The sequence below is a fragment of the Pleurodeles waltl genome, chromosome 1_1 (assembly GCF_031143425.1).
Source record: "Pleurodeles waltl isolate 20211129_DDA chromosome 1_1, aPleWal1.hap1.20221129, whole genome shotgun sequence".
Taxonomy (NCBI): domain Eukaryota; kingdom Metazoa; phylum Chordata; class Amphibia; order Caudata; family Salamandridae; genus Pleurodeles; species Pleurodeles waltl.
This window is the reverse complement of record NC_090436.1, coordinates 218,710,571-218,851,419: the sequence shown is the minus strand read 5'-3', so window position 1 is coordinate 218,851,419 and position 140,849 is coordinate 218,710,571.

Here is a 140,849-nt window from a genome sequence, read left to right as displayed (position 1 = left end):
ACCCACACAAGTGAGGTATCATTTTTCTCGGGAGACTTGGGGGAACGCTGGGTGGAAGGAAATTTGTGGCTTCTCTCAGATTCCTGAACTTTCTGCCACAGAACTGTGAGTAACATGTGTTTTTTTAGCCAAATTTTGAGGTTTGCAAAGGATTCTGGGTAACAGAACCTGGTCCGAGCCCCGCAAGTCACCCCTCCTTGGATTCCCCTAGGTCTCTAGTTTTCAGAAATGCACAGGTTTGGTAGGTTTCCCTAGGTGCCGGCTGAGCTAGAGGCCAAAATTTACAGGTAGGCACTTCGCAAAAAACACCTCTGTTTTCTTCCAAAAATTTGGATGTGTCCACGTTGCGCTTTGGGGCATTTCCTGTCGCGGGCGCTAGGCCTACCCACCCAAGTGAGGTATCATTTTTATCGGGAGACTTGGGGGAATGCTGGGTGGAAGGAAATTTGTGGCTCCTCTCAGATTCCAGAACTTTCTGCCACAGAAATGTGAGGAACATGTGTTTTTTTAGCCAAATTTTGAGGTTTGCAAAGGATTCTGGGTAAGAGAACCTGGTCCGAGCCCCGCAAGTCACCCCTCCTTGGATTCCCCTAGGTCTCTAGTTTTCAGAAATGCACAGGTTTGGTAGGTTTCCCTAGGTGCCGGCTGAGCTAGAGGCCAAAATCTACAGGTAGGCACTTGGCAAAAAACACCTCTGTTTTCTTCCAAAAATTTGGATGTGTCCACGTTGCGCTTTGGGGCGTTTCCTGTCGCGGGCGCTAGGCCTACCCACACAAGTGAGGTATCATTTTTATCGGGAGACTTGGGGGAACGCTGGGTGGAAGGAAATTTGTGGCTTCTCTCAGATTCCCGAACTTTCTGCCACAGAAATGTGAGGAACATGTGTTTTTTTAGCCAAATTTTGAGGTTTGCAAAGGATTCTGGGTAACAGAACCTGGTCCGAGCCCCGCAAGTCACCCCTCCTTGGATTCCCCTAGGTCTCTAGTTTTCAGAAATGCACAGGTTTGGTAGGTTTCCCTAGGTGCCGGCTGAGCTAGAGGCCAAAATCTACAGGTAGGCACTTCGCAAAAAACACCTCTGTTTTCTTCCAAAAATTTGGATGTGTCCACGTTGCGCTTTGGGGCGTTTCCTGTCGCGGGCGCTAGGCCTACCCACACAAGTGAGGTATCATTTTTATCGGGAGACTTGGGGGAACGCTGGGTGGAAGGAAATTTGTGGCTCCTCTCACATTCCAGAACTTTATGCCACAGAAATGTGAGGAACATGTGTTTTTTAAGCCAAATTTTGAGGTTTGCAAAGGATTCTGTGTAACAGAACCTGGTCCGAGCCCCGCAAGTCACCCCTCCTTGGATTCCCCTAGGTCTCTAGTTTTCAGAAATGCACAGGTTTGGTAGGTTACCCTAGGTGCCGGCTGAGCTAGAGGCCAAAATCTTCAGGTAGGCACTTCGCAAAAAACACCTCTGTTTTATTCCAAAAATGTGGAAGTGTCCATGTTGCGCTTTGGGGCGTTTCCTGTCGCGGGCGCTAGGCCTACCCACACAAGTGAGGTATCATTTTTATCGGGAGACTTGGGGGAATGCTGGGTGGAAGGAAATTTGTGGCTCCTCTCACATTCCAGAACTTTATGCCACAGAAATGTGAGGAACATGTGTTTTTTAAGCCAAATTTTGAGGTTTGCAAAGGATTCTGGGTAACAGAACCTGGTCCGAGCCCCGCAAGTCACCCCTCCTTGGATTCCCCTAGGTCTCTAGTTTTCAGAAATACACAGGTTTGGTAGGTTTTCCTAGGTGCTGGCTGAGCTAGAGGCCAAAATCTACAGGTAGGCACTTCGCAAAAAACACCTCTGTTTTCTTCAAAAAATTTGGATGTGTCCACGTTGCGCTTTGGTGCGTTTCCTGTCGCGGGCGCTAGGCCTACCCACACAAGTGAGGTATCATTTTTATCGGGAGACTTGGGGGAACGCTGGGTGGAAGGAAATTTGTGGCTTCTCTCAGATTCCCGAACTTTCTGCCAGAGAAATGTGAGGAACATGTTTTTTTTAGCCAAATTTTGAGGTTTGCAAAGGATTCTGGGTAACAGAACCTGGTCCGAGCCCCGCAAGTCACCCCTCCTTGGATTCCCCTAGGTCTCTAGTTTTCAGAAATGCACAGGTTTGGTAGGTTTCCCTAGGTGCCGGCTGAGCTAGAGGCCAAAATCTACAGGTAGGCACTTCGCAAAAAACACCTCTGTTTTCTTCCAAAAATTTGGATGTGTCCACGTTGCGCTTTGGGGCGTTTCCTGTCGCGGGCGCTAGGCCTACCCACACAAGTGAGGTATCATTTTTATCGGGAGACTTGGGGGAACGCTGGGTGGAAGGAAATATGTGGCTCCTCTCACATTCCAGAACTTTATTGCACAGAAATGTGAGGAACATGTGTTTTTAAAGCCATATTTTGAGGTTTGCAAAGGATTCTGGGTAACAGAACCTGGTCCGAGCCCCGCAAGTCACCCCTCCTTGGATTCCCCTAGGTCTCTAGTTTTCAGAAATGCACAGGTTTGGTAGGTTACCCTAGGTGTCGGCTGAGCTAGAGGCCAAAATCTTCAGGTAGGCACTTCGCAAAAAACACCTGTTTTATTCCAAAAATGTGGATGTGTCCATGTTGCGCTTTGGGGCGCTTCCTGTCGCGGGCGCTAGGCCTACCCACACAAGTGAGGTATCATTTTTATCGGGAGACTTGGGGGAACGCTGGGTGGAAGGAAATTTGTGGCTTCTCTCAGATTCCCGAACTTTCTGCCACAGAAATGTGAGGAACATGTGTTTTTTTTAGCCAAATTTTGAGGTTTGCAAAGGATTCTGGGAAACAGAACCTGGTCCGAGCCCCGCAAGTCACCCCTCCTTGGATTCCCCTAGGTCTCTAGTTTTCAGAAATGCACAGGTTTGGTAGGTTTCCCTAGGTGCCAGCTGAGCTAGAGGCCAAAATCTACAGGTAGGCACTTCGCAAAAAACACCTCTGTTTTCTTCCAAAAATTTGGATATGTCCACGTTGTGCTTTTGTGCGTTTCCTGTCGCGGGCGCTAGGCCTACCCACACAAGTGAGGTATCATTTTTATCGGGAGACTTGGGGGAACGCTGGGTGGAAGGAAATTTGTGGCTCCTCTCACATTCCAGAACTTTATGCCACAGAAATGTGAGGAACATGTGTTTTTTAAGCCAAATTTTGAGGTTTGCAAAGGATTCTGTGTAACAGAACCTGGTCCGAGCCCCGCAAGTCACCCCTCCTTGGATTCCCCTAGGTCTCTAGTTTTCAGAAATGCACAGGTTTGGTAGGTTACCCTAGGTGCCGGCTGAGCTAGAAGCCAAAATCTTCAGGTAGGCACTTCGCAAAAAACACCTCTGTTTTATTCCAAAAATGTGGAAGTGTCCATGTTGCGCTTTGGGGCGTTTCCTGTCGCGGGCGCTAGGCCTACCCACACAAGTGAGGTATCATTTTTATCGGGAGACTTGGGGGAATGCCGGGTGGAAGGAAATTTGTGGCTCCTCTCACATTCCAGAACTTTATGCCACAGAAATGTGAGGAACATGTGTTTTTTAAGCCAAATTTTGAGGTTTGCAAAGGATTCTGGGTAACAGAACCTGGTCCGAGCCCCGCAAGTCACCCCTCCTTGGATTCCCCTAGGTCTCTAGTTTTCAGAAATGCACAGGTTTGGTAGGTTTTCCTAGGTGCCGGCTGAGCTAGAGGCCAAAATCTACAGGTAGGCACTTCGCAAAAAACACCTCTGTTTTCTTCAAAAAATTTGGATGTGTCCACGTTGCGCTTTGGTGCGTTTCCTGTCGCGGGCGCTAGGCCTACCCACACAAGTGAGGTATCATTTTTATCGGGAGACTTGGGGGAACGCTGGGTGGAAGGAAATTTGTGGCTTCTCTCAGATTCCCGAACTTTCTGCCACAGAAATGTGAGGAACATGTGTTTTTTTAGCCAAATTTTGAGGTTTGCAAAGGATTCTGGGTAACAGAACCTGGTCCGAGCCCCGCAAGTCACCCCTCCTTGGATTCCCCTAGGTCTCTAGTTTTCTGAAATGCACAGGTTTGGTAGGTTTCCCTAGGTGCCGGCTGAGCTAGAGGCCAAAATCTACAGGTAGGCACTTCGCAAAAAACACCTCTGTTTTCTTCCAAAAATTTGATGTGTCCACGTTGCGCTTTGGGGCGTTTCCTGTCGCAGGCGCTAGGCCTACCCACACAAGTGAGGTATCATTTTTATCGGGAGACTTGGGGGAACGCTGGGTGGAAGGAAATTTGTGGCTCCTCTCACATTCCAGAACTTTATGCCACAGAAATGTGAGGAACATGTGTTTTTTAAGCCATATTTTGAGGTTTGCAAAGGATTCTGGGTAACAGAACCTGGTCCGAGCCCCGCAAGTCACCCCTCCTTGGATTCCCCTAGGTCTCTAGTTTTCAGAAATGCACAGGTTTGGTAGGTTCCCCTAGGTGCCGGCTGAGCTAGAGGCCAAAATCTACAGGTAGGCACTTCGCAAAAAACACCTCTGTTTTCTTCCAAAAATTTGGATGTGTCCACGTTGCGCTTTGGGGCGTTTCCTGTCGCGGGCGCTAGGCCTACCCACACAAGTGAGGTATCATTTTTATCGGGAGACTTGGGGGAACGCTGGGTGGAAGGAAATTTGTGGCTTCTCTCAGATTCCCGAACTTTCTGCCACAGAAATGTGAGAAACATGTGTTTTTTTAGCCAAATTTTGAGGTTTGCAAAGGATTCTGGGTAACAGAACCTGGTCCGAGCCCCGCAAGTCACCCCTCCTTGGATTCCCCTAGGTCTCTAGTTTTCAGAAATGCACAGGTTTGGTAGGTTTCCCTAGGTGCCGGCTGAGCTAGAGGCCAAAATCTACAGGTAGGCACTTCGCAAAAAACACCTCTGTTTTCTTCCAAAAATTTGGATGTGTCCACGTTGCGCTTTGGGGCGTTTCCTGTCGCGGGCGCTAGGCCTACCCACACAAGTGAGGTATCATTTTTATCGGGAGACTTTGGGGAACGCTGGGTGGAAGGAAATTCGTGGCTCCTCTCACATTCCAGAACTTTATGCCACAGAAATGTGAGGAACATGTGTTTTTAAAGCCATATTTTAAGGTTTGCAAAGGATTCTGGGTAACAGAACCTGGTCCGAGCCCCGCAAGTCACCCCTCCTTGGATTCCCCTAGGTCTCTAGTTTTCAGAAATGCACAGGTTTGGTAGGTTACCGTAGGTGTCGGCTGAGCTAGAGGCCAAAATCTTCAGGTAGGCACTTCGCAAAAAACACCTGTTTTATTCCAAAAATGTGGATGTGTCCATGTTGCGCTTTGGGGCGCTTCCTGTCGCGGGCGCTAGGCCTACCCACACAAGTGAGGTATCATTTTTATCGGGAGACTTGGGGGAACGCTGGGTGGAAGGAAATTTGTGGCTTCTCTCAGATTCCCGAACTTTCTGCCACAGAAATGTGAGGAAGATGTGTTTTTTTTAGCCAAATTTTGAGGTTTGCAAAGGATTCTGGGAAACAGAACCTGGTCCGAGCCCCGCAAGTCACCCCTCCTTGGATTCCCCTAGGTCTCTAGTTTTCAGAAATGCACAGGTTTGGTAGGTTTCCCTAGGTGCCGGCTGAGCTAGAGGCCAAAATCTACAGGTAGGCACTTCGCAAAAAACACCTCTGTTTTCTTCCAAAAATTTGGATATGTCCACGTTGTGCTTCGGTGCGTTTCCTGTCGCGGGCGCTAGGCCTACCCACACAAGTGAGGTATCATTTTTATCGGGAGACTTGGGGGAACGCTGGGTGGAAGGAAATTTGTGGCTCCTCTCAGATTCCAGTACTTTTTTGCCACAGAAATGTGAGGAACATGTGTTTTTTTAGCCAAATTTTGAGGTTTGCAAAGGATTCTGGGTAACAGAACCTGGTCCGAGCCCCGCAAGTCTTCCCTCCTTGGATTCCCCTAGGTCTCTAGTTTTCAGAAATGCACAGGTTTGGTAGGTTTCCCTAGGTGCCGGCTGAGCTAGAGGCCAAAATCTACAGGTAGGCACTTCGCAAAAAACACCTCTGTTTTCTTCCAAAAATTTGGATGTGTCCACGTTGCGCTTTGGGGCGTTTCCCTGTCGCGGGCGCTAGGCCTACCCACACAAGTGAGGTATCATTTTTATCGGGAGACTTGGAGGAACGCTGGGTGGAAGGAAATTTGTGGCTCCTCTCAGATTCCCGAACTTTCTGCTACAGAAATGTGAGGAACATGTGTTTTTTTAGCCAAATTTTGAGGTTTGCAAAGGATTCTGGGTAACAGAACCTGGTCCGAGCCCCGCAAGTCACCCCTCCTTGGATTCCCCTAGGTCTCTAGTTTTCAGAAATGCACAGGTTTGGTAGGTTTCCCTAGGTGCCGGCTGAGCTAGAGGCCAAAATCTACAGGTAGGCACTTGGCAAAAAACACCTCTGTTTTCTTCCAAAAATTTGGATGTGTCCACGTTGCGCTTTGGGGCGTTTCCTGTCGCGGGCGCTCGGCCTGCCCACACAAGTGAGGTATCATTTTTATCGGGAGACTTGGGGGAACGCTGGGTGGAAGGAAATTTGTGGCTTCTCTCGGATTCCTGAACTTTCTGCCACAGAACTGTGAGTAACATGTGTTTTTTTAGCCAAATTTTGAGGTTTGCAAAGGATTCTGGGTAACAGAACCTGGTCCGAGCCCCACAAGTCACCCCTCCTTGGATTCCCCTAGGTCTCTAGTTTTCAGAAATGCACAGGTTTGGTAGGTTTCCCTAGGTGCCGGCTGAGCTAGAGGCCAAAATTTACAGGTAGGCACTTCGCAAAAAACACCTCTGTTTTCTTCCAAAAATTTGGATGTGTCCACGTTGCGCTTTGGGGCGTTTCCTGTCGCGGGCGCTAGGCCTACCCACACAAGTGAGGTATCATTTTTATCGGGAGACTTGGGGGAACGCTGGGAGGAAGGAAATTTGTGGCTCCTGTCACATTCCAGAACTTTATGCCACAGAAATGTGAGGAACATGTGTTTTTTAAGCCATATTCTGAGGTTTGCAAAGGATTCTGGGTAACAGAACCTGGTCCGAGCCCCGCAAGTCACCCCTCCTTGGATTCCCCTAGGTTTCTAGTTTTCAGAAATGCACAGGTTTGGTAGGTTACCCTAGGTGCCGGCTGAGCTAGAGGCCAAAATCTTCAGGTAGGCACTTCGCAAAAAACACCTCTGTTTTATTCCAAAAATGTGGATGTGTCCATGTTGCGCTTTGGGGCGTTTCCTGTCGCGGGCGCTAGGCCTACCCACACAAGTGAGGTATCATTTTTATCGGGAGACTTGTGGGAACGTTGGTTGAAAGGAAATTTGTGGCTTCTCTCAGATTCCCGAACTTTCTGCAACAGAAATGTGAGGAACATGTGTTTTTTTTAGCCAAATTTTGAGGTTTGCAAAGGATTCTGGGAAACAGAACCTGGTCCGAGCCCCGCAAGTCACCCCTCCTTGGATTCCCCTAGGTCTCTAGTTTTCAGAAATGCACAGGTTTGGTAGGTTTCCCTAGGTGCCAGCTGAGCTAGAGGCCAAAATCTACAGGTAGGCACTTCGCAAAAAACACCTCTGTTTTCTTCCAAAAATTTGGATGTGTCCACGTTGCGCTTTGGTGCGTTTCCTGTCGCGGGCGCTAGGCCTACCCACACAAGTGAGGTATCATTTTTATCGGGAGACTTGGGAGAACGCTGGGTGGAAGGAAATTTGTGGCTCCTCTCAGATTCCAGTACTTTTTTGCCACAGAAATGTGAGGAACATGTGTTTTTTTAGCCAAATTTTGAGGTTTGCAAAGGATTCTGGGTAACAGAACCTGGTCCGAGCCCCGCAAGTCTTCCCTCCTTGGATTCCCCTAGGTCTCTAGTTTTCAGAAATGCACAGGTTTGGTAGGTTTCCCTAGGTGCCGGCTGAGCTAGAGGCCAAAATCTACAGGTAGGCACTTCGCAAAAAACACCTCTGTTTTCTTCCAAAAATTTGGATGTGTCCACGTTGCGCTTTGGTGCGTTTCCTGTCGCGGGCGCTAGGCCTACCCACACAAGTGAGGTATCATTTTTCTCGGGAGACTTGGGGGAACGCTGGGTGGAAGGAAATTTGTGGCTTCTCTCAGATTCCTGAACTTTCTGCCACAGAACTGTGAGTAACATGTGTTTTTTTAGCCAAATTTTGAGGTTTGCAAAGGATTCTGGGTAACAGAACCTGGTCCGAGCCCCGCAAGTCACCCCTCCTTGGATTCCCCTAGGTCTCTAGTTTTCAGAAATGCACAGGTTTGGTAGGTTTCCCTAGGTGCCGGCTGAGCTAGAGGCCAAAATTTACAGGTAGGCACTTCGCAAAAAACACCTCTGTTTTCTTCCAAAAATTTGGATGTGTCCACGTTGCGCTTTGGGGCGTTTCCTGTCGCGGGCGCTAGGCCTACCCACACAAGTGAGGTATCATTTTTATCGGGAGACTTGGGGGAATGCTGGGTGGAAGGAAATTTGTGGCTCCTCTCAGATTCCAGAACTTTCTGCCACAGAAATGTGAGGAACATGTGTTTTTTTAGCCAAATTTTGAGGTTTGCAAAGGATTCTGGGTAAGAGAACCTGGTCCGAGCCCCGCAAGTCACCCCTCCTTGGATTCCCCTAGGTCTCTAGTTTTCAGAAATGCACAGGTTTGGTAGGTTTCCCTAGGTGCCGGCTGAGCTAGAGGCCAAAATCTACAGGTAGGCACTTCGCAAAAAACACCTCTGTTTTCTTCCAAAAATTTGGATGTGTCCACGTTGCGCTTTGGGGCGTTTCCTGTCGCGGGCGCTAGGCCTACCCACACAAGTGAGGTATCATTTTTATCGGGAGACTTGGGGGAACGCTGGGTGGAAGGAAATTTGTGGCTCCTCTCACATTCCAGAACTTTATGCCACAGAAATGTGAGGAACATGTGTTTTTTAAGCCAAATTTTGAGGTTTGCAAAGGATTCTGTGTAACAGAACCTGGTCCGAGCCCCGCAAGTCACCCCTCCTTGGATTCCCCTAGGTCTCTAGTTTTCAGAAATGCACAGGTTTGGTAGGTTACCCTAGGTGCCGGCTGAGCTAGAGGCCAAAATCTTCAGGTAGGCACTTCGCAAAAAACACCTCTGTTTTATTCCAAAAATGTGGAAGTGTCCATGTTGCGCTTTGGGGCGTTTCCTGTCGCGGGCGCTAGGCCTACCCACACAAGTGAGGTATCATTTTTATCGGGAGACTTGGGGGAATGCTGGGTGGAAGGAAATTTGTGGCTCCTCTCAGATTCCCGAACTTTCTGCCACAGAAATGTGAGGAACATGTGTTTTTTAAGCCAAATTTTGAGGTTTGCAAAGGATTCTGGGTAACAGAACCTGGTCCGAGCCCCGCAAGTCACCCCTCCTTGGATTCCCCTAGGTCTCTAGTTTTCAGAAATGCACAGGTTTGGTAGGTTTTCCTAGGTGCCGGCTGAGCTAGAGGCCAAAATCTACAGGTAGGCACTTCGCAAAAAACACCTCTGTTTTCTTCAAAAAATGTGGATGTGTCCACGTTGCGCTTTGGTGCGTTTCCTGTCGCGGGCGCTAGGCCTACCCACACAAGTGAGGTATCATTTTTATCGGGAGACTTGGGGGAACGCTGGGTGGAAGGAAATTTGTGGCTTCTCTCAGATTCCCGAACTTTCTGCCACAGAAATGTGAGGAACATGTTTTTTTTAGCCAAATTTTGAGGTTTGCAAAGGATTCTGGGTAACAGAACCTGGTCCGAGCCCCGCAAGTCACCCCTCCTTGGATTCCCCTAGGTCTCTAGTTTTCAGAAATGCACAGGTTTGGTAGGTTTCCCTAGGTGCCGGCTGAGCTAGAGGCCAAAATCTACAGGTAGGCACTTCGCAAAAAACACCTCTGTTTTCTTCCAAAAATTTGGATGTGTCCACGTTGCGCTTTGGGGCGTTTCCTGTCGCGGGCGCTAGGCCTACCCACACAAGTGAGGTATCATTTTTATCGGGAGACTTGGGGGAACGCTGGGTGGAAGGAAATATGTGGCTCCTCTCACATTCCAGAACTTTATTGCACAGAAATGTGAGGAACATGTGTTTTTAAAGCCATATTTTGAGGTTTGCAAAGGATTCTGGGTAACAGAACCTGGTCCGAGCCCCGCAAGTCACCCCTCCTTGGATTCCCCTAGGTCTCTAGTTTTCAGAAATGCACAGGTTTGGTAGGTTACCCTAGGTGTCGGCTGAGCTAGAGGCCAAAATCTTCAGGTAGGCACTTCGCAAAAAACACCTGTTTTATTCCAAAAATGTGGATGTGTCCATGTTGCGCTTTGGGGCGCTTCCTGTCGCGGGCGCTAGGCCTACCCACACAAGTGAGGTATCATTTTTATCGGGAGACTTGGGGGAACGCTGGGTGGAAGGAAATTTGTGGCTTCTCTCAGATTCCCGAACTTTCTGCCACAGAAATGTGAGGAACATGTGTTTTTTTTAGCCAAATTTTGAGGTTTGCAAAGGATTCTGGGAAACAGAACCTGGTCCGAGCCCCGCAAGTCACCCCTCCTTGGATTCCCCTAGGTCTCTAGTTTTCAGAAATGCACAGGTTTGGTAGGTTTCCCTAGGTGCCAGCTGAGCTAGAGGCCAAAATCTACAGGTAGGCACTTCGCAAAAAACACCTCTGTTTTCTTCCAAAAATTTGGATATGTCCACGTTGTGCTTTTGTGCGTTTCCTGTCGCGGGCGCTAGGCCTACCCACACAAGTGAGGTATCATTTTTATCGGGAGACTTGGGGGAACGCTGGGTGGAAGGAAATTTGTGGCTCCTCTCACATTCCAGAACTTTATGCCACAGAAATGTGAGGAACATGTGTTTTTTAAGCCAAATTTTGAGGTTTGCAAAGGATTCTGTGTAACAGAACCTGGTCCGAGCCCCGCAAGTCACCCCTCCTTGGATTCCCCTAGGTCTCTAGTTTTCAGAAATGCACAGGTTTGGTAGGTTACCCTAGGTGCCGGCTGAGCTAGAAGCCAAAATCTTCAGGTAGGCACTTCGCAAAAAACACCTCTGTTTTATTCCAAAAATGTGGAAGTGTCCATGTTGCGCTTTGGGGCGTTTCCTGTCGCGGGCGCTAGGCCTACCCACACAAGTGAGGTATCATTTTTATCGGGAGACTTGGGGGAATGCTGGGTGGAAGGAAATTTGTGGCTCCTCTCACATTCCAGAACTTTATGCCACAGAAATGTGAGGAACATGTGTTTTTTAAGCCAAATTTTGAGGTTTGCAAAGGATTCTGGGTAACAGAACCTGGTCCGAGCCCCGCAAGTCACCCCTCCTTGGATTCCCCTAGGTCTCTAGTTTTCAGAAATGCACAGGTTTGGTAGGTTTTCCTAGGTGCCGGCTGAGCTAGAGGCCAAAATCTACAGGTAGGCACTTCGCAAAAAACACCTCTGTTTTCTTCAAAAAATTTGGATGTGTCCACGTTGCGCTTTGGTGCGTTTCCTGTCGCGGGCGCTAGGCCTACCCACACAAGTGAGGTATCATTTTTATCGGGAGACTTGGGGGAACGCTGGGTGGAAGGAAATTTGTGGCTTCTCTCAGATTCCCGAACTTTCTGCCACAGAAATGTGAGGAACATGTGTTTTTTTAGCCAAATTTTGAGGTTTGCAAAGGATTCTGGGTAACAGAACCTGGTCCGAGCCCCGCAAGTCACCCCTCCTTGGATTCCCCTAGGTCTCTAGTTTTCTGAAATGCACAGGTTTGGTAGGTTTCCCTAGGTGCCGGCTGAGCTAGAGGCCAAAATCTACAGGTAGGCACTTCGCAAAAAACACCTCTGTTTTCTTCCAAAAATTTGGATGTGTCCACGTTGCGCTTTGGGGCGTTTCCTGTCGCAGGCGCTAGGCCTACCCACACAAGTGAGGTATCATTTTTATCGGGAGACTTGGGGGAACGCTGGGTGGAAGGAAATTTGTGGCTCCTCTCACATTCCAGAACTTTATGCCACAGAAATGTGAGGAACATGTGTTTTTTAAGCCATATTTTGAGGTTTGCAAAGGATTCTGGGTAACAGAACCTGGTCCGAGCCCCGCAAGTCACCCCTCCTTGGATTCCCCTAGGTCTCTAGTTTTCAGAAATGCACAGGTTTGGTAGGTTTCCCTAGGTGCCGGCTGAGCTAGAGGCCAAAATCTACAGGTAGGCACTTCGCAAAAAACACCTCTGTTTTCTTCCAAAAATTTGGATGTGTCCACGTTGCGCTTTGGGGCGTTTCCTGTCGCGGGCGCTAGGCCTACCCACACAAGTGAGGTATCATTTTTATCGGGAGACTTGGGGGAACGCTGGGTGGAAGGAAATTTGTGGCTTCTCTCAGATTCCCGAACTTTCTGCCACAGAAATGTGAGGAACATGTGTTTTTTTAGCCAAATTTTGAGGTTTGCAAAGGATTCTGGGTAACAGAACCTGGTCCGAGCCCCGCAAGTCACCCCTCCTTGGATTCCCCTAGGTCTCTAGTTTTCAGAAATGCACAGGTTTGGTAGGTTTCCCTAGGTGCCGGCTGAGCTAGAGGCCAAAATCTACAGGTAGGCACTTCGCAAAAAACACCTCTGTTTTCTTCCAAAAATTTGGATGTGTCCACGTTGCGCTTTGGGGCGTTTCCTGTCGCGGGCGCTAGGCCTACCCACACAAGTGAGGTATCATTTTTATCGGGAGACTTTGGGGAACGCTGGGTGGATGGAAATTCGTGGCTCCTCTCACATTCCAGAACTTTATGCCACAGAAATGTGAGGAACATGTGTTTTTAAAGCCATATTTTGAGGTTTGCAAAGGATTCTGGGTAACAGAACCTGGTCCGAGCCCCGCAAGTCACCCCTCCTTGGATTCCCCTAGGTCTCTAGTTTTCAGAAATGCACAGGTTTGGTAGGTTACCGTAGGTGTCGGCTGAGCTAGAGGCCAAAATCTTCAGGTAGGCACTTCGCAAAAAACACCTGTTTTATTCCAAAAATGTGGATGTGTCCATGTTGCGCTTTGGGGCGCTTCCTGTCGCGGGCGCTAGGCCTACCCACACAAGTGAGGTATCATTTTTATCGGGAGACTTGGGGGAACGCTGGGTGGAAGGAAATTTGTGGCTTCTCTCAGATTCCCGAACTTTCTGCCACAGAAATGTGAGGAAGATGTGTTTTTTTTAGCCAAATTTTGAGGTTTGCAAAGGATTCTGGGAAACAGAACCTGGTCCGAGCCCCGCAAGTCACCCCTCCTTGGATTCCCCTAGGTCTCTAGTTTTCAGAAATGCACAGGTTTGGTAGGTTTCCCTAGGTGCCGGCTGAGCTAGAGGCCAAAATCTACAGGTAGGCACTTCGCAAAAAACACCTCTGTTTTCTTCCAAAAATTTGGATGTGTCCACGTTGCGCTTTGGGGCGTTTCCCTGTCGCGGGTGCTAGGCCTACCCACACAAGTGAGGTATCATTTTTATCGGGAGACTTGGGGGAACGCTGGGTGGAAGGAAATTTGTGGCTCCTCTCAGATTCCCGAACTTTCTGCTACAGAAATGTGAGGAACATGTGTTTTTTTAGCCAAATTTTGAGGTTTGCAAAGGATTCTGGGTAACAGAACCTGGTCCGAGCCCCGCAAGTCACCCCTCCTTGGATTCCCCTAGGTCTCTAGTTCTCAGAAATGCACAGGTTTGGTAGGTTTCCCTAGGTGCCGGCTGAGCTAGAGGCCAAAATCTACAGGTAGGCATTTCGCAAAAAACACCTGTTTTCTTCCAAAAATTTGGATGTGTCCACGTTGCGCTTTGGTGCGTTTCCTGTCGCGGGCGCTAGGCCTACCCACACAAGTGAGGTATCATTTTTCTCGGGAGACTTGGGGGAACGCTGGGTGGAAGGAAATTTGTGGCTTCTCTCAGATTCCTGAACTTTCTGCCACAGAACTGTGAGTAACATGTGTTTTTTTAGCCAAATTTTGAGGTTTGCAAAGGATTCTGGGTAACAGAACCTGGTCCGAGCCCCGCAAGTCACCCCTCCTTGGATTCCCCTAGGTCTCTAGTTTTCAGAAATGCACAGGTTTGGTAGGTTTCCCTAGGTGCCAGCTGAGCTAGAGGCCAAAATCTACAGGTAGGCACTTCGCAAAAAACACCTCTGTTTTCTTCCAAAAATTTGGATATGTCCACGTTGTGCTTTGGTGCATTTCCTGTCGCGGGCGCTAGGCCTACCCACACAAGTGAGGTATCATTTTTATCGGGAGACTTGGGGGAACGCTGGGTGGAAGGAAATTTGTGGCTTCTCTCAGATTCCCGAACTTTCTGCCACAGAAATGTGAGGAACATGTGTTTTTTTTAGCCAAATTTTGAGGTTTGCAAAGGATTCTGGGAAACAGAACCTGGTCCGAGCCCCGCAAGTCACCCCTCCTTGGATTCCCCTAGGTCTCTAGTTTTCAGAAATGCACAGGTTTGGTAGGTTTCCCTAGGTGCCAGCTGAGCTAGAGGCCAAAATCTACAGGTAGGCACTTCGCAAAAAACACCTCTGTTTTCTTCCAAAAATTTGGATATGTCCACGTTGTGCTTTGGTGCGTTTCCTGTCGCGGGCGCTAGGCCTACCCACACAAGTGAGGTATCATTTTTATCGGGAGACTTGGGGGAACGCTGGGTGGAAGGAAATTAGTGGCTCCTCTCAGATTCCAGTACTTTTTTGCCACAGAAATGTGAGGAACATGTGTTTTTTTAGCCAAATTTTGAGGTTTGCAAAGGATTCTGGGTAACAGAACCTGGTCCGAGCCCCGCAAGTCTTCCCTCCTTGGATTCCCCTAGGTCTCTAGTTTTCAGAAATGCACAGGTTTGGTAGGTTTCCCTAGGTGCCGGCTGAGCTAGAGGCCAAAATCTACAGGTAGGCACTTCGCAAAAAACACCTCTGTTTTCTTCCAAAAATTTGGATGTGTCCACGTTGCGCTTTGGGGCGTTTCCCTGTCGCGGGCGCTAGGCCTACCCACACAAGTGAGGTATCATTTTTATCGGGAGACTTGGGGGAACGCTGGGTGGAAGGAAATTTGTGGCTCCTCTCAGATTCCCGAACTTTCTGCTACAGAAATGTGAGGAACATGTGTTTTTTTAGCCAAATTTTGAGGTTTGCAAAGGATTCTGGGTAACAGAACCTGGTCCGAGCCCCGCAAGTCACCCCTCCTTGGATTCCCCTAGGTCTCTAGTTCTCAGAAATGCACAGGTTTGGTAGGTTTCCCTAGGTGCCGGCTGAGCTAGAGGCCAAAATCTACAGGTAGGCACTTCGCAAAAAACACCTGTTTTCTTCCAAAAATTTGGATGTGTCCACGTTGCGCTTTGGTGCGTTTCCTGTCGCGGGCGCTAGGCCTACCCACACAAGTGAGGTATCATTTTTCTCGGGAGACTTGGGGGAACGCTGGGTGGAAGGAAATTTGTGGCTTCTCTCAGATTCCTGAACTTTCTGCCACAGAACTGTGAGTAACATGTGTTTTTTTAGCCAAATTTTGAGGTTTGCAAAGGATTCTGGGTAACAGAACCTGGTCCGAGCCCCGCAAGTCACCCCTCCTTGGATTCCCCTAGGTCTCTAGTTTTCAGAAATGCACAGGTTTGGTAGGTTTCCCTAGGTGCCAGCTGAGCTAGAGGCCAAAATCTACAGGTAGGCACTTCGCAAAAAACACCTCTGTTTTCTTCCAAAAATTTGGATATGTCCACGTTGTGCTTTGGTGCGTTTCCTGTCGCGGGCGCTAGGCCTACCCACACAAGTGAGGTATCATTTTTATCGGGAGACTTGGGGGAACGCTGGGTGGAAGGAAATTTGTGGCTTCTCTCAGATTCCCGAACTTTCTGCCACAGAAATGTGAGGAACATGTTTTTTTTTTAGCCAAATTTTGAGGTTTGCAAAGGATTCTGGGAAACAGAACCTGGTCCGAGCCCCGCAAGTCACCCCTCCTTGGATTCCCCTAGGTCTCTAGTTTTCAGAAATGCACAGGTTTGGTAGGTTTCCCTAGGTGCCAGCTGAGCTAGAGGCCAAAATCTACAGGTAGGCACTTCGCAAAAAACACCTCTGTTTTCTTCCAAAAATTTGGATATGTCCACGTTGTGCTTTGGTGCGTTTCCTGTCGCGGGCGCTAGGCCTACCCACACAAGTGAGGTATCATTTTTATCGGGAGACTTGGGGGAACGCTGGGTGGAAGGAAATTAGTGGCTCCTCTCAGATTCCAGTACTTTTTTGCCACAGAAATGTGAGGAACATGTGTTTTTTTAGCCAAATTTTGAGGTTTGCAAAGGATTCTGGGTAACAGAACCTGGTCCGAGCCCCGCAAGTCTTCCCTCCTTGGATTCCCCTAGGTCTCTAGTTTTCAGAAATGCACAGGTTTGGTAGGTTTCCCTAGGTGCCGGCTGAGCTAGAGGCCAAAATCTACAGGTAGGCACTTCGCAAAAAACACCTCTGTTTTCTTCCAAAAATTTGGATGTGTCCACGTTGCGCTTTGGGGCGTTTCCCTGTCGCGGGTGCTAGGCCTACCCACACAAGTGAGGTATCATTTTTATCGGGAGACTTGGGGGAACGCTGGGTGGAAGGAAATTTGTGGCTCCTCTCAGATTCCCGAACTTTCTGCTACAGAAATGTGAGGAACATGTGTTTTTTTAGCCAAATTTTGAGGTTTGCAAAGGATTCTGGGTAACAGAACCTGGTCCGAGCCCCGCAAGTCACCCCTCCTTGGATTCCCCTAGGTCTCTAGTTCTCAGAAATGCACAGGTTTGGTAGGTTTCCCTAGGTGCCGGCTGAGCTAGAGGCCAAAATCTACAGGTAGGCACTTCGCAAAAAACACCTGTTTTCTTCCAAAAATTTGGATGTGTCCACGTTGCGCTTTGGTGCGTTTCCTGTCGCGGGCGCTAGGCCTACCCACACAAGTGAGGTATCATTTTTCTCGGGAGACTTGGGGGAACGCTGGGTGGAAGGAAATTTGTGGCTTCTCTCAGATTCCTGAACTTTCTGCCACAGAACTGTGAGTAACATGTGTTTTTTTAGCCAAATTTTGAGGTTTGCAAAGGATTCTGGGTAACAGAACCTGGTCCGAGCCCCGCAAGTCACCCCTCCTTGGATTCCCCTAGGTCTCTAGTTTTCAGAAATGCACAGGTTTGGTAGGTTTCCCTAGGTGCCGGCTGAGCTAGAGGCCAAAATTTACAGGTAGGCACTTCGCAAAAAACACCTCTGTTTTCTTCCAAAAATTTGGATGTGTCCACGTTGCGCTTTGGGGCGTTTCCTGTCGCGGGCGCTAGGCCTACCCACACAAGTGAGGTATCATTTTTATCGGGAGACTTGGGGGAACGCTGGGTGGAAGGAAATTTGTGGCTCCTCTCACATTCCAGAACTTTATGCCACAGAAATGTGAGGAACATGTGTTTTTTAAGCCATATTCTGAGGTTTGCAAAGGATTCTGGGTAACAGAACCTGGTCCGAGCCCCGCAAGTCACCCCTCCTTGGATTCCCCTAGGTCTCTAGTTTTCAGAAATGCACAGGTTTGGTAGGTTACCCTAGGTGCCGGCTGAGCTAGAGGCCAAAATCTTCAGGTAGGCACTTCGCAAAAAACACCTCTGTTTTATTCCAAAAATGTGGATGTGTCCATGTTGCGCTTTGGGGCGTTTTCTGTCGCGGGCGCTAGGCCTACCCACACAAGTGAGGTATCATTTTTATCGGGAGACTTGGGGGAACGCTGGGTGGAAGGAAATTTGTGGCTTCTCTCAGATTCCCGAACTTTCTGCAACAGAAATGTGAGGAACATGTGTTTTTTTTAGCCAAATTTTGAGGTTTGCAAAGGATTCTGGGAAACAGAACCTGGTCCGAGCCCCGCAAGTCACCCCTCCTTGGATTCCCCTAGGTCTCTAGTTTTCAGAAATGCACAGGTTTGGTAGGTTTCCCTAGGTGCCAGCTGAGCTAGAGGCCAAAATCTACAGGTAGGCACTTCGCAAAAAACACCTCTGTTTTCTTCCAAAAATTTGGATGTGTCCACGTTGCGCTTTGGTGCGTTTCCTGTCGCGGGCGCTAGGCCTACCCACACAAGTGAGGTATCATTTTTATCGGGAGACTTGGGGGAACGCTGGGTGGAAGGAAATTTGTGGCTCCTCTCAGATTCCAGTACTTTTTTGCCACAGAAATTTGAGGAACATGTGTTTTTTTAGCCAAATTTTGAGGTTTGCAAAGGATTCTGGGTAACAGAACCTGGTCCGAGCCCCGCAAGTCTTCCCTCCTTGGATTCCCCTAGGTCTCTAGTTTTCAGAAATGCACAGGTTTGGTAGGTTTCCCTAGGTGCCGGCTGAGCTAGAGGCCAAAATCTTCAGGTAGGCACTTCGCAAAAAACACCTCTGTTTTATTCCAAAAATGTGGATGTGTCCATGTTGCGCTTTGGGGCGTTTTCTGTCGCGGGCGCTAGGCCTACCCACACAAGTGAGGTATCATTTTTATCGGGAGACTTGGGGGAACGCTGGGTGGAAGGAAATTTGTGGCTCCTCTCAGATTCCAGTACTTTTTTGCCACAGAAATTTGAGGAACATGTGTTTTTTTAGCCAAATTTTGAGGTTTGCAAAGGACTCTGGGTAACAGAACCTGGTCCGAGCCCCGCAAGTCACCCCTCCTTGGATTCCCCTAGGTCTCTAGTTTTCAGAAATGCACAGGTTTGGTAGGTTACCCTAGGTGCCGGCTGAGCTAGAGGCCAAAATCTTCAGGTAGGCACTTCGCAAAAAACACCTGTTTTATTCCAAAAATGTGGATGTGTCCATGTTGCGCTTTGGGGTGTTTTCTGTCGCGGGCGCTAGGCCTACCCACACAAGTGAGGTATCATTTTTATCGGGAGACTTGGGGGAACGCTGGGTGGAAGGAAATTTGTGGCTTCTCTCAGATTCCCGAACTTTCTGCAACAGAAATGTGAGGAACATGTGTTTTTTTTAGCCAAATTTTGAGGTTTGCAAAGGATTCTGGGAAACAGAACCTGGTCCGAGCCCCGCAAGTCACCCCTCCTTGGATTCCCCTAGGTCTCTAGTTTTCAGAAATGCACAGGTTTGGTAGGTTTCCCTAGGTGCCAGCTGAGCTAGAGGCCAAAATCTACAGGTAGGCACTTCGCAAAAAACACCTCTGTTTTCTTCCAAAAATTTGGATGTGTCCACGTTGCGCTTTGGTGCGTTTCCTGTCGCGGGCGCTAGGCCTACCCACACAACTGAGGTATCATTTTTATCGGAGACTTGCGGGAACGCTGGGTGGAAGGAAATTTGTGGCTCCTCTCAGATTCCAGTACTTTTTTGCCACAGAAATTTGAGGAACATGTGTTTTTTTAGCCAAATTTTGAGGTTTGCAAAGGATTCTGGGTAACAGAACCTGGTCCGAGCCCCGCAAGTCTTCCCTCCTTGGATTCCCCTAGGTCTCTAGTTTTCAGAAATGCACAGGTTTGGTAGGTTTCCCTAGGTGCCGGCTGAGCTAGAGGCCAAAATCTACAGGTAGGCACTTCGCAAAAAACACCTCTGTTTTCTTCCAAAAATTTGGATGTGTCCACGTTGCGCTTTGGTGCGTTTCCTGTCGCGGGCGCTAGGCCTACCCACACAAGTGAGGTATCATTTTTCTCGGGAGACTTGGGGGAACGCTGGGTGGATGGAAATTTGTGGCTTCTCTCAGATTCCTGAACTTTCTGCCACAGAACTGTGAGTAACATGTGTTTTTTTAGCCAAATTTTGAGGTTTGCAAAGGATTCTGGGTAACAGAACCTGGTCCGAGCCCCGCAAGTCACCCCTCCTTGGATTCCCCTAGGTCTCTAGTTTTCAGAAATGCACAGGTTTGGTAGGTTTCCCTAGGTGCCGGCTGAGCTAGAGGCCAAAATCTACAGGTAGGCACTTCGCAAAAAACACCTCTGTTTTCTTCGAAAAATGTGGATGTGTCCACGTTGCGCTTTGGGGCGTTTCCTGTCGCAGGCGCTAGGCCTACCCACACAAGTGAGGTATCATTTTTATCGGGAGACTTGGGGGAACGCTGGGTGGAAGGAAATTTGTGGCTCCTCTCACATTCCAGAACTTTATGCCACAGAAATGTGAGGAACATGTGTTTTTTAAGCCAAATTTTGAGGTTTGCAAAGGATTCTGGGTAACAGAACCTGGTCCGAGCCCCGCAAGTCACCCCTCCTTGGATTCCCCTAGGTCTCTAGTTTTCAGAAATGCACAGGTTTGGTAGGTTACCCTAGGTGCCGGCTGAGCTAGAGGCCAAAATCTTCAGGTAGGCACTTCGCAAAAAACACCTCTGTTTTATTCCAAAAATGTGGATGTGTCCATGTTGCGCTTTGGGGCGTTTCCTGTCACGGGCGCTAGGCCTACCCACACAAGTGAGGTATCATTTTTATCGGGAGACTTGGGGGAACGCTGGGTGGAAGGAAATTTGTGGCTTCTCTCAGATTCCCGAACTTTCTGCCACAGAAATGTGAGGAACATGTGTTTTTTTTAGCCAAATTTTGAGGTTTGCAAAGGATTCTGGGAAACAGAACCTGGTCCGAGCCCCGCAAGTCACCCCTCCTTGGATTCCCCTAGGTCTCTAGTTTTCAGAAATGCACATGTTTGGTAGGTTTCCCTAGGTGCCAGCTGAGCTAGAGGCCAAAATCTACAGGTAGGCACTTCGCAAAAAACACCTCTGTTTTCTTCCAAAAATTTGGATGTGTCCACGTTGCGCTTTGGTGCGTTTCCTGTCGCGGGCGCTAGGCCTACCCACACAAGTGAGGTATCATTTTTATCGGGAGACTTTGGGGAACGCTGGGTGGAAGTAAATTTGTGGCTCCTCTCAGATTCCAGTACTTTTTTGCCACAGAAATGTGAGGAACATGTGTTTTTTTAGCCAAATTTTGAGGTTTGCAAAGGATTCTGGGTAACAGAACCTGGTCCGAGCCCCGCAAGTCACCCCTCCTTGGATTCCCCTTGGTCTCTAGTTTTCAGAAATGCACAGGTTTGGTAGGTTTCCCTAGGTGCCGGCTGAGCTAGAGGCCAAAATCTACAGGTAGGCACTTGGCAAAAAACACCTCTGTTTTCTTCCAAAAATTTGGATGTGTCCACGTTGCGCTTTGGTGCGTTTCCTGTCGCGGGCGCTAGGCCTACCCACACAAGTGAGGTATCATTTTTATCGGGAGACTTGGGGGAATGCTGGGTGGAAGGAAATTTGTGGCTCCTCTCACATTCCAGAACTTTATGCCACAGAAATGTGAGGAACATGTGTTTTTTAAGCCAAATTTTGAGGTTTGCAAAGGATTCTGGGTAACAGAACCTGGTCCGAGCCCCGCAAGTCACCCCTCCTTGGATTCCCCTAGGTCTCTAGTTTTCAGAAATGCACAGGTTTGGTAGGTTTTCCTAGGTGCCGGCTGAGCTAGAGGCCAAAATCTACAGGTAGGCACTTCGCAAAAAACACCTCTGTTTTCTTCAAAAAATTTGGATGTGTCCACGTTGCGCTTTGGTGCGTTTCCTGTCGCGGGCGCTAGGCCTACCCACACAAGTGAGGTATCATTTTTATCGGGAGACTTGGGGGAACGCTGGGTGGAAGGAAATTTGTGGCTTCTCTCAGATTCCCGAACTTTCTGCCACAGAAATGTGAGGAACATGTTTTTTTTAGCCAAATTTTGAGGTTTGCAAAGGATTCTGGGTAACAGAACCTGGTCCGAGCCCCGCAAGTCACCCCTCCTTGGATTCCCCTAGGTCTCTAGTTTTCAGAAATGCACAGGTTTGGTAGGTTTCCCTAGGTGCCGGCTGAGCTAGAGGCCAAAATCTACAGGTAGGCACTTCGCAAAAAACACCTCTGTTTTCTTCCAAAAATTTGGATGTGTCCACGTTGCGCTTTGGGGCGTTTCCTGTCGCGGGCGCTAGGCCTACCCACACAAGTGAGGTATCATTTTTATCGGGAGACTTGGGGGAACGCTGGGTGGAAGGAAATATGTGGCTCCTCTCACATTCCAGAACTTTATTGCACAGAAATGTGAGGAACATGTGTTTTTAAAGCCATATTTTGAGGTTTGCAAAGGATTCTGGGTAACAGAACCTGGTCCGAGCCCCGCAAGTCACCCCTCCTTGGATTCCCCTAGGTCTCTAGTTTTCAGAAATGCACAGGTTTGGTAGGTTACCCTAGGTGTCGGCTGAGCTAGAGGCCAAAATCTTCAGGTAGGCACTTCGCAAAAAACACCTGTTTTATTCCAAAAATGTGGATGTGTCCATGTTGCGCTTTGGGGCGCTTCCTGTCGCGGGCGCTAGGCCTACCCACACAAGTGAGGTATCATTTTTATCGGGAGACTTGGGGGAACGCTGGGTGGAAGGAAATTTGTGGCTTCTCTCAGATTCCCGAACTTTCTGCCACAGAAATGTGAGGAACATGTGTTTTTTTTAGCCAAATTTTGAGGTTTGCAAAGGATTCTGGGAAACAGAACCTGGTCCGAGCCCCGCAAGTCACCCCTCCTTGGATTCCCCTAGGTCTCTAGTTTTCAGAAATGCACAGGTTTGGTAGGTTTCCCTAGGTGCCAGCTGAGCTAGAGGCCAAAATCTACAGGTAGGCACTTCGCAAAAAACACCTCTGTTTTCTTCCAAAAATTTGGATATGTCCACGTTGTGCTTTTGTGCGTTTCCTGTCGCGGGCGCTAGGCCTACCCACACAAGTGAGGTATCATTTTTATCGGGAGACTTGGGGGAACGCTGGGTGGAAGGAAATTTGTGGCTCCTCTCACATTCCAGAACTTTATGCCACAGAAATGTGAGGAACATGTGTTTTTTAAGCCAAATTTTGAGGTTTGCAAAGGATTCTGTGTAACAGAACCTGGTCCGAGCCCCGCAAGTCACCCCTCCTTGGATTCCCCTAGGTCTCTAGTTTTCAGAAATGCACAGGTTTGGTAGGTTACCCTAGGTGCCGGCTGAGCTAGAAGCCAAAATCTTCAGGTAGGCACTTCGCAAAAAACACCTCTGTTTTATTCCAAAAATGTGGAAGTGTCCATGTTGCGCTTTGGGGCGTTTCCTGTCGCGGGCGCTAGGCCTACCCACACAAGTGAGGTATCATTTTTATCGGGAGACTTGGGGGAATGCTGGGTGGAAGGAAATTTGTGGCTCCTCTCACATTCCAGAACTTTATGCCACAGAAATGTGAGGAACATGTGTTTTTTAAGCCAAATTTTGAGGTTTGCAAAGGATTCTGGGTAACAGAACCTGGTCCGAGCCCCGCAAGTCACCCCTCCTTGGATTCCCCTAGGTCTCTAGTTTTCAGAAATGCACAGGTTTGGTAGGTTTTCCTAGGTGCCGGCTGAGCTAGAGGCCAAAATCTACAGGTAGGCACTTCGCAAAAAACACCTCTGTTTTCTTCAAAAAATTTGGATGTGTCCACGTTGCGCTTTGGTGCGTTTCCTGTCGCGGGCGCTAGGCCTACCCACACAAGTGAGGTATCATTTTTATCGGGAGACTTGGGGGAACGCTGGGTGGAAGGAAATTTGTGGCTTCTCTCAGATTCCCGAACTTTCTGCCACAGAAATGTGAGGAACATGTGTTTTTTTAGCCAAATTTTGAGGTTTGCAAAGGATTCTGGGTAACAGAACCTGGTCCGAGCCCCGCAAGTCACCCCTCCTTGGATTCCCCTAGGTCTCTAGTTTTCTGAAATGCACAGGTTTGGTAGGTTTCCCTAGGTGCCGGCTGAGCTAGAGGCCAAAATCTACAGGTAGGCACTTCGCAAAAAACACCTCTGTTTTCTTCCAAAAATTTGGATGTGTCCACGTTGCGCTTTGGGGCGTTTCCTGTCGCAGGCGCTAGGCCTACCCACACAAGTGAGGTATCATTTTTATCGGGAGACTTGGGGGAACGCTGGGTGGAAGGAAATTTGTGGCTCCTCTCACATTCCAGAACTTTATGCCACAGAAATGTGAGGAACATGTGTTTTTTAAGCCATATTTTGAGGTTTGCAAAGGATTCTGGGTAACAGAACCTGGTCCGAGCCCCGCAAGTCACCCCTCCTTGGATTCCCCTAGGTCTCTAGTTTTCAGAAATGCACAGGTTTGGTAGGTTTCCCTAGGTGCCGGCTGAGCTAGAGGCCAAAATCTACAGGTAGGCACTTCGCAAAAAACACCTCTGTTTTCTTCCAAAAATTTGGATGTGTCCACGTTGCGCTTTGGGGCGTTTCCTGTCGCGGGCGCTAGGCCTACCCACACAAGTGAGGTATCATTTTTATCGGGAGACTTGGGGGAACGCTGGGTGGAAGGAAATTTGTGGCTTCTCTCAGATTCCCGAACTTTCTGCCACAGAAATGTGAGGAACATGTGTTTTTTTAGCCAAATTTTGAGGTTTGCAAAGGATTCTGGGTAACAGAACCTGGTCCGAGCCCCGCAAGTCACCCCTCCTTGGATTCCCCTAGGTCTCTAGTTTTCAGAAATGCACAGGTTTGGTAGGTTTCCCTAGGTGCCGGCTGAGCTAGAGGCCAAAATCTACAGGTAGGCACTTCGCAAAAAACACCTCTGTTTTCTTCCAAAAATTTGGATGTGTCCACGTTGCGCTTTGGGGCGTTTCCTGTCGCGGGCGCTAGGCCTACCCACACAAGTGAGGTATCATTTTTATCGGGAGACTTTGGGGAACGCTGGGTGGATGGAAATTCGTGGCTCCTCTCACATTCCAGAACTTTATGCCACAGAAATGTGAGGAACATGTGTTTTTAAAGCCATATTTTGAGGTTTGCAAAGGATTCTGGGTAACAGAACCTGGTCCGAGCCCCGCAAGTCACCCCTCCTTGGATTCCCCTAGGTCTCTAGTTTTCAGAAATGCACAGGTTTGGTAGGTTACCGTAGGTGTCGGCTGAGCTAGAGGCCAAAATCTTCAGGTAGGCACTTCGCAAAAAACACCTGTTTTATTCCAAAAATGTGGATGTGTCCATGTTGCGCTTTGGGGCGCTTCCTGTCGCGGGCGCTAGGCCTACCCACACAAGTGAGGTATCATTTTTATCGGGAGACTTGGGGGAACGCTGGGTGGAAGGAAATTTGTGGCTTCTCTCAGATTCCCGAACTTTCTGCCACAGAAATGTGAGGAAGATGTGTTTTTTTTAGCCAAATTTTGAGGTTTGCAAAGGATTCTGGGAAACAGAACCTGGTCCGAGCCCCGCAAGTCACCCCTCCTTGGATTCCCCTAGGTCTCTAGTTTTCAGAAATGCACAGGTTTGGTAGGTTTCCCTAGGTGCCGGCTGAGCTAGAGGCCAAAATCTACAGGTAGGCACTTCGCAAAAAACACCTCTGTTTTCTTCCAAAAATTTGGATGTGTCCACGTTGCGCTTTGGGGCGTTTCCCTGTCGCGGGTGCTAGGCCTACCCACACAAGTGAGGTATCATTTTTATCGGGAGACTTGGGGGAACGCTGGGTGGAAGGAAATTTGTGGCTCCTCTCACATTCCCGAACTTTCTGCTACAGAAATGTGAGGAACATGTGTTTTTTTAGCCAAATTTTGAGGTTTGCAAAGGATTCTGGGTAACAGAACCTGGTCCGAGCCCCGCAAGTCACCCCTCCTTGGATTCCCCTAGGTCTCTAGTTCTCAGAAATGCACAGGTTTGGTAGGTTTCCCTAGGTGCCGGCTGAGCTAGAGGCCAAAATCTACAGGTAGGCATTTCGCAAAAAACACCTGTTTTCTTCCAAAAATTTGGATGTGTCCACGTTGCGCTTTGGTGCGTTTCCTGTCGCGGGCGCTAGGCCTACCCACACAAGTGAGGTATCATTTTTCTCGGGAGACTTGGGGGAACGCTGGGTGGAAGGAAATTTGTGGCTTCTCTCAGATTCCTGAACTTTCTGCCACAGAACTGTGAGTAACATGTGTTTTTTTAGCCAAATTTTGAGGTTTGCAAAGGATTCTGGGTAACAGAACCTGGTCCGAGCCCCGCAAGTCACCCCTCCTTGGATTCCCCTAGGTCTCTAGTTTTCAGAAATGCACAGGTTTGGTAGGTTTCCCTAGGTGCCAGCTGAGCTAGAGGCCAAAATCTACAGGTAGGCACTTCGCAAAAAACACCTCTGTTTTCTTCCAAAAATTTGGATATGTCCACGTTGTGCTTTGGTGCATTTCCTGTCGCGGGCGCTAGGCCTACCCACACAAGTGAGGTATCATTTTTATCGGGAGACTTGGGGGAACGCTGGGTGGAAGGAAATTTGTGGCTTCTCTCAGATTCCCGAACTTTCTGCCACAGAAATGTGAGGAACATGTGTTTTTTTTAGCCAAATTTTGAGGTTTGCAAAGGATTCTGGGAAACAGAACCTGGTCCGAGCCCCGCAAGTCACCCCTCCTTGGATTCCCCTAGGTCTCTAGTTTTCAGAAATGCACAGGTTTGGTAGGTTTCCCTAGGTGCCAGCTGAGCTAGAGGCCAAAATCTACAGGTAGGCACTTCGCAAAAAACACCTCTGTTTTCTTCCAAAAATTTGGATATGTCCACGTTGTGCTTTGGTGCGTTTCCTGTCGCGGGCGCTAGGCCTACCCACACAAGTGAGGTATCATTTTTATCGGGAGACTTGGGGGAACGCTGGGTGGAAGGAAATTAGTGGCTCCTCTCAGATTCCAGTACTTTTTTGCCACAGAAATGTGAGGAACATGTGTTTTTTTAGCCAAATTTTGAGGTTTGCAAAGGATTCTGGGTAACAGAACCTGGTCCGAGCCCCGCAAGTCTTCCCTCCTTGGATTCCCCTAGGTCTCTAGTTTTCAGAAATGCACAGGTTTGGTAGGTTTCCCTAGGTGCCGGCTGAGCTAGAGGCCAAAATCTACAGGTAGGCACTTCGCAAAAAACACCTCTGTTTTCTTCCAAAAATTTGGATGTGTCCACGTTGCGCTTTGGGGCGTTTCCCTGTCGCGGGTGCTAGGCCTACCCACACAAGTGAGGTATCATTTTTATCGGGAGACTTGGGGGAACGCTGGGTGGAAGGAAATTTGTGGCTCCTCTCAGATTCCCGAACTTTCTGCTACAGAAATGTGAGGAACATGTGTTTTTTTAGCCAAATTTTGAGGTTTGCAAAGGATTCTGGGTAACAGAACCTGGTCCGAGCCCCGCAAGTCACCCCTCCTTGGATTCCCCTAGGTCTCTAGTTCTCAGAAATGCACAGGTTTGGTAGGTTTCCCTAGGTGCCGGCTGAGCTAGAGGCCAAAATCTACAGGTAGGCACTTCGCAAAAAACACCTGTTTTCTTCCAAAAATTTGGATGTGTCCACGTTGCGCTTTGGTGCGTTTCCTGTCGCGGGCGCTAGGCCTACCCACACAAGTGAGGTATCATTTTTCTCGGGAGACTTGGGGGAACGCTGGGTGGAAGGAAATTTGTGGCTTCTCTCAGATTCCTGAACTTTCTGCCACAGAACTGTGAGTAACATGTGTTTTTTTAGCCAAATTTTGAGGTTTGCAAAGGATTCTGGGTAACAGAACCTGGTCCGAGCCCCGCAAGTCACCCCTCCTTGGATTCCCCTAGGTCTCTAGTTTTCAGAAATGCACAGGTTTGGTAGGTTTCCCTAGGTGCCAGCTGAGCTAGAGGCCAAAATCTACAGGTAGGCACTTCGCAAAAAACACCTCTGTTTTCTTCCAAAAATTTGGATATGTCCACGTTGTGCTTTGGTGCGTTTCCTGTCACGGGCGCTAGGCCTACCCACACAAGTGAGGTATCATTTTTATCGGGAGACTTGGGGGAACGCTGGGTGGAAGGAAATTTGTGGCTTCTCTCAGATTCCCGAACTTTCTGCCACAGAAATGTGAGGAACATGTTTTTTTTTTAGCCAAATTTTGAGGTTTGCAAAGGATTCTGGGAAACAGAACCTGGTCCGAGCCCCGCAAGTCACCCCTCCTTGGATTCCCCTAGGTCTCTAGTTTTCAGAAATGCACAGGTTTGGTAGGTTTCCCTAGGTGCCAGCTGAGCTAGAGGCCAAAATCTACAGGTAGGCACTTCGCAAAAAACACCTCTGTTTTCTTCCAAAAATTTGGATATGTCCACGTTGTGCTTTGGTGCGTTTCCTGTCGCGGGCGCTAGGCCTACCCACACAAGTGAGGTATCATTTTTATCGGGAGACTTGGGGGAACGCTGGGTGGAAGGAAATTAGTGGCTCCTCTCAGATTCCAGTACTTTTTTGCCACAGAAATGTGAGGAACATGTGTTTTTTTAGCCAAATTTTGAGGTTTGCAAAGGATTCTGGGTAACAGAACCTGGTCCGAGCCCCGCAAGTCTTCCCTCCTTGGATTCCCCTAGGTCTCTAGTTTTCAGAAATGCACAGGTTTGGTAGGTTTCCCTAGGTGCCGGCTGAGCTAGAGGCCAAAATCTACAGGTAGGCACTTCGCAAAAAACACCTCTGTTTTCTTCCAAAAATTTGGATGTGTCCACGTTGCGCTTTGGGGCGTTTCCCTGTCGCGGGTGCTAGGCCTACCCACACAAGTGAGGTATCATTTTTATCGGGAGACTTGGGGGAACGCTGGGTGGAAGGAAATTTGTGGCTCCTCTCAGATTCCCGAACTTTCTGCTACAGAAATGTGAGGAACATGTGTTTTTTTAGCCAAATTTTGAGGTTTGCAAAGGATTCTGGGTAACAGAACCTGGTCCGAGCCCCGCAAGTCACCCCTCCTTGGATTCCCCTAGGTCTCTAGTTCTCAGAAATGCACAGGTTTGGTAGGTTTCCCTAGGTGCCGGCTGAGCTAGAGGCCAAAATCTACAGGTAGGCACTTCGCAAAAAACACCTGTTTTCTTCCAAAAATTTGGATGTGTCCACGTTGCGCTTTGGTGCGTTTCCTGTCGCGGGCGCTAGGCCTACCCACACAAGTGAGGTATCATTTTTCTCGGGAGACTTGGGGGAACGCTGGGTGGAAGGAAATTTGTGGCTTCTCTCAGATTCCTGAACTTTCTGCCACAGAACTGTGAGTAACATGTGTTTTTTTAGCCAAATTTTGAGGTTTGCAAAGGATTCTGGGTAACAGAACCTGGTCCGAGCCCCGCAAGTCACCCCTCCTTGGATTCCCCTAGGTCTCTAGTTTTCAGAAATGCACAGGTTTGGTAGGTTTCCCTAGGTGCCGGCTGAGCTAGAGGCCAAAATTTACAGGTAGGCACTTCGCAAAAAACACCTCTGTTTTCTTCCAAAAATTTGGATGTGTCCACGTTGCGCTTTGGGGCGTTTCCTGTTGCGGGCGCTAGGCCTACCCACACAAGTGAGGTATCATTTTTATCGGGAGACTTGGGGGAACGCTGGGTGGAAGGAAATTTGTGGCTCCTCTCACATTCCAGAACTTTATGCCACAGAAATGTGAGGAACATGTGTTTTTTAAGCCATATTCTGAGGTTTGCAAAGGATTCTGGGTAACAGAACCTGGTCCGAGCCCCGCAAGTCACCCCTCCTTGGATTCCCCTAGGTCTCTAGTTTTCAGAAATGCACAGGTTTGGTAGGTTACCCTAGGTGCCGGCTGAGCTAGAGGCCAAAATCTTCAGGTAGGCACTTCGCAAAAAACACCTCTGTTTTATTCCAAAAATGTGGATGTGTCCATGTTGCGCTTTGGGGCGTTTTCTGTCGCGGGCGCTAGGCCTACCCACACAAGTGAGGTATCATTTTTATCGGGAGACTTGGGGGAACGCTGGGTGGAAGGAAATTTGTGGCTCCTCTCAGATTCCAGTACTTTTTTGCCACAGAAATGTGAGGAACATGTGTTTTTTTAGCCAAATTTTGAGGTTTGCAAAGGATTCTGGGTAACAGAACCTGGTCCGAGCCCCGCAAGTCTTCCCTCCTTGGATTCCCCTAGGTCTCTAGTTTTCAGAAATGCACAGGTTTGGTAGGTTTCCCTAGGTGCCGGCTGAGCTAGAGGCCAAAATCTTCAGGTAGGCACTTCGCAAAAAACACCTCTGTTTTATTCCAAAAATGTGGATGTGTCCATGTTGCGCTTTGGGGCGTTTTCTGTCGCGGGCGCTAGGCCTACCCACACAAGTGAGGTATCATTTTTATCGGGAGACTTGGGGGAACGCTGGGTGGAAGGAAATTTGTGGCTCCTCTCAGATTCCAGTACTTTTTTGCCACAGAAATTTGAGGAACATGTGTTTTTTTAGCCAAATTTTGAGGTTTGCAAAGGACTCTGGGTAACAGAACCTGGTCCGAGCCCCGCAAGTCACCCCTCCTTGGATTCCCCTAGGTCTCTAGTTTTCAGAAATGCACAGGTTTGGTAGGTTACCCTAGGTGCCGGCTGAGCTAGAGGCCAAAATCTTCAGGTAGGCACTTCGCAAAAAACACCTCTGTTTTATTCCAAAAATGTGGATGTGTCCATGTTGCGCTTTGGGGCGTTTTCTGTCGCGGGCGCTAGGCCTACCCACACAAGTGAGGTATCATTTTTATCGGGAGACTTGGGGGAACGCTGGGTGGAAGGAAATTTGTGGCTTCTCTCAGATTCCCGAACTTTCTGCAACAGAAATGTGAGGAACATGTGTTTTTTTTAGCCAAATTTTGAGGTTTGCAAAGGATTCTGGGAAACAGAACCTGGTCCGAGCCCCGCAAGTCACCCCTCCTTGGATTCCCCTAGGTCTCTAGTTTTCAGAAATGCACAGGTTTGGTAGGTTTCCCTAGGTGCCAGCTGAGCTAGAGGCCAAAATCTACAGGTAGGCACTTCGCAAAAAACACCTCTGTTTTCTTCCAAAAATTTGGATGTGTCCACGTTGCGCTTTGGTGCGTTTCCTGTCGCGGGCGCTAGGCCTACCCACACAACTGAGGTATCATTTTTATCGGAGACTTGCGGGAACGCTGGGTGGAAGGAAATTTGTGGCTCCTCTCAGATTCCAGTACTTTTTTGCCACAGAAATTTGAGGAACATGTGTTTTTTTAGCCAAATTTTGAGGTTTGCAAAGGATTCTGGGTAACAGAACCTGGTCCGAGCCCCGCAAGTCTTCCCTCCTTGGATTCCCCTAGGTCTCTAGTTTTCAGAAATGCACAGGTTTGGTAGGTTTCCCTAGGTGCCGGCTGAGCTAGAGGCCAAAATCTACAGGTAGGCACTTCGCAAAAAACACCTCTGTTTTCTTCCAAAAATTTGGATGTGTCCACGTTGCGCTTTGGTGCGTTTCCTGTCGCGGGCGCTAGGCCTACCCACACAAGTGAGGTATCATTTTTCTCGGGAGACTTGGGGGAACGCTGGGTGGATGGAAATTTGTGGCTTCTCTCAGATTCCTGAACTTTCTGCCACAGAACTGTGAGTAACATGTGTTTTTTTAGCCAAATTTTGAGGTTTGCAAAGGATTCTGGGTAACAGAACCTGGTCCGAGCCCCGCAAGTCACCCCTCCTTGGATTCCCCTAGGTCTCTAGTTTTCAGAAATGCACAGGTTTGGTAGGTTTCCCTAGGTGCCGGCTGAGCTAGAGGCCAAAATCTACAGGTAGGCACTTCGCAAAAAACACCTCTGTTTTCTTCGAAAAATGTGGATGTGTCCACGTTGCGCTTTGGGGCGTTTCCTGTCGCAGGCGCTAGGCCTACCCACACAAGTGAGGTATCATTTTTATCGGGAGACTTGGGGGAACGCTGGGTGGAAGGAAATTTGTGGCTCCTCTCACATTCCAGAACTTTATGCCACAGAAATGTGAGGAACATGTGTTTTTTAAGCCAAATTTTGAGGTTTGCAAAGGATTCTGGGTAACAGAACCTGGTCCGAGCCCCGCAAGTCACCCCTCCTTGGATTCCCCTAGGTCTCTAGTTTTCAGAAATGCACAAGTTTGGTAGGTTACCCTAGGTGCCGGCTGAGCTAGAGGCCAAAATCTTCAGGTAGGCACTTCGCAAAAAACACCTCTGTTTTATTCCAAAAATGTGGATGTGTCCATGTTGCGCTTTGGGGCGTTTCCTGTCACGGGCGCTAGGCCTACCCACACAAGTGAGGTATCATTTTTATCGGGAGACTTGGGGGAACGCTGGGTGGAAGGAAATTTGTGGCTTCTCTCAGATTCCCGAACTTTCTGCCACAGAAATGTGAGGAACATGTGTTTTTTTTAGCCAAATTTTGAGGTTTGCAAAGGATTCTGGGAAACAGAACCTGGTCCGAGCCCCGCAAGTCACCCCTCCTTGGATTCCCCTAGGTCTCTAGTTTTCAGAAATGCACATGTTTGGTAGGTTTCCCTAGGTGCCAGCTGAGCTAGAGGCCAAAATCTACAGGTAGGCACTTCGCAAAAAACACCTCTGTTTTCTTCCAAAAATTTGGATGTGTCCACGTTGCGCTTTGGTGCGTTTCCTGTCGCGGGCGCTAGGCCTACCCACACAAGTGAGGTATCATTTTTATCGGGAGACTTTGGGGAACGCTGGGTGGAAGTAAATTTGTGGCTCCTCTCAGATTCCAGTACTTTTTTGCCACAGAAATGTGAGGAACATGTGTTTTTTTAGCCAAATTTTGAGGTTTGCAAAGGATTCTGGGTAACAGAACCTGGTCCGAGCCCCGCAAGTCACCCCTCCTTGGATTCCCCTTGGTCTCTAGTTTTCAGAAATGCACAGGTTTGGTAGGTTTCCCTAGGTGCCGGCTGAGCTAGAGGCCAAAATCTACAGGTAGGCACTTGGCAAAAAACACCTCTGTTTTCTTCAAAAAATTTGGATGTGTCCACGTTGCGCTTTGGTGCGTTTCCTGTCGCGGGCGCTAGGCCTACCCACACAAGTGAGGTATCATTTTTATCGGGAGACTTGGGGGAACGCTGGGTGGAAGGAAATTTGTGGCTTCTCTCAGATTCCCGAACTTTCTGCCACAGAAATGTGAGGAACATGTGTTTTTTTTAGCCAAATTTTGAGGTTTGCAAAGGATTCTGGGAAACAGAACCTGGTCCGAGCCCCGCAAGTCACCCCTCCTTGGATTCCCCTAGGTCTCTAGTTTTCAGAAATGCACATGTTTGGTAGGTTTCCCTAGGTGCCAGCTGAGCTAGAGGCCAAAATCTACAGGTAGGCACTTCGCAAAAAACACCTCTGTTTTCTTCCAAAAATTTGGATGTGTCCACGTTGCGCTTTGGTGCGTTTCCTGTCGCGGGCGCTAGGCCTACCCACACAAGTGAGGTATCATTTTTATCGGGAGACTTTGGGGAACGCTGGGTGGAAGGAAATTTGTGGCTCCTCTCAGATTCCAGTACTTTTTTGCCACAGAAATGTGAGGAACATGTGTTTTTTTAGCCAAATTTTGAGGTTTGCAAAGGATTCTGGGTAACAGAACCTGGTCCGAGCCCCGCAAGTCACCCCTCCTTGGATTCCCCTAGGTCTCTAGTTTTCAGAAATGCACAGGTTTGGTAGGTTTCCCTAGGTGCCGGCTGAGCTAGAGGCCAAAATCTACAGGTAGGCACTTGGCAAAAAACACCTCTGTTTTCTTCCAAAAATTTGGATGTGTCCACGTTGCGCTTTGGGGCATTTCCTGTCGCGGGCGCTAGGCCTACCCACACAAGTGAGGTATCATTTTTATCGGGAGACTTGGGGGAACGCTGGGTGGAAGGAAATTTGTGGCTTCTCTCAGATTCCTGAACTTTCTGCCACAGAACTGTGAGTAACATGTGTTTTTTTAGCCAAATTTTGAGGTTTGCAAAGGATTCTGGGTAACAGAACCTGGTCCGAGCCCCGCAAGTCACCCCTCCTTGGATTCCCCTAGGTCTCTAGTTTTCAGAAATGCACAGGTTTGGTAGGTTACCCTAGGTGTCGGCTGAGCTAGAGGCCAAAATCTTCAGGTAGGCACTTCGCAAAAAACACCTGTTTTATTCCAAAAATGTGGATGTGTCCATGTTGCGCTTTGGGGCGCTTCCTGTTGCGGGCGCTAGGCCTACCCACACAAGTGAGGTATCATTTTTATCGGGAGACTTGGGGGAACGCTGGGTGGAAGGAAATTTGTGGCTTCTCTCAGATTCCCGAACTTTCTGCCACAGAAATGTGAGGAACATGTGTTTTTTTTAGCCAAATTTTGAGGTTTGCAAAGGATTCTGGGAAACAGAACCTGGTCCGAGCCCCGCAAGTCACCCCTCCTTGGATTCCCCTAGGTCTCTAGTTTTCAGAAATGCACAGGTTTGGTAGGTTTCCCTAGGTGCCAGCTGAGCTAGAGGCCAAAATCTACAGGTAGGCACTTCGCAAAAAACACCTCTGTTTTCTTCCAAAAATTTGGATATGTCCACGTTGTGCTTTTGTGCGTTTCCTGTCGCGGGCGCTAGGCCTACCCACACAAGTGAGGTATCATTTTTATCGGGAGACTTGGGGGAACGCTGGGTGGAAGGAAATTTGTGGCTCCTCTCACATTCCAGAACTTTATGCCACAGAAATGTGAGGAACATGTGTTTTTTAAGCCAAATTTTGAGGTTTGCAAAGGATTCTGTGTAACAGAACCTGGTCCGAGCCCCGCAAGTCACCCCTCCTTGGATTCCCCTAGGTCTCTAGTTTTCAGAAATGCACAGGTTTGGTAGGTTACCCTAGGTGCCGGCTGAGCTAGAGGCCAAAATCTTCAGGTAGGCACTTCGCAAAAAACACCTCTGTTTTATTCCAAAAATGTGGAAGTGTCCATGTTGCGCTTTGGGGCGTTTCCTGTCGCGGGCGCTAGGCCTACCCACACAAGTGAGGTATCATTTTTATCGGGAGACTTGGGGGAATGCTGGGTGGAAGGAAATTTGTGGCTCCTCTCACATTCCAGAACTTTATGCCACAGAAATGTGAGGAACATGTGTTTTTTAAGCCAAATTTTGAGGTTTGCAAAGGATTCTGGGTAACAGAACCTGGTCCGAGCCCGGCAAGTCACCCCTCCTTGGATTCCCCTAGGTCTCTAGTTTTCAGAAATGCACAGGTTTGGTAGGTTTTCCTAGGTGCCGGCTGAGCTAGAGGCCAAAATCTACAGGTAGGCACTTCGCAAAAAACACCTCTGTTTTCTTCAAAAAATTTGGATGTGTCCACGTTGCGCTTTGGTGCGTTTCCTGTCGCGGGCGCTAGGCCTACCCACACAAGTGAGGTATCATTTTTATCGGGAGACTTGGGGGAACGCTGGGTGGAAGGAAATTTGTGGCTTCTCTCAGATTCCCGAACTTTCTGCCACAGAAATGTGAGGAACATGTGTTTTTTTAGCCAAATTTTGAGGTTTGCAAAGGATTCTGGGTAACAGAACCTGGTCCGAGCCCCGCAAGTCACCCCTCCTTGGATTCCCCTAGGTCTCTAGTTTTCTGAAATGCACAGGTTTGGTAGGTTTCCCTAGGTGCCGGCTGAGCTAGAGGCCAAAATCTACAGGTAGGCACTTCGCAAAAAACACCTCTGTTTTCTTCCAAAAATGTGGATGTGTCCACGTTGCGCTTTGGGGCGTTTCCTGTCGCAGGCGCTAGGCCTACCCACACAAGTGAGGTATCATTTTTATCGGGAGACTTGGGGGAACGCTGGGTGGAAGGAAATTTGTGGCTCCTCTCACATTCCAGAACTTTATGCCACAGAAATGTGAGGAACATGTGTTTTTTAAGCCATATTTTGAGGTTTGCAAAGGATTCTGGGTAACAGAACCTGGTCCGAGCCCCGCAAGTCACCCCTCCTTGGATTCCCCTAGGTCTCTAGTTTTCAGAAATGCACAGGTTTGGTAGGTTTCCCTAGGTGCCGGCTGAGCTAGAGGCCAAAATCTACAGGTAGGCACTTCGCAAAAAACACCTCTGTTTTCTTCCAAAAATTTGGATGTGTCCACGTTGCGCTTTGGTGCGTTTCCTGTCGCGGGCGCTAGGCCTACCCACACAAGTGAGGTATCATTTTTATCGGGAGACTTGGGGGAACGCTGGGTGGAAGGAAATTTGTGGCTTCTCTCAGATTCCCGAACTTTCTGCCACAGAAATGTGAGGAACATGTGTTTTTTTAGCCAAATTTTGAGGTTTGCAAAGGATTCTGGGTAACAGAACCTGGTCCGAGCCCCGCAAGTCACCCCTCCTTGGATTCCCCTAGGTCTCTAGTTTTCAGAAATGCACAGGTTTGGTAGGTTTCCCTAGGTGCCGGCTGAGCTAGAGGCCAAAATCTACAGGTAGGCACTTCGCAAAAAACACCTCTGTTTTCTTCCAAAAATTTGGATGTGTCCACGTTGCGCTTTGGGGCGTTTCCTGTCGCGGGCGCTAGGCCTACCCACACAAGTGAGGTATCATTTTTATCGGGAGACTTTGGGGAACGCTGGGTGGAAGGAAATTCGTGGCTCCTCTCACATTCCAGAACTTTATGCCACAGAAATGTGAGGAACATGTGTTTTTAAAGCCATATTTTGAGGTTTGCAAAGGATTCTGGGTAACAGAACCTGGTCCGAGCCCCGCAAGTCACCCCTCCTTGGATTCCCCTAGGTCTCTAGTTTTCAGAAATGCACAGGTTTGGTAGGTTACCCTAGGTGTCGGCTGAGCTAGAGGCCAAAATCTTCAGGTAGGCACTTCGCAAAAAACACCTGTTTTATTCCAAAAATGTGGATGTGTCCATGTTGCGCTTTGGGGCGCTTCCTGTCGCGGGCGCTAGGCCTACCCACACAAGTGAGGTATCATTTTTATCGGGAGACTTGGGGGAACGCTGGGTGGAAGGAAATTTGTGGCTTCTCTCAGATTCCCGAACTTTCTGCCACAGAAATGTGAGGAACATGTGTTTTTTTTAGCCAAATTTTGAGGTTTGCAAAGGATTCTGGGAAACAGAACCTGGTCCGAGCCCCGCAAGTCACCCCTCCTTGGATTCCCCTAGGTCTCTAGTTTTCAGAAATGCACAGGTTTGGTAGGTTTCCCTAGGTGCCAGCTGAGCTAGAGGCCAAAATCTACAGGTAGGCACTTCGCAAAAAACACCTCTGTTTTCTTCCAAAAATTTGGATATGTCCACGTTGTGCTTTGGTGCGTTTCCTGTCGCGGGCGCTAGGCCTACCCACACAAGTGAGGTATCATTTTTATCGGGAGACTTGGGGGAACGCTGGGTGGAAGGAAATTTGTGGCTCCTCTCAGATTCCAGTACTTTTTTGCCACAGAAATGTGAGGAACATGTGTTTTTTTAGCCAAATTTTGAGGTTTGCAAAGGATTCTGGGTAACAGAACCTGGTCCGAGCCCCGCAAGTCTTCCCTCCTTGGATTCCCCTAGGTCTCTAGTTTTCAGAAATGCACAGGTTTGGTAGGTTTCCCTAGGTGCCGGCTGAGCTAGAGGCCAAAATCTACAGGTAGGCACTTCGCAAAAAACACCTCTGTTTTCTTCCAAAAATTTGGATGTGTCCACGTTGCGCTTTGGGGCGTTTCCCTGTCGCGGGTGCTAGGCCTACCCACACAAGTGAGGTATCATTTTTATCGGGAGACTTGGGGGAACGCTGGGTGGAAGGAAATTTGTGGCTCCTCTCAGATTCCCGAACTTTCTGCTACAGAAATGTGAGGAACATGTGTTTTTTTAGCCAAATTTTGAGGTTTGCAAAGGATTCTGGGTAACAGAACCTGGTCCGAGCCCCGCAAGTCACCCCTCCTTGGATTCCCCTAGGTCTCTAGTTCTCAGAAATGCACAGGTTTGGTAGGTTTCCCTAGGTGCCGGCTGAGCTAGAGGCCAAAATCTACAGGTAGGCACTTCGCAAAAAACACCTGTTTTCTTCCAAAAATTTGGATGTGTCCACGTTGCGCTTTGGTGCGTTTCCTGTCGCGGGCGCTAGGCCTACCCACACAAGTGAGGTATCATTTTTCTCGGGAGACTTGGGGGAACGCTGGGTGGAAGGAAATTTGTGGCTTCTCTCAGATTCCTGAACTTTCTGCCACAGAACTGTGAGTAACATGTGTTTTTTTAGCCAAATTTTGAGGTTTGCAAAGGATTCTGGGTAACAGAACCTGGTCCGAGCCCCGCAAGTCACCCCTCCTTGGATTCCCCTAGGTCTCTAGTTTTCAGAAATGGACAGGTTTGGTAGGTTTCCCTAGGTGCCAGCTGAGCTAGAGGCCAAAATCTACAGGTAGGCACTTCGCAAAAAACACCTCTGTTTTCTTCCAAAAATTTGGATATGTCCACGTTGTGCTTTGGTGCGTTTCCTGTCGCGGGCGCTAGGCCTACCCACACAAGTGAGGTATCATTTTTATCGGGAGACTTGGGGGAACGCTGGGTGGAAGGAAATTTGTGGCTTCTCTCAGATTCCCGAACTTTCTGCCACAGAAATGTGAGGAACATGTGTTTTTTTTAGCCAAATTTTGAGGTTTGCAAAGGATTCTGGGAAACAGAACCTGGTCCGAGCCCCGCAAGTCACCCCTCCTTGGATTCCCCTAGGTCTCTAGTTTTCAGAAATGCACAGGTTTGGTAGGTTTCCCTAGGTGCCAGCTGAGCTAGAGGCCAAAATCTACAGGTAGGCACTTCGCAAAAAACACCTCTGTTTTCTTCCAAAAATTTGGATATGTCCACGTTGTGCTTTGGTGCGTTTCCTGTCGCGGGCGCTAGGCCTACCCACACAAGTGAGGTATCATTTTTATCGGGAGACTTGGGGGAACGCTGGGTGGAAGGAAATTTGTGGCTCCTCTCAGATTCCAGTACTTTTTTGCCACAGAAATGTGAGGAACATGTGTTTTTTTAGCCAAATTTTGAGGTTTGCAAAGGATTCTGGGTAACAGAACCTGGTCCGAGCCCCGCAAGTCTTCCCTCCTTGGATTCCCCTAGGTCTCTAGTTTTCAGAAATGCACAGGTTTGGTAGGTTTCCCTAGGTGCCGGCTGAGCTAGAGGCCAAAATCTACAGGTAGGCACTTTGCAAAAAACACCTCTGTTTTCTTCCAAAAATTTGGATGTGTCCACGTTGCGCTTTGGGGCGTTTCCCTGTCGCGGGTGCTAGGCCTACCCACACAAGTGAGGTATCATTTTTATCGGGAGACTTGGGGGAACGCTGGGTGGAAGGAAATTTGTGGCTCCTCTCAGATTCCCGAACTTTCTGCTACAGAAATGTGAGGAACATGTGTTTTTTTAGCCAAATTTTGAGGTTTGCAAAGGATTCTGGGTAACAGAACCTGGTCCGAGCCCCGCAAGTCACCCCTCCTTGGATTCCCCTAGGTCTCTAGTTCTCAGAAATGCACAGGTTTGGTAGGTTTCCCTAGGTGCCGGCTGAGCTAGAGGCCAAAATCTACAGGTAGGCACTTCGCAAAAAACACCTGTTTTCTTCCAAAAATTTGGATGTGTCCACGTTGCGCTTTGGTGCGTTTCCTGTCGCGGGCGCTAGGCCTACCCACACAAGTGAGGTATCATTTTTCTCGGGAGACTTGGGGGAACGCTGGGTGGAAGGAAATTTGTGGCTTCTCTCAGATTCCTGAACTTTCTGCCACAGAACTGTGAGTAACATGTGTTTTTTTAGCCAAATTTTGAGGTTTGCAAAGGATTCTGGGTAACAGAACCTGGTCCGAGCCCCGCAAGTCACCCCTCCTTGGATTCCCCTAGGTCTCTAGTTTTCAGAAATGCACAGGTTTGGTAGGTTTCCCTAGGTGCCGGCTGAGCTAGAGGCCAAAATTTACAGGTAGGCACTTCGCAAAAAACACCTCTGTTTTCTTCCAAAAATTTGGATGTGTCCACGTTGCGCTTTGGGGCGTTTCCTGTCGCGGGCGCTAGGCCTACCCACACAAGTGAGGTATCATTTTTATCGGGAGACTTGGGGGAACGCTGGGTGGAAGGAAATTTGTGGCTCCTCTCACATTCCAGAACTTTATGCCACAGAAATGTGAGGAACATGTGTTTTTTAAGCCATATTCTGAGGTTTGCAAAGGATTCTGGGTAACAGAACCTGGTCCGAGCCCCGCAAGTCACCCCTCCTTGGATTCCCCTAGGTCTCTAGTTTTCAGAAATGCACAGGTTTGGTAGGTTACCCTAGGTGCCGGCTGAGCTAGAGGCCAAAATCTTCAGGTAGGCACTTCGCAAAAAACACCTCTGTTTTATTCCAAAAATGTGGATGTGTCCATGTTGCGCTTTGGGGCGTTTTCTGTCGCGGGCGCTAGGCCTACCCACACAAGTGAGGTATCATTTTTATCGGGAGACTTGGGGGAACGCTGGGTGGAAGGAAATTTGTGGCTTCTCTCAGATTCCCGAACTTTCTGCAACAGAAATGTGAGGAACATGTGTTTTTTTTAGCCAAATTTTGAGGTTTGCAAAGGATTCTGGGAAACAGAACCTGGTCCGAGCCCCGCAAGTCACCCCTCCTTGGATTCCCCTAGGTCTCTAGTTTTCAGAAATGCACAGGTTTGGTAGGTTTCCCTAGGTGCCAGCTGAGCTAGAGGCCAAAATCTACAGGTAGGCACTTCGCAAAAAACACCTCTGTTTTCTTCCAAAAATTTGGATGTGTCCACGTTGCGCTTTGGTGCGTTTCCTGTCGCGGGCGCTAGGCCTACCCACACAAGTGAGGTATCATTTTTATCGGGAGACTTGGGGGAACGCTGGGTGGAAGGAAATTTGTGGCTCCTCTCAGATTCCAGTACTTTTTTGCCACAGAAATTTGAGGAACATGTGTTTTTTTAGCCAAATTTTGAGGTTTGCAAAGGATTCTGGGTAACAGAACCTGGTCCGAGCCCCGCAAGTCTTCCCTCCTTGGATTCCCCTAGGTCTCTAGTTTTCAGAAATGCACAGGTTTGGTAGGTTTCCCTAGGTGCCGGCTGAGCTAGAGGCCAAAATCTTCAGGTAGGCACTTCGCAAAAAACACCTCTGTTTTATTCCAAAAATGTGGATGTGTCCATGTTGCGCTTTGGGGCGTTTTCTGTCGCGGGCGCTAGGCCTACCCACACAAGTGAGGTGTCATTTTTATCGGGAGACTTGGGGGAATGCTGGGTGGAAGCAAATTTGTGGCTCCTCTCAGATTCCAGAACTTTCTGCCACAGAAATGTGAGGAACATGTGTTTTTTTAGCCAAATTTTGAGGTTTGCAAAGGATTCTGGGTAAGAGAACCTGGTCCGAGCCCCGCAAGTCACCCCTCCTTGGATTCCCCTAGGTCTCTAGTTTTCAGAAATGCACAGGTTTGGTAGGTTTCCCTAGGTGCCAGCTGAGCTAGAGGCCAAAATCTACAGGTAGGCACTTCGCAAAAAACACCTCTGTTTTCTTCCAAAAATTTGGATATGTCCACGTTGTGCTTTGGTGCGTTTCCTGTCGCGGGCGCTAGGCCTACCCACACAAGTGAGGTATCATTTTTATCGGGAGACTTGGGGGAACGCTGGGTGGAAGGAAATTTGTGGCTCCTCTCAGATTCCAGTACTTTTTTGCCACAGAAATGTGAGGAACATGTGTTTTTTTAGCCAAATTTTGAGGTTTGCAAAGGATTCTGGGTAACAGAACCTGGTCCGAGCCCCGCAAGTCTTCCCTCCTTGGATTCCCCTAGGTCTCTAGTTTTCAGAAATGCACAGGTTTGGTAGGTTTCCCTAGGTGCCGGCTGAGCTAGAGGCCAAAATCTACAGGTAGGCACTTCGCAAAAAACACCTCTGTTTTCTTCCAAAAATGTGGATGTGTCCACGTTGCGCTTTGGGGCGTTTCCCTGTCGCGGGTGCTAGGCCTACCCACACAAGTGAGGTATCATTTTTATCGGGAGACTTGGGGGAACGCTGGGTGGAAGGAAATTTGTGGCTCCTCTCAGATTCCCGAACTTTCTGCTACAGAAATGTGAGGAACATGTGTTTTTTTAGCCAAATTTTGAGGTTTGCAAAGGATTCTGGGTAACAGAACCTGGTCCGAGCCCCGCAAGTCACCCCTCCTTGGATTCCCCTAGGTCTCTAGTTCTCAGAAATGCACAGGTTTGGTAGGTTTCCCTAGGTGCCGGCTGAGCTAGAGGCCAAAATCTACAGGTAGGCACTTCGCAAAAAACACCTGTTTTCTTCCAAAAATTTGGATGTGTCCACGTTGCGCTTTGGTGCGTTTCCTGTCGCGGGCGCTAGGCCTACCCACACAAGTGAGGTTTCATTTTTCTCGGGAGACTTGGGGGAACGCTGGGTGGAAGGAAATTTGTGGCTTCTCTCAGATTCCTGAACTTTCTGCCACAGAACTGTGAGTAACATGTGTTTTTTTAGCCAAATTTTGAGGTTTGCAAAGGATTCTGGGTAACAGAACCTGGTCCGAGCCCCGCAAGTCACCCCTCCTTGGATTCCCCTAGGTCTCTAGTTTTCAGAAATGCACAGGTTTGGTAGGTTTCCCTAGGTGCCGGCTGAGCTAGAGGCCAAAATTTACAGGTAGGCACTTCGCAAAAAACACCTCTGTTTTCTTCCAAAAATTTGGATGTGTCCACGTTGCGCTTTGGGGCGTTTCCTGTCGCGGGCGCTAGGCCTACCCACACAAGTGAGGTATCATTTTTATCGGGAGACTTGGGGGAACGCTGGGTGGAAGGAAATTTGTGGCTCCTCTCACATTCCAGAACTTTATGCCACAGAAATGTGAGGAACATGTGTTTTTTAAGCCATATTCTGAGGTTTGCAAAGGATTCTGGGTAACAGAACCTGGTCCGAGCCCCGCAAGTCTTCCCTCCTTGGATTCCCCTAGGTCTCTAGTTTTCAGAAATGCACAGGTTTGGTAGGTTTCCCTAGGTGCCCGCTGAGCTAGAGGCCAAAATCTTCAGGTAGGCACTTCGCAAAAAACACCTCTGTTTTATTCCAAAAATGTGGATGTGTCCATGTTGCGCTTTGGGGCGTTTTCTGTCGCGGGCGCTAGGCCTACCCACACAAGTGAGGTATCATTTTTATCTGGAGACTTGGGGGAACGCTGGGTGGAAGGAAATTTGTGGCTCCTCTCAGATTCCAGTACTTTTTTGCCACAGAAATTTGAGGAACATGTGTTTTTTTAGCCAAATTTTGAGGTTTGCAAAGGACTCTGGGTAACAGAACCTGGTCCGAGCCCCGCAAGTCACCCCTCCTTGGATTCCCCTAGGTCTCTAGTTTTCAGAAATGCACAGGTTTGGTAGGTTACCCTAGGTGCCGGCTGAGCTAGAGGCCAAAATCTTCAGGTAGGCACTTCGCAAAAAACACCTCTGTTTTATTCCAAAAATGTGGATGTGTCCATGTTGCGCTTTGGGGCGTTTTCTGTCGCGGGCGCTAGGCCTACCCACACAAGTGAGGTATCATTTTTATCGGGAGACTTGGGGGAACGCTGGGTGGAAGGAAATTTGTGGCTTCTCTCAGATTCCCGAACTTTCTGCAACAGAAATGTGAGGAACATGTGTTTTTTTTAGCCAAATTTTGAGGTTTGCAAAGGATTCTGGGAAACAGAACCTGGTCCGAGCCCCGCAAGTCACCCCTCCTTGGATTCCCCTAGGTCTCTAGTTGTCAGAAATGCACAGGTTTGGTAGGTTTCCCTAGGTGCCAGCTGAGCTAGAGGCCAAAATCTACAGGTAGGCACTTCGCAAAAAACACCTCTGTTTTCTTCCAAAAATTTGGATGTGTCCACGTTGCGCTTTGGTGCGTTTCCTGTCGCGGGCGCTAGGCCTACCCACACAAGTGAGGTATCATTTTTATCGGGAGACTTGCGGGAACGCTGGGTGGAAGGAAATTTGTGGCTCCTCTCAGATTCCAGTACTTTTTTGCCACAGAAATTTGAGGAACATGTGTTTTTTTAGCCAAATTTTGAGGTTTGCAAAGGATTCTGGGTAACAGAACCTGGTCCGAGCCCCGCAAGTCTTCCCTCCTTGGATTCCCCTAGGTCTCTAGTTTTCAGAAATGCACAGGTTTGGTAGGTTTCCCTAGGTGCCGGCTGAGCTAGAGGCCAAAATCTACAGGTAGGCACTTCGCAAAAAACACCTCTGTTTTCTTCCAAAAATTTGGATGTGTCCACGTTGCGCTTTGGTGCGTTTCCTGTCGCGGGCGCTAGGCCTACCCACACAAGTGAGGTATCATTTTTCTCGGGAGACTTGGGGGAACGCTGGGTGGAAGGAAATTTGTGGCTTCTCTCAGATTCCTGAACTTTCTGCCACAGAACTGTGAGTAACATGTGTTTTTTTAGCCAAATTTTGAGGTTTGCAAAGGATTCTGGGTAACAGAACCTGGTCCGAGCCCCGCAAGTCACCCCTCCTTGGATTCCCCTAGGTCTCTAGTTTTCAGAAATGCACAGGTTTGGTAGGTTTCCCTAGGTGCCGGCTGAGCTAGAGGCCAAAATCTACAGGTAGGCACTTTGCAAAAAACACCTCTGTTTTCTTCGAAAAATGTGGATGTGTCCACGTTGCGCTTTGGGGCGTTTCCTGTCGCAGGCGCTAGGCCTACCCACACAAGTGAGGTATCATTTTTATCGGGAGACTTGGGGGAACGCTGGGTGGAAGGAAATTTGTGGCTCCTCTCACATTCCAGAACTTTATGCCACAGAAATGTGAGGAACATGTGTTTTTTAAGCCAAATTTTGAGGTTTGCAAAGGATTCTGGGTAACAGAACCTGGTCCGAGCCCCGCAAGTCACCCCTCCTTGGATTCCCCTAGGTCTCTAGTTTTCAGAAATGCACAGGTTTGGTAGGTTACCCTAGGTGCCGGCTGAGCTAGAGGCCAAAATCTTCAGGTAGGCACTTCGCAAAAAACACCTCTGTTTTATTCCAAAAATGTGGATGTGTCCATGTTGCGCTTTGGGGCGTTTCCTGTCGCGGGCGCTAGGCCTACCCACACAAGTGAGGTATCATTTTTATCGGGAGACTTGGGGGAACGCTGGGTGGAAGGAAATTTGTGGCTCCTCTCAGATTCCCGAACTTTCTGCCACAGAAATGTGAGGAACATGTGTTTTTTTTAGCCAAATTTTGAGGTTTGCAAAGGATTCTGGGAAACAGAACCTGGTCCGAGCCCCGCAAGTCACCCCTCCTTGGATTCCCCTAGGTCTCTAGTTTTCAGAAATGCACATGTTTGGTAGGTTTCCCTAGGTGCCAGCTGAGCTAGAGGCCAAAATCTACAGGTAGGCACTTCGCAAAAAACACCTCTGTTTTCTTCCAAAAATTTGGATGTGTCCACGTTGCGCTTTGGTGCGTTTCCTGTCGCGGGCGCTAGGCCTACCCACACAAGTGAGGTATCATTTTTATCGGGAGACTTTGGGGAACGCTGGGTGGAAGGAAATTTGTGGCTCCTCTCAGATTCCAGTACTTTTTTGCCACAGAAATGTGAGGAACATGTGTTTTTTTAGCCAAATTTTGAGGTTTGCAAAGGATTCTGGGTAACAGAACCTGGTCCGAGCCCCGCAAGTCACCCCTCCTTGGATTCCCCTAGGTCTCTAGTTTTCAGAAATGCACAGGTTTGGTAGGTTTCCCTAGGTGCCGGCTGAGCTAGAGGCCAAAATCTACAGGTAGGCACTTGGCAAAAAACACCTCTGTTTTCTTCCAAAAATTTGGATGTGTCCACGTTGCGCTTTGGTGCGTTTCCTGTCGCGGGCGCTAGGCCTACCCACACAAGTGAGGTACCATTTTTATCGGGAGACTTGGGGGAACGCTGGGTGGAAGGAAATTTGTGGCTTCTCTCAGATTCCCGAACTTTCTGCCACAGAAATGTGAGGAACATGTGTTTTTTTTAGCCAGATTTTGAGGTTTGCAAAGGATTCTGGGAAACAGAACCTGGTCCGAGCCCCGCAAGTCACCCCTCCTTGGATTCCCCTAGGTCTCTAGTTTTCAGAAATGCACATGTTTGGTAGGTTTCCCTAGGTGCCAGCTGAGCTAGAGGCCAAAATCTACAGGTAGGCACTTCGCAAAAAACACCTCTGTTTTCTTCCAAAAATTTGGATGTGTCCACGTTGCGCTTTGGTGCGTTTCCTGTCGCGGGCGCTAGGCCTACCCACACAAGTGAGGTATCATTTTTATCGGGAGACTTTGGGGAACGCTGGGTGGAAGGAAATTTGTGACTCCTCTCAGATTCCAGTACTTTTTTGCCACAGAAATGTGAGGAACATGTGTTTTTTTAGCCAAATTTTGAGGTTTGCAAAGGATTCTGGGTAACAGAACCTGGTCCGAGCCCCGCAAGTCACCCCTCCTTGGATTCCCCTAGGTCTCTAGTTTTCAGAAATGCACAGGTTTGGTAGGTTTCCCTAGGTGCCGGCTGAGCTAGAGGCCAAAATCTACAGGTAGGCACTTGGCAAAAAACACCTCTGTTTTCTTCCAAAAATTTGGATGTGTCCACGTTGCGCTTTGGGGCATTTCCTGTCGCGGGCGCTAGGCCTACCCACACAAGTGAGGTATCATTTTTATCGGGAGACTTGGGGGAACGCTGGGTGGAAGGAAATTTGTGGCTTCTCTCAGATTCCTGAACTTTCTGCCACAGAACTGTGAGTAACATGTGTTTTTTTAGCCAAATTTTGAGGTTTGCAAAGGATTCTGGGTAACAGAACCTGGTCCGAGCCCCGCAAGTCACCCCTCCTTGGATTCCCCTAGGTCTCTAGTTTTCAGAAATGCACATGTTTGGTAGGTTTCCCTAGGTGCCAGCTGAGCTAGAGGCCAAAATCTACAGGTAGGCACTTCGCAAAAAACACCTCTGTTTTCTTCCAAAAATTTGGATGTGTCCACGTTGCGCTTTGGTGCGTTTCCTGTCGCGGGCGCTAGGCCTACCCACACAAGTGAGGTATCATTTTTATCGGGAGACTTTGGGGAACGCTGGGTGGAAGGAAATTTGTGGCTCCTCTCAGATTCCAGTACTTTTTTGCCACAGAAATGTGAGGAACATGTGTTTTTTTAGCCAAATTTTGAGGTTTGCAAAGGATTCTGGGTAACAGAACCTGGTCCGAGCCCCGCAAGTCACCCCTCCTTGGATTCCCCTAGGTCTCTAGTTTTCAGAAATGCACAGGTTTGGTAGGTTTCCCTAGGTGCCGGCTGAGCTAGAGGCCAAAATTTACAGGTAGGCACTTCGCAAAAAACACCTCTGTTTTCTTCCAAAAATTTGGATGTGTCCACGTTGCGCTTTGGTGCGTTTCCTGTCGCGGGCGCTAGGCCTACCCACACAAGTGAGGTATCATTTTTATCGGGAGACTTTGGGGAACGCTGGGTGGAAGGAAATTTGTGGCTCCTCTCACATTCCAGAACTTTATGCCACAGAAATGTGAGGAACATGTGTTTTTTAAGCCATATTCTGAGGTTTGCAAAGGATTCTGGGTAACAGAACCTGGTCCGAGCCCCGCAAGTCACCTCTCCTTGGATTCCCCTAGGTCTCTAGTTTTCAGAAATGCACAGGTTTGGTAGGTTACCCTAGGTGCCGGCTGAGCTAGAGGCCAAAATCTTCAGGTAGGCACTTCGCAAAAAACACCTCTGTTTTATTCCAAAAATGTGGATGTGTCCATGTTGCGCTTTGGGGCGTTTCCTGTCGCGGGCGCTAGGCCTACCCACACAAGTGAGGTATCATTTTTATCGGGAGACTTGGGGGAACGCTGGGTGGAAGGAAATTTGTGGCTTCTCTCAGATTCCCGAACTTTCTGCAACAGAAATGTGAGGAACATGTGTTTTTTTAGCCAAATTTTGAGGTTTGCAAAGGATTCTGGGAAACAGAACCTGGTCCGAGCCCCGCAAGTCACCCCTCCTTGGATTCCCCTAGGTCTCTAGTTTTCAGAAATGCACAGGTTTGGTAGGTTTCCCTAGGTGCCAGCTGAGCTAGAGGCCAAAATCTACAGGTAGGCACTTGGCAAAAAACACCTCTGTTTTCTTCCAAAAATGTGGATGTGTCCACGTTGCGCTTTGGTGCGTTTCCTGTCGCGGGCGCTAGGCCTACCCACACAAGTGAGGTATCATTTTTATCGGGAGACTTGGGGGAACGCTGGGTGGAAGGAAATTTGTGGCTCCTCTCAGATTCCAGTACTTTTTTGCCACAGAAATGTGAGGAACATGTGTTTTTTTAGCCAAATTTTGAGGTTTGCAAAGGATTCTGGGTAACAGAACCTGGTCCGAGCCCCGCAAGTCTTCCCTCCTTGGATTCCCCTAGGTCTCTAGTTTTCAGAAATGCACAGGTTTGGTAGGTTTCCCTAGGTGCCGGCTGAGCTAGAGGCCAAAATCTACAGGTAGGCACTTCGCAAAAAACACCTCTGTTTTCTTCCAAAAATTTGGATGTGTCCACGTTGCGCTTTGGGGCGTTTCCCTGTCGCGGGTGCTAGGCCTACCCACACAAGTGAGGTATCATTTTTATCGGGAGACTTGGGGGAACGCTGGGTGGAAGGAAATTTGTGGCTCCTCTCAGATTCCCGAACTTTCTGCTACAGAAATGTGAGGAACATGTGTTTTTTTAGCCAAATTTTGAGGTTTGCAAAGGATTCTGGGTAACAGAACCTGGTCCGAGCCCCGCAAGTCACCCCTCCTTGGATTCCCCTAGGTCTCTAGTTCTCAGAAATGCACAGGTTTGGTAGGTTTCCCTAGGTGCCGGCTGAGCTAGAGGCCAAAATCTACAGGTAGGCACTTCGCAAAAAACACCTGTTTTCTTCCAAAAATTTGGATGTGTCCACGTTGCGCTTTGGTGCGTTTCCTGTCGCGGGCGCTAGGCCTACCCACACAAGTGAGGTATCATTTTTCTCGGGAGACTTGGGGGAACGCTGGGTGGAAGGAAATTTGTGGCTTCTCTCAGATTCCTGAACTTTCTGCCACAGAACTGTGAGTAACATGTGTTTTTTTAGCCAAATTTTGAGGTTTGCAAAGGATTCTGGGTAACAGAACCTGGTCCGAGCCCCGCAAGTCACCCCTCCTTGGATTCCCCTAGGTCTCTAGTTTTCAGAAATGCACAGGTTTGGTAGGTTTCCCTAGGTGCCAGCTGAGCTAGAGGCCAAAATCTACAGGTAGGCACTTCGCAAAAAACACCTCTGTTTTCTTCCAAAAATTTGGATATGTCCACGTTGTGCTTTGGTGCGTTTCCTGTCGCGGGCGCTAGGCCTACCCACACAAGTGAGGTATCATTTTTATCGGGAGACTTGGGGGAACGCTGGGTGGAAGGAAATTTGTGGCTTCTCTCAGATTCCCGAACTTTCTGCCACAGAAATGTGAGGAACATGTGTTTTTTTTAGCCAAATTTTGAGGTTTGCAAAGGATTCTGGGAAACAGAACCTGGTCCGAGCCCCGCAAGTCACCCCTCCTTGGATTCCCCTAGGTCTCTAGTTTTCAGAAATGCACAGGTTTCGTAGGTTTCCCTAGGTGCCAGCTGAGCTAGAGGCCAAAATCTACAGGTAGGCACTTCGCAAAAAACACCTCTGTTTTCTTCCAAAAATGTGGATATGTCCACGTTGTGCTTTGGTGCGTTTCCTGTCGCGGGCGCTAGGCCTACCCACACAAGTGAGGTATCATTTTTATCGGGAGACTTGGGGGAACGCTGGGTGGAAGGAAATTTGTGGCTCCTCTCAGATTCCAGTACTTTTTTGCCACAGAAATGTGAGGAACATGTGTTTTTTTAGCCAAATTTTGAGGTTTGCAAAGGATTCTGGGTAACAGAACCTGGTCCGAGCCCCGCAAGTCTTCCCTCCTTGGATTCCCCTAGGTCTCTAGTTTTCAGAAATGCACAGGTTTGGTAGGTTTCCCTAGGTGCCGGCTGAGCTAGAGGCCAAAATCTACAGGTAGGCACTTTGCAAAAAACACCTCTGTTTTCTTCCAAAAATTTGGATGTGTCCACGTTGCGCTTTGGGGCGTTTCCCTGTCGCGGGTGCTAGGCCTACCCACACAAGTGAGGTATCATTTTTATCGGGAGACTTGGGGGAACGCTGGGTGGAAGGAAATTTGTGGCTCCTCTCAGATTCCCGAACTTTCTGCTACAGAAATGTGAGGAACATGTGTTTTTTTAGCCAAATTTTGAGGTTTGCAAAGGATTCTGGGTAACAGAACCTGGTCCGAGCCCCGCAAGTCACCCCTCCTTGGATTCCCCTAGGTCTCTAGTTCTCAGAAATGCACAGGTTTGGTAGGTTTCCCTAGGTGCCGGCTGAGCTAGAGGCCAAAATCTACAGGTAGGCACTTCGCAAAAAACACCTGTTTTCTTCCAAAAATTTGGATGTGTCCACGTTGCGCTTTGGTGCGTTTCCTGTCGCGGGCGCTAGGCCTACCCACACAAGTGAGGTATCATTTTTCTCGGGAGACTTGGGGGAACGCTGGGTGGAAGGAAATTTGTGGCTTCTCTCAGATTCCTGAACTTTCTGCCACAGAACTGTGAGTAACATGTGTTTTTTTAGCCAAATTTTGAGGTTTGCAAAGGATTCTGGGTAACAGAACCTGGTCCGAGCCCCGCAAGTCACCCCTCCTTGGATTCCCCTAGGTCTCTAGTTTTCAGAAATGCACAGGTTTGGTAGGTTTCCCTAGGTGCCGGCTGAGCTAGAGGCCAAAATTTACAGGTAGGCACTTCGCAAAAAACACCTCTGTTTTCTTCCAAAAATTTGGATGTGTCCACGTTGCGCTTTGGGGCGTTTCCTGTCGCGGGCGCTAGGCCTACCCACACAAGTGAGGTATCATTTTTATCGGGAGACTTGGGGGAACGCTGGGTGGAAGGAAATTTGTGGCTCCTCTCACATTCCAGAACTTTATGCCACAGAAATGTGAGGAACATGTGTTTTTTAAGCCATATTCTGAGGTTTGCAAAGGATTCTGGGTAACAGAACCTGGTCCGAGCCCCGCAAGTCACCCCTCCTTGGATTCCCCTAGGTCTCTAGTTTTCAGAAATGCACAGGTTTGGTAGGTTACCCTAGGTGCCGGCTGAGCTAGAGGCCAAAATCTTCAGGTAGGCACTTCGCAAAAAACACCTCTGTTTTATTCCAAAAATGTGGATGTGTCCATGTTGCGCTTTGGGGCGTTTTCTGTCGCGGGCGCTAGGCCTACCCACACAAGTGAGGTATCATTTTTATCGGGAGACTTGGGGGAACGCTGGGTGGAAGGAAATTTGTGGCTTCTCTCAGATTCCCGAACTTTCTGCAACAGAAATGTGAGGAACATGTGTTTTTTTTAGCCAAATTTTGAGGTTTGCAAAGGATTCTGGGAAACAGAACCTGGTCCGAGCCCCGCAAGTCACCCCTCCTTGGATTCCCCTAGGTCTCTAGTTTTCAGAAATGCACAGGTTTGGTAGGTTTCCCTAGGTGCCAGCTGAGCTAGAGGCCAAAATCTACAGGTAGGCACTTCGCAAAAAACACCTCTGTTTTCTTCCAAAAATTTGGATGTGTCCACGTTGCGCTTTGGTGCGTTTCCTGTCGCGGGCGCTAGGCCTACCCACACAAGTGAGGTATCATTTTTATCGGGAGACTTGGGGGAACGCTGGGTGGAAGGAAATTTGTGGCTCCTCTCAGATTCCAGTACTTTTTTGCCACAGAAATGTGAGGAACATGTGTTTTTTTAGCCAAATTTTGAGGTTTGCAAAGGATTCTGGGTAACAGAACCTGGTCCGAGCCCCGCAAGTCTTCCCTCCTTGGATTCCCCTAGGTCTCTAGTTTTCAGAAATGCACAGGTTTGGTAGGTTTCCCTAGGTGCCGGCTGAGCTAGAGGCCAAAATCTTCAGGTAGGCACTTCGCAAAAAACACCTCTGTTTTATTCCAAAAATGTGGATGTGTCCATGTTGCGCTTTGGGGCGTTTTCTGTCGCGGGCGCTAGGCCTACCCACACAAGTGAGGTGTCATTTTTATCGGGAGACTTGGGGGAATGCTGGGTGGAAGCAAATTTGTGGCTCCTCTCAGATTCCAGAACTTTCTGCCACAGAAATGTGAGGAACATGTGTTTTTTTAGCCAAATTTTGAGGTTTGCAAAGGATTCTGGGTAAGAGAACCTGGTCCGAGCCCCGCAAGTCACCCCTCCTTGGATTCCCCTAGGTCTCTAGTTTTCAGAAATGCACAGGTTTGGTAGGTTTCCCTAGGTGCCAGCTGAGCTAGAGGCCAAAATCTACAGGTAGGCACTTCGCAAAAAACACCTCTGTTTTCTTCCAAAAATTTGGATATGTCCACGTTGTGCTTTGGTGCGTTTCCTGTCGCGGGCGCTAGGCCTACCCACACAAGTGAGGTATCATTTTTATCGGGAGACTTGGGGGAACGCTGGGTGGAAGGAAATTTGTGGCTCCTCTCAGATTCCAGTACTTTTTTGCCACAGAAATGTGAGGAACATGTGTTTTTTTAGCCAAATTTTGAGGTTTGCAAAGGATTCTGGGTAACAGAACCTGGTCCGAGCCCCGCAAGTCTTCCCTCCTTGGATTCCCCTAGGTCTCTAGTTTTCAGAAATGCACAGGTTTGGTAGGTTTCCCTAGGTGCCGGCTGAGCTAGAGGCCAAAATCTACAGGTAGGCACTTCGCAAAAAACACCTCTGTTTTCTTCCAAAAATTTGGATGTGTCCACGTTGCGCTTTGGGGCGTTTCCCTGTCGCGGGTGCTAGGCCTACCCACACAAGTGAGGTATCATTTTTATCGGGAGACTTGGGGGAACGCTGGGTGGAAGGAAATTTGTGGCTCCTCTCAGATTCCCGAACTTTCTGCTACAGAAATGTGAGGAACATGTGTTTTTTTAGCCAAATTTTGAGGTTTGCAAAGGATTCTGGGTAACAGAACCTGGTCCGAGCCCCGCAAGTCACCCCTCCTTGGATTCCCCTAGGTCTCTAGTTCTCAGAAATGCACAGGTTTGGTAGGTTTCCCTAGGTGCCGGCTGAGCTAGAGGCCAAAATCTACAGGTAGGCACTTCGCAAAAAACACCTGTTTTCTTCCAAAAATTTGGATGTGTCCACGTTGCGCTTTGGTGCGTTTCCTGTCGCGGGCGCTAGGCCTACCCACACAAGTGAGGTTTCATTTTTCTCGGGAGACTTGGGGGAACGCTGGGTGGAAGGAAATTTGTGGCTTCTCTCAGATTCCTGAACTTTCTGCCACAGAACTGTGAGTAACATGTGTTTTTTTAGCCAAATTTTGAGGTTTGCAAAGGATTCTGGGTAACAGAACCTGGTCCGAGCCCCGCAAGTCACCCCTCCTTGGATTCCCCTAGGTCTCTAGTTTTCAGAAATGCACAGGTTTGGTCGGTTTCCCTAGGTGCCGGCTGAGCTAGAGGCCAAAATTTACAGGTAGGCACTTCGCAAAAAACACCTCTGTTTTCTTCCAAAAATTTGGATGTGTCCACGTTGCGCTTTGGGGCGTTTCCTGTCGCGGGCGCTAGGCCTACCCACACAAGTGAGGTATCATTTTTATCGGGAGACTTGGGGGAACGCTGGGTGGAAGGAAATTTGTGGCTCCTCTCACATTCCAGAACTTTATGCCACAGAAATGTGAGGAACATGTGTTTTTTAAGCCATATTCTGAGGTTTGCAAAGGATTCTGGGTAACAGAACCTGGTCCGAGCCCCGCAAGTCACCCCTCCTTGGATTCCCCTAGGTCTCTAGTTTTCAGAAATGCACAGGTTTGGTAGGTTACCCTAGGTGCCGGCTGAGCTAGAGGCCAAAATCTTCAGGTAGGCACTTCGCAAAAAACACCTCTGTTTTATTCCAAAAATGTGGATGTGTCCATGTTGCGCTTTGGGGCGTTTTCTGTCGCGGGCGCTAGGCCTACCCACACAAGTGAGGTATCATTTTTATCGGGAGACTTGGGGGAACGCTGGGTGGAAGGAAATTTGTGGCTTCTCTCAGATTCCCGAACTTTCTGCAACAGAAATGTGAGGAACATGTGTTTTTTTTAGCCAAATTTTGAGGTTTGCAAAGGATTCTGGGAAACAGAACCTGGTCCGAGCCCCGCAAGTCACCCCTCCTTGGATTCCCCTAGGTCTCTAGTTTTCAGAAATGCACAGGTTTGGTAGGTTTCCCTAGGTGCCAGCTGAGCTAGAGGCCAAAATCTACAGGTAGGCACTTCGCAAAAAACACCTCTGTTTTCTTCCAAAAATTTGGATGTGTCCACGTTGCGCTTTGGTGCGTTTCCTGTCGCGGGCGCTAGGCCTACCCACACAAGTGAGGTATCATTTTTATCGGGAGACTTGGGGGAACGCTGGGTGGAAGGAAATTTGTGGCTCCTCTCAGATTCCAGTACTTTTTTGCCACAGAAATTTGAGGAACATGTGTTTTTTTAGCCAAATTTTGAGGTTTGCAAAGGATTCTGGGTAACAGAACCTGGTCCGAGCCCCGCAAGTCTTCCCTCCTTGGATTCCCCTAGGTCTCTAGTTTTCAGAAATGCACAGGTTTGGTAGGTTTCCCTAGGTGCCCGCTGAGCTAGAGGCCAAAATCTTCAGGTAGGCACTTCGCAAAAAACACCTCTGTTTTATTCCAAAAATGTGGATGTGTCCATGTTGCGCTTTGGGGCGTTTTCTGTCGCGGGCGCTAGGCCTACCCACACAAGTGAGGTATCATTTTTATCTGGAGACTTGGGGGAACGCTGGGTGGAAGGAAATTTGTGGCTCCTCTCAGATTCCAGTACTTTTTTGCCACAGAAATTTGAGGAACATGTGTTTTTTTAGCCAAATTTTGAGGTTTGCAAAGGACTCTGGGTAACAGAACCTGGTCCGAGCCCCGCAAGTCACCCCTCCTTGGATTCCCCTAGGTCTCTAGTTTTCAGAAATGCACAGGTTTGGTAGGTTACCCTAGGTGCCGGCTGAGCTAGAGGCCAAAATCTTCAGGTAGGCACTTCGCAAAAAACACCTCTGTTTTATTCCAAAAATGTGGATGTGTCCATGTTGCGCTTTGGGGCGTTTTCTGTCGCGGGCGCTAGGCCTACCCACACAAGTGAGGTATCATTTTTATCGGGAGACTTGGGGGAACGCTGGGTGGAAGGAAATTTGTGGCTTCTCTCAGATTCCCGAACTTTCTGCAACAGAAATGTGAGGAACATGTGTTTTTTTTAGCCAAATTTTGAGGTTTGCAAAGGATTCTGGGAAACAGAACCTGGTCCGAGCCCCGCAAGTCACCCCTCCTTGGATTCCCCTAGGTCTCTAGTTTTCAGAAATGCACAGGTTTGGTAGGTTTCCCTAGGTGCCAGCTGAGCTAGAGGCCAAAATCTACAGGTAGGCACTTCGCAAAAAACACCTCTGTTTTCTTCCAAAAATTTGGATGTGTCCACGTTGCGCTTTGGTGCGTTTCCTGTCGCGGGCGCTAGGCCTACCCACACAAGTGAGGTATCATTTTTATCGGGAGACTTGCGGGAACGCTGGGTGGAAGGAAATTTGTGGCTCCTCTCAGATTCCAGTACTTTTTTGCCACAGAAATTTGAGGAACATGTGTTTTTTTAGCCAAATTTTGAGGTTTGCAAAGGATTCTGGGTAACAGAACCTGGTCCGAGCCCCGCAAGTCTTCCCTCCTTGGATTCCCCTAGGTCTCTAGTTTTCAGAAATGCACAGGTTTGGTAGGTTTCCCTAGGTGCCGGCTGAGCTAGAGGCCAAAATCTACAGGTAGGCACTTCGCAAAAAACACCTCTGTTTTCTTCCAAAAATTTGGATGTGTCCACGTTGCGCTTTGGTGCGTTTCCTGTCGCGGGCGCTAGGCCTACCCACACAAGTGAGGTATCATTTTTCTCGGGAGACTTGGGGGAACGCTGGGTGGAAGGAAATTTGTGGCTTCTCTCAGATTCCTGAACTTTCTGCCACAGAACTGTGAGTAACATGTGTTTTTTTAGCCAAATTTTGAGGTTTGCAAAGGATTCTGGGTAACAGAACCTGGTCCGAGCCCCGCAAGTCACCCCTCCTTGGATTCCCCTAGGTCTCTAGTTTTCAGAAATGCACAGGTTTGGTAGGTTTCCCTAGGTGCCGGCTGAGCTAGAGGCCAAAATCTACAGGTAGGCACTTTGCAAAAAACACCTCTGTTTTCTTCGAAAAATGTGGATGTGTCCACGTTGCGCTTTGGGGCGTTTCCTGTCGCAGGCGCTAGGCCTACCCACACAAGTGAGGTATCATTTTTATCGGGAGACTTGGGGGAACGCTGGGTGGAAGGAAATTTGTGGCTCCTCTCACATTCCAGAACTTTATGCCACAGAAATGTGAGGAACATGTGTTTTTTAAGCCAAATTTTGAGGTTTGCAAAGGATTCTGGGTAACAGAACCTGGTCCGAGCCCCGCAAGTCACCCCTCCTTGGATTCCCCTAGGTCTCTAGTTTTCAGAAATGCACAGGTTTGGTAGGTTACCCTAGGTGCCGGCTGAGCTAGAGGCCAAAATCTTCAGGTAGGCACTTCGCAAAAAACACCTCTGTTTTATTCCAAAAATGTGGATGTGTCCATGTTGCGCTTTGGGGCGTTTCCTGTCGCGGGCGCTAGGCCTACCCACACAAGTGAGGTATCATTTTTATCGGGAGACTTGGGGGAACGCTGGGTGGAAGGAAATTTGTGGCTCCTCTCAGATTCCCGAACTTTCTGCCACAGAAATGTGAGGAACATGTGTTTTTTTTAGCCAAATTTTGAGGTTTGCAAAGGATTCTGGGAAACAGAACCTGGTCCGAGCCCCGCAAGTCACCCCTCCTTGGATTCCCCTAGGTCTCTAGTTTTCAGAAATGCACATGTTTGGTAGGTTTCCCTAGGTGCCAGCTGAGCTAGAGGCCAAAATCTACAGGTAGGCACTTCGCAAAAAACACCTCTGTTTTCTTCCAAAAATGTGGATGTGTCCACGTTGCGCTTTGGTGCGTTTCCTGTCGCGGGCGCTAGGCCTACCCACACAAGTGAGGTATCATTTTTATCGGGAGACTTTGGGGAACGCTGGGTGGAAGGAAATTTGTGGCTCCTCTCAGATTCCAGTACTTTTTTGCCACAGAAATGTGAGGAACATGTGTTTTTTTAGCCAAATTTTGAGGTTTGCAAAGGATTCTGGGTAACAGAACCTGGTCCGAGCCCCGCAAGTCACCCCTCCTTGGATTCCCCTAGGTCTCTAGTTTTCAGAAATGCACAGGTTTGGTAGGTTTCCCTAGGTGCCGGCTGAGCTAGAGGCCAAAATCTACAGGTAGGCACTTGGCAAAAAACACCTCTGTTTTCTTCCAAAAATTTGGATGTGTCCACGTTGCGCTTTGGTGCGTTTCCTGTCGCGGGCGCTAGGCCTACCCACACAAGTGAGGTACCATTTTTATCGGGAGACTTGGGGGAACGCTGGGTGGAAGGAAATTTGTGGCTTCTCTCAGATTCCCGAACTTTCTGCCACAGAAATGTGAGGAACATGTGTTTTTTTTAGCCAGATTTTGAGGTTTGCAAAGGATTCTGGGAAACAGAACCTGGTCCGAGCCCCGCAAGTCACCCCTCCTTGGATTCCCCTAGGTCTCTAGTTTTCAGAAATGCACATGTTTGGTAGGTTTCCCTAGGTGCCAGCTGAGCTAGAGGCCAAAATCTACAGGTAGGCACTTCGCAAAAAACACCTCTGTTTTCTTCCAAAAATTTGGATGTGTCCACGTTGCGCTTTGGTGCGTTTCCTGTCGCGGGCGCTAGGCCTACCCACACAAGTGAGGTATCATTTTTATCGGGAGACTTTGGGGAACGCTGGGTGGAAGGAAATTTGTGACTCCTCTCAGATTCCAGTACTTTTTTGCCACAGAAATGTGAGGAACATGTGTTTTTTTAGCCAAATTTTGAGGTTTGCAAAGGATTCTGGGTAACAGAACCTGGTCCGAGCCCCGCAAGTCACCCCTCCTTGGATTCCCCTAGGTCTCTAGTTTTCAGAAATGCACAGGTTTGGTAGGTTTCCCTAGGTGCCGGCTGAGCTAGAGGCCAAAATCTACAGGTAGGCACTTGGCAAAAAACACCTCTGTTTTCTTCCAAAAATTTGGATGTGTCCACGTTGCGCTTTGGGGCATTTCCTGTCGCGGGCGCTAGGCCTACCCACACAAGTGAGGTATCATTTTTATCGGGAGACTTGGGGGAACGCTGGGTGGAAGGAAATTTGTGGCTTCTCTCAGATTCCTGAACTTTCTGCCACAGAACTGTGAGTAACATGTGTTTTTTTAGCCAAATTTTGAGGTTTGCAAAGGATTCTGGGTAACAGAACCTGGTCCGAGCCCCGCAAGTCACCCCTCCTTGGATTCCCCTAGGTCTCTAGTTTTCAGAAATGCACATGTTTGGTAGGTTTCCCTAGGTGCCAGCTGAGCTAGAGGCCAAAATCTACAGGTAGGCACTTCGCAAAAAACACCTCTGTTTTCTTCCAAAAATTTGGATGTGTCCACGTTGCGCTTTGGTGCGTTTCCTGTCGCGGGCGCTAGGCCTACCCACACAAGTGAGGTATCATTTTTATCGGGAGACTTTGGGGAACGCTGGGTGGAAGGAAATTTGTGGCTCCTCTCAGATTCCAGTACTTTTTTGCCACAGAAATGTGAGGAACATGTGTTTTTTTAGCCAAATTTTGAGGTTTGCAAAGGATTCTGGGTAACAGAACCTGGTCCGAGCCCCGCAAGTCACCCCTCCTTGGATTCCCCTAGGTCTCTAGTTTTCAGAAATGCACAGGTTTGGTAGGTTTCCCTAGGTGCCGGCTGAGCTAGAGGCCAAAATCTACAGGTAGGCACTTCGCAAAAAACACCTCTGTTTTCTTCCAATAATGTGGATGTGTCCACGTTGCCCTTTGGGGCGTTTCCTGTCGCGGGCGCTAGGCCTACCCACACAAGTGAGGTATCATTTTTATCGGGAGACTTGGGGGAACGCTGGGTGGAAGGAAATTTGTGGCTTCTCTCGGATTCCTGAACTTTCTGCCACAGAACTGTGAGTAACATGTGTTTTTTTAGCCAAATTTTGAGGTTTGCAAAGGATTCTGGGTAACAGAACCTGGTCCGAGCCCCACAAGTCACCCCTCCTTGGATTCCCCTAGGTCTCTAGTTGTCAGAAATGCACAGGTTTGGTAGGTTTCCCTAGGTGCCGGCTGAGCTAGAGGCCAAAATTTACAGGTAGGCACTTCGCAAAAAACACCTCTGTTTTCTTCCAAAAATTTGGATGTGTCCACGTTGCGCTTTGGTGCGTTTCCTGTCGCGGGCGCTAGGCCTACCCACACAAGTGAGGTATCATTTTTATCGGGAGACTTTGGGGAACGCTGGGTGGAAGGAAATTTGTGGCTCCTCTCACATTCCAGAACTTTATGCCACAGAAATGTGAGGAACATGTGTTTTTTAAGCCATATTCTGAGGTTTGCAAAGGATTCTGGGTAACAGAACCTGGTCCGAGCCCCGCAAGTCACCTCTCCTTGGATTCCCCTAGGTCTCTAGTTTTCAGAAATGCACAGGTTTGGTAGGTTACCCTAGGTGCCGGCTGAGCTAGAGGCCAAAATCTTCAGGTAGGCACTTCGCAAAAAACACCTCTGTTTTATTCCAAAAATGTGGATGTGTCCATGTTGCGCTTTGGGGCGTTTCCTGTCGCGGGCGCTAGGCCTACCCACACAAGTGAGGTATCATTTTTATCGGGAGACTTGGGGGAACGCTGGGTGGAAGGAAATTTGTGGCTTCTCTCAGATTCCCGAACTTTCTGCAACAGAAATGTGAGGAACATGTGTTTTTTTAGCCAAATTTTGAGGTTTGCAAAGGATTCTGGGAAACAGAACCTGGTCCGAGCCCCGCAAGTCACCCCTCCTTGGATTCCCCTAGGTCTCTAGTTTTCAGAAATGCACAGGTTTGGTAGGTTTCCCTAGGTGCCAGCTGAGCTAGAGGCCAAAATCTACAGGTAGGCACTTGGCAAAAAACACCTCTGTTTTCTTCCAAAAATGTGGATGTGTCCACGTTGCGCTTTGGTGCGTTTCCTGTCGCGGGCGCTAGGCCTACCCACACAAGTGAGGTATCATTTTTATCGGGAGACTTGGGGGAACGCTGGGTGGAAGGAAATTTGTGGCTCCTCTCAGATTCCAGTACTTTTTTGCCACAGAAATGTGAGGAACATGTGTTTTTTTAGCCAAATTTTGAGGTTTGCAAAGGATTCTGGGTAACAGAACCTGGTCCGAGCCCCGCAAGTCTTCCCTCCTTGGATTCCCCTAGGTCTCTAGTTTTCAGAAATGCACAGGTTTGGTAGGTTTCCCTAGGTGCCGGCTGAGCTAGAGGCCAAAATCTACAGGTAGGCACTTCGCAAAAAACACCTCTGTTTTCTTCCAAAAATTTGGATGTGTCCACGTTGCGCTTTGGTGCGTTTCCTGTCGCGGGCGCTAGGCCTACCCACACAAGTGAGGTATCATTTTTATCGGGAGACTTGGGGGAACGCTGGGTGGAAGGAAATTTGTGGCTTCTCTCAGATTCCTGAACTTTCTGCCACAGAACTGTGAGTAACATGTGTTTTTTTAGCCAAATATTGAGGTTTGCAAAGGATTCTGGGTAACAGAACCTGGTCCGAGCCCCGCAAGTCACCCCTCCTTGGATTCCCCTAGGTCTCTAGTTTTCAGAAATGCACAGGTTTGGTAGGTTTCCCTAGGTGCCGGCTGAGCTAGAGGCTAAAATTTACAGGTAGGCACTTCGCAAAAAACACCTCTGTTTTCTTCCAAAAATTTGGATGTGTCCACGTTGCGCTTTGGGGCGTTTCCTGTCGCGGGCGCTAGGCCTACCCACACAAGTGAGGTATCATTTTTATCTGGAGACTTGGGGGAATGCTGGGTGGAAGGAAATTTGTGGCTCCTCTCAGATTCCAGAACTTTCTGCCACAGAAATGTGAGGAACATGTGTTTTTTTAGCCAAATTTTGAGGTTTGCAAAGGATTCTGGGTAAGAGAACCTGGTCCGAGCCCCGCAAGTCACCCCTCCTTGGATTCCCCTAGGTCTCTAGTTTTCAGAAATGCACAGGTTTGGTAGGTTTCCCTAGGTGCCGGCTGAGCTAGAGGCCAAAATCTACAGGTAGGCACTTGGCAAAAAACACCTCTGTTTTCTTCCAAAAATTTGGATGTGTCCACGTTGCGCTTTGGGGCGTTTCCTGTCGCGGGCGCTAGGCCTACCCACACAAGTGAGGTATCATTTTTATCGGGAGACTTGGGGGAACGCTGGGTGGAAGGAAATTTGTGGCTTCTCTCAGATTCCCGAACTTTCTGCCACAGAAATGTGAGGAACATGTGTTTTTTTAGCCAAATTTTGAGGTTTGCAAAGGATTCTGGGTAACAGAACCTGGTCCGAGCCCCGCAAGTCACCCCTCCTTGGATTCCCCTAGGTCTCTAGTTTTCAGAAATGCACAGGTTTGGTAGGTTTCCCTAGGTGCCGGCTGAGCTAGAGGCCAAAATCTACAGGTAGGCACTTGGCAAAAAACACCTCTGTTTTCTTCCAAAAATTTGGATGTGTCCACGTTGCGCTTTGGTGCGTTTCCTGTCGCGGGCGCTAGGCCTACCCACACAAGTGAGGTACCATTTTTATCGGGAGACTTGGGGGAACGCTGGGTGGAAGGAAATTTGTGGCTTCTCTCAGATTCCCGAACTTTCTGCCACAGAAATGTGAGGAACATGTGTTTTTTTTAGCCAGATTTTGAGGTTTGCAAAGGATTCTGGGAAACAGAACCTGGTCCGAGCCCCGCAAGTCACCCCTCCTTGGATTCCCCTAGGTCTCTAGTTTTCAGAAATGCACATGTTTGGTAGGTTTCCCTAGGTGCCAGCTGAGCTAGAGGCCAAAATCTACAGGTAGGCACTTCGCAAAAAACACCTCTGTTTTCTTCCAAAAATTTGGATGTGTCCACGTTGCGCTTTGGTGCGTTTCCTGTCGCGGGCGCTAGGCCTACCCACACAAGTGAGGTATCATTTTTATCGGGAGACTTTGGGGAACGCTGGGTGGAAGGAAATTTGTGACTCCTCTCAGATTCCAGTACTTTTTTGCCACAGAAATGTGAGGAACATGTGTTTTTTTAGCCAAATTTTGAGGTTTGCAAAGGATTCTGGGTAACAGAACCTGGTCCGAGCCCCGCAAGTCACCCCTCCTTGGATTCCCCTAGGTCTCTAGTTTTCAGAAATGCACAGGTTTGGTAGGTTTCCCTAGGTGCCGGCTGAGCTAGAGGCCAAAATCTACAGGTAGGCACTTGGCAAAAAACACCTCTGTTTTCTTCCAAAAATTTGGATGTGTCCACGTTGCGCTTTGGGGCATTTCCTGTCGCGGGCGCTAGGCCTACCCACACAAGTGAGGTATCATTTTTATCGGGAGACTTGGGGGAACGCTGGGTGGAAGGAAATTTGTGGCTTCTCTCAGATTCCTGAACTTTCTGCCACAGAACTGTGAGTAACATGTGTTTTTTTAGCCAAATTTTGAGGTTTGCAAAGGATTCTGGGTAACAGAACCTGGTCCGAGCCCCGCAAGTCACCCCTCCTTGGATTCCCCTAGGTCTCTAGTTTTCAGAAATGCACATGTTTGGTAGGTTTCCCTAGGTGCCAGCTGAGCTAGAGGCCAAAATCTACAGGTAGGCACTTCGCAAAAAACACCTCTGTTTTCTTCCAAAAATTTGGATGTGTCCACGTTGCGCTTTGGTGCGTTTCCTGTCGCGGGCGCTAGGCCTACCCACACAAGTGAGGTATCATTTTTATCGGGAGACTTTGGGGAACGCTGGGTGGAAGGAAATTTGTGGCTCCTCTCAGATTCCAGTACTTTTTTGCCACAGAAATGTGAGGAACATGTGTTTTTTTAGCCAAATTTTGAGGTTTGCAAAGGATTCTGGGTAACAGAACCTGGTCCGAGCCCCGCAAGTCACCCCTCCTTGGATTCCCCTAGGTCTCTAGTTTTCAGAAATGCACAGGTTTGGTAGGTTTCCCTAGGTGCCGGCTGAGCTAGAGGCCAAAATCTACAGGTAGGCACTTCGCAAAAAACACCTCTGTTTTCTTCCAATAATGTGGATGTGTCCACGTTGCCCTTTGGGGCGTTTCCTGTCGCGGGCGCTAGGCCTACCCACACAAGTGAGGTATCATTTTTATCGGGAGACTTGGGGGAACGCTGGGTGGAAGGAAATTTGTGGCTTCTCTCGGATTCCTGAACTTTCTGCCACAGAACTGTGAGTAACATGTGTTTTTTTAGCCAAATTTTGAGGTTTGCAAAGGATTCTGGGTAACAGAACCTGGTCCGAGCCCCACAAGTCACCCCTCCTTGGATTCCCCTAGGTCTCTAGTTGTCAGAAATGCACAGGTTTGGTAGGTTTCCCTAGGTGCCGGCTGAGCTAGAGGCCAAAATTTACAGGTAGGCACTTCGCAAAAAACACCTCTGTTTTCTTCCAAAAATTTGGATGTGTCCACGTTGCGCTTTGGTGCGTTTCCTGTCGCGGGCGCTAGGCCTACCCACACAAGTGAGGTATCATTTTTATCGGGAGACTTTGGGGAACGCTGGGTGGAAGGAAATTTGTGGCTCCTCTCACATTCCAGAACTTTATGCCACAGAAATGTGAGGAACATGTGTTTTTTAAGCCATATTCTGAGGTTTGCAAAGGATTCTGGGTAACAGAACCTGGTCCGAGCCCCGCAAGTCACCTCTCCTTGGATTCCCCTAGGTCTCTAGTTTTCAGAAATGCACAGGTTTGGTAGGTTACCCTAGGTGCCGGCTGAGCTAGAGGCCAAAATCTTCAGGTAGGCACTTCGCAAAAAACACCTCTGTTTTATTCCAAAAATGTGGATGTGTCCATGTTGCGCTTTGGGGCGTTTCCTGTCGCGGGCGCTAGGCCTACCCACACAAGTGAGGTATCATTTTTATCGGGAGACTTGGGGGAACGCTGGGTGGAAGGAAATTTGTGGCTTCTCTCAGATTCCCGAACTTTCTGCAACAGAAATGTGAGGAACATGTGTTTTTTTAGCCAAATTTTGAGGTTTGCAAAGGATTCTGGGAAACAGAACCTGGTCCGAGCCCCGCAAGTCACCCCTCCTTGGATTCCCCTAGGTCTCTAGTTTTCAGAAATGCACAGGTTTGGTAGGTTTCCCTAGGTGCCAGCTGAGCTAGAGGCCAAAATCTACAGGTAGGCACTTGGCAAAAAACACCTCTGTTTTCTTCCAAAAATGTGGATGTGTCCACGTTGCGCTTTGGTGCGTTTCCTGTCGCGGGCGCTAGGCCTACCCACACAAGTGAGGTATCATTTTTATCGGGAGACTTGGGGGAACGCTGGGTGGAAGGAAATTTGTGGCTCCTCTCAGATTCCAGTACTTTTTTGCCACAGAAATGTGAGGAACATGTGTTTTTTTAGCCAAATTTTGAGGTTTGCAAAGGATTCTGGGTAACAGAACCTGGTCCGAGCCCCGCAAGTCTTCCCTCCTTGGATTCCCCTAGGTCTCTAGTTTTCAGAAATGCACAGGTTTGGTAGGTTTCCCTAGGTGCCGGCTGAGCTAGAGGCCAAAATCTACAGGTAGGCACTTCGCAAAAAACACCTCTGTTTTCTTCCAAAAATTTGGATGTGTCCACGTTGCGCTTTGGTGCGTTTCCTGTCGCGGGCGCTAGGCCTACCCACACAAGTGAGGTATCATTTTTATCGGGAGACTTGGGGGAACGCTGGGTGGAAGGAAATTTGTGGCTTCTCTCAGATTCCTGAACTTTCTGCCACAGAACTGTGAGTAACATGTGTTTTTTTAGCCAAATATTGAGGTTTGCAAAGGATTCTGGGTAACAGAACCTGGTCCGAGCCCCGCAAGTCACCCCTCCTTGGATTCCCCTAGGTCTCTAGTTTTCAGAAATGCACAGGTTTGGTAGGTTTCCCTAGGTGCCGGCTGAGCTAGAGGCTAAAATTTACAGGTAGGCACTTCGCAAAAAACACCTCTGTTTTCTTCCAAAAATTTGGATGTGTCCACGTTGCGCTTTGGGGCGTTTCCTGTCGCGGGCGCTAGGCCTACCCACACAAGTGAGGTATCATTTTTATCTGGAGACTTGGGGGAATGCTGGGTGGAAGGAAATTTGTGGCTCCTCTCAGATTCCAGAACTTTCTGCCACAGAAATGTGAGGAACATGTGTTTTTTTAGCCAAATTTTGAGGTTTGCAAAGGATTCTGGGTAAGAGAACCTGGTCCGAGCCCCGCAAGTCACCCCTCCTTGGATTCCCCTAGGTCTCTAGTTTTCAGAAATGCACAGGTTTGGTAGGTTTCCCTAGGTGCCGGCTGAGCTAGAGGCCAAAATCTACAGGTAGGCACTTGGCAAAAAACACCTCTGTTTTCTTCCAAAAATTTGGATGTGTCCACGTTGCGCTTTGGGGCGTTTCCTGTCGCGGGCGCTAGGCCTACCCACACAAGTGAGGTATCATTTTTATCGGGAGACTTGGGGGAACGCTGGGTGGAAGGAAATTTGTGGCTTCTCTCAGATTCCCGAACTTTCTGCCACAGAAATGTGAGGAACATGTGTTTTTTTAGCCAAATTTTGAGGTTTGCAAAGGATTCTGGGTAACAGAACCTGGTCCGAGCCCCGCAAGTCACCCCTCCTTGGATTCCCCTAGGTCTCTAGTTTTCAGAAATGCACAGGTTTGGTAGGTTTCCCTAGGTGCCGGCTGAGCTAGAGGCCAAAATCTACAGGTAGGCACTTCGCAAAAAACACCTCTGTTTTCTTCCAAAAATTTGGATGTGTCCACGTTGCGCTTTGGGGCGTTTCCTGTCGCGGGCGCTAGGCCTACCCACACAAGTGAGGTATCATTTTTATCGGGAGACTTGGGGGAACGCTGGGTGGAAGGAAATTTGTGGCTCCTCTCACATTCCAGAACTTTATGCCACAGAAATGTGAGGAACATGTGTTTTTTAAGCCAAATTTTGAGGTTTGCAAAGGATTCTGTGTAACAGAACCTGGTCCGAGCCCCGCAAGTCACCCCTCCTTGGATTCCCCTAGGTCTCTAGTTTTCAGAAATGCACAGGTTTGGTAGGTTACCCTAGGTGCCGGCTGAGCTAGAGGCCAAAATCTTCAGGTAGGCACTTCGCAAAAAACACCTCTGTTTTATTCCAAAAATGTGGAAGTGTCCATGTTGCGCTTTGGGGCGTTTCCTGTCGCGGGCGCTAGGCCTACCCACACAAGTGAGGTATCATTTTTATCGGTAGACTTGGGGGAATGCTGGGTGGAAGGAAATTTGTGGCTCCTCTCACATTCCAGAACTTTATGCCACAGAAATGTGAGGAACATGTGTTTTTTAAGCCAAATTTTGAGGTTTGCAAAGGATTCTGGGTAACAGAACCTGGTCCGAGCCCCGCAAGTCACCCCTCCTTGGATTCCCCTAGGTCTCTAGTTTTCAGAAATGCACAGGTTTGGTAGGTTTTCCTAGGTGCCGGCTGAGCTAGAGGCCAAAATCTACAGGTAGGCACTTCGCAAAAAACACCTCTGTTTTCTTCAAAAAATTTGGATGTGTCCACGTTGCGCTTTGGTGCGTTTCCTGTCGCGGGCGCTAGGCCTACCCACACAAGTGAGGTATCATTTTTATCGGGAGACTTGGGGGAACGCTGGGTGGAAGGAAATTTGTGGCTTCTCTCAGATTCCCGAACTTTCTGCCACAGAAATGTGAGGAACATGTGTTTTTTTAGCCAAATTTTGAGGTTTGCAAAGGATTCTGGGTAACAGAACCTGGTCCGAGCCCCGCAAGTCACCCCTCCTTGGATTCCCCTAGGTCTCTAGTTTTCTGAAATGCACAGGTTTGGTAGGTTTCCCTAGGTGCCGGCTGAGCTAGAGGCCAAAATCTACAGGTAGGCACTTCGCAAAAAACACCTCTGTTTTCTTCGAAAAATTTGGATGTGTCCACGTTGCGCTTTGGGGCGTTTCCTGTCGCAGGCGCTAGGCCTACCCACACAAGTGAGGTATCATTTTTATCGGGAGACTTGGGGGAACGCTGGGTGGAAGGAAATTCGTGGCTCCTCTCACATTCCAGAACTTTATGCCACAGAAATGTGAGGAACATGTGTTTTTTAAGCCATATTTTGAGGTTTGCAAAGGATTCTGGGTAACAGAACCTGGTCCGAGCCCCGCAAGTCACCCCTCCTTGGATTCCCCTAGGTCTCTAGTTTTCAGAAATGCACAGGTTTGGTAGGTTTCCCTAGGTGCCGGCTGAGCTAGAGGCCAAAATCTACAGGTAGGCACTTCGCAAAAAACACCTCTGTTTTCTTCCAAAAATTTGGATGTGTCCACGTTGCGCTTTGGTGCGTTTCCTGTCGCGGGCGCTAGGCCTACCCACACAAGTGAGGTATCATTTTTATCGGGAGACTTGGGGGAACGCTGGGTGGAAGGAAATTTGTGGCTTCTCTCAGATTCCCGAACTTTCTGCCACAGAAATGTGAGGAACATGTGTTTTTTTAGCCAAATTTTGAGGTTTGCAAAGGATTCTGGGTAACAGAACCTGGTCCGAGCCCCGCAAGTCACCCCTCCTTGGATTCCCCAAGGTCTCTAGTTTTCAGAAATGCACAGGTTTGGTAGGTTTCCCTAGGTGCCGGCTGAGCTAGAGGCCAAAATCTACAGGTAGGCACTTCGCAAAAAACACCTCTGTTTTCTTCCCAAAATTTGGATGTGTCCACGTTGCGCTTTGGGGCGTTTCCTGTCGCGGGCGCTAGGCCTACCCACACAAGTGAGGTATCATTTTTATCGGGAGACTTGGGGGAACGCTGGGTGGAAGGAAATTCGTGGCTCCTCTCACATTCCAGAACTTTATGCCACAGAAATGTGAGGAACATGTGTTTTTAAAGCCATATTTTGAGGTTTGCAAAGGATTCTGGGTAACAGAACCTGGTCCGAGCCCCGCAAGTCACCCCTCCTTGGATTCCCCTAGGTCTCTAGTTTTCAGAAATGCACAGGTTTGGTAGGTTACCCTAGGTGTCGGCTGAGCTAGAGGCCAAAATCTACAGGTAGGCACTTTGCAAAAAACACCTCTGTTTTCTTCCAAAAATTTGGATGTGTCCACGTTGCGCTTTGGGGCGTTTCCCTGTCGCGGGTGCTAGGCCTACCCACACAAGTGAGGTATCATTTTTATCGGGAGACTTGGGGGAACGCTGGGTGGAAGGAAATTTGTGGCTCCTCTCAGATTCCCGAACTTTCTGCTACAGAAATGTGAGGAACATGTGTTTTTTTAGCCAAATTTTGAGGTTTGCAAAGGATTCTGGGTAACAGAACCTGGTCCGAGCCCCGCAAGTCACCCCTCCTTGGATTCCCCTAGGTCTCTAGTTCTCAGAAATGCACAGGTTTGGTAGGTTTCCCTAGGTGCCGGCTGAGCTAGAGGCCAAAATCTACAGGTAGGCACTTCGCAAAAAACACCTGTTTTCTTCCAAAAATTTGGATGTGTCCACGTTGCGCTTTGGTGCGTTTCCTGTCGCGGGCGCTAGGCCTACCCACACAAGTGAGGTATCATTTTTCTCGGGAGACTTGGGGGAACGCTGGGTGGAAGGAAATTTGTGGCTTCTCTCAGATTCCTGAACTTTCTGCCACAGAACTGTGAGTAACATGTGTTTTTTTAGCCAAATTTTGAGGTTTGCAAAGGATTCTGGGTAACAGAACCTGGTCCGAGCCCCGCAAGTCACCCCTCCTTGGATTCCCCTAGGTCTCTAGTTTTCAGAAATGCACAGGTTTGGTAGGTTTCCCTAGGTGCCGGCTGAGCTAGAGGCCAAAATTTACAGGTAGGCACTTCGCAAAAAACACCTCTGTTTTCTTCCAAAAATTTGGATGTGTCCACGTTGCGCTTTGGGGCGTTTCCTGTCGCGGGCGCTAGGCCTACCCACACAAGTGAGGTATCATTTTTATCGGGAGACTTGGGGGAACGCTGGGTGGAAGGAAATTTGTGGCTCCTCTCACATTCCAGAACTTTATGCCACAGAAATGTGAGGAACATGTGTTTTTTAAGCCATATTCTGAGGTTTGCAAAGGATTCTGGGTAACAGAACCTGGTCCGAGCCCCGCAAGTCACCCCTCCTTGGATTCCCCTAGGTCTCTAGTTTTCAGAAATGCACAGGTTTGGTAGGTTACCCTAGGTGCCGGCTGAGCTAGAGGCCAAAATCTTCAGGTAGGCACTTCGCAAAAAACACCTCTGTTTTATTCCAAAAATGTGGATGTGTCCATGTTGCGCTTTGGGGCGTTTTCTGTCGCGGGCGCTAGGCCTACCCACACAAGTGAGGTATCATTTTTATCGGGAGACTTGGGGGAACGCTGGGTGGAAGGAAATTTGTGGCTTCTCTCAGATTCCCGAACTTTCTGCAACAGAAATGTGAGGAACATGTGTTTTTTTTAGCCAAATTTTGAGGTTTGCAAAGGATTCTGGGAAACAGAACCTGGTCCGAGCCCCGCAAGTCACCCCTCCTTGGATTCCCCTAGGTCTCTAGTTTTCAGAAATGCACAGGTTTGGTAGGTTTCCCTAGGTGCCAGCTGAGCTAGAGGCCAAAATCTACAGGTAGGCACTTCGCAAAAAACACCTCTGTTTTCTTCCAAAAATTTGGATGTGTCCACGTTGCGCTTTGGTGCGTTTCCTGTCGCGGGCGCTAGGCCTACCCACACAAGTGAGGTATCATTTTTATCGGGAGACTTGGGGGAACGCTGGGTGGAAGGAAATTTGTGGCTCCTCTCAGATTCCAGTACTTTTTTGCCACAGAAATTTGAGGAACATGTGTTTTTTTAGCCAAATTTTGAGGTTTGCAAAGGATTCTGGGTAACAGAACCTGGTCCGAGCCCCGCAAGTCTTCCCTCCTTGGATTCCCCTAGGTCTCTAGTTTTCAGAAATGCACAGGTTTGGTAGGTTTCCCTAGGTGCCGGCTGAGCTAGAGGCCAAAATCTTCAGGTAGGCACTTCGCAAAAAACACCTCTGTTTTATTCCAAAAATGTGGATGTGTCCATGTTGCGCTTTGGGGCGTTTTCTGTCGCGGGCGCTAGGCCTACCCACACAAGTGAGGTGTCATTTTTATCGGGAGACTTGGGGGAATGCTGGGTGGAAGCAAATTTGTGGCTCCTCTCAGATTCCAGAACTTTCTGCCACAGAAATGTGAGGAACATGTGTTTTTTTAGCCAAATTTTGAGGTTTGCAAAGGATTCTGGGTAAGAGAACCTGGTCCGAGCCCCGCAAGTCACCCCTCCTTGGATTCCCCTAGGTCTCTAGTTTTCAGAAATGCACAGGTTTGGTAGGTTTCCCTAGGTGCCAGCTGAGCTAGAGGCCAAAATCTACAGGTAGGCACTTCGCAAAAAACACCTCTGTTTTCTTCCAAAAATTTGGATATGTCCACGTTGTGCTTTGGTGCGTTTCCTGTCGCGGGCGCTAGGCCTACCCACACAAGTGAGGTATCATTTTTATCGGGAGACTTGGGGGAACGCTGGGTGGAAGGAAATTTGTGGCTCCTCTCAGATTCCAGTACTTTTTTGCCACAGAAATGTGAGGAACATGTGTTTTTTTAGCCAAATTTTGAGGTTTGCAAAGGATTCTGGGTAACAGAACCTGGTCCGAGCCCCGCAAGTCTTCCCTCCTTGGATTCCCCTAGGTCTCTAGTTTTCAGAAATGCACAGGTTTGGTAGGTTTCCCTAGGTGCCGGCTGAGCTAGAGGCCAAAATCTACAGGTAGGCACTTCGCAAAAAACACCTCTGTTTTCTTCCAAAAATTTGGATGTGTCCACGTTGCGCTTTGGGGCGTTTCCCTGTCGCGGGTGCTAGGCCTACCCACACAAGTGAGGTATCATTTTTATCGGGAGACTTGGGGGAACGCTGGGTGGAAGGAAATTTGTGGCTCCTCTCAGATTCCCGAACTTTCTGCTACAGAAATGTGAGGAACATGTGTTTTTTTAGCCAAATTTTGAGGTTTGCAAAGGATTCTGGGTAACAGAACCTGGTCCGAGCCCCGCAAGTCACCCCTCCTTGGATTCCCCTAGGTCTCTAGTTCTCAGAAATGCACAGGTTTGGTAGGTTTCCCTAGGTGCCGGCTGAGCTAGAGGCCAAAATCTACAGGTAGGCACTTCGCAAAAAACACCTGTTTTCTTCCAAAAATTTGGATGTGTCCACGTTGCGCTTTGGTGCGTTTCCTGTCGCGGGCGCTAGGCCTACCCACACAAGTGAGGTATCATTTTTCTCGGGAGACTTGGGGGAACGCTGGGTGGAAGGAAATTTGTGGCTTCTCTCAGATTCCTGAACTTTCTGCCACAGAACTGTGAGTAACATGTGTTTTTTTAGCCAAATTTTGAGGTTTGCAAAGGATTCTGGGTAACAGAACCTGGTCCGAGCCCCGCAAGTCACCCCTCCTTGGATTCCCCTAGGTCTCTAGTTTTCAGAAATGCACAGGTTTGGTAGGTTTCCCTAGGTGCCGGCTGAGCTAGAGGCCAAAATTTACAGGTAGGCACTTCGCAAAAAACACCTCTGTTTTCTTCCAAAAATTTGGATGTGTCCACGTTGCGCTTTGGGGCGTTTCCTGTCGCGGGCGCTAGGCCTACCCACACAAGTGAGGTATCATTTTTATCGGGAGACTTGGGGGAACGCTGGGTGGAAGGAAATTTGTGGCTCCTCTCACATTCCAGAACTTTATGCCACAGAAATGTGAGGAACATGTGTTTTTTAAGCCATATTCTGAGGTTTGCAAAGGATTCTGGGTAACAGAACCTGGTCCGAGCCCCGCAAGTCACCCCTCCTTGGATTCCCCTAGGTCTCTAGTTTTCAGAAATGCACAGGTTTGGTAGGTTACCCTAGGTGCCGGCTGAGCTAGAGGCCAAAATCTTCAGGTAGGCACTTCGCAAAAAACACCTCTGTTTTATTCCAAAAATGTGGATGTGTCCATGTTGCGCTTTGGGGCGTTTTCTGTCGCGGGCGCTAGGCCTACCCACACAAGTGAGGTATCATTTTTATCGGGAGACTTGGGGGAACGCTGGGTGGAAGGAAATTTGTGGCTTCTCTCAGATTCCCGAACTTTCTGCAACAGAAATGTGAGGAACATGTGTTTTTTTTAGCCAAATTTTGAGGTTTGCAAAGGATTCTGGGAAACAGAACCTGGTCCGAGCCCCGCAAGTCACCCCTCCTTGGATTCCCCTAGGTCTCTAGTTTTCAGAAATGCACAGGTTTGGTAGGTTTCCCTAGGTGCCAGCTGAGCTAGAGGCCAAAATCTACAGGTAGGCACTTCGCAAAAAACACCTCTGTTTTCTTCCAAAAATTTGGATGTGTCCACGTTGCGCTTTGGTGCGTTTCCTGTCGCGGGCGCTAGGCCTACCCACACAAGTGAGGTATCATTTTTATCGGGAGACTTGGGGGAACGCTGGGTGGAAGGAAATTTGTGGCTCCTCTCAGATTCCAGTACTTTTTTGCCACAGAAATTTGAGGAACATGTGTTTTTTTAGCCAAATTTTGAGGTTTGCAAAGGATTCTGGGTAACAGAACCTGGTCCGAGCCCCGCAAGTCTTCCCTCCTTGGATTCCCCTAGGTCTCTAGTTTTCAGAAATGCACAGGTTTGGTAGGTTTCCCTAGGTGCCGGCTGAGCTAGAGGCCAAAATCTTCAGGTAGGCACTTCGCAAAAAACACCTCTGTTTTATTCCAAAAATGTGGATGTGTCCATGTTGCGCTTTGGGGCGTTTTCTGTCGCGGGCGCTAGGCCTACCCACACAAGTGAGGTATCATTTTTATCTGGAGACTTGGGGGAACGCTGGGTGGAAGGAAATTTGTGGCTCCTCTCAGATTCCAGTACTTTTTTGCCACAGAAATTTGAGGAACATGTGTTTTTTTAGCCAAATTTTGAGGTTTGCAAAGGACTCTGGGTAACAGAACCTGGTCCGAGCCCCGCAAGTCACCCCTCCTTGGATTCCCCTAGGTCTCTAGTTTTCAGAAATGCACAGGTTTGGTAGGTTACCCTAGGTGCCGGCTGAGCTAGAGGCCAAAATCTTCAGGTAGGCACTTCGCAAAAAACACCTCTGTTTTATTCCAAAAATGTGGATGTGTCCATGTTGCGCTTTGGGGCGTTTTCTGTCGCGGGCGCTAGGCCTACCCACACAAGTGAGGTACCATTTTTATCGGGAGACTTGGGGGAACGCTGGGTGGAAGGAAATTTGTGGCTTCTCTCAGATTCCCGAACTTTCTGCAACAGAAATGTGAGGAACATGTGTTTTTTTTAGCCAAATTTTGAGGTTTGCAAAGGATTCTGGGAAACAGAACCTGGTCCGAGCCCCGCAAGTCACCCCTCCTTGGATTCCCCTAGGTCTCTAGTTTTCAGAAATGCACAGGTTTGGTAGGTTTCCCTAGGTGCCAGCTGAGCTAGAGGCCAAAATCTACAGGTAGGCACTTCGCAAAAAACACCTCTGTTTTCTTCCAAAAATTTGGATGTGTCCACGTTGCGCTTTGGTGCGTTTCCTGTCGCGGGCGCTAGGCCTACCCACACAAGTGAGGTATCATTTTTATCGGGAGACTTGCGGGAACGCTGGGTGGAAGGAAATTTGTGGCTCCTCTCAGATTCCAGTACTTTTTTGCCACAGAAATTTGAGGAACATGTGTTTTTTTAGCCAAATTTTGAGGTTTGCAAAGGATTCTGGGTAACAGAACCTGGTCCGAGCCCCGCAAGTCTTCCCTCCTTGGATTCCCCTAGGTCTCTAGTTTTCAGAAATGCACAGGTTTGGTAGGTTTCCCTAGGTGCCGGCTGAGCTAGAGGCCAAAATCTACAGGTAGGCACTTCGCAAAAAACACCTCTGTTTTCTTCCAAAAATTTGGATGTGTCCACGTTGCGCTTTGGTGCGTTTCCTGTCGCGGGCGCTAGGCCTACCCACACAAGTGAGGTATCATTTTTCTCGGGAGACTTGGGGGAACGCTGGGTGGAAGGAAATTTGTGGCTTCTCTCAGATTCCTGAACTTTCTGCCACAGAACTGTGAGTAACATGTGTTTTTTTAGCCAAATTTTGAGGTTTGCAAAGGATTCTGGGTAACAGAACCTGGTCCGAGCCCCGCAAGTCACCCCTCCTTGGATTCCCCTAGGTCTCTAGTTTTCAGAAATGCACAGGTTTGGTAGGTTTCCCTAGGTGCCGGCTGAGCTAGAGGCCAAAATCTACAGGTAGGCACTTTGCAAAAAACACCTCTGTTTTCTTCGAAAAATGTGGATGTGTCCACGTTGCGCTTTGGGGCGTTTCCTGTCGCAGGCGCTAGGCCTACCCACACAAGTGAGGTATCATTTTTATCGGGAGACTTGGGGGAACGCTGGGTGGAAGGAAATTTGTGGCTCCTCTCACATTCCAGAACTTTATGCCACAGAAATGTGAGGAACATGTGTTTTTTAAGCCAAATTTTGAGGTTTGCAAAGGATTCTGGGTAACAGAACCTGGTCCGAGCCCCGCAAGTCACCCCTCCTTGGATTCCCCTAGGTCTCTAGTTTTCAGAAATGCACAGGTTTGGTAGGTTACCCTAGGTGCCGGCTGAGCTAGAGGCCAAAATCTTCAGGTAGGCACTTCGCAAAAAACACCTCTGTTTTATTCCAAAAATGTGGATGTGTCCATGTTGCGCTTTGGGGCGTTTCCTGTCGCGGGCGCTAGGCCTACCCACACAAGTGAGGTATCATTTTTATCGGGAGACTTGGGGGAACGCTGGGTGGAAGGAAATTTGTGGCTCCTCTCAGATTCCCGAACTTTCTGCCACAGAAATGTGAGGAACATGTGTTTTTTTTAGCCAAATTTTGAGGTTTGCAAAGGATTCTGGGAAACAGAACCTGGTCCGAGCCCCGCAAGTCACCCCTCCTTGGATTCCCCTAGGTCTCTAGTTTTCAGAAATGCACATGTTTGGTAGGTTTCCCTAGGTGCCAGCTGAGCTAGAGGCCAAAATCTACAGGTAGGCACTTCGCAAAAAACACCTCTGTTTTCTTCCAAAAATTTGGATGTGTCCACGTTGCGCTTTGGTGCGTTTCCTGTCGCGGGCGCTAGGCCTACCCACACAAGTGAGGTATCATTTTTATCGGGAGACTTTGGGGAACGCTGGGTGGAAGGAAATTTGTGGCTCCTCTCAGATTCCAGTACTTTTTTGCCACAGAAATGTGAGGAACATGTGTTTTTTTAGCCAAATTTTGAGGTTTGCAAAGGATTCTGGGTAACAGAACCTGGTCCGAGCCCCGCAAGTCACCCCTCCTTGGATTCCCCTAGGTCTCTAGTTTTCAGAAATGCACAGGTTTGGTAGGTTTCCCTAGGTGCCGGCTGAGCTAGAGGCCAAAATCTACAGGTAGGCACTTGGCAAAAAACACCTCTGTTTTCTTCCAAAAATTTGGATGTGTCCACGTTGCGCTTTGGTGCGTTTCCTGTCGCGGGCGCTAGGCCTACCCACACAAGTGAGGTACCATTTTTATCGGGAGACTTGGGGGAACGCTGGGTGGAAGGAAATTTGTGGCTTCTCTCAGATTCCCGAACTTTCTGCCACAGAAATGTGAGGAACATGTGTTTTTTTTAGCCAGATTTTGAGGTTTGCAAAGGATTCTGGGAAACAGAACCTGGTCCGAGCCCCGCAAGTCACCCCTCCTTGGATTCCCCTAGGTCTCTAGTTTTCAGAAATGCACATGTTTGGTAGGTTTCCCTAGGTGCCAGCTGAGCTAGAGGCCAAAATCTACAGGTAGGCACTTCGCAAAAAACACCTCTGTTTTCTTCCAAAAATTTGGATGTGTCCACGTTGCGCTTTGGTGCGTTTCCTGTCGCGGGCGCTAGGCCTACCCACACAAGTGAGGTATCATTTTTATCGGGAGACTTTGGGGAACGCTGGGTGGAAGGAAATTTGTGACTCCTCTCAGATTCCAGTACTTTTTTGCCACAGAAATGTGAGGAACATGTGTTTTTTTAGCCAAATTTTGAGGTTTGCAAAGGATTCTGGGTAACAGAACCTGGTCCGAGCCCCGCAAGTCACCCCTCCTTGGATTCCCCTAGGTCTCTAGTTTTCAGAAATGCACAGGTTTGGTAGGTTTCCCTAGGTGCCGGCTGAGCTAGAGGCCAAAATCTACAGGTAGGCACTTGGCAAAAAACACCTCTGTTTTCTTCCAAAAATTTGGATGTGTCCACGTTGCGCTTTGGGGCATTTCCTGTCGCGGGCGCTAGGCCTACCCACACAAGTGAGGTATCATTTTTATCGGGAGACTTGGGGGAACGCTGGGTGGAAGGAAATTTGTGGCTTCTCTCAGATTCCTGAACTTTCTGCCACAGAACTGTGAGTAACATGTGTTTTTTTAGCCAAATTTTGAGGTTTGCAAAGGATTCTGGGTAACAGAACCTGGTCCGAGCCCCGCAAGTCACCCCTCCTTGGATTCCCCTAGGTCTCTAGTTTTCAGAAATGCACATGTTTGGTAGGTTTCCCTAGGTGCCAGCTGAGCTAGAGGCCAAAATCTACAGGTAGGCACTTCGCAAAAAACACCTCTGTTTTCTTCCAAAAATTTGGATGTGTCCACGTTGGGCTTTGGTGCGTTTCCTGTCGCGGGCGCTAGGCCTACCCACACAAGTGAGGTATCATTTTTATCGGGAGACTTTGGGGAACGCTGGGTGGAAGGAAATTTGTGGCTCCTCTCAGATTCCAGTACTTTTTTGCCACAGAAATGTGAGGAACATGTGTTTTTTTAGCCAAATTTTGAGGTTTGCAAAGGATTCTGGGTAACAGAACCTGGTCCGAGCCCCGCAAGTCACCCCTCCTTGGATTCCCCTAGGTCTCTAGTTTTCAGAAATGCACAGGTTTGGTAGGTTTCCCTAGGTGCCGGCTGAGCTAGAGGCCAAAATCTACAGGTAGGCACTTCGCAAAAAACACCTCTGTTTTCTTCCAATAATGTGGATGTGTCCACGTTGCCCTTTGGGGCGTTTCCTGTCGCGGGCGCTAGGCCTACCCACACAAGTGAGGTATCATTTTTATCGGGAGACTTGGGGGAACGCTGGGTGGAAGGAAATTTGTGGCTTCTCTCGGATTCCTGAACTTTCTGCCACAGAACTGTGAGTAACATGTGTTTTTTTAGCCAAATTTTGAGGTTTGCAAAGGATTCTGGGTAACAGAACCTGGTCCGAGCCCCACAAGTCACCCCTCCTTGGATTCCCCTAGGTCTCTAGTTGTCAGAAATGCACAGGTTTGGTAGGTTTCCCTAGGTGCCGGCTGAGCTAGAGGCCAAAATTTACAGGTAGGCACTTCGCAAAAAACACCTCTGTTTTCTTCCAAAAATTTGGATGTGTCCACGTTGCGCTTTGGTGCGTTTCCTGTCGCGGGCGCTAGGCCTACCCACACAAGTGAGGTATCATTTTTATCGGGAGACTTTGGGGAACGCTGGGTGGAAGGAAATTTGTGGCTCCTCTCACATTCCAGAACTTTATGCCACAGAAATGTGAGGAACATGTGTTTTTTAAGCCATATTCTGAGGTTTGCAAAGGATTCTGGGTAACAGAACCTGGTCCGAGCCCCGCAAGTCACCTCTCCTTGGATTCCCCTAGGTCTCTAGTTTTCAGAAATGCACAGGTTTGGTAGGTTACCTTGGTGCCGGCTGAGCTAGAGGCCAAAATCTTCAGGTAGGCACTTCGCAAAAAACACCTCTGTTTTATTCCAAAAATGTGGATGTGTCCATGTTGCGCTTTGGGGCGTTTCCTGTCGCGGGCGCTAGGCCTACCCACACAAGTGAGGTATCATTTTTATCGGGAGACTTGGGGGAACGCTGGGTGGAAGGAAATTTGTGGCTTCTCTCAGATTCCCGAACTTTCTGCAACAGAAATGTGAGGAACATGTGTTTTTTTTAGCCAAATTTTGAGGTTTGCAAAGGATTCTGGGAAACAGAACCTGGTCCGAGCCCCGCAAGTCACCCCTCCTTGGATTCCCCTAGGTCTCTAGTTTTCAGAAATGCACAGGTTTGGTAGGTTTCCCTAGGTGCCAGCTGAGCTAGAGGCCAAAATCTACAGGTAGGCACTTGGCAAAAAACACCTCTGTTTTCTTCCAAAAATGTGGATGTGTCCACGTTGCGCTTTGGTGCGTTTCCTGTCGCGGGCGCTAGGCCTACCCACACAAGTGAGGTATCATTTTTATCGGGAGACTTGGGGGAACGCTGGGTGGAAGGAAATTTGTGGCTCCTCTCAGATTCCAGTACTTTTTTGCCACAGAAATGTGAGGAACATGTGTTTTTTTAGCCAAATTTTGAGGTTTGCAAAGGATTCTGGGTAACAGAACCTGGTCCGAGCCCCGCAAGTCTTCCCTCCTTGGATTCCCCTAGGTCTCTAGTTTTCAGAAATGCACAGGTTTGGTAGGTTTCCCTAGGTGCCGGCTGAGCTAGAGGCCAAAATCTACAGGTAGGCACTTCGCAAAAAACACCTCTGTTTTCTTCCAAAAATTTGGATGTGTCCACGTTGCGCTTTGGTGCGTTTCCTGTCGCGGGCGCTATGCCTACCCACACAAGTGAGGTATCATTTTTCTCGGGAGACTTGGGGGAACGCTGGGTGGAAGGAAATTTGTGGCTTCTCTCAGATTCCTGAACTTTCTGCCACAGAACTGTGAGTAACATGTGTTTTTTTAGCCAAATATTGAGGTTTGCAAAGGATTCTGGGTAACAGAACCTGGTCCGAGCCCCGCAAGTCACCCCTCCTTGGATTCCCCTAGGTCTCTAGTTTTCAGAAATGCACAGGTTTGGTAGGTTTCCCTAGGTGCCGGCTGAGCTAGAGGCTAAAATTTACAGGTAGGCACTTCGCAAAAAACACCTCTGTTTTCTTCCAAAAATTTGGATGTGTCCACGTTGCGCTTTGGGGCGTTTCCTGTCGCGGGCGCTAGGCCTACCCACACAAGTGAGGTATCATTTTTATCTGGAGACTTGGGGGAATGCTGGGTGGAAGGAAATTTGTGGCTCCTCTCAGATTCCAGAACTTTCTGCCACAGAAATGTGAGGAACATGTGTTTTTTTAGCCAAATTTTGAGGTTTGCAAAGGATTCTGGGTAAGAGAACCTGGTCCGAGCCCCGCAAGTCACCCCTCCTTGGATTCCCCTAGGTCTCTAGTTTTCAGAAATGCACAGGTTTGGTAGGTTTCCCTAGGTGCCGGCTGAGCTAGAGGCCAAAATCTACAGGTAGGCACTTGGCAAAAAACACCTCTGTTTTCTTCCAAAAATTTGGATGTGTCCACGTTGCGCTTTGGGGCGTTTCCTGTCGCGGGCGCTAGGCCTACCCACACAAGTGAGGTATCATTTTTATCGGGAGACTTGGGGGAACGCTGGGTGGAAGGAAATTTGTGGCTTCTCTCAGATTCCCGAACTTTCTGCCACAGAAATGTGAGGAACATGTGTTTTTTTAGCCAAATTTTGAGGTTTGCAAAGGATTCTGGGTAACAGAACCTGGTCCGAGCCCCGCAAGTCACCCCTCCTTGGATTCCCCTAGGTCTCTAGTTTTCAGAAATGCACAGGTTTGGTAGGTTTCCCTAGGTGCCGGCTGAGCTAGAGGCCAAAATCTACAGGTAGGCACTTCGCAAAAAACACCTCTGTTTTCTTCCAAAAATTTGGATGTGTCCACGTTGCGCTTTGGGGCGTTTCCTGTCGCGGGCGCTAGGCCTACCCACACAAGTGAGGTATCATTTTTATCGGGAGACTTGGGGGAACGCTGGGTGGAAGGAAATTTGTGGCTCCTCTCACATTCCAGAACTTTATGCCACAGAAATGTGAGGAACATGTGTTTTTTAAGCCAAATTTTGAGGTTTGCAAAGGATTCTGTGTAACAGAACCTGGTCCGAGCCCCGCAAGTCACCCCTCCTTGGATTCCCCTAGGTCTCTAGTTTTCAGAAATGCACAGGTTTGGTAGGTTACCCTAGGTGCCGGCTGAGCTAGAGGCCAAAATCTTCAGGTAGGCACTTCGCAAAAAACACCTCTGTTTTATTCCAAAAATGTGGAAGTGTCCATGTTGCGCTTTGGGGCGTTTCCTGTCGCGGGCGCTAGGCCTACCCACACAAGTGAGGTATCATTTTTATCGGGAGACTTGGGGGAATGCTGGGTGGAAGGAAATTTGTGGCTCCTCTCACATTCCAGAACTTTATGCCACAGAAATGTGAGGAACATGTGTTTTTTAAGCCAAATTTTGAGGTTTGCAAAGGATTCTGGGTAACAGAACCTGGTCCGAGCCCCGCAAGTCACCCCTCCTTGGATTCCCCTAGGTCTCTAGTTTTCAGAAATGCACAGGTTTGGTAGGTTTTCCTAGGTGCCGGCTGAGCTAGAGGCCAAAATCTACAGGTAGGCACTTCGCAAAAAACACCTCTGTTTTCTTCCAAAAATTTGGATGTGTCCACGTTGCGCTTTGGTGCGTTTCCTGTCGCGGGCGCTAGGCCTACCCACACAAGTGAGGTATCATTTTTATCGGGAGACTTGGGGGAACGCTGGGTGGAAGGAAATTTGTGGCTTCTCTCAGATTCCCGAACTTTCTGCCACAGAAATGTGAGGAACATGTGTTTTTTTAGCCAAATTTTGAGGTTTGCAAAGGATTCTGGGTAACAGAACCTGGTCCGAGCCCCGCAAGTCACCCCTCCTTGGATTCCCCTAGGTCTCTAGTTTTCTGAAATGCTCAGGTTTGGTAGGTTTCCCTAGGTGCCGGCTGAGCTAGAGGCCAAAATCTACAGGTAGGCACTTCGCAAAAAACACCTCTGTTTTCTTCGAAAAATTTGGATGTGTCCACGTTGCGCTTTGGGGCGTTTCCTGTCGCAGGCGCTAGGCCTACCCACACAAGTGAGGTATCATTTTTATCGGGAGACTTGGGGGAACGCTGGGTGGAAGGAAATTCGTGGCTCCTCTCACATTCCAGAACTTTATGCCACAGAAATGTGAGGAACATGTGTTTTTTAAGCCATATTTTGAGGTTTGCAAAGGATTCTGGGTAACAGAACCTGGTCCGAGCCCCGCAAGTCACCCCTCCTTGGATTCCCCTAGGTCTCTAGTTTTCAGAAATGCACAGGTTTGGTAGGTTTCCCTAGGTGCCGGCTGAGCTAGAGGCCAAAATCTACAGGTAGGCACTTCGCAAAAAACACCTCTGTTTTCTTCCAAAAATTTGGATGTGTCCACGTTGCGCTTTGGTGCGTTTCCTGTCGCGGGCGCTAGGCCTACCCACACAAGTGAGGTATCATTTTTATCGGGAGACTTGGGGGAACGCTGGGTGGAAGGAAATTTGTGGCTTCTCTCAGATTCCCGAACTTTCTGCCACAGAAATGTGAGGAACATGTGTTTTTTTAGCCAAATTTTGAGGTTTGCAAAGGATTCTGGGTAACAGAACCTGGTCCGAGCCCCGCAAGTCACCCCTCCTTGGATTCCCCAAGGTCTCTAGTTTTCAGAAATGCACAGGTTTGGTAGGTTTCCCTAGGTGCCGGCTGAGCTAGAGGCCAAAATCTACAGGTAGGCACTTCGCAAAAAACACCTCTGTTTTCTTCCAAAAATTTGGATGTGTCCACGTTGCGCTTTGGGGCGTTTCCTGTCGCGGGCGCTAGGCCTACCCACACAAGTGAGGTATCATTTTTATCGGGAGACTTGGGGGAACGCTGGGTGGAAGGAAATTCGTGGCTCCTCTCACATTCCAGAACTTTATGCCACAGAAATGTGAGGAACATGTGTTTTTAAAGCCATATTTTGAGGTTTGCAAAGGATTCTGGGTAACAGAACCTGGTCCGAGCCCCGCAAGTCACCCCTCCTTGGATTCCCCTAGGTCTCTAGTTTTCAGAAATGCACAGGTTTGGTAGGTTACCCTAGGTGTCGGCTGAGCTAGAGGCCAAAATCTTCAGGTAGGCACTTCGCAAAAAACACCTGTTTTATTACAAAAATGTGGATGTGTCCATGTTGCGCTTTGGGGCGCTTCCTGTCGCGGGCGCTAGGCCTACCCACACAAGTGAGGTATCATTTTTATCGGGAGACTTGGGGGAACGCTGGGTGGAAGGAAATTTGTGGCTTCTCTCAGATTCCCGAACTTTCTGCCACAGAAATGTGAGGAACATGTGTTTTTTTTAGCCAAATTTTGAGGTTTGCAAAGGATTCTGGGAAACAGAACCTGGTCCGAGCCCCGCAAGTCACCCCTCCTTGGATTCCCCTAGGTCTCTAGTTTTCAGAAATGCACAGGTTTGGTAGGTTTCCCTAGGTGCCAGCTGAGCTAGAGGCCAAAATCTACAGGTAGGCACTTCGCAAAAAACACCTCTGTTTTCTTCCAAAAATTTGGATATGTCCACGTTGTGCTTTGGTGCGTTTCCTGTCGCGGGCGCTAGGCCTACCCACACAAGTGAGGCATCATTTTTATCGGGAGACTTGGGGGAACGCTGGGTGGAAGGAAATTTGTGGCTCCTCTCAGATTCCAGTACTTTTTTGCCACAGAAATGTGAGGAACATGTGTTTTTTTAGCCAAATTTTGAGGTTTGCAAAGGATTCTGGCTAACAGAAACTGGTCCGAGCCCCGCAAGTCTTCCCTCCTTGGATTCCCCTAGGTCTCTAGTTTTCAGAAATGCACAGGTTTGGTAGGTTTCCCTAGGTGCCGGCTGAGCTAGAGGCCAAAATCTACAGGTAGGCACTTCGCAAAAAACACCTCTGTTTTCTTCCAAAAATGTGGATGTGTCCACGTTGCGCTTTGGGGCGTTTCCCTGTCGCGGGTGCTAGGCCTACCCACACAAGTGAGGTATCATTTTTATCGGGAGACTTGGGGGAACGCTGGGTGGAAGGAAATTTGTGGCTCCTCTCAGATTCCCGAACTTTCTGCTACAGAAATGTGAGGAACATGTGTTTTTTTAGCCAAATTTTGAGGTTTGCAAAGGATTCTGGGTAACAGAACCTGGTCCGAGCCCCGTAAGTCACCCCTCCTTGGATTCCACTAGGTCTCTAGTTCTCAGAAATGCACAGGTTTGGTAGGTTTCCCTAGGTGCCGGCTGAGCTAGAGGCCAAAATCTACAGGTAGGCACTTCGCAAAAAACACCTCTGTTTTCTTCCAAAAATTTGGATGTGTCCACGTTGCGCTTTGGTGCGTTTCCTGTCTCGGGCGCTAGGCCTACCCACACAAGTGAGGTATCATTTTTCTCGGGAGACTTGGGGGAACGCTGGGTGGAAGGAAATTTGTGGCTTCTCTCAGATTCCTGAACTTTCTGCCACAGAACTGTGAGTAACATGTGTTTTTTTAGCCAAATTTTGAGGTTTGCAAAGGATTCTGGGTAACAGAACCTGGTCCGAGCCCCGCAAGTCACCCCTCCTTGGATTCCCCTAGGTCTCTAGTTTTCAGAAATGCACAGGTTTGGTAGGTTTCCCTAGGTGCCGGCTGAGCTAGAGGCCAAAATTTACAGGTAGGCACTTCGCAAAAAACACCTCTGTTTTCTTCCAAAGATTTGGATGTGTCCACGTTGCGCTTTGGGGCGTTTCCTGTCGCGGGCGCTAGGCCTACCCACACAAGTGAGGTATCATTTTTATCGGGAGACTTGGGGGAACGCTGGGTGGAAAGAAATTTGTGGCTCCTCTCACATTCCAGAACTTTATGCCACAGAAATGTGAGGAACATGTGTTTTTTAAGCCATATTCTGAGGTTTGCAAAGGATTCTGGGTAACAGAACCTGGTCCGAGCCCCGCAAGTCACCCCTCCTTGGATTCCCCTAGGTCTCTAGTTTTCAGAAATGCACAGGTTTGGTAGGTTACCCTAGGTGCCGGCTGAGCTAGAGGCCAAAATCTTCAGGTAGGCACTTCGCAAAAAACACCTCTGTTTTATTCCAAAAATGTGGATGTGTCCATGTTGCGCTTTGGGGCGTTTTCTGTCGCGGGCGCTAGGCCTACCCACACAAGTGAGGTATAATTTTTATCGGGAGACTTGGGGGAACGCTGGGTGGAAGGAAATTTGTGGCTTCTCTCAGATTCCCGAACTTTCTGCAACAGAAATGTGAGGAACATGTGTTTTTTTTAGCCAAATTTTGAGGTTTGCAAAGGATTCTGGGAAACAGAACCTGGTCCGAGCCCCGCAAGTCACCCCTCCTTGGATTCCCCTAGGTCTCTAGTTTTCAGAAATGCACAGGTTTGGTAGGTTTCCCTAGGTGCCAGCTGAGCTAGAGGCCAAAATCTACAGGTAGGCACTTCGCAAAAAACACCTCTGTTTTCTTCCAAAAATTTGGATGTGTCCACGTTGCGCTTTGGTGCGTTTCCTGTCGCGGGCGCTAGGCCTACCCACACAAGTGAGGTATCATTTTTATCGGGAGACTTGGGGGAACGCTGGGTGGAAGGAAATTTGTGGCTCCTCTCAGATTCCAGTACTTTTTTGCCACAGAAATTTGAGGAACATGTGTTTTTTTAGCCAAATTTTGAGGTTTGCAAAGGATTCTGGGTAACAGAACCTGGTCCGAGCCCCGCAAGTCTTCCCTCCTTGGATTCCCCTAGGTCTCTAGTTTTCAGAAATGCACAGGTTTGGTAGGTTTCCCTAGGTGCCGGCTGAGCTAGAGGCCAAAATCTTCAGGTAGGCACTTCGCAAAAAACACCTCTGTTTTATTCCAAAAATGTGGATGTGTCCATGTTGCGCTTTGGGGCGTTTTCTGTCGCGGGCGCTAGGCCTACCCACACAAGTGAGGTATCATTTTTATGGGGAGACTTGGGGGAACGCTGGGTGGAAGGAAATTTGTGGCTCCTCTCAGATTCCAGTACTTTTTTGCCACAGAAATTTGAGGAACATGTGTTTTTTTAGCCAAATTTTGAGGTTTGCAAAGGATTCTGGGTAACAGAACCTGGTCCGAGCCCCGCAAGTCACCCCTCCTAGGATTCCCCTAGGTCTCTAGTTTTCAGAAATGCACAGGTTTGGTAGGTTACCCTAGGTGCCGGCTGAGCTAGAGGCCAAAATCTTCAGGTAGGCACTTCGCAAAAAACACCTCTGTTTTATTCCAAAAATGTGGATGTGTCCATGTTGCGCTTTGGGGCGTTTTCTGTCGCGGGCGCTAGGCCTACCCACACAAGTGAGGTATCATTTTTATCGGGAGACTTGGGGGAACGCTGGGTGGAAGGAAATTTGTGGCTTCTCTCAGATTCCCGAACTTTCTGCAACAGAAATGTGAGGAACATGTGTTTTTTTTAGCCAAATTTTGAGGTTTGCAAAGGATTCTGGGAAACAGAACCTGGTCCGAGCCCCGCAAGTCACCCCTCCTTGGATTCCCCTAGGTCTCTAGTTTTCAGAAATGCACAGGTTTGGTAGGTTTCCCTAGGTGCCAGCTGAGCTAGAGGCCAAAATCTACAGGTAGGCACTTCGCAAAAAACACCTCTGTTTTCTTCCAAAAATTTGGATGTGTCCACGTTGCGCTTTGGTGCGTTTCCTGTCGCGGGCGCTAGGCCTACCCACACAAGTGAGGTATCATTTTTATCGGGAGACTTGGGGGAACGCTGGGTGGAAGGAAATTTGTGGCTCCTCTCAGATTCCAGTACTTTTTTGCCACAGAAATTTGAGGAACATGTGTTTTTTTAGCCAAATTTTGAGGTTTGCAAAGGATTCTGGGTAACAGAACCTGGTCCGAGCCCCGCAAGTCTTCCCTCCTTGGATTCCCCTAGGTCTCTAGTTTTCAGAAATGCACAGGTTTGGTAGGTTTCCCTAGGTGCCGGCTGAGCTAGAGGCCAAAATCTACAGGTAGGCACTTCGCAAAAAACACCTCTGTTTTCTTCCAAAAATTTGGATGTGTCCACGTTGCGCTTTGGTGCGTTTCCTGTCGCGGGCGCTAGGCCTACCCACACAAGTGAGGTATCATTTTTCTCGGGAGACTTGGGGGAACGCTGGGTGGAAGGAAATTTGTGGCTTCTCTCAGATTCCTGAACTTTCTGCCACAGAAATGTGAGTAACATGTGTTTTTTTAGCCAAATTTTGAGGTTTGCAAAGGATTCTGGGTAACAGAACCTGGTCCGAGCCCCGCAAGTCACCCCTCCTTGGATTCCCCTAGGTCTCTAGTTTTCAGAAATGCACAGGTTTGGTAGGTTTCCCTAGGTGCCGGCTTAGCTAGAGGCCAAAATCTACAGGTAGGCACTTCGCAAAAAACACCTCTGTTTTCTTCGAAAAATGTGGATGTGTCCACGTTGCGCTTTGGGGCGTTTCCTGTCGCAGGCGCTATTCCTACCCACACAAGTGAGGTATCATTTTTATCGGGAGACTTGGGGGAACCCTGGGTGGAAGGAAATTTGTGGCTCCTCTCACATTCCAGAACTTTATGCCACAGAAATGTGAGGAACATGTGTTTTTTAAGCCAAATTTTGAGGTTTGCAAAGGATTCTGGGTAACAGAACCTGGTCCGAGCCCCGCAAGTCACCCCTCCTTGGATTCCCCTAGGTCTCTAGTTTTCAGAAATGCACAGGTTTGGTAGGTTACCCTAGGTGCCGGCTGAGCTAGAGGCCAAAATCTTCAGGTAGGCACTTCGCAAAAAACACCTCTGTTTTATTCCAAAAATGTGGATGTGTCCATGTTGCGCTTTGGGGCGTTTCCTGTCGCGGGCGCTAGGCCTACCCACACAAGTGAGGTATCATTTTTATCGGGAGACTTGGGGGAACGCTGGGTGGAAGGAAATTTGTGGCTTCTCTCAGATTCCAGTACTTTTTTGCCACAGAAATGTGAGGAACATGTGTTTTTTTAGCCAAATTTTGAGGTTTGCAAAGGATTCTGGGTAACAGAACCTGGTCCGAGCCCCGCAAGTCTTCCCTCCTTGCATTCCCCTAGGTCTCTAGTTTTCAGAAATGCACAGGTTTGGTAGGTTTCCCTAGGTGCCGGCTGAGCTAGAGGCCAAAATCTACAGGTAGGCACTTGGCAAAAAATACCTCTGTTTTCTTCCAAAAATTTGGATGTGTCCACGTTGCGCTTTGGTGCGTTTCCTGTCGCGGGCGCTAGGCCTACCCACACAAGTGAGGTATCATTTTTCTCGGGAGACTTGGGGGAACGCTGGGTGGAAGGAAATTTGTGGCTTCTCTCAGATTCCTGAACTTTCTGCCACAGAACTGTGAGTAACATGTGTTTTTTTAGCCAAATTTTGAGGTTAGCAAAGGATTCTGGGTAACAGAACCTGGTCCGAGCCCCGCAAGTCACCCCTCCTTGGATTCCCCTAGGTCTCTAGTTTTCAGAAATGCACAGGTTTGGTAGGTTTCCCTAGGTGCCGGCTGAGCTAGAGGCCAAAATCTACAGGTAGGCACTTCGCAAAAAACACCTCTGTTTTCTTCGAAAAATTTGGATGTGTCCACGTTGCGCTTTGGGGCGTTTCCTGTCGCAGGCGCTAGGCCTACCCACACAAGTGAGGTATCATTTTTATTCGGAGACTTGGGGGAACGCTGGGTGGAAGGAAATTTGTGGCTCCTCTCACATTCCAGAACTTTATGCCACAGAAATGTGAGGAACATGTGTTTTTTAAGCCAAATTTTGAGGTTTGCAAAGGATTCTGGGTAACAGAACCTGGTCCGAGCCCCGCAAGTCACCCCTCCTTGGATTCCCCTAGGTCTCTAGTTTTCAGAAATGCACAGGTTTGGTAGGTTTCCCTAGGTGCCGGCTGAGCTAGAGGCCAAAATCTACAGGTAGGCACTTCGCAAAAAACACCTCTGTTTTCTTCCAAAAATTTGGATGTGTCCACGTTGCGCTTTGGGGCGTTTCCTGTCGCGGGCGCTAGGCCTACCCACACAAGTGAGGTATCATTTTTATCGGGAGACTTGGGGGAACGCTGGGTGGAAGGAAATTCGTGGCTCCTCTCACATTCCAGAACTTTATGCCACAGAAATGTGAGGAACATGTGTTTTTAAAGCCATATTTTGAGGTTTGCAAAGGATTCTGGGTAACAGAACCTGGTCCGAGCCCCGCAAGTCACCCCTCCTTGGATTCCCCTAGGTCTCTAGTTTTCAGAAATGCACAGGTTTGGTAGGTTACCCTAGGTGTCGGCTGAGCTAGAGGCCAAAATCTTCAGGTAGGCACTTCGCAAAAAACACCTGTTTTATTCCAAAAATGTGGATGTGTCCATGTTGCGCTTTGGGGCGCTTCCTGTCGCGGGCGCTAGGCCTACCCACACAAGTGAGGTATCATTTTTATCGGGAGACTTGGGGGAACGCTGGGTGGAAGGAAATTTGTGGCTTCTCTCAGATTCCCGAACTTTCTGCCACAGAAATGTGAGGAACATGTGTTTTTTTTAGCCAAATTTTGAGGTTTGCAAAGGATTCTGGGAAACAGAACCTGGTCCGAGCCCCGCAAGTCACCCCTCCTTGGATTCCCCTAGGTCTCTAGTTTTCAGAAATGCACAGGTTTGGTAGGTTTCCCTAGGTGCCAGCTGATCTAGAGGCCAAAATCTACAGGTAGGCACTTCGCAAAAAACACCTCTGTTTTCTTCCAAAAATTTGGATATGTCCACGTTGTGCTTTGGTGCGTTTCCTGTCGCGGGCGCTAGGCCTACCCACACAAGTGAGGTATCATTTTTATCGGGAGACTTGGGGGAACGCTGGGTGGAAGATAATTTGTGGCTCCTCTCAGATTCCAGTACTTTTTTGCCACAGAAATGTGAGGAACATGTGTTTTTTTAGCCAAATTTTGAGGTTTGCAAAGGATTCTGGCTAACAGAACCTGGTCCGAGCCCCGCAAGTCTTCCCTCCTTGGATTCCCCTAGGTCTCTAGTTTTCAGAAATGCACAGGTTTGGTAGGTTTCCCTAGGTGCCGGCTGAGCTAGAGGCCAAAATCTACAGGTAGGCACTTCGCAAAAAACACCTCTGTTTTCTTCCAAAAATTTGGATGTGTCCACGTTGCGCTTTGGGGCGTTTCCCTGTCGCGGGTGCTAGGCCTACCCACACAAGTGAGGTATCATTTTTATCGGGAGACTTGGGGGAACGCTGGGTGGAAGGAAATTTGTGGCTCCTCTCAGATTCCCGAACTTTCTGCTACAGAAATGTGAGGAACATGTGTTTTTTTAGCCAAATTTTGAGGTTTGCAAAGGATTCTGGGTAACAGAACCTGGTCCGAGCCCCGCAAGTCACCCCTCCTTGGATTCCCCTAGGTCTCTAGTTCTCAGAAATGCACAGGTTTGGTAGGTTTCCCTAGGTGCCGGCTGAGCTAGAGGCCAAAATCTACAGGTAGGCACTTCGCAAAAAACACCTCTGTTTTATTCCAAAAATTTGGATGTGTCCACGTTGCGCTTTGGTGCGTTTCCTGTCGCGGGCGCTAGGCCTACCCACACAAGTGAGGTATCATTTTTCTCGGGAGACTTGGGGGAACGCTGGGTGGAAGGAAATTTGTGGCTTCTCTCAGATTCCAGTACTTTTTTGCCACAGAAATGTGAGGAACATGTGTTTTTTTAGCCAAATTTTGAGGTTTGCAAAGGATTCTGGGTAACAGAACCTGGTCCGAGCCCCGCAAGTCTTCCCTCCTTGCATTCCCCTAGGTCTCTAGTTTTCAGAAATGCACAGGTTTGGTAGGTTTCCCTAGGTGCCGGCTGAGCTAGAGGCCAAAATCTACAGGTAGGCACTTGGCAAAAAATACCTCTGTTTTCTTCCAAAAATTTGGATGTGTCCACGTTGCGCTTTGGTGCGTTTCCTGTCGCGGGCGCTAGGCCTACCCACACAAGTGAGGTATCATTTTTCTCGGGAGACTTGGGGGAACGCTGGGTGGAAGGAAATTTGTGGCTTCTCTCAGATTCCTGAACTTTCTGCCACAGAACTGTGAGTAACATGTGTTTTTTTAGCCAAATTTTGAGGTTAGCAAAGGATTCTGGGTAACAGAACCTGGTCCGAGCCCCGCAAGTCACCCCTCCTTGGATTCCCCTAGGTCTCTAGTTTTCAGAAATGCACAGGTTTGGTAGGTTTCCCTAGGTGCCGGCTGAGCTAGAGGCCAAAATCTACAGGTAGGCACTTCGCAAAAAACACCTCTGTTTTCTTCGAAAAATTTGGATGTGTCCACGTTGCGCTTTGGGGCGTTTCCTGTCGCAGGCGCTAGGCCTACCCACACAAGTGAGGTATCATTTTTATTCGGAGACTTGGGGGAACGCTGGGTGGAAGGAAATTTGTGGCTCCTCTCACATTCCAGAACTTTATGCCACAGAAATGTGAGGAACATGTGTTTTTTAAGCCAAATTTTGAGGTTTGCAAAGGATTCTGGGTAACAGAACCTGGTCCGAGCCCCGCAAGTCACCCCTCCTTGGATTCCCCTAGGTCTCTAGTTTTCAGAAATGCACAGGTTTGGTAGGTTTCCCTAGGTGCCGGCTGAGCTAGAGGCCAAAATCTACAGGTAGGCACTTCGCAAAAAACACCTCTGTTTTCTTCCAAAAATTTGGATGTGTCCACGTTGCGCTTTGGGGCGTTTCCTGTCGCGGGCGCTAGGCCTACCCACACAAGTGAGGTATCATTTTTATCGGGAGACTTGGGGGAACGCTGGGTGGAAGGAAATTCGTGGCTCCTCTCACATTCCAGAACTTTATGCCACAGAAATGTGAGGAACATGTGTTTTTAAAGCCATATTTTGAGGTTTGCAAAGGATTCTGGGTAACAGAACCTGGTCCGAGCCCCGCAAGTCACCCCTCCTTGGATTCCCCTAGGTCTCTAGTTTTCAGAAATGCACAGGTTTGGTAGGTTACCCTAGGTGTCGGCTGAGCTAGAGGCCAAAATCTTCAGGTAGGCACTTCGCAAAAAACACCTGTTTTATTCCAAAAATGTGGATGTGTCCATGTTGCGCTTTGGGGCGCTTCCTGTCGCGGGCGCTAGGCCTACCCACACAAGTGAGGTATCATTTTTATCGGGAGACTTGGGGGAACGCTGGGTGGAAGGAAATTTGTGGCTTCTCTCAGATTCCCGAACTTTCTGCCACAGAAATGTGAGGAACATGTGTTTTTTTTAGCCAAATTTTGAGGTTTGCAAAGGATTCTGGGAAACAGAACCTGGTCCGAGCCCCGCAAGTCACCCCTCCTTGGATTCCCCTAGGTCTCTAGTTTTCAGAAATGCACAGGTTTGGTAGGTTTCCCTAGGTGCCAGCTGAGCTAGAGGCCAAAATCTACAGGTAGGCACTTCGCAAAAAACACCTCTGTTTTCTTCCAAAAATTTGGATATGTCCACGTTGTGCTTTGGTGCGTTTCCTGTCGCGGGCGCTAGGCCTACCCACACAAGTGAGGTATCATTTTTATCGGGAGACTTGGGGGAACGCTGGGTGGAAGGAAATTTGTGGCTCCTCTCAGATTCCAGTACTTTTTTGCCACAGAAATGTGAGGAACATGTGTTTTTTTAGCCAAATTTTGAGGTTTGCAAAGGATTCTGGCTAACAGAACCTGGTCCGAGCCCCGCAAGTCTTCCCTCCTTGGATTCCCCTAGGTCTCTAGTTTTCAGAAATGCACAGGTTTGGTAGGTTTCCCTAGGTGCCGGCTGAGCTAGAGGCCAAAATCTACAGGTAGGCACTTCGCAAAAAACACCTCTGTTTTCTTCCAAAAATTTGGATGTGTCCACGTTGCGCTTTGGGGCGTTTCCCTGTCGCGGGTGCTAGGCCTACCCACACAAGTGAGGTATCATTTTTATCGGGAGACTTGGGGGAACGCTGGGTGGAAGGAAATTTGTGGCTCCTCTCAGATTCCCGAACTTTCTGCTACAGAAATGTGAGGAACATGTGTTTTTTTAGCCAAATTTTGAGGTTTGCAAAGGATTCTGGGTAACAGAACCTGGTCCGAGCCCCGCAAGTCACCCCTCCTTGGATTCCCCTAGGTCTCTAGTTCTCAGAAATGCACAGGTTTGGTAGGTTTCCCTAGGTGCCGGCTGAGCTAGAGGCCAAAATCTACAGGTAGGCACTTCGCAAAAAACACCTCTGTTTTCTTCCAAAAATTTGGATGTGTCCACGTTGCGCTTTGGTGCGTTTCCTGTCGCGGGCGCTAGGCCTACCCACACAAGTGAGGTATCATTTTTCTCGGGAGACTTGGGGGAACGCTGGGTGGAAGGAAATTTGTGGCTTCTCTCAGATTCCTGAACTTTCTGCCACAGAACTGTGAGTAACATGTGTTTTTTTAGCCAAATTTTGAGGTTTGCAAAGGATTCTGGGTAACAGAACCTGGTCCGAGCCCCGCAAGTCTTCCCTCCTTGCATTCCCCTAGGTCTCTAGTTTTCAGAAATGCACAGGTTTGGTAGGTTTCCCTAGGTGCCGGCTGAGCTAGAGGCCAAAATCTACAGGTAGGCACTTGGCAAAAAACACCTCTGTTTTCTTCCAAAAATTTGGATGTGTCCACGTTGCGCTTTGGGGCGTTTCCTGTCGCGGGCGCTAGGCCTACCCACACAAGTGAGGTATCATTTTTCTCGGGAGACTTGGGGGAACGCTGGGTGGAAGGAAATTTGTGGCTTCTCTCAGATTCCTGAACTTTCTGCCACAGAACTGTGAGTAACATGTGTTTTTTTAGCCAAATTTTGAGGTTAGCAAAGGATTCTGGGTAACAGAACCTGGTCCGAGCCCCGCAAGTCACCCCTCCTTGGATTCCCCTAGGTCTCTAGTTTTCAGAAATGCACAGGTTTGGTAGGTTTCCCTAGGTGCCGGCTGAGCTAGAGGCCAAAATCTACAGGTAGGCACTTCGCAAAAAACACCTCTGTTTTCTTCGAAAAATTTGGATGTGTCCACGTTGCGCTTTGGGGCGTTTCCTGTCGCAGGCGCTAGGCCTACCCACACAAGTGAGGTATCATTTTTATCGGGAGACTTGGGGGAACGCTGGGTGGAAGGAAATTTGTGGCTCCTCTCACATTCCAGAACTTTATGCCACAGAAATGTGAGGAACATGTGTTTTTTAAGCCAAATTTTGAGGTTTGCAAAGGATTCTGGGTAACAGAACCTGGTCCGAGCCCCGCAAGTCACCCCTCCTTGGATTCCTCTAGGTCTCTAGTTTTCAGAAATGCACAGGTTTGGTAGGTTTCCCTAGGTGCCGGCTGAGCTAGAGGCCAAAATCTACAGGTAGGCACTTCGCAAAAAACACCTCTGTTTTCTTCCAAAAATTTGGATGTGTCCACGTTGCGCTTTGGGGCGTTTCCTGTCGCGGGCGCTAGGCCTACCCACACAAGTGAGGTATCATTTTTATCGGGAGACTTGGGGGAACGCTGGGTGGAAGGAAATTCGTGGCTCCTCTCACATTCCAGAACTTTATGCACAGAAATGTGAGGAACATGTGTTTTTAAAGCCATATTTTGAGGTTTGCAAAGGATTCTGGGTAACAGAACCTGGTCCGAGCCCCGCAAGTCACCCCTCCTTGGATTCCCCTAGGTCTCTAGTTTTCAGAAATGCACAGGTTTGGTAGGTTACCCTAGGTGTCGGCTGAGCTAGAGGCCAAAATCTTCAGGTAGGCACTTCGCAAAAAACACCTGTTTTATTCCAAAAATGTGGATGTGTCCATGTTGCGCTTTGGGGCGCTTCCTGTCGCGGGCGCTAGGCCTACCCACACAAGTGAGGTATCATTTTTATCGGGAGACTTGGGGGAACGCTGGGTGGAAGGAAATTTGTGGCTTCTCTCAGATTCCCGAACTTTCTGCCACAGAAATGTGAGGAACATGTGTTTTTTTTAGCCAAATTTTGAGGTTTGCAAAGGATTCTGGGAAACAGAACCTGGTCCGAGCCCCGCAAGTCACCCCTCCTTGGATTCCCCTAGGTCTCTAGTTTTCAGAAATGCACAGGTTTGGTAGGTTTCCCTAGGTGCCAGCTGAGCTAGAGGCCAAAATCTACAGGTAGGCACTTCGCAAAAAACACCTCTGTTTTCTTCCAAAAATTTGGATATGTCCACGTTGTGCTTTGGTGCGTTTCCTGTCGCGGGCGCTAGGCCTACCCACACAAGTGAGGTATCATTTTTATCGGGAGACTTGGGGGAACGCTGGGTGGAAGGAAATTTGTGGCTCCTCTCAGATTCCAGTACTTTTTTGCCACAGAAATGTGAGGAACATGTGTTTTTTTAGCCAAATTTTGAGGTTTGCAAAGGATTCTGGCTAACAGAACCTGGTCCGAGCCCCGCAAGTCTTCCCTCCTTGGATTCCCCTAGGTCTCTAGTTTTCAGAAATGCACAGGTTTGGTAGGTTTCCCTAGGTGCCGGCTGAGCTAGAGGCCAAAATCTACAGGTAGGCACTTCGCAAAAAACACCTCTGTTTTCTTCCAAAAATTTGGATGTGTCCACGTTGCGCTTTGGGGCGTTTCCCTGTCGCGGGTGCTAGGCCTACCCACACAAGTGAGGTATCATTTTTATCGGGAGACTTGGGGGAACGCTGGGTGGAAGGAAATTTGTGGCTCCTCTCAGATTCCCGAACTTTCTGCTACATAAATGTGAGGAACATGTGTTTTTTTAGCCAAATTTTGAGGTTTGCAAAGGATTCTGGGTAACAGAACCTGGTCCGAGCCCCGCAAGTCACCCCTCCTTGGATTCCCCTAGGTCTCTAGTTCTCAGAAATGCACAGGTTTGGTAGGTTTCCCTAGGTGCCGGCTGAGCTAGAGGCCAAAATCTACAGGTAGGCACTTCGCAAAAAACACCTCTGTTTTCTTCCAAAAATTTGGATGTGTCCACGTTGCGCTTTGGTGCGTTTCCTGTCGCGGGCGCTAGGCCTACCCACACAAGTGAGGTATCATTTTTCTCGGGAGACTTGGGGGAACGCTGGGTGGAAGGAAATTTGTGGCTTCTCTCAGATTCCTGAACTTTCTGCCACAGAACTGTGAGTAACATGTGTTTTTTTAGCCAAATTTTGAGGTTTGCAAAGGATTCTGGGTAACAGAACCTGGTCCGAGCCCCGCAAGTCACCCCTCCTTGGATTCCCCTAGGTCTCTAGTTTTCAGAAATGCACAGGTTTGGTAGGTTTCCCTAGGTGCCGGCTGAGCTAGAGGCCAAAATTTACAGGTAGGCACTTCGCAAAAAACACCTCTGTTTTCTTCCAAAAATTTGGATGTGTCCACGTTGCGCTTTGGGGCGTTTCCTGTCGCGGGCGCTAGGCCTACCCACACAAGTGAGGTATCATTTTTATCGGGAGACTTGGGGGAACGCTGGGTGGAAGGAAATTTGTGGCTTCTCTCAGATTCCCGAACTTTCTGCCACAGAAATGTGAGGAACATGTGTTTTTTTTAGCCAAATTTTGAGGTTTGCAAAGGATTCTGGGAAACAGAACCTGGTCCGAGCCCCGCAAGTCACCCCTCCTTGGATTCCCCTAGGTCTCTAGTTTTCAGAAATGCACAGGTTTGGTAGGTTTCCCTAGGTGCCAGCTGAGCTAGAGGCCAAAATCTACAGGTAGGCACTTCGCAAAAAACACCTCTGTTTTCTTCCAAAAATTTGGATGTGTCCACGTTGCGCTTTGGTGCGTTTCCTGTCGCGGGCGCTAGGCCTACCCACACAAGTGAGGTATCATTTTTATCGGGAGACTTTGGGGAACGCTGGGTGGAAGGAAATTTGTGGCTCCTCTCAGATTCCAGTACTTTTTTTGCCACAGAAATGTGAGGAACATGTGTTTTTTTAGCCAAATTTTGAGGTTTGCAAAGGATTCTGGGTAACAGAACCTGGTCCGAGCCCCGCAAGTCTTCCCTCCTTGGATTCCCCTAGGTCTCTAGTTTTCAGAAATGCACAGGTTTGGTAGGTTTCCCTAGGTGCCGGCTGAGCTAGAGGCCAAAATCTACAGGTAGGCACTTCGCAAAAAACACCTCTGTTTTCTTCCAAAAATTTGGATGTGTCCACGTTGCGCTTTGGGGCGTTTCCTGTCGCGGGCGCTAGGCCTACCCACACAAGTGAGGTATCATTTTTCTCGGGAGACTTGGGGGAACGCTGGGTGGAAGGAAATTTGTGGCTTCTCTAAGATTCCTGAACTTTCTGCCACAGAACTGTGAGTAACATGTGTTTTTTTAGCCAAATTTTGAGGTTAGCAAAGGATTCTGGGTAACAGAACCTGGTCCGAGCCCCGCAAGTTTCCCCTCCTTGGATTCCCCTAGGTCTCTAGTTTTCAGAAATGCACAGGTTTGGTAGGTTTCCCTAGGTGCCGGCTAAGCTAGAGGCCAAAATCTACAGGTAGGCACTTCGCAAAAAACACCTCTGTTTTCTTCGAAAAATTTGGATGTGTCCACGTTGCGCTTTGGGGCGTTTCCTGTCGCAGGCGCTAGGCCTACCCACACAAGTGAGGTATCATTTTTATCGGGAGACTTGGGGGAACGCTGGGTGGAAGGAAATTTGTGGCTCCTCTCACATTCCAGAACTTTATGCCACAGAAATGTGAGGAACATGTGTTTTTTAAGCCAAATTTTGAGGTTTGCAAAGGATTCTGGGTAACAGAACCTGGTCCGAGCCCCGCAAGTCACCCCTCCTTGGATTCCCCTAGGTCTCTAGTTTTCAGAAATGCACAGGTTTGGTAGGTTTCCCTAGGTGCCGGCTGAGCTAGAGGCCAAAATCTACAGGTAGGCACTTCGCAAAAAACACCTCTGTTTTCTTCCAAAAATTTGGATGTGTCCACGTTGCGCTTTGGGGCGTTTCCTGTCGCGGGCGCTAGGCCTACCCACACAAGTGAGGTATCATTTTTATCGGGAGACTTGGGGGAACGCTGGGTGGAAGGAAATTCGTGGCTCCTCTCACATTCCAGAACTTTATGCCACAGAAATGTGAGGAACATGTGTTTTTAAAGCCATATTTTGAGGTTTGCAAAGGATTCTGGGTAACAGAACCTGGTCCGAGCCCCGCAAGTCACCCCTCCTTGGATTCCCCTAGGTCTCTAGTTTTCAGAAATGCACAGGTTTGGTAGGTTACCCTAGGTGTCGGCTGAGCTAGAGGCCAAAATCTTCAGGTAGGCACTTCGCAAAAAACACCTGTTTTATTCCAAAAATGTGGAAGTGTCCATGTTGCGCTTTGGGGCGCTTCCTGTCGCGGGCGCTAGGCCTACCCACACAAGTGAGGTATCATTTTTATCGGGAGACTTGGGGGAACGCTGGGTGGAAGGAAATTTGTGGCTTCTCTCAGATTCCCGAACTTTCTGCCACAGAAATGTGAGGAACATGTGTTTTTTTTAGCCAAATTTTGAGGTTTGCAAAGGATTCTGGGAAACAGAACCTGGTCCGAGCCCCGCAAGTCACCCCTCCTTGGATTCCCCTAGGTCTCTAGTTTTCAGAAATGCACAGGTTTGGTAGGTTTCCCTAGGTGCCAGCTGAGCTAGAGGCCAAAATCTACAGGTAGGCACTTCGCAAAAAACACCTCTGTTTTCTTCCAAAAATTTGGATATGTCCACGTTGTGCTTTGGTGCGTTTCCTGTCGCGGGCGCTAGGCCTACCCACACAAGTGAGGTATCATTTTTATCGGGAGACTTGGGGGAACGATGAGTGGAAGGAAATTTGTGGCTCCTCTCAGATTCCAGTACTTTTTTGCCACAGAAATGTGAGGAACATGTGTTTTTTTAGCCAAATTTTGAGGTTTGCAAAGGATTCTGGCTAACAGAACCTGGTCCGAGCCCCGCAAGTCTTCCCTCCTTGGATTCCCCTAGGTCTCTAGTTTTCAGAAATGCACAGGTTTGGTAGGTTTCCCTAGGTGCCGGCTGAGCTAGAGGCCAAAATCTACAGGTAGGCACTTCGCAAAAAACACCTCTGTTTTGTTCCAAAAATTTGGATGTGTCCACGTTGCGCTTTGGTGCGTTTCCTGTCGCGGGCGCTAGGCCTACCCACACAAGTGAGGTATCATTTTTCTCGGGAGACTTGGGGGAACGCTGGGTGGAAGGAAATTTGTGGCTTCTCTCAGATTCCTGAACTTTCTGCCACAGAACTGTGAGTAACATGTGTTTTTTTAGCCAAATTTTGAGGTTTGCAAAGGATTCTGGGTAACAGAACCTGGTCCGAGCCCCGCAAGTCACCCCTCCTTGGATTCCCCTAGGTCTCTATTTTTCAGAAATGCACAGGTTTGGTAGGTTTCCCTAGGTGCCGGCTGAGCTAGAGGCCAAAATTTACAGGTAGGCACTTCGCAAAAAACACCTCTGTTTTCTTCCAAAAATTTGGATGTGTCCACGTTGCGCTTTGGGGCGTTTCCTGTCGCGGGCGCTAGGCCTACCCACACAAGTGAGGTATCATTTTTATCGGGAGACTTGGGGGAACGCTGGGTGGAAGGAAATTTGTGGCTCCTCTCACATTCCAGAACTTTATGCCACAGAAATGTGAGGAACATGTGTTTTTTAAGCCATATTCTGAGGTTTGCAAAGGATTCTGGGTAACAGAACCTGGTCCGAGCCCCGCAAGTCACCCCTCCTTGGATTCCCCTAGGTCTCTAGTTTTCAGAAATGCACAGGTTTGGTAGGTTACCCTAGGTGCCGGCTGAGCTAGAGGCCAAAATCTTCAGGTAGGCACTTCGCAAAAAACACCTCTGTTTTATTCCAAAAATGTGGATGTGTCCATGTTGCGCTTTGGGGCGTTTTCTGTCGCGGGCGCTAGGCCTACCCACACAAGTGAGGTATCATTTTTATCGGGAGACTTGGGGGAACGCTGGGTGGAAGGAAATTTGTGGCTTCTCTCAGATTCCCGAACTTTCTGCAACAGAAATGTGAGGAACATGTGTTTTTTTTAGCCAAATTTTGAGGTTTGCAAAGGATTCTGGGAAACAGAACCTGGTCCGAGCCCCGCAAGTCACCCCTCCTTGGATTCCCCTAGGTCTCTAGTTTTCAGAAATGCACAGGTTTGGTAGGTTTCCCTAGGTGCCAGCTGAGCTAGAGGCCAAAATCTACAGGTAGGCACTTCGCAAAAAACACCTCTGTTTTCTTCCAAAAATTTGGATGTGTCCACGTTGCGCTTTGGTGCGTTTCCTGTCGCGGGCGCTAGGCCTACCCACACAAGTGAGGTATCATTTTTATCGGGAGACTTGGGGGAACGCTGGGTGGAAGGAAATTTGTGGCTCCTCTCAGATTCCAGTACTTTTGTGCCACAGAAATTTGAGGAACATGTGTTTTTTTAGCCAAATTTTGAGGTTTGCAAAGGATTCTGGGTAACAGAACCTGGTCCGAGCCCCGCAAGTCACCCCTCCTTGGATTCCCCTAGGTCTCTAGTTTTCAGAAATGCACAGGTTTGGTAGGTTACCCTAGGTGCCGGCTGAGCTAGAGGCCAAAATCTTCAGGTAGGCACTTCGCAAAAAACACCTCTGTTTTATTCCAAAAATGTGGATGTGTCCATGTTGCGCTTTGGGGCGTTTTCTGTCGCGGGCGCTAGGCCTACCCACACAAGTGAGGTATCATTTTTATCGGGAGACTTGGGGGAACGCTGGGTGGAAGGAAATTTGTGGCTTCTCTCAGATTCCCGAACTTTCTGCAACAGAAATGTGAGGAACATGTGTTTTTTTTAGCCAAATTTTGAGGTTTGCAAAGGATTCTGGGAAACAGAACCTGGTCCGAGCCCCGCAAGTCACCCCTCCTTGGATTCCCCTAGGTCTCTAGTTTTCAGAAATGCACAGGTTTGGTAGGTTTCCCTAGGTGCCAGCTGAGCTAGAGGCCAAAATCTACAGGTAGGCACTTCGCAAAAAACACCTCTGTTTTCTTCCAAAAATTTGGATGTGTCCACGTTGCGCTTTGGTGCGTTTCCTGTCGCGGGCGCTAGGCCTACCCACACAAGTGAGGTATCATTTTTATCGGGAGACTTGGGGGAACGCTGGGTGGAAGGAAATTTGTGGCTCCTCTCAGATTCCAGTACTTTTTTGCCACAGAAATTTGAGGAACATGTGTTTTTTTAGCCAAATTTTGAGGTTTGCAAAGGATTCTGGGTAACAGAACCTGGTCCGAGCCCCGCAAGTCTTCCCTCCTTGGATTCCCCTAGGTCTCTAGTTTTCAGAAATGCACAGGTTTGGTAGGTTTCCCTAGGTGCCGGCTGAGCTAGAGGCCAAAATCTACAGGTAGGCACTTCGCAAAAAACACCTCTGTTTTCTTCCAAAAATTTGGATGTGTCCACGTTGCGCTTTGGTGCGTTTCCTGTCGCGGGCGCTAGGCCTACCCACAAAAGTGAGGTATCATTTTTCTCGGGAGACTTGGGGGAACGCTGGGTGGAAGGAAATTTGTGGCTTCTCTCAGATTCCTGAACTTTCTGCCACAGAACTGTGAGTAACATGTGTTTTTTTAGCCAAATTTTGAGGTTTGCAAAGGATTCTGGGTAACAGAACCTGGTCCGAGCCCCGCAAGTCACCCCTCCTTGGATTCCCCTAGGTCTCTAGTTTTCAGAAATGCACAGGTTTGGTAGGTTTCCCTAGGTGCCGGCTTAGCTAGAGGCCAAAATCTACAGGTAGGCACTTCGCAAAAAACACCTCTGTTTTCTTCGAAAAATGTGGATGTGTCCACGTTGCGCTTTGGGGCGTTTCCTGTCGCAGGCGCTAGGCCTACCCACACAAGTGAGGCATCATTTTTATCGGGAGACTTGGGGGAACGCTGGGTGGAAGGAAATTTGTGGCTCCTCTCACATTCCAGAACTTTATGCCACAGAAATGTGAGGAACATGTGTTTTTTAAGCCAAATTTTGAGGTTTGCAAAGGATTCTGGGTAACAGAACCTGGTCCGAGCCCCGCAAGTCACCCCTCCTTGGATTCCCCTAGGTCTCTAGTTTTCAGAAATGCACAGGTTTGGTAGGTTACCCTAGGTGCCGGCTGAGCTAGAGGCCAAAATCTTCAGGTAGGCACTTCGCAAAAAACACCTCTGTTTTATTCCAAAAATGTGGATGTGTCCATGTTGCGCTTTGGGGCGTTTCCTGTCGCGGGCGCTAGGCCTACCCACACAAGTGAGGTATCATTTTTATCGGGAGACTTGGGGGAACGCTGGGTGGAAGGAAATTTGTGGCTTCTCTCAGATTCCCGAACTTTCTGCCACAGAAATGTGAGGAACATGTGTTTTCTTTAGCCAAATTTTGAGGTTTGCAAAGGATTCTGGGAAACAGAACCTGGTCCGAGCCCCGCAAGTCACCCCTCCTTGGATTCCCCTAGGTCTCTAGTTTTCAGAAATGCACAGGTTTGGTAGGTTTCCCTAGGTGCCAGCTGAGCTAGAGGCCAAAATCTACAGGTAGGCACTTCGCAAAAAACACCTCTGTTTTCTTCCAAAAATTTGGATGTGTCCACGTTGCGCTTTGGTGCGTTTCCTGTCGCGGGCGCTAGGCCTACCCACACAAGTGAGGTATCATTTTTATCGGGAGACTTTGGGGAACGCTGGGTGGAAGGAAATTTGTGGCTCCTCTCAGATTCCAGTACTTTTTTGCCACAGAAATTTGAGGAACATGTGTTTTTTTAGCCAAATTTTGAGGTTTGCAAAGGATTCTGGGTAACAGAACCTGGTCCGAGCCCCGCAAGTCACCCCTCCTTGGATTCCCCTAGGTCTCTAGTTTTCAGAAATGCACAGGTTTGGTAGGTTTCCCTAGGTGCCAGCTGAGCTAGAGGCCAAAATCTACAGGTAGGCACTTCGCAAAAAACACCTCTGTTTTCTTCCAAAAATTTGGATATGTCCACGTTGTGCTTTGGTGCGTTTCCTGTCGCGGGCGCTAGGCCTACCCACACAAGTGAGGTATCATTTTTATCGGGAGACTTGGGGGAACGCTGGGTGGAAGGAAATTTGTGGCTCCTCTCAGATTCCAGTACTTTTTTGCCACAGAAATGTGAGGAACATGTGTTTTTTTAGCCAAATTTTGAGGTTTGCAAAGGATTCTGGGTAACAGAACCTGGTCCGAGCCCCGCAAGTCACCCCTCCTTGGATTCCCCTAGGTCTCTAGTTTTCAGAAATGCACAGGTTTGGTAGGTTACCCTAGGTGCCGGCTGAGCTAGAGGCCAAAATCTTCAGGTAGGCACTTCGCAAAAAACACCTCTGTTTTATTCCAAAAATGTGGATGTGTCCATGTTGCGCTTTGGGGCGTTTTCTGTCGCGGGCGCTAGGCCTACCCACACAAGTGAGGTATCATTTTTATCGGGAGACTTGGGGGAACGCTGGGTGGAAGGAAATTTGTGGCTTCTCTCAGATTCCCGAACTTTCTGCAACAGAAATGTGAGGAACATGTGTTTTTTTTAGCCAAATTTTGAGGTTTGCAAAGGATTCTGGGAAACAGAACCTGGTCCGAGCCCCGCAAGTCACCCCTCCTTGGATTCCCCTAGGTCTCTAGTTTTCAGAAATGCACAGGTTTGGTAGGTTTCCCTAGGTGCCAGCTGAGCTAGAGGCCAAAATCTACAGGTAGGCACTTCGCAAAAAACACCTCTGTTTTCTTCCAAAAATTTGGATGTGTCCACGTTGCGCTTTGGTGCGTTTCCTGTCGCGGGCGCTAGGCCTACCCACACAAGTGAGGTATCATTTTTATCGGGAGACTTGGGGGAACGCTGGGTGGAAGGAAATTTGTGGCTCCTCTCAGATTCCAGTACTTTTTTGCCACAGAAATTTGAGGAACATGTGTTTTTTTAGCCAAATTTTGAGGTTTGCAAAGGATTCTGGGTAACAGAACCTGGTCCGAGCCCCGCAAGTCTTCCCTCCTTGGATTCCCCTAGGTCTCTAGTTTTCAGAAATGCACAGGTTTGGTAGGTTTCCCTAGGTGCCGGCTGAGCTAGAGGCCAAAATCTACAGGTAGGCACTTCGCAAAAAACACCTCTGTTTTCTTCCAAAAATTTGGATGTGTCCACGTTGCGCTTTGGTGCGTTTCCTGTCGCGGGCGCTAGGCCTACCCACAAAAGTGAGGTATCATTTTTCTCGGGAGACTTGGGGGAACGCTGGGTGGAAGGAAATTTGTGGCTTCTCTCAGATTCCTGAACTTTCTGCCACAGAACTGTGAGTAACATGTGTTTTTTTAGCCAAATTTTGAGGTTTGCAAAGGATTCTGGGTAACAGAACCTGGTCCGAGCCCCGCAAGTCACCCCTCCTTGGATTCCCCTAGGTCTCTAGTTTTCAGAAATGCACAGGTTTGGCAGGTTTCCCTAGGTGCCGGCTTAGCTAGAGGCCAAAATCTACAGGTAGGCACTTCGCAAAAAACACCTCTGTTTTCTTCGAAAAATGTGGATGTGTCCACGTTGCGCTTTGGGGCGTTTCCTGTCGCAGGCGCTAGGCCTACCCACACAAGTGAGGCATCATTTTTATCGGGAGACTTGGGGGAACGCTGGGTGGAAGGAAATTTGTGGCTCCTCTCACATTCCAGAACTTTATGCCACAGAAATGTGAGGAACATGTGTTTTTTAAGCCAAATTTTGAGGTTTGCAAAGGATTCTGGGTAACAGAACCTGGTCCGAGCCCCGCAAGTCACCCCTCCTTGGATTCCCCTAGGTCTCTAGTTTTCAGAAATGCACAGGTTTGGTAGGTTACCCTAGGTGCCGGCTGAGCTAGAGGCCAAAATCTTCAGGTAGGCACTTCGCAAAAAACACCTCTGTTTTATTCCAAAAATGTGGATGTGTCCATGTTGCGCTTTGGGGCGTTTCCTGTCGCGGGCGCTAGGCCTACCCACACAAGTGAGGTATCATTTTTATCGGGAGACTTGGGGGAACGCTGGGTGGAAGGAAATTTGTGGCTTCTCTCAGATTCCCGAACTTTCTGCCACAGAAATGTGAGGAACATGTGTTTTCTTTAGCCAAATTTTAAGGTTTGCAAAGGATTCTGGGAAACAGAACCTGGTCCGAGCCCCGCAAGTCACCCCTCCTTGGATTCCCCTAGGTCTCTAGTTTTCAGAAATGCACAGGTTTGGTAGGTTTCCCTAGGTGCCAGCTGAGCTAGAGGCCAAAATCTACAGGTAGGCACTTCGCAAAAAACACCTCTGTTTTCTTCCAAAAATTTGGATGTGTCCACGTTGCGCTTTGGTGCGTTTCCTGTCGCGGGCGCTAGGCCTACCCACACAAGTGAGGTATCATTTTTATCGGGAGACTTTGGGGAACGCTGGGTGGAAGGAAATTTGTGGCTCCTCTCAGATTCCAGTACTTTTTTGCCACAGAAATTTGAGGAACATGTGTTTTTTTAGCCAAATTTTGAGGTTTGCAAAGGATTCTGGGTAACAGAACCTGGTCCGAGCCCCGCAAGTCTTCCCTCCTTGGATTCCCCTAGGTCTCTAGTTTTCAGAAATGCACAGGTTTGGTAGGTTTCCCTAGGTGCCGGCTGAGCTAGAGGCCAAAATCTACAGGTAGGCACTTCGCAAAAAACACCTCTGTTTTCTTCCAAAAATTTGGATGTGTCCACGTTGCGCTTTGGTGCGTTTCCTGTCGCGGGCGCTAGGCCTACCCACACAAGTGAGGTATCATTTTTCTCGGGAGACTTGGGGGAACGCTGGGTGGAAGGAAATTTGTGGCTTCTCTCAGATTCCTGAACTTTCTGCCACAGAACTGTGAGTAACATGTGTTTTTTTAGCCAAATTTTGAGGTTTGCAAAGGATTCTGGGTAACAGAACCTGGTCCGAGCCCCGCAAGTCACCCCTCCTTGGATTCCCCTAGGTCTCTAGTTTTCAGAAATGCACAGGTTTGGTAGGTTTCCCTAGGTGCCGGCTGAGCTAGAGGCCAAAATCTACAGGTAGGCACTTCGCAAAAAACACCTCTGTTTTCTTCCAAAAATTTGGATGTGTCCACGTTGCGCTTTGGTGCGTTTCCTGTCGCGGGCGCTAGGCCTACCCACACAAGTGAGGTATCATTTTTCTCGGGAGACTTGGGGGAACGCTGGGTGGAAGGAAATTTGTGGCTTCTCTCAGATTCCTGAACTTTCTGCCACAGAACTGTGAGTAACATGTGTTTTTTTAGCCAAATTTTGAGGTTTGCAAAGGATTCTGGGTAACAGAACCTGGTCCGAGCCCCGCAAGTCACCCCTCCTTGGATTCCCCTAGGTCTCTAGTTTTCAGAAATGCACAGGTTTGGTAGGTTTCCCTAGGTGCCGGCTGAGCTAGAGGCCAAAATTTACAGGTAGGCACTTCGCAAAAAACACCTCTGTTTTCTTCCAAAAATTTGGATGTGTCCACGTTGCGCTTTGGGGCGTTTCCTGTCGCGGGCGCTAGGCCTACCCACACAAGTGAGGTATCATTTTTATCGGGAGACTTGGGGGAACGCTGGGTGGAAGGAAATTTGTGGCTCCTCTCACATTCCAGAACTTTATGCCACAGAAATGTGAGGAACATGTGTTTTTTAAGCCATATTCTGAGGTTTGCAAAGGATTCTGGGTAACAGAACCTGGTCCGAGCCCCGCAAGTCACCCCTCCTTGGATTCCCCTAGGTCTCTAGTTTTCAGAAATGCACAGGTTTGGTAGGTTACCCTAGGTGCCGGCTGAGCTAGAGGCCAAAATCTTCAGGTAGGCACTTCGCAAAAAACACCTCTGTTTTATTCCAAAAATGTGGATGTGTCCATGTTGCGCTTTGGGGCGTTTTTTGTCGCGGGCGCTAGGCCTACCCACACAAGTGAGGTATCATTTTTATCGGGAGACTTGGGGGAACGCTGGGTGGAAGGAAATTTGTGGCTTCTCTCAGATTCCCGAACTTTCTGCAACAGAAATGTGAGGAACATGTGTTTTTTTTAGCCAAATTTTGAGGTTTGCAAAGGATTCTGGGAAACAGAACCTGGTCCGAGCCCCGCAAGTCACCCCTCCTTGGATTCCCCTAGGTCTCTAGTTTTCAGAAATGCACAGGTTTGGTAGGTTTCCTTAGGTGCCAGCTGAGCTAGAGGCCAAAATCTACAGGTAGGCACTTCCCAAAAAACACCTCTGTTTTCTTCCAAAAATTTGGATGTGTCCACGTTGCGCTTTGGTGCGTTTCCTGTCGCGGGCGCTAGGCCTACCCACACAAGTGAGGTATCATTTTTATCGGGAGACTTGGGGGAATGCTGGGTGGAAGGAAATTTGTGGCTCCTCTCAGATTCCAGTACTTTTTTGCCACAGAAATTTGAGGAACATGTGTTTTTTTAGCCAAATTTTGAGGTTTGCAAAGGATTCTGGGTAACAGAACCTGGTCCGAGCCCCGCAAGTCTTCCCTCCTTGGATTCCCCTAGGTCTCTAGTTTTCAGAAATGCACAGGTTTGGTAGGTTTCCCTAGGTGCCGGCTGAGCTAGAGGCCAAAATCTTCAGGTAGGCACTTCGCAAAAAACACCTCTGTTTTATTCCAAAAATGTGGATGTGTCCATGTTGCGCTTTGGGGCGTTTTCTGTCGCGGGCGCTAGGCCTACCCACACAAGTGAGGTATCATTTTTATCGGGAGACTTGGGGGAACGCTGGGTGGAAGGAAATTTGTGGCTCCTCTCAGATTCCAGTACTTTTTTGCCACAGAAATTTGAGGAACATGTGTATTTTTAGCCAAATTTTGAGGTTTGCAAAGGATTCTGGGTAACAGAACCTGGTCCGAGCCCCGCAAGTCACCCCTCCTTGGATTCCCCTAGGTCTCTAGTTTTCAGAAATGCACAGGTTTGGTAGGTTACCCTAGGTGCCGGCTGAGCTAGAGGCCAAAATCTTCAGGTAGGCACTTCGCAAAAAACACCTCTGTTTTATTCCAAAAATGTGGATGTGTCCATGTTGCGCTTTGGGGCGTTTTCTGTCGCGGGCGCTAGGCCTACCCACACAAGTGAGGTATCATTTTTATCGGGAGACTTGGGGGAACGCTGGGTGGAAGGAAATTTGTGGCTTCTCTCAGATTCCCGAACTTTCTGCAACAGAAATGTGAGGAACATGTGTTTTTTTTAGCCAAATTTTGAGGTTTGCAAAGGATTCTGGGAAACAGAACCTGGTCCGAGCCCCGCAAGTCACCCCTCCTTGGATTCCCCTAGGTCTCTAGTTTTCAGAAATGCACAGGTTTGGTAGGTTTCCCTAGGTGCCAGCTGAGCTAGAGGCCAAAATCTACAGGTAGGCACTTCGCAAAAAACACCTCTGTTTTCTTCCAAAAATTTGGATGTGTCCACGTTGCGCTTTGGTGCGTTTCCTGTCGCGGGCGCTAGGCCTACCCACACAAGTGAGGTATCATTTTTATCGGGAGACTTGGGGGAACGCTGGGTGGAAGGAAATTTGTGGCTCCTCTCAGATTCCAGTACTTTTTTGCCACAGAAATTTGAGGAACATGTGTTTTTTTAGCCAAATTTTGAGGTTTGCAAAGGATTCTGGGTAACAGAACCTGGTCCGAGCCCCGCAAGTCTTCCCTCCTTGGATTCCCCTAGGTCTCTAGTTTTCAGAAATGCACAGGTTTGGTAGGTTTCCCTAGGTGCCGGCTGAGCTAGTGGCCAAAATCTACAGGTAGGCACTTCGCAAAAAACACCTCTGTTTTCTTCCAAAAATTTGGATGTGTCCACGTTGCGCTTTGGTGCGTTTCCTGTCGCGGGCGCTAGGCCTACCCACACAAGTGAGGTATCATTTTTCTCGGGAGACTTGGGGGAACGCTGGGTGGAAGGAAATTTGTGGCTTCTCTCAGATTCCTGAACTTTCTGCCACAGAACTGTGAGTAACATGTGTTTTTTTAGCCAAATTTTGAGGTTTGCAAAGGATTCTGGGTAACAGAACCTGGTCCGAGCCCCGCAAGTCACCCCTCCTTGGATTCCCCTAGGTCTCTAGTTTTCAGAAATGCACAGGTTTGGTAGGTTTCCCTAGGTGCCGGCTTAGCTAGAGGCCAAAATCTACAGGTAGGCACTTCGCAAAAAACACCTCTGTTTTCTTCGAAAAATGTGGATGTGTCCACGTTGCGCTTTGGGGCGTTTCCTGTCGCAGGCGCTAGGCCTACCCACACAAGTGAGGCATCATTTTTATCGGGAGACTTGGGGGAACGCTGGGTGGAAGGAAATTTGTGGCTCCTCTCACATTCCAGAACTTTATGCCACAGAAATGTGAGGAACATGTGTTTTTTAAGCCAAATTTTGAGGTTTGCAAAGGATTCTGGGTAACAGAACCTGGTCCGAGCCCCGCAAGTCACCCCTCCTTGGATTCCCCTAGGTCTCTAGTTTTCAGAAATGCACAGGTTTGGTAGGTTACCCTAGGTGCCGGCTGAGCTAGAGGCCAAAATCTTCAGGTAGGCACTTCGCAAAAAACACCTCTGTTTTATTCCAAAAATGTGGATGTGTCCATGTTGCGCTTTGGGGCGTTTCCTGTCGCGGGCGCTAGGCCTACCCACACAAGTGAGGTATCATTTTTATCGGGAGACTTGGGGGAACGCTGGGTGGAAGGAAATTTGTGGCTTCTCTCAGATTCCCGAACTTTCTGCCACAGAAATGTGAGGAACATGTGTTTTTTTTAGCCAAATTTTGAGGTTTGCAAAGGATTCTGGGAAACAGAACCTGGTCCGAGCCCCGCAAGTCACCCCTCCTTGGATTCCCCTAGGTCTCTAGTTTTCAGAAATGCACAGGTTTGGTAGGTTTCCCTAGGTGCCAGCTGAGCTAGAGGCCAAAATCTACAGGTAGGCACTTCGCAAAAAACACCTCTGTTTTCTTCCAAAAATTTGGATGTGTCCACGTTGCGCTTTGGTGCGTTTCCTGTCGCGGGCGCTAGGCCTACCCACACAAGTGAGGTATCATTTTTATCGGGAGACTTTGGGGAACGCTGGGTGGAAGGAAATTTGTGGCTCCTCTCAGATTCCAGTACTTTTTTGCCACAGAAATTTGAGGAACATGTGTTTTTTTAGCCAAATTTTGAGGTTTGCAAAGGATTCTGGGTAACAGAACCTGGTCCGAGCCCCGCAAGTCTTCCCTCCTTGGATTCCCCTAGGTCTCTAGTTTTCAGAAATGCACAGGTTTGGTAGGTTTCAGTAGGTGCCGGCTGAGCTAGAGGCCAAAATCTACAGGTAGGCACTTCGCAAAAAACACCTCTGTTTTCTTCCAAAAATTTGGATGTGTCCACGTTGCGCTTTGGTGCGTTTCCTGTCGCGGGCGCTAGGCCTACCCACACAAGTGAGGTATCATTTTTCTCGGGAGACTTGGGGGAACGCTGGGTGGAAGGAAATTTGTGGCTTCTCTCAGATTCCTGAACTTTCTGCCACAGAACTGTGAGTAACATGTGTTTTTTTAGCCAAATTTTGAGGTTTGCAAAGGATTCTGGGTAACAGAACCTGGTCCGAGCCCCGCAAGTCACCCCTCCTTGGATTCCCCTAGGTCTCTAGTTTTCAGAAATGCACAGGTTTGGTAGGTTTCCCTAGGTGCCGGCTGAGCTAGAGGCCAAAATCTACAGGTAGGCACTTCGCAAAAAACACCTCTGTTTTCTTCGAAAAATGTGGATGTGTCCACGTTGCGCTTTGGGGCGTTTCCTGTCGCAGGCGCTAGGCCTACCCACACAAGTGAGGTATCATTTTTATCGGGAGACTTGGGGGAACGCTGGGTGGAAGGAAATTTGTGGCTCCTCTCACATTCCAGAACTTTATGCCACAGAAATGTGAGGAACATGTGTTTTTTAAGCCAAATTTTGAGGTTTGCAAAGGATTCTGGGTAACAGAACCTGGTCCGAGCCCCGCAAGTCACCCCTCCTTGGATTCCCCTAGGTCTCTAGTTTTCAGAAATGCACAGGTTTGGTAGGTTACCCTAGGTGCCGGCTGAGCTAGAGGCCAAAATCTTCAGGTAGGCACTTCGCAAAAAACACCTCTGTTTTATTCCAAAAATGTGGATGTGTCCATGTTGCGCTTTGGGGCGTTTCCTGTCGCGGGCGCTAGGCGTACCCACACAAGTGAGGTATCATTTTTATCGGGAGACTTGGGGGAACGCTGGGTGGAAGGAAATTTGTGGCTTCTCTCAGATTCCCGAACTTTCTGCCACAGAAATGTGAGGAACATGTGTTTTTTTTAGCCAAATTTTGAGGTTTGCAAAGGATTCTGGGAAACAGAACCTGGTCCGAGCCCCGCAAGTCACCCCTCCTTGGATTCCCCTAGGTCTCTAGTTTTCAGAAATGCACATGTTTGGTAGGTTTCCCTAGGTGCCAGCTGAGCTAGAGGCCAAAATCTACAGGTAGGCACTTCGCAAAAAACACCTCTGTTTTCTTCCAAAAATTTGGATGTGTCCACGTTGCGCTTTGGTGCGTTTCCTGTCGCGGGCGCTAGGCCTACCCACACAAGTGAGGTATCATTTTTATCGGGAGACTTTGGGGAACGCTGGGTGGAAGGAAATTTGTGGCTCCTCTCAGATTCCAGTACTTTTTTGCCACAGAAATGTGAGGAACATGTGTTTTTTTAGCCAAATTTTGAGGTTTGCAAAGGATTCTGGGTAACAGAACCTGGTCCGAGCCCCGCAAGTCACCCCTCCTTGGATTCCCCTAGGTCTCTAGTTTTCAGAAATGCACAGGTTTGGTAGGTTTCCCTAGGTGCCGGCTGAGCTAGAGGCCAAAATCTACAGGTAGGCACTTGGCAAAAAACACCTCTGTTTTCTTCCAATAATGTGGATGTGTCCACGTTGCCCTTTGGGGCGTTTGCTGTCGCGGGCGCTAGGCCTACCACACAAGTGAGGTATCATTTTTATCGGGAGACTTGGGGGAACGCTGGGTGGAAGGAAATTTGTGGCTTCTCTCGGATTCCTGAACTTTCTGCCACAGAACTGTGAGTAACATGTGTTTTTTTAGCCAAATTTTTAGGTTTGCAAAGGATTCTGGGTAACAGAACCTGGTCCGAGCCCCACAAGTCACCCCTCCTTGGATTCCCCTAGGTCTCTAGTTTTCAGAAATGCACAGGTTTGGTAGGTTTCCCTAGGTGCCGGCTGAGCTAGAGGCCAAAATTTACAGGTAGGCACTTCGCAAAAAACACCTCTGTTTTCTTCCAAAAATTTGGATGTGTCCACGTTGCGCTTTGGTGCGTTTCCTGTCGCGGGCGCTAGGCCTACCCACACAAGTGAGGTATCATTTTTATCGGGAGACTTTGGGGAACGCTGGGTGGAAGGAAATTTGTGGCTCCTCTCACATTCCAGAACTTTATGCCACAGAAATGTGAGGAACATGTGTTTTTTAAGCCATATTCTGAGGTTTGCAAAGGATTCTGGGTAACAGAACCTGGTCCGAGCCCCGCAAGTCACCTCTCCTTGGATTCCCCTAGGTCTCTAGTTTTCAGAAATGCACAGGTTTGGTAGGTTACCCTAGGTGCCGGCTGAGCTAGAGGCCAAAATCTTCAGGTAGGCACTTCGCAAAAAACACCTCTGTTTTATTCCAAAAATGTGGATGTGTCCATGTTGCGCTTTGGGGCGTTTCCTGTCGCGGGCGCTAGGCCTACCCACACAAGTGAGGTATCATTTTTATCGGGAGACTTGGGGGAACGCTGGGTGGAAGGAAATTTGTGGCTTCTCTCAGATTCCCGAACTTTCTGCAACAGAAATGTGAGGAACATGTGTTTTTTTTAGCCAAATTTTGAGGTTTGCAAAGGATTCTGGGAAACAGAACCTGGTCCGAGCCCCGCAAGTCACCCCTCCTTGGATTCCCCTAGGTCTCTAGTTTTCAGAAATGCACAGGTTTGGTAGGTTTCCCTAGGTGCCAGCTGAGCTAGAGGCCAAAATCTACAGGTAGGCACTTGGCAAAAAACACCTCTGTTTTCTTCCAAAAATGTGGATGTGTCCACGTTGCGCTTTGGAGCGTTTCCTGTCGCGGGCGCTAGGCCTACCCACACAAGTGAGGTATCATTTTTATCGGGAGACTTGGGGGAACGCTGGGTGGAAGGAAATTTGTGGCTCCTCTCAGATTCCAGTACTTTTTTGCCACAGAAATGTGAGGAACATGTGTTTTTTTAGCCAAATTTTGAGGTTTGCAAAGGATTCTGGGTAACAGAACCTGGTCCGAGCCCCGCAAGTCTTCCCTCCTTGGATTCCCCTAGGTCTCTAGTTTTCAGAAATGCACAGGTTTGGTAGGTTTCCCTAGGTGCCGGCTGAGCTAGAGGCCAAAATCTACAGGTAGGCACTTGGCAAAAAACACCTCTGTTTTCTTCCAAAAATTTGGATGTGTCCACGTTGCGCTTTGGGGCGTTTCCTGTCGCGGGCGCTAGGCCTACCCACACAAGTGAGGTATCATTTTTATCGGGAGACTTGGGGGAACGCTGGGTGGAAGGAAATTTGTGGCTTCTCTCAGATTCCCGAACTTTCTGCCACAGAAATGTGAGGAACATGTGTTTTTTTAGCCAAATTTTGAGGTTTGCAAAGGATTCTGGGTAACAGAACCTGGTCCGAGTCCCGCAAGTCACCCCTCCTTGGATTCCCCTAGGTCTCTAGTTTTCAGAAATGCACAGGTTTGGTAGGTTTCCCTAGGTGCCGGCTGAGCTAGAGGCCAAAATCTACAGGTAGGCACTTCGCAAAAAACACCTCTGTTTTCTTCCAAAAATTTGGATGTGTCCACGTTGCGCTTTGGGGCGTTTCCTGTCGCGGGCGCTAGGCCTACCCACACAAGTGAGGTATCATTTTTATCGGGAGACTTGGGGGAACGCTGGGTGGAAGGAAATTTGTGGCTCCTCTCACATTCCAGAACTTTATGCCACAGAAATGTGAGGAACATGTGATTTTTAAGCCAAATTTTGAGGTTTGCAAAGGATTCTGTGTAACAGAACCTGGTCCGAGCCCCGCAAGTCACCCCTCCTTGGATTCCCCTAGGTCTCTAGTTTTCAGAAATGCACAGGTTTGGTAGGTTACCCTAGGTGCCGGCTGAGCTAGAGGCCAAAATCTTCAGGTAGGCACTTCGCAAAAAACACCTCTGTTTTATTCCAAAAATGTGGAAGTGTCCATGTTGCGCTTTGGGGCGTTTCCTGTCGCGGGCGCTAGGCCTACCCACACAAGTGAGGTATCATTTTTATCGGGAGACTTGGGGGAATGCTGGGTGGAAGGAAATTTGTGGCTCCTCTCAGATTCCAGAACTTTATGCCACAGAAATGTGAGGAACATGTGTTTTTTAAGCCAAATTTTGAGGTTTGCAAAGGATTCTGGGTAACAGAACCTGGTCCGAGCCCCGCAAGTCACCCCTCCTTGGATTCCCCTAGGTCTCTAGTTTTCAGAAATGCACAGGTTTGGTAGGTTTTCCTAGGTGCCGGCTGAGCTAGAGGCCAAAATCTACAGGTAGGCACTTCGCAAAAAACACCTCTGTTTTCTTCCCAAAATTTGGATGTGTCCACGTTGCGCTTTGGTGCGTTTCCTGTCGCGGGCGCTAGGCCTACCCACACAAGTGAGGTATCATTTTTATCGGGAGACTTGGGGGAACGCTGGGTGGAAGGAAATTTGTGGCTTCTCTCAGATTCCCGAACTTTCTGCCACAGAAATGTGAGGAACATGTGTTTTTTTAGCCAAATTTTGAGGTTTGCAAAGGATTCTGGGTAACAGAACCTGGTCCGAGCCCCGCAAGTCACCCCTCCTTGGATTCCCCTAGGTCTCTAGTTTTCAGAAATGCACAGGTTTGGTAGGTTTCCCTAGGTGCCGGCTGAGCAAGAGGCCAAAATCTACAGGTAGGTACTTCGCAAAAAACACCTCTGTTTTCGTCCAAAAATTTGGATGTGTCCACGTTGCGCTTTAGGGCGTTTCCTGTCGCGGGCGCTAGGCCTACCCACACAAGTGAGGTATCATTTTTATCGGGAGACTTGGGGGAACGCTGGGTGGAAGGAAATTTGTGGCTCCTCTCACATTCCAGAACTTTATTGCACAGAAATGTGAGGAACATGTGTTTTTAAAGCCATATTTTGAGGTTTGCAAAGGATTCTGGGTAACAGAACCTGGTCCGAGCCCCGCAAGTCACCCCTCCTTGGATTCCCCTAGGTCTCTAGTTTTCAGAAATGCACAGGTTTGGTACGTTACCCTAGGTGTCGGCTGAGCTAGAGGCCAAATACTTCAGGTAGGCACTTCGCAAAAAACACCTGTTTTATTCCAAAAATGTGGATGTGTCCATGTTGCGCTTTGGGGCGCTTCCTGTCGCGGGCGCTAGGCCTACCCACACAAGTGAGGTATCATTTTTATCGGGAGACTTGGGGGAACGCTGGGTGGAAGGAAATTTGTGGCTTCTCTCAGATTCCCGAACTTTCTGCCACAGAAATGTGAGGAACATGTGTTTTTTTTAGCCAAATTTTGAGGTTTGCAAAGGATTCTGGGAAACAGAACCTGGTCCGAGCCCCGCAAGTCACCCCTCCTTGGATTCCCCTAGGTCTCTAGTTTTCAGAAATGCACAGGTTTGGTAGGTTTCCCTAGGTGCCGGCTGAGCTAGAGGCCAAAATCTACAGGTAGGCACTTCGCAAAAAACACCTCTGTTTTCTTCCAAAAATTTGGATATGTCCACGTTGTGCTTTGGTGCGTTTCCTGTCGCGGGCGCTAGACCTACCCACACAAGTGAGGTATCATTTTTATCGGGAGACTTGGGGGAACGCTGGGTGGAAGGAAATTTGTGGCTCCTCTCACATTCCAGAACTTTATGCCACAGAAATGTGAGGAACATGTGTTTTTTAAGCCAAATTTTGAGGTTTGCAAAGGATTCTGTGTAACAGAACCTGGTCCGAGCCCCGCAAGTCACCCCTCCTTGGATTCCCCTAGGTCTCTAGTTTTCAGAAATGCACAGGTTTGGTAGGTTACCCTAGGTGCCGGCTGAGCTAGAGGCCAAAATCTTCAGGTAGGCACTTCGCAAAAAACACCTCTGTTTTATTCCAAAAATGTGGAAGTGTCCATGTTGCGCTTTGGGGCGTTTCCTGTCGCGGGCGCTAGGCCTACCCACACAAGTGAGGTATCATTTTTATCGGGAGACTTGGGGGAATGCTGGGTGGAAGGAAATTTGTGGCTCCTCTCACATTCCAGAACTTTATGCCACAGAAATGTGAGGAACATGTGTTTTTTAAGCCAAATTTTGAGGTTTGCAAAGGATTCTGGGTAACAGAACCTGGTCCGAGCCCCGCAAGTCACCCCTCCTTGGATTCCCCTAGGTCTCTAGTTTTCAGAAATGCACAGGTTTGGTAGGTTTTCCTAGGTGCCGGCTGAGCTAGAGGCCAAAATCTACAGGTAGGCACTTCGCAAAAAACACCTCTGTTTTCTTCAAAAAATTTGGATGTGTCCACGTTGCGCTTTGGTGCGTTTCCTGTCGCGGGCGCTAGGCCTACCCACACAAGTGAGGTATCATTTTTATCGGGAGACTTGGGGGAACGCTGGGTGGAAGGAAATTTGTGGCTTCTCTCAGATTCCCGAACTTTCTGCCACAGAAATGTGAGGAACATGTGTTTTTTTAGCCAAATTTTGAGGTTTGCAAAGGATTCTGGGTAACAGAACCTGGTCCGAGCCCCGCAAGTCACCCCTCCTTGGATTCCCCTAGGTCTCTAGTTTTCTGAAATGCACAGGTTTGGTAGGTTTCCCTAGGTGCCGGCTGAGCTAGAGGCCAAAATCTACAGGTAGGCACTTCGCAAAAAACACCTCTGTTTTCTTCGAAAAATTTGGATGTGTCCACGTTGCGCTTTGGGGCGTTTCCTGTCGCAGGCGCTAGGCCTACCCACACAAGTGAGGTATCATTTTTATCGGGAGACTTGGGGGAACGCTGGGTGGAAGGAAATTTGTGGCTCCTCTCACATTCCAGAACTTTATGCCACAGAAATGTGAGGAACATGTGTTTTTTAAGCCATATTTTGAGGTTTGCAAAGGATTCTGGGTAACAGAACCTGGTCCGAGCCCCGCAAGTCACCCCTCCTTGGATTCCCCTAGGTCTCTAGTTTTCAGAAATGCACAGGTTTGGTAGGTTTCCCTATGTGCCGGCTGAGCTAGAGGCCAAAATCTACAGGTAGGCACTTCGCAAAAAACACCTCTGTTTTCTTCCAAAAATTTGGATGTGTCCACGTTGCGCTTTGGTGCGTTTCCTGTCGCGGGCGCTAGGCCTACCCACACAAGTGAGGTATCATTTTTATCGGGAGACTTGGGGGAACGCTGGGTGGAAGGAAATTTGTGGCTTCTCTCAGATTCCCGAACTTTCTGCCACAGAAATGTGAGGAACATGTGTTTTTTTAGCCAAATTTTGAGGTTTGCAAAGGATTCTGGGTAACAGAACCTGGTCCGAGCCCCGCAAGTCACCCCTCCTTGGATTCCCCTAGGTCTCTAGTTTTCAGAAATGCACAGGTTTGGTAGGTTTCCCTAGGTGCCGGCTGAGCTAGAGGCCAAAATCTACAGGTAGGCACTTCGCAAAAAACACCTCTGTTTTCTTCCAAAAATTTGGATGTGTCCACGTTGCGCTTTGGGGCGTTTCCTGTCGCGGGCGCTAGGCCTACCCACACAAGTGAGGTATCATTTTTATCGGGAGACTTGGGGGAACGCTGGGTGGAAGGAAATTCGTGGCTCCTCTCACATTCCAGAACTTTATGCCACAGAAATGTGAGGAACATGTGTTTTTAAAGCCATATTTTGAGGTTTGCAAAGGATTCTGGGTAACAGAACCTGGTCCGAGCCCCGCAAGTCACCCCTCCTTGGATTCCCCTAGGTCTCTAGTTTTCAGAAATGCACAGGTTTGGTAGGTTACCCTAGGTGTCGGCTGAGCTAGAGGCCAAAATCTTCAGGTAGGCACTTCGCAAAAAACACCTGTTTTATTCCAAAAATGTGGATGTGTCCATGTTGCGCTTTGGGGCGCTTCCCGTCGCGGGCGCTAGGCCTACCCACACAAGTGAGGTATCATTTTTATCGGGAGACTTGGGGGAACGCTGGGTGGAAGGAAATTTGTGGCTTCTCTCAGATTCCCGAACTTTCTGCCACAGAAATGTGAGGAACATGTGTTTTTTTTAGCCAAATTTTGAGGTTTGCAAAGGATTCTGGGAAACAGAACCTGGTCCGAGCCCCGCAAGTCACCCCTCCTTGGATTCCCCTAGGTCTCTAGTTTTCAGAAATGCACAGGTTTGGTAGGTTTCCCTAGGTGCCAGCTGAGCTAGAGGCCAAAATCTACAGGTAGGCACTTCGCAAAAAACACCTCTGTTTTCTTCCAAAAATTTGGATATGTCCACGTTGTGCTTTGGTGCGTTTCCTGTCGCGGGCGCTAGGCCTACCCACACAAGTGAGGTATCATTTTTATCGGGAGACTTGGGGGAACGCTGGGTGGAAGGAAATTTGTGGCTCCTCTCAGATTCCAGTACTTTTTTGCCACAGAAATGTGAGGAACATGTGTTTTTTTAGCCAAATTTTGAGGTTTGCAAAGGATTCTGGCTAACAGAACCTGGTCCGAGCCCCGCAAGTCTTCCCTCCTTGGATTCCCCTAGGTCTCTAGTTTTCAGAAATGCACAGGTTTGGTAGGTTTCCCTAGGTGCCGGCTGAGCTAGAGGCCAAAATCTACAGGTAGGCACTTCGCAAAAAACACCTCTGTTTTCTTCCAAAAATTTGGATGTGTCCACGTTGCGCTTTGGGGCGTTTCCCTGTCGCGGGTGCTAGGCCTACCCACACAAGTGAGGTATCATTTTTATCGGGAGACTTGGGGGAACGCTGGGTGGAAGGAAATTTGTGGCTCCTCTCAGATTCCCGAACTTTCTGCTACAGAAATGTGAGGAACATGTGTTTTTTTAGCCAAATTTTGAGGTTTGCAAAGGATTCTGGGTAACAGAACCTGGTCCGAGCCCCGCAAGTCACCCCTCCTTGGATTCCCCTAGGTCTCTAGTTCTCAGAAATGCACAGGTTTGGTAGGTTTCCCTAGGTGCCGGCTGAGCTAGAGGCCAAAATCTACAGGTAGGCACTTCGCAAAAAACACCTCTGTTTTCTTCCAAAAATTTGGATGTGTCCACGTTGCGCTTTGGTGCGTTTCCTGTCGCGGGCGCTAGGCCTACCCACACAAGTGAGGTATCATTTTTCTCGGGAGACTTGGGGGAACGCTGGGTGGAAGGAAATTTGTGGCTTCTCTCAGATTCCTGAACTTTCTGCCACAGAACTGTGAGTAACATGTGTTTTTTTCTTAGCCAAATTTTGAGGTTTGCAAAGGATTCTGGGTAACAGAACCTGGTCCGAGCCCCGCAAGTCACCCCTCCTTGGATTCCCCTAGGTCTCTAGTTTTCAGAAATGCACAGGTTTGGTAGGTTTCCCTAGGTGCCGGCTGAGCTAGAGGCCAAAATTTACAGGTAGGCACTTCGCAAAAAACACCTCTGTTTTCTTCCAAAAATTTGGATGTGTCCACGTTGCGCTTTGGGGCGTTTCCTGTCGCGGGCGCTAGGCCTACCCACACAAGTGAGGTATCATTTTTATCGGGAGACTTGGGGGAACGCTGGGTGGAAAGAAATTTGTGGCTCCTCTCACATTCCAGAACTTTATGCCACAGAAATGTGAGGAACATGTGTTTTTTAAGCCATATTCTGAGGTTTGCAAAGGATTCTGGGTAACAGAACCTGGTCCGAGCCCCGCAAGTCACCCCTCCTTGGATTCCCCTAGGTCTCTAGTTTTCAGAAATGCACAGGTTTGGTAGGTTACCCTAGGTGCCGGCTGAGCTAGAGGCCAAAATCTTCAGGTAGGCACTTCGCAAAAAACACCTCTGTTTTATTCCAAAAATGTGGATGTGTCCATGTTGCGCTTTGGGGCGTTTTCTGTCGCGGGCGCTAGGCCTACCCACACAAGTGAGGTATCATTTTTATCGGGAGACTTGGGGGAACGCTGGGTGGAAGGAAATTTGTGGCTTCTCTCAGATTCCCGAACTTTCTGCAACAGAAATGTGAGGAACATGTGTTTTTTTTAGCCAAATTTTGAGGTTTGCAAAGGATTCTGGGAAACAGAACCTGGTCCGAGCCCCGCAAGTCACCCCTCCTTGGATTCCCCTAGGTCTCTAGTTTTCAGAAATGCACAGGTTTGGTAGGTTTCCCTAGGTGCCAGCTGAGCTAGAGGCCAAAATCTACAGGTAGGCACTTCGCAAAAAACACCTCTGTTTTCTTCCAAAAATTTGGATGTGTCCACGTTGCGCTTTGGTGCGTTTCCTGTCGCGGGCGCTAGGCCTACCCACACAAGTGAGGTATCATTTTTATCGGGAGACTTGGGGGAACGCTGGGTGGAAGGAAATTTGTGGCTCCTCTCAGATTCCAGTACTTTTTTGCCACAGAAATTTGAGGAACATGTGTTTTTTTAGCCAAATTTTGAGGTTTGCAAAGGATTCTGGGTAACAGAACCTGGTCCGAGCCCCGCAAGTCTTCCCTCCTTGGATTCCCCTAGGTCTCTAGTTTTCAGAAATGCACAGGTTTGGTAGGTTTCCCTAGGTGCCGGCTGAGCTAGAGGCCAAAATCTTCAGGTAGGCACTTCGCAAAAAACACCTCTGTTTTATTCCAAAAATGTGGATGTGTCCATGTTGCGCTTTGGGGCGTTTTCTGTCGCGGGCGCTAGGCCTACCCACACAAGTGAGGTATCATTTTTATCGGGAGACTTGGGGGAACGCTGGGTGGAAGGAAATTTGTGGCTCCTCTCAGATTCCAGTACTTTTTTGCCACAGAAATTTGAGGAACATGTGTTTTTTTAGCCAAATTTTGAGGTTTGCAAAGGATTCTGGGTAACAGAACCTGGTCCGAGCCCCGCAGGTCACCCCTCCTTGGATTCCCCTAGGTCTCTAGTTTCCAGAAATGCACAGGTTTGGTAGGTTACCCTAGGTGCCGGCTGAGCTAGAGGCCAAAATCTTCAGGTAGGCACTTCGCAAAAAACACCTCTGTTTTATTCCAAAAATGTGGATGTGTCCATGTTGCGCTTTGGGGCGTTTTCTGTCGCGGGCGCTAGGCCTACCCACACAAGTGAGGTATCATTTTTATCGGGAGACTTGGGGGAACGCTGGGTGGAAGGAAATTTGTGGCTTCTCTCAGATTCCCGAACTTTCTGCAACAGAAATGTGAGGAACATGTGTTTTTTTTAGCCAAATTTTGAGGTTTGCAAAGGATTCTGGGAAACAGAACCTGGTCCGAGCCCCGCAAGTCACCCCTCCTTGGATTCCCCTAGGTCTCTAGTTTTCAGAAATGCACAGGTTTGGTAGGTTTCCCTAGGTGCCAGCTGAGCTAGAGGCCAAAATCTACAGGTAGGCACTTCGCAAAAAACACCTCTGTTTTCTTCCAAAAATTTGGATGTGTCCACGTTGCGCTTTGGTGCGTTTCCTGTCGCGGGCGCTAGGCCTACCCACACAAGTGAGGTATCATTTTTATCGGGAGACTTGGGGGAACGCTGGGTGGAAGGAAATTTGTGGCTCCTCTCAGATTCCAGTACTTTTTTGCCACAGAAATTTGAGGAACATGTGTTTTTTTAGCCAAATTTTGAGGTTTGCAAAGGATTCTGGGTAACAGAACCTGGTCCGAGCCCCGCAAGTCTTCCCTCCTTGGATTCCCCTAGGTCTCTAGTTTTCAGAAATGCACAGGTTTGGTAGGTTTCCCTAGGTGCCGGCTGAGCTAGAGGCCAAAATCTACAGGTAGGCACTTCGCAAAAAACACCTCTGTTTTCTTCCAAAAATTTGGATGTGTCCACGTTGCGCTTTGGTGCGTTTCCTGTCGCGGGCGCTAGGCCTACCCACACAAGTGAGGTATCATTTTTCTCGGGAGACTTGGGGGAACGCTGGGTGGAAGGAAATTTGTGGCTTCTCTCAGATTCCTGAACTTTCTGCCACAGAACTGTGAGTAACATGTGTTTTTTTAGCCAAATTTTGAGGTTTGCAAAGGATTCTGGGTAACAGAACCTGGTCCGAGCCCCGCAAGTCACCCCTCCTTGGATTCCCCTAGGTCTCTAGTTTTCAGAAATGCACAGGTTTGGTAGGTTTCCCTAGGTGCCGGCTTAGCTAGAGGCCAAAATCTACAGGTAGGCACTTCGCAAAAAACACCTCTGTTTTCTTCGAAAAATGTGGATGTGTCCACGTTGCGCTTTGGGGCGTTTCCTGTCGCAGGCGCTAGGCCTACCCACACAAGTGAGGTATCATTTTTATCGGGAGACTTGGGGGAACCCAGGGTGGAAGGAAATTTGTGGCTCCTCTCACATTCCAGAACTTTATGCCACAGAAATGTGAGGAACATGTGTTTTTTAAGCCAAATTTTGAGGTTTGCAAAGGATTCTGGGTAACAGAACCTGGTCCGAGCCCCGCAAGTCACCCCTCCTTGGATTCCCCTAGGTCTCTAGTTTTCAGAAATGCACAGGTTTGGTAGGTTACCCTAGGTGCCGGCTGAGCTAGAGGCCAAAATCTTCAGGTAGGCACTTCGCAAAAAACACCTCTGTTTTATTCCAAAAATGTGGATGTGTCCATGTTGCGCTTTGGGGCGTTTCCTGTCGCGGGCGCTAGGCCTACCCCCACAAGTGAGGTATCATTTTTATCGGGAGACTTGGGGGAACGCTGGGTGGAAAGAAATTTGTGGCTCCTCTCACATTCCAGAACTTTATGCCACAGAAATGTGAGGAACATGTGTTTTTTAAGCCATATTCTGAGGTTTGCAAAGGATTCTGGGTAACAGAACCTGGTCCGAGCCCCGCAAGTCACCCCTCCTTGGATTCCCCTAGGTCTCTAGTTTTCAGAAATGCACAGGTTTGGTAGGTTACCCTAGGTGCCGGCTGAGCTAGAGGCCAAAATCTTCAGGTAGGCACTTCGCAAAAAACACCTCTGTTTTATTCCAAAAATGTGGATGTGTCCATGTTGCGCTTTGGGGCGTTTTCTGTCGCGGGCGCTAGGCCTACCCACACAAGTGAGGTATCATTTTTATCGGGAGACTTGGGGGAACGCTGGGTGGAAGGAAATTTGTGGCTTCTCTCAGATTCCCGAACTTTCTGCAACAGAAATGTGAGGAACATGTGTTTTTTTTAGCCAAATTTTGAGGTTTGCAAAGGATTCTGGGAAACAGAACCTGGTCCGAGCCCCGCAAGTCACCCCTCCTTGGATTCCCCTAGGTCTCTAGTTTTCAGAAATGCACAGGTTTGGTAGGTTTCCCTAGGTGCCAGCTGAGCTAGAGGCCAAAATCTACAGGTAGGCACTTCGCAAAAAACACCTCTGTTTTCTTCCAAAAATTTGGATGTGTCCACGTTGCGCTTTGGTGCGTTTCCTGTCGCGGGCGCTAGGCCTACCCACACAAGTGAGGTATCATTTTTATCGGGAGACTTGGGGGAACGCTGGGTGGAAGGAAATTTGTGGCTCCTCTCAGATTCCAGTACTTTTTTGCCACAGAAATTTGAGGAACATGTGTTTTTTTAGCCAAATTTTGAGGTTTGCAAAGGATTCTGGGTAACAGAACCTGGTCCGAGCCCCGCAAGTCTTCCCTCCTTGGATTCCCCTAGGTCTCTAGTTTTCAGAAATGCACAGGTTTGGTAGGTTTCCCTAGGTGCCGGCTGAGCTAGAGGCCAAAATCTTCAGGTAGGCACTTCGCAAAAAACACCTCTGTTTTATTCCAAAAATGTGGATGTGTCCATGTTGCGCTTTGGGGCGTTTTCTGTCGCGGGCGCTAGGCCTACCCACACAAGTGAGGTATCATTTTTATCGGGAGACTTGGGGGAACGCTGGGTGGAAGGAAATTTGTGGCTCCTCTCAGATTCCAGTACTTTTTTGCCACAGAAATTTGAGGAACATGTGTTTTTTTAGCCAAATTTTGAGGTTTGCAAAGGATTCTGGGTAACAGAACCTGGTCCGAGCCCCGCAAGTCACCCCTCCTTGGATTCCCCTAGGTCTCTAGTTTTCAGAAATGCACAGGTTTGGTAGGTTACCCTAGGTGCCGGCTGAGCTAGAGGCCAAAATCTTCAGGTAGGCACTTCGCAAAAAACACCTCTGTTTTATTCCAAAAATGTGGATGTGTCCATGTTGCGCTTTGGGGCGTTTTCTGTCGCGGGCGCTAGGCCTACCCACACAAGTGAGGTATCATTTTTATCGGGAGACTTGGGGGAACGCTGGGTGGAAGGAAATTTGTGGCTTCTCTCAGATTCCCGAACTTTCTGCAACAGAAATGTGAGGAACATGTGTTTTTTTTAGCCAAATTTTGAGGTTTGCAAAGGATTCTGGGAAACAGAACCTGGTCCGAGCCCCGCAAGTCACCCCTCCTTGGATTCCCCTAGGTCTCTAGTTTTCAGAAATGCACAGGTTTGGTAGGTTTCCCTAGGTGCCAGCTGAGCTAGAGGCCAAAATCTACAGGTAGGCACTTCGCAAAAAACACCTCTGTTTTCTTCCAAAAATTTGGATGTGTCCACGTTGCGCTTTGGTGCGTTTCCTGTCGCGGGCGCTAGGCCTACCCACACAAGTGAGGTATCATTTTTATCGGGAGACTTGGGGGAACGCTGGGTGGAAGGAAATTTGTGGCTCCTCTCAGATTCCAGTACTTTTTTGCCACAGAAATTTGAGGAACATGTGTTTTTTTAGCCAAATTTTGAGGTTTGCAAAGGATTCTGGGTAACAGAACCTGGTCCGAGCCCCGCAAGTCTTCCCTCCTTGGATTCCCCTAGGTCTCTAGTTTTCAGAAATGCACAGGTTTGGTAGGTTTCCCTAGGTGCCGGCTGAGCTAGAGGCCAAAATCTACAGGTAGGCACTTCGCAAAAAACACCTCTGTTTTCTTCCAAAAATTTGGATGTGTCCACGTTGCGCTTTGGTGCGTTTCCTGTCGCGGGCGCTAGGCCTACCCACACAAGTGAGGTATCATTTTTCTCGGGAGACTTGGGGGAACGCTGGGTGGAAGGAAATTTGTGGCTTCTCTCAGATTCCTGAACTTTCTGCCACAGAACTGTGAGTAACATGTGTTTTTTTAGCCAAATTTTGAGGTTTGCAAAGGATTCTGGGTAACAGAACCTGGTCCGAGCCCCGCAAGTCACCCCTCCTTGGATTCCCCTAGGTCTCTAGTTTTCAGAAATGCACAGGTTTGGTAGGTTTCCCTAGGTGCCGGCTTAGCTAGAGGCCAAAATCTACAGGTAGGCACTTCGCAAAAAACACCTCTGTTTTCTTCGAAAAATGTGGATGTGTCCACGTTGCGCTTTGGGGCGTTTCCTGTCGCAGGCGCTAGGCCTACCCACACAAGTGAGGTATCATTTTTATCGGGAGACTTGGGGGAACCCTGGGTGGAAGGAAATTTGTGGCTCCTCTCACATTCCAGAACTTTATGCCACAGAAATGTGAGGAACATGTGTTTTTTAAGCCAAATTTTGAGGTTTGCAAAGGATTCTGGGTAACAGAACCTGGTCCGAGCCCCGCAAGTCACCCCTCCTTGGATTCCCCTAGGTCTCTAGTTTTCAGAAATGCACAGGTTTGGTAGGTTACCCTAGGTGCCGGCTGAGCTAGAGGCCAAAATCTTCAGGTAGGCACTTCGCAAAAAACACCTCTGTTTTATTCCAAAAATGTGGATGTGTCCATGTTGCGCTTTGGGGCGTTTCCTGTCGCGGGCGCTAGGCCTACCCACACAAGTGAGGTATCATTTTTATCGGGAGACTTGGGGGAACGCTGGGTGGAAGGAAATTTGTGGCTTCTCTCAGATTCCCGAACTTTCTGCCACAGAAATGTGAGGAACATGTGTTTTTTTTAGCCAAATTTTGAGGTTTGCAAAGGATTCTGGGAAACAGAACCTGGTCCGAGCCCCGCAAGTCACCCCTCCTTGGATTCCCCTAGGTCTCTAGTTTTCAGAAATGCACAGGTTTGGTAGGTTTCCCTAGGTGCCAGCTGAGCTAGAGGCCAAAATCTACAGGTAGGCACTTCGCAAAAAACACCTCTGTTTTCTTCCAAAAATTTGGATGTGTCCACGTTGCGCTTTGGTGCGTTTCCTGTCGCGGGCGCTAGGCCTACCCCCACAAGTGAGGTATCATTTTTATCGGGAGACTTTGGGGAACGCTGGGTGGAAGGAAATTTGTGGCTCCTCTCAGATTCCAGTACTTTTTTGCCACAGAAATGTGAGGAACATGTGTTTTTTTAGCCAAATTTTGAGGTTTGCAAAGGACTCTGGGTAACAGAAACTGGTCCGAGCCCCGCAAGTCTTCCCTCCTTGCATTCCCCTAGGTCTCTAGTTTTCAGAAATGCACAGGTTTGGTAGGTTTCCCTAGGTGCCGGCTGAGCTAGAGGCCAAAATCTACAGGTAGGCACTTGGCAAAAAACACCTCTGTTTTCTTCCAAAAATTTGGATGTGTCCACGTTGCGCTTTGGTGCGTTTCCTGTCGCGGGCGCTAGGCCTACCCACACAAGTGAGGTATCATTTTTCTCGGGAGACTTGGGGGAACGCTGGGTGGAAGGAAATTTGTGGCTTCTCTCAGATTCCTGAACTTTCTGCCACAGAACTGTGAGTAACATGTGTTTTTTTAGCCAAATTTTGAGGTTAGCAAAGGATTCTGGGTAACAGAACCTGGTCCGAGCCCCGCAAGTCACCCCTCCTTGGATTCCCCTAGGTCTCTAGTTTTCAGAAATGCACAGGTTTGGTAGGTTTCCCTAGGTGCCGGCTGAGCTAGAGGCCAAAATCTACAGGTAGGCACTTCGCAAAAAACACCTCTGTTTTCTTCGAAAAATTTGGATGTGTCCACGTTGCGCTTTGGGGCGTTTCCTGTCGCAGGCGCTAGGCCTACCCACACAAGTGAGGTATCATTTTTATCGGGAGACTTGGGGGAACGCTGGGTGGAAGGAAATTTGTGGCTCCTCTCACATTCCAGAACTTTATGCCACAGAAATGTGAGGAACATGTGTTTTTTAAGCCAAATTTTGAGGTTTGCAAAGGATTCTGGGTAACAGAACCTGGTCCGAGCCCCGCAAGTCACCCCTCCTTGGATTCCCCTAGGTCTCTAGTTTTCAGAAATGCACAGGTTTGGTAGGTTTCCCTAGGTGCCGGCTGAGCTAGAGGCCAAAATCTACAGGTAGGCACTTCGCAAAAAACACCTCTGTTTTCTTCCAAAAATTTGGATGTGTCCACGTTGCGCTTTGGGGCGTTTCCTGTCGCGGGCGCTAGGCCTACCCACACAAGTGAGGTATCATTTTTATCGGGAGACTTGGGGGAACGCTGGGTGGAAGGAAATTCGTGGCTCCTCTCACATTCCAGAACTTTATGCCACAGAAATGTGAGGAACATGTGTTTTTAAAGCCATATTTTGAGGTTTGCAAAGGATTCTGGGTAACAGAACCTGGTCCGAGCCCCGCAAGTCACCCCTCCTTGGATTCCCCTAGGTCTCTAGTTTTCAGAAATGCACAGGTTTGGTAGGTTACCCTAGGTGTCGGCTGAGCTAGAGGCCAAAATCTTCAGGTAGGCACTTCGCAAAAAACACCTGTTTTATTCCAAAAATGTGGATGTGTCCATGTTGCGCTTTGGGGCGCTTCCTGTCGTGGCCTACCCACACAAGTGAGGTATCATTTTTATCGGGAGACTTGGGGGAACGCTGGGTGGAAGGAAATTTGTGGCTTCTCTCAGATTCCCGAACTTTCTGCCACAGAAATGTGAGGAACATGTGTTTTTTTTAGCCAAATTTTGAGGTTTGCAAAGGATTCTGGGAAACAGAACCTGGTCCGAGCCCCGCAAGTCACCCCTCCTTGGATTCCCCTAGGTCTCTAGTTTTCAGAAATGCACAGGTTTGGTAGGTTTCCCTAGGTGCCAGCTGAGCTAGAGGCCAAAATCTACAGGTAGGCACTTCGCAAAAAACACCTCTGTTTTCTTCCAAAAATTTGGATATGTCCACGTTGTGCTTTGGTGCGTTTCCTGTCGCGGGCGCTAGGCCTACCCACACAAGTGAGGTATCATTTTTATCGGGAGACTTGGGGGAACGCTGGGTGGAAGGAAATTTGTGGCTCCTCTCAGATTCCAGTACTTTTTTGCCACAGAAATGTGAGGAACATGTGTTTTTTTAGCCAAATTTTGAGGTTTGCAAAGGATTCTGGCTAACAGAACCTGGTCCGAGCCCCGCAAGTCTTCCCTCCTTGGATTCCCCTAGGTCTCTAGTTTTCAGAAATGCACAGGTTTGGTAGGTTTCCCTAGGTGCCGGCTGAGCTAGAGGCCAAAATCTACAGGTAGGCACTTCGCAAAAAACACCTCTGTTTTCTTCCAAAAATTTGGATGTGTCCACGTTGCGCTTTGGGGCGTTTCCCTGTCGCGGGTGCTAGGCCTACCCACACAAGTGAGGTATCATTTTTATCGGGAGACTTGGGGGAACGCTGGGTGGAAGGAAATTTGTGGCTCCTCTCAGATTCCCGAACTTTCTGCTACAGAAATGTGAGGAACATGTGTTTTTTTAGCCAAATTTTGAGGTTTGCAAAGGATTCTGGGTAACAGAACCTGGTCCGAGCCCCGCAAGTCACCCCTCCTTGGATTCCCCTAGGTCTCTAGTTCTCCGAAATGCACAGGTTTGGTAGGTTTCCCTAGGTGCCGGCTGAGCTAGAGGCCAAAATCTACAGGTAGGCACTTCGCAAAAAACACCTCTGTTTTCTTCGAAAAATTTGGATGTGTCCACGTTGCGCTTTGGTGCGTTTCCTGTCGCGGGCGCTAGGCCTACCCACACAAGTGAGGTATCATTTTTCTCGGGAGACTTGGGGGAACGCTGGGTGGAAGGAAATTTGTGGCTTCTCTCAGATTCCTGAACTTTCTGCCACAGAACTGTGAGTAACATGTGTTTTTTTAGCCAAATTTTGAGGTTTGCAAAGGATTCTGGGTAACAGAACCTGGTCCGAGCCCCGCAAGTCACCCCTCCTTGGATTCCCCTAGGTCTCTAGTTTTCAGAAATGCACAGGTTTGGTAGGTTTCCCTAGGTGCCGGCTGAGCTAGAGGCCAAAATTTACAGGTAGGCACTTCGCAAAAAACACCTCTGTTTTCTTCCAAAAATTTGGATGTGTCCACGTTGCGCTTTGGGGCGTTTCCTGTCGCGGGCGCTAGGCCTACCCACACAAGTGAGGTATCATTTTTATCGGGAGACTTGGGGGAACGCTGGGTGGAAAGAAATTTGTGGCTCCTCTCACATTCCAGAACTTTATGCCACAGAAATGTGAGGAACATGTGTTTTTTAAGCCATATTCTGAGGTTTGCAAAGGATTCTGGGTAACAGAACCTGGTCCGAGCCCCGCAAGTCACCCCTCCTTGGATTCCCCTAGGTCTCTAGTTTTCAGAAATGCACAGGTTTGGTAGGTTACCCTAGGTGCCGGCTGAGCTAGAGGCCAAAATCTTCAGGTAGGCACTTCGCAAAAAACACCTCTGTTTTATTCCAAAAATGTGGATGTGTCCATGTTGCGCTTTGGGGCGTTTTCTGTCGCGGGCGCTAGGCCTACCCACACAAGTGAGGTATCATTTTTATCGGGAGACTTGGGGGAACGCTGGGTGGAAGGAAATTTGTGGCTTCTCTCAGATTCCCGAACTTTCTGCAACAGAAATGTGAGGAACATGTGTTTTTTTTAGCCAAATTTTGAGGTTTGCAAAGGATTCTGGGAAACAGAACCTGGTCCGAGCCCCGCAAGTCACCCCTCCTTGGATTCCCCTAGGTCTCTAGTTTTCAGAAATGCACAGGTTTGGTAGGTTTCCCTAGGTGCCAGCTGAGCTAGAGGCCAAAATCTACAGGTAGGCACTTCGCAAAAAACACCTCTGTTTTCTTCCAAAAATTTGGATGTGTCCACGTTGCGCTTTGGTGCGTTTCCTGTCGCGGGCGCTAGGCCTACCCACACAAGTGAGGTATCATTTTTATCGGGAGACTTGGGGGAACGCTGGGTGGAAGGAAATTTGTGGCTCCTCTCAGATTCCAGTACTTTTTTGCCACAGAAATTTGAGGAACATGTGTTTTTTTAGCCAAATTTTGAGGTTTGCAAAGGATTCTGGGTAACAGAACCTGGTCCGAGCCCCGCAAGTCTTCCCTCCTTGGATTCCCCTAGGTCTCTAGTTTTCAGAAATGCACAGGTTTGGTAGGTTTCCCTAGGTGCCGGCTGAGCTAGAGGCCAAAATCTTCAGGTAGGCACTTCGCAAAAAACACCTCTGTTTTATTCCAAAAATGTGGATGTGTCCATGTTGCGCTTTGGGGCGTTTTCTGTCGCGGGCGCTAGGCCTACCCACACAAGTGAGGTATCATTTTTATCGGGAGACTTGGGGGAACGCTGGGTGGAAGGAAATTTGTGGCTCCTCTCAGATTCCAGTACTTTTTTGCCACAGAAATTTGAGGAACATGTGTTTTTTTAGCCAAATTTTGAGGTTTGCAAAGGATTCTGGGTAACAGAACCTGGTCCGAGCCCCGCAAGTCACCCCTCCTTGGATTCCCCTAGGTCTCTAGTTTTCAGAAATGCACAGGTTTGGTAGGTTACCCTAGGTGCCGGCTGAGCTAGAGGCCAAAATCTTCAGGTAGGCACTTCGCAAAAAACACCTCTGTTTTATTCCAAAAATGTGGATGTGTCCATGTTGCGCTTTGGGGCGTTTTCTGTCGCGGGCGCTAGGCCTACCCACACAAGTGAGGTATCATTTTTATCGGGAGACTTGGGGGAACGCTGGGTGGAAGGAAATTTGTGGCTTCTCTCAGATTCCCGAACTTTCTGCAACAGAAATGTGAGGAACATGTGTTTTTTTTAGCCAAATTTTGAGGTTTGCAAAGGATTCTGGGAAACAGAACCTGGTCCGAGCCCCGCAAGTCACCCCTCCTTGGATTCCCCTAGGTCTCTAGTTTTCAGAAATGCACAGGTTTGGTAGGTTTCCCTAGGTGCCAGCTGAGCTAGAGGCCAAAATCTACAGGTAGGCACTTCGCAAAAAACACCTCTGTTTTCTTCCAAAAATTTGGATGTGTCCACGTTGCGCTTTGGTGCGTTTCCTGTCGCGGGCGCTAGGCCTACCCACACAAGTGAGGTATCATTTTTATCGGGAGACTTGGGGGAACGCTGGGTGGAAGGAAATTTGTGGCTCCTCTCAGATTCCAGTACTTTTTTGCCACAGAAATTTGAGGAACATGTGTTTTTTTAGCCAAATTTTGAGGTTTGCAAAGGATTCTGGGTAACAGAACCTGGTCCGAGCCCCGCAAGTCTTCCCTCCTTGGATTCCCCTAGGTCTCTAGTTTTCAGAAATGCACAGGTTTGGTAGGTTTCCCTAGGTGCCGGCTGAGCTAGAGGCCAAAATCTACAGGTAGGCACTTCGCAAAAAACACCTCTGTTTTCTTCCAAAAATTTGGATGTGTCCACGTTGCGCTTTGGTGCGTTTCCTGTCGCGGGCTCTAGGCCTACCCACACAAGTGAGGTATCATTTTTCTCGGGAGACTTGGGGGAACGCTGGGTGGAAGGAAATTTGTGGCTTCTCTCAGATTCCTGAACTTTCTGCCACAGAACTGTGAGTAACATGTGTTTTTTTAGCCAAATTTTGAGGTTTGCAAAGGATTCTGGGTAACAGAACCTGGTCCGAGCCCCGCAAGTCACCCCTCCTTGGATTCCCCTAGGTCTCTAGTTTTCAGAAATGCACAGGTTTGGTAGGTTTCCCTAGGTGCCGGCTTAGCTAGAGGCCAAAATCTACAGGTAGGCACTTCGCAAAAAACACCTCTGTTTTCTTCGAAAAATGTGGATGTGTCCACGTTGCGCTTTGGGGCGTTTCCTGTCGCAGGCGCTAGGCCTACCCACACAAGTGAGGTATCATTTTTATCGGGAGACTTGGGGGAACCCTGGGTGGAAGGAAATTTGTGGCTCCTCTCACATTCCAGAACTTTATGCCACAGAAATGTGAGGAACATGTGTTTTTTAAGCCAAATTTTGAGGTTTGCAAAGGATTCTGGGTAACAGAACCTGGTCCGAGCCCCGCAAGTCACCCCTCCTTGGATTCCCCTAGGTCTCTAGTTTTCAGAAATGCACAGGTTTGGTAGGTTACCCTAGGTGCCGGCTGAGCTAGAGGCCAAAATCTTCAGGTAGGCACTTCGCAAAAAACACCTCTGTTTTATTCCAAAAATGTGGATGTGTCCATGTTGCGCTTTGGGGCGTTTCCTGTCGCGGGCGCTAGGCCTACCCACACAAGTGAGGTATCATTTTTATCGGGAGACTTGGGGGAACGCTGGGTGGAAGGAAATTTGTGGCTTCTCTCAGATTCCCGAACTTTCTGCAACAGAAATGTGAGGAACATGTGTTTTTTTTAGCCAAATTTGAAGGTTTGCAAAGGATTCTGGGAAACAGAACCTGGTCCGAGCCCCGCAAGTCACCCCTCCTTGGATTCCCCTAGGTCTCTAGTTTTCAGAAATGCACAGGTTTGGTAGGTTTCCCTAGGTGCCAGCTGAGCTAGAGGCCAAAATCTACAGGTAGGCACTTCGCAAAAAACACCTCTGTTTTCTTCCAAAAATTTGGATGTGTCCACGTTGCGCTTTGGTGCGTTTCCTGTCGCGGGCGCTAGGCCTACCCACACAAGTGAGGTATCATTTTTATCGGGAGACTTTGGGGAACGCTGGGTGGAAGGAAATTTGTGGCTCCTCTCAGATTCCAGTACTTTTTTGCCACAGAAATGTGAGGAACATGTGTTTTTTTAGCCAAATTTTGAGGTTTGCAAAGGACTCTGGGTAACAGAACCTGGTCCGAGCCCCGCAAGTCTTCCCTCCTTGCATTCCCCTAGGTCTCTAGTTTTCAGAAATGCACAGGTTTGGTAGGTTTCCCTAGGTGCCGGCTGAGCTAGAGGCCAAAATCTACAGGTAGGCACTTGGCAAAAAACACCTCTGTTTTCTTCCCAAAATTTGGATGTGTCCACGTTGCGCTTTGGTGCGTTTCCTGTCGCGGGCGCTAGGCCTACCCACACAAGTGAGGTATCATTTTTCTCGGGAGACTTGGGGGAACGCTGGGTGGAAGGAAATTTGTGGCTTCTCTCAGATTCCTGAACTTTCTGCCACAGAACTGTGAGTAACATGTGTTTTTTTAGCCAAATTTTGAGGTTAGCAAAGGATTCTGGGTAACAGAACCTGGTCCGAGCCCCGCAAGTCACCCCTCCTTGGATTCCCCTAGGTCTCTAGTTTTCAGAAATGCACAGGTTTGGTAGGTTTCCCTAGGTGCCGGCTGAGCTAGAGGCCAAAATCTACAGGTAGGCACTTCGCAAAAAACACCTCTGTTTTCTTCGAAAAATTTGGATGTGTCCACGTTGCGCTTTGGGGCGTTTCCTGTCGCAGGCGCTAGGCCTACCCACACAAGTGAGGTATCATTTTTATCGGGAGACTTGGGGGAACGCTGGGTGGAAGGAAATTTGTGGCTCCTCTCACATTCCAGAACTTTATGCCACAGAAATGTGAGGAACATGTGTTTTTTAAGCCAAATTTTGAGGTTTGCAAAGGATTCTGGGTAACAGAACCTGGTCCGAGCCCCGCAAGTCACCCCTCCTTGGATTCCCCTAGGTCTCTAGTTTTCAGAAATGCACAGGTTTGGTAGGTTTCCCTAGGTGCCGGCTGAGCTAGAGGCCAAAATCTACAGGTAGGCACTTCGCAAAAAACACCTCTGTTTTCTTCCAAAAATTTGGATGTGTCCACGTTGCGCTTTGGGGCGTTTCCTGTCGCGGGCGCTAGGCCTACCCACACAAGTGAGGTATCATTTTTATCGGGAGACTTGGGGGAACGCTGGGTGGAAGGAAATTCGTGGCTCCTCTCACATTCCAGAACTTTATGCCACAGAAATGTGAGGAACATGTGTTTTTAAAGCCATATTTTGTGGTTTGCAAAGGATTCTGGGTAACAGAACCTGGTCCGAGCCCCGCAAGTCACCCCTCCTTGGATTCCCCTAGGTCTCTAGTTTTCAGAAATGCACAGGTTTGGTAGGTTACCCTAGGTGTCGGCTGAGCTAGAGGCCAAAATCTTCAGGTAGGCACTTCGCAAAAAACACCTGTTTTATTCCAAAAATGTGGATGTGTCCATGTTGCGCTTTGGGGCGCTTCCTGTCGTGGCCTACCCACACAAGTGAGGTATCATTTTTATCGGGAGACTTGGGGGAACGCTGGGTGGAAGGAAATTTGTGGCTTCTCTCAGATTCCCGAACTTTCTGCCACAGAAATGTGAGGAACATGTGTTTTTTTTAGCCAAATTTTGAGGTTTGCAAAGGATTCTGGGAAACAGAACCTGGTCCGAGCCCCGCAAGTCACCCCTCCTTGGATTCCCCTAGGTCTCTAGTTTTCAGAAATGCACAGGTTTGGTAGGTTTCCCTAGGTGCCAGCTGAGCTAGAGGCCAAAATTTACAGGTAGGCACTTCGCAAAAAACACCTCTGTTTTCTTCCAAAAATTTGGATATGTCCACGTTGTGCTTTGGTGCATTTCCTGTCGCGGGCGCTAGGCCTACCCACACAAGTGAGGTATCATTTTTATCGGGAGACTTGGGGGAACGCTGGGTGGAAAGAAATTTGTGGCTCCTCTCAGATTCCAGTACTTTTTTGCCACAGAAATGTGAGGAACATGTGTTTTTTTAGCCAAATTTTGAGGTTTGCAAAGGATTCTGGCTAACAGAACCTGGTCCGAGCCCCGCAAGTCTTCCCTCCTTGGATTCCCCTAGGTCTCTAGTTTTCAGAAATGCACAGGTTTGGTAGGTTTCCCTAGGTGCCGGCTGAGCTAGAGGCCAAAATCTACAGGTAGGCACTTCGCAAAAAACACCTCTGTTTTCTTCCAAAAATTTGGATGTGTCCACGTTGCGCTTTGGGGCGTTTCCCTGTCGCGGGTGCTAGGCCTACCCACACAAGTGAGGTATCATTTTTATCGGGAGACTTGGGGGAACGCTGGGTGGAAGGAAATTTGTGGCTCCTCTCAGATTCCCGAACTTTCTGCTACAGAAATGTGAGGAACATGTGTTTTTTTAGCCAAATTTTGAGGTTTGCAAAGGATTCTGGGTAACAGAACCTGGTCCGAGCCCCGCAAGTCACCCCTCCTTGGATTCCCCTAGGTCTCTAGTTCTCAGAAATGCACAGGTTTGGTAGGTTTCCCTAGGTGCCGGCTGAGCTAGAGGCCAAAATCTACAGGTAGGCACTTCCCAAAAAACACCTCTGTTTTCTTCCAAAAATTTGGATGTGTCCACGTTGCGCTTTGGTGCGTTTCCTGTCGCGGGCGCTAGGCCTACCCACACAAGTGAGGTATCATTTTTCTCGGGAGACTTGGGGGAACGCTGGGTGGAAGGAAATTTGTGGCTTCTCTCAGATTCCTGAACTTTCTGCCACAGAACTGTGAGTAACATGTGTTTTTTTAGCCAAATTTTGAGGTTTGCAAAGGATTCTGGGTAACAGAACCTGGTCCGAGCCCCGCAAGTCACCCCTCCTTGGATTCCCCTAGGTCTCTAGTTTTCAGAAATGCACAGGTTTGGTAGGTTTCCCTAGGTGCCGGCTGAGCTAGAGGCCAAAATCTACAGGTAGGCACTTCGCAAAAAACACCTCTGTTTTCTTCCAAAAATTTGGATGTGTCCACGTTGCGCTTTGGGGCGTTTCCTGTCGCGGGCGCTAGGCCTACCCACACAAGTGAGGTATCATTTTTATCGGGAGACTTGGGGGAACGCTGGGTGGAAGGAAATTCGTGGCTCCTCTCACATTCCAGAACTTTATGCCACAGAAATGTGAGGAACATGTGTTTTTAAAGCCATATTTTGAGGTTTGCAAAGGATTCTGGGTAACAGAACCTGGTCCGAGCCCCGCAAGTCACCCCTCCTTGGATTCCCCTAGGTCTCTAGTTTTCAGAAATGCACAGGTTTGGTAGGTTACCCTAGGTGTCGGCTGAGCTAGAGGCCAAAATCTTCAGGTAGGCACTTCGCAAAAAACACCTGTTTTATTCCAAAAATGTGGATGTGTCCATGTTGCGCTTTGGGGCGCTTCCTGTCGTGGCCTACCCACACAAGTGAGGTATCATTTTTATCGGGAGACTTGGGGGAACGCTGGGTGGAAGGCAATTTGTGGCTTCTCTCAGATTCCCGAACTTTCTGCCACAGAAATGTGAGGAACATGTGTTTTTTTTAGCCAAATTTTGAGGTTTGCAAAGGATTCTGGGAAACAGAACCTGGTCCGAGCCCCGCAAGTCACCCCTCCTTGGATTCCCCTAGGTCTCTAGTTTTCAGAAATGCACAGGTTTGGTAGGTTTCCCTAGGTGCCAGCTGAGCTAGAGGCCAAAATTTACAGGTAGGCACTTCGCAAAAAACACCTCTGTTTTCTTCCAAAAATTTGGATATGTCCACGTTGTGCTTTGGTGCGTTTCCTGTCGCGGGCGCTAGGCCTACCCACACAAGTGAGGTATCATTTTTATCGGGAGACTTGGGGGAACGCTGGGTGGAAGGAAATTTGTGGCTCCTCTCAGATTCCAGTACTTTTTTGCCACAGAAATGTGAGGAACATGTGTTTTTTTAGCCAAATTTTGAGGTTTGCAAAGGATTCTGGCTAACAGAACCTGGTCCGAGCCCCGCAAGTCTTCCCTCCTTGGATTCCCCTAGGTCTCTAGTTTTCAGAAATGCACAGGTTTGGTAGGTTTCCCTAGGTGCCGGCTGAGCTAGAGGCCAAAATCTACAGGTAGGCACTTCGCAAAAAACACCTCTGTTTTCTTCCAAAAATTTGGATGTGTCCACGTTGCGCTTTGGGGCGTTTCCCTGTCGCGGGTGCTAGGCCTACCCACACAAGTGAGGTATCATTTTTATCGGGAGACTTGGGGGAACGCTGGGTGGAAGGAAATTTGTGGCTCCTCTCAGATTCCCGAACTTTCTGCTACAGAAATGTGAGGAACATGTGTTTTTTTAGCCAAATTTTGAGGTTTGCAAAGGATTCTGGGTAACAGAACCTGGTCCGAGCCCCGCAAGTCACCCCTCCTTGGATTCCCCTAGGTCTCTAGTTCTCAGAAATGCACAGGTTTGGTAGGTTTCCCTAGGTGCCGGCTGAGCTAGAGGCCAAAATCTACAGGTAGGCACTTCGCAAAAAACACCTCTGTTTTCTTCCAAAAATTTGGATGTGTCCACGTTGCGCTTTGGTGCGTTTCCTGTCGCGGGCGCTAGGCCTACCCACACAAGTGAGGTATCATTTTTCTCGGGAGACTTGGGGGAACGCTGGGTGGAAGGAAATTTGTGGCTTCTCTCAGATTCCTGAACTTTCTGCCACAGAACTGTGAGTAACATGTGTTTTTTTAGCCAAATTTTGAGGTTTGCAAAGGATTCTGGGTAACAGAACCTGGTCGGAGCCCCGCAAGTCACCCCTCCTTGGATTCCCCTAGGTCTCTAGTTTTCAGAAATGCACAGGTTTGGTAGGTTTCCCTAGGTGCCGGCTGAGCTAGAGGCCAAAATTTACAGGTAGGCACTTCGCAAAAAACACCTCTGTTTTCTTCCAAAAATTTGGATGTGTCCACGTTGCGCTTTGGGGCGTTTCCTGTCGCGGGCGCTAGGCCTACCCACACAAGTGAGGTATCATTTTTATCGGGAGACTTGGGGGAACGCTGGGTGGAAGGAAATTTGTGGCTTCTTTCAGATTCCCGAACTTTCTGCCACAGAAATGTGAGGAACATGTGTTTTTTTTAGCCAAATTTTGAGGTTTGCAAAGGATTCTGGGAAACAGAACCTGGTCCGAGCCCCGCAAGTCACCCCTCCTTGGATTCCCCTAGGTCTCTAGTTTTCAGAAATGCACAGGTTTGGTAGGTTTCCCTAGGTGCCAGCTGAGCTAGAGGCCAAAATCTACAGGTAGGCACTTCGCAAAAAACACCTCTGTTTTCTTCCAAAAATGTGGATGTGTCCACGTTGCGCTTTGGTGCGTTTCCTGTCGCGGGCGCTAGGCCTACCCACACAAGTGAGGTATCATTTTTATCGGGAGACTTTGGGGAACGCTGGGTGGAAGGAAATTTGTGGCTCCTCTCAGATTCCAGTACTTTTTTTGCCACAGAAATGTGAGGAACATGTGTTTTTTTAGCCAAATTTTGAGGTTAGCAAAGGATTCTGGGTAACAGAACCTGGTCCGAGCCCCGCAAGTTTCCCCTCCTTGGATTCCCCTAGGTCTCTAGTTTTCAGAAATGCACAGGTTTGGTAGGTTTCCCTTGGTGCCGGCTGAGCTAGAGGCCAAAATCTACAGGTAGGCACTTCGCAAAAAACACCTCTGTTTTCTTCGAAAAATTTGGATGTGTCCACGTTGCGCTTTGGGGCGTTTCCTGTCGCAGGCGCTAGGCCTACCCACACAAGTGAGGTATCATTTTTATCGGGAGACTTGGGGGAACGCTGGGTGGAAGGAAATTTGTGGCTCCTCTCACATTCCAGAACTTTATGCCACAGAAATGTGAGGAACATGTGTTTTTTAAGCCAAATTTTGAGGTTTGCAAAGGATTCTGGGTAACAGAACCTGGTCCGAGCCCCGCAAGTCACCCCTCCTTGGATTCCCCTAGGTCTCTAGTTTTCAGAAATGCACAGGTTTGGTAGGTTTCCCTAGGTGCCGGCTGAGCTAGAGGCCAAAATCTACAGGTAGGCACTTCGCAAAAAACACCTCTGTTTTCTTCCAAAAATTTGGATGTGTCCACGTTGCGCTTTGGGGCGTTTCCTGTCGCGGGCGCTAGGCCTACCCACACAAGTGAGGTATCATTTTTATCGGGAGACTTGGGGGAACGCTGGGTGGAAGGAAATTCGTGGCTCCTCTCACATTCCAGAACTTTATGCCACAGAAATGTGAGGAACATGTGTTTTTAAAGCCATATTTTGAGGTTTGCAAAGGATTCTGGGTAACAGAACCTGGTCCGAGCCCCGCAAGTCACCCCTCCTTGGATTCCCCTAGGTCTCTAGTTTTCAGAAATGCACAGGTTTGGTAGGTTACCCTAGGTGTCGGCTGAGCTAGAGGCCAAAATCTTCAGGTAGGCACTTCGCAAAAAACACCTGTTTTATTCCAAAAATGTGGAAGTGTCCATGTTGCGCTTTGGGGCGCTTCCTGTCGCGGGCGCTAGGCCTACCCACACAAGTGAGGTATCATTTTTATCGGGAGACTTGGGGGAACGCTGGGTGGAAGGAAATTTGTGGCTTCTCTCAGATTCCCGAACTTTCTGCCACAGAAATGTGAGGAACATGTGTTTTTTTTAGCCAAATTTTGAGGTTTGCAAAGGATTCTGGGAAACAGAACCTGGTCCGAGCCCCGCAAGTCACCCCTCCTTGGATTCCCCTAGGTCTCTAGTTTTCAGAAATGCACAGGTTTGGTAGGTTTCCCTAGGTGCCAGCTGAGCTAGAGGCCAAAATCTACAGGTAGGCACTTCGCAAAAAACACCTCTGTTTTCTTCCAAAAATTTGGATATGTCCACGTTGTGCTTTGGTGCGTTTCCTGTCGCGGGCGCTAGGCCTACCCACACAAGTGAGGTATAATTTTTATCGGGAGACTTGGGGGAACGATGGGTGGAAGGAAATTTGTGGCTCCTCTCAGATTCCAGTACTTTTTTGCCACAGAAATGTGAGGAACATGTGTTTTTTTAGCCAAATTTTGAGGTTTGCAAAGGATTCTGGCTAACAGAACCTGGTCCGAGCCCCGCAAGTCTTCCCTCCTTGGATTCCCCTAGGTCTCTAGTTTTCAGAAATGCACAGGTTTGGTAGGTTTCCCGAGGTGCCGGCTGAGCTAGAGGCCAAAATCTACAGGTAGGCACTTCGCAAAAAACACCTCTGTTTTCTTCCAAAAATTTGGATGTGTCCACGTTGCGCTTTGGTGAGTTTCCTGTCGCGGGCGCTAGGCCTACCCACACAAGTGAGGTATCATTTTTCTCGGGAGACTTGAGGGAACGCTGGGTGGAAGGAAATTTGTGGCTTCTCTCAGATTCCTGAACTTTCTGCCACAGAACTGTGAGTAACATGTGTTTTTTTAGCCAAATTTTGAGGTTTGCAAAGGATTCTGGGTAACAGAACCTGGTCCGAGCCCCGCAAGTCACCCCTCCTTGGATTCCCCTAGGTCTCTAGTTTTCAGAAATGCACAGGTTTGGTAGGTTTCCCTAGGTGCCGGCTGAGCTAGAGGCCAAAATTTACAGGTAGGCACTTCGCAAAAAACACCTCTGTTTTCTTCCAAAAATTTGGATGTGTCCACGTTGCGCTTTGGGGCGTTTCCTGTCGCGGGCGCTAGGCCTACCCACACAAGTGAGGTATCATTTTTATCGGGAGACTTGGGGGAACGCTGGGTGGAAGGAAATTTGTGGCTCCTCTCACATTCCAGAACTTTATGCCACAGAAATGTGAGGAACATGTGTTTTTTAAGCCATATTCTGAGGTTTGCAAAGGATTCTGGGTAACAGAACCTGGTCCGAGCCCCGCAAGTCACCCCTCCTTGGATTCCCCTAGGTCTCTAGTTTTCAGAAATGCACAGGTTTGGTAGGTTACCCTAGGTGCCGGCTGAGCTAGAGGCCAAAATCTTCAGGTAGGCACTTCGCAAAAAACACCTCTGTTTTATTCCAAAAATGTGGATGTGTCCATGTTGCGCTTTGGGGCGTTTTCTGTCGCGGGCGCTAGGCCTACCCACACAAGTGAGGTATCATTTTTATCGGGAGACTTGGGGGAACGCTGGGTGGAAGGAAATTTGTGGCTTCTCTCAGATTCCCGAACTTTCTGCAACAGAAATGTGAGGAACATGTGTTTTTTTTAGCCAAATTTTGAGGTTTGCAAAGGATTCTGGGAAACAGAACCTGGTCCGAGCCCCGCAAGTCACCCCTCCTTGGATTCCCCTAGGTCTCTAGTTTTCAGAAATGCACAGGTTTGGTAGGTTTCCCTAGGTGCCAGCTGAGCTAGAGGCCAAAATCTACAGGTAGGCACTTCGCAAAAAACACCTCTGTTTTCTTCCAAAAATTTGGATGTGTCCACGTTGCGCTTTGGTGCGTTTCCTGTCGCGGGCGCTAGGCCTACCCACACAAGTGAGGTATCATTTTTATCGGGAGACTTGGGGGAACGCTGGGTGGAAGGAAATTTGTGGCTCCTCTCAGATTCCAGTACTTTTTTGCCACAGAAATTTGAGGAACATGTGTTTTTTTAGCCAAATTTTGAGGTTTGCAAAGGATTCTGGGTAACAGAACCTGGTCCGAGCCCCGCAAGTCTTCCCTCCTTGAATTCCCCTAGGTCTCTAGTTTTCAGAAATGCACAGGTTTGGTAGGTTTCCCTAGGTGCCGGCTGAGCTAGAGGCCAAAATCTTCAGGTAGGCACTTCGCAAAAAACACCTCTGTTTTATTCCAAAAATGTGGATGTGTCCATGTTGCGCTTTGGGGCGTTTTCTGTCGCGGGCGCTAGGCCTACCCACACAAGTGAGGTATCATTTTTATCGGGAGACTTGGGGGAACGCTGGGTGGAAGGAAATTTGTGGCTCCTCTCAGATTCCAGTACTTTTTTGCCACAGAAATTTGAGGAACATGTGTTTTTTTAGCCAAATTTTGAGGTTTGCAAAGGATTCTGGGTAACAGAACCTGGTCCGAGCCCCGCAAGTCACCCCTCCTTGGATTCCCCTAGGTCTCTAGTTTTCAGAAATGCACAGGTTTGGTAGGTTACCCTAGGTGCCGGCTGAGCTAGAGGCCAAAATCTTCAGGTAGGCACTTCGCAAAAAACACGTCTGTTTTATTCCAAAAATGTGGATGTGTCCATGTTGCGCTTTGGGGCGTTTTCTGTCGCGGGCGCTAGGCCTACCCACACAAGTGAGGTATCATTTTTATCGGGAGACTTGGGGGAACGCTGGGTGGAAGGAAATTTGTGGCTTCTCTCAGATTCCCGAACTTTCTGCAACAGAAATGTGAGGAACATGTGTTTTTTTTAGCCAAATTTTGAGGTTTGCAAAGGATTCTGGGAAACAGAACCTGGTCCGAGCCCCGCAAGTCACCCCTCCTTGGATTCCCCTACGTCTCTAGTTTTCAGAAATGCACAGGTTTGGTAGGTTTCCCTAGGTGCCAGCTGAGCTAGAGGCCAAAATCTACAGGTAGGCACTTCGCAAAAAACACCTCTGTTTTCTTCCAAAAATTTGGATGTGTCCACGTTGCGCTTTGGTGCGTTTCCTGTCGCGGGCGCTAGGCCTACCCACACAAGTGAGGTATCATTTTTATCGGGAGACTTGGGGGAACGCTGGGTGGAAGGAAATTTGTGGCTCCTCTCAGATTCCAGTACTTTTTTGCCACAGAAATTTGAGGAACATGTGTTTTTTTAGCCAAATTTTGAGGTTTGCAAAGGATTCTGGGTAACAGAACCTGGTCCGAGCCCCGCAAATCTTCCCTCCATGGATTCCCCTAGGTCTCTAGTTTTCAGAAATGCACAGGTTTGGTAAGTTTCCCTAGGTGCCGGCTGAGCTAGAGGCCAAAATCTACAGGTAGGCACTTCGCAAAAAACACCTCTGTTTTCTTCCAAAAATTTGGATGTGTCCACGTTGCGCTTTGGTGCGTTTCCTGTCGCGGGCGCTAGGCCTACCCACACAAGTGAGGTATCATTTTTCTCGGGAGACTTGGGGGAACGCTGGGTGGAAGGAAATTTGTGGCTTCTCTCAGATTCCTGAACTTTCTGCCACAGAACTGTGAGTAACATGTGTTTTTTTAGGCAAATTTTGAGGTTTGCAAAGGATTCTGGGTAACAGAACCTGGTCCGAGCCCCGCAAGTCACCCCTCCTTGGATTCCCCTAGGTCTCTAGTTTTCAGAAATGCACAGGTTTGGTAGGTTTCCCTAGGTGCCGGCTTAGCTAGAGGCCAAAATCTACAGGTAGGCACTTCGCAAAAAACACCTCTGTTTTCTTCGAAAAATGTGGATGTGTCCACGTTGCGCTTTGGGGCGTTTCCTGTCGCAGGCGCTAGGCCTACCCACACAAGTGAGGCATCATTTTTATCGGGAGACTTGGGGGAACGCTGGGTGGAAGGAAATTTGTGGCTCCTCTCACATTCCAGAACTTTATGCCACAGAAATGTGAGGAACATGTGTTTTTTAAGCCAAATTTTGAGGTTTGCAAAGGATTCTGGGTAACAGAACCTGGTCCGAGCCCCGCAAGTCACCCCTCCTT